The sequence below is a fragment of the Coptis chinensis genome, chromosome 6 (assembly GCF_015680905.1).
Source record: "Coptis chinensis isolate HL-2020 chromosome 6, ASM1568090v1, whole genome shotgun sequence".
In the NCBI taxonomy this organism is placed as follows: Eukaryota; Viridiplantae; Streptophyta; class Magnoliopsida; order Ranunculales; family Ranunculaceae; genus Coptis; species Coptis chinensis.
Window position 1 is genome coordinate 73,414,310 of NC_141461.1, and position 144,179 is coordinate 73,558,488.

General features: G+C 38.2%; 4 protein-coding genes, 1 long non-coding RNA gene, 1 other non-coding gene and 3 pseudogenes across 7 annotated transcripts in view; 3 read left to right on the forward strand and 6 right to left on the reverse strand.

The window, feature by feature from the left end:
• Window positions 1–218, forward strand: part of LOC147494395 (ethylene-responsive transcription factor ERF035-like) — a 1,328-nt gene extending 1,110 nt beyond the window's left edge. The window contains exon 1 of the mRNA XM_086568720.1: window positions 1–218. This exon is cut by the window's left edge and continues 1,110 nt beyond it. The gene's annotated coding sequence lies outside the window, so the exon portion shown is untranslated.
• A 15,806-nt stretch (window positions 219–16,024) lies between these two features.
• On the reverse strand, window positions 16,025–18,846 carry LOC147494396 (uncharacterized; annotated as a pseudogene). The gene is made up of 5 exons (XR_015199717.1): window positions 18,553–18,846; window positions 18,351–18,400; window positions 17,887–17,984; window positions 17,526–17,813; window positions 16,025–16,591 (listed from the first exon to the last, which is right to left on the reverse strand). The product of XR_015199717.1 is annotated as an uncharacterized LOC147494396 (transcript).
• A 748-nt stretch (window positions 18,847–19,594) lies between these two features.
• Window positions 19,595–20,368, reverse strand: LOC147494397 (uncharacterized). Its single transcript, XR_015199718.1, has 2 exons — window positions 20,231–20,368; window positions 19,595–20,147 (listed from the first exon to the last, which is right to left on the reverse strand). It is a non-coding gene; the product is annotated as an uncharacterized LOC147494397 (long non-coding RNA).
• LOC147494398 (asparagine--tRNA ligase, cytoplasmic 1-like) lies at window positions 20,142–24,446 on the forward strand. The gene is made up of 6 exons (XM_086568739.1): window positions 20,142–20,806; window positions 20,879–21,457; window positions 22,097–22,353; window positions 22,441–22,570; window positions 22,788–22,846; window positions 23,975–24,446. The coding sequence occupies exons 1-6, from the start codon at window positions 20,366–20,368 to the stop codon at window positions 24,156–24,158; spliced, it is 1,650 nt and encodes a 549-aa protein (XP_086424865.1). The 5' UTR covers window positions 20,142–20,365; the 3' UTR covers window positions 24,159–24,446.
• A 1,644-nt stretch (window positions 24,447–26,090) lies between these two features.
• On the reverse strand, window positions 26,091–29,725 carry LOC147494399 (protein DETOXIFICATION 33 pseudogene; annotated as a pseudogene).
• A 7,422-nt stretch (window positions 29,726–37,147) lies between these two features.
• LOC147494400 (protein DETOXIFICATION 33-like) lies at window positions 37,148–92,456 on the reverse strand (annotated as a pseudogene).
• A 5,774-nt stretch (window positions 92,457–98,230) lies between these two features.
• Window positions 98,231–98,337, forward strand: LOC147494401 (small nucleolar RNA R71). The gene has a single exon (XR_015200627.1). It is a non-coding gene; the product is annotated as a small nucleolar RNA R71 (small nucleolar RNA).
• A 33,843-nt stretch (window positions 98,338–132,180) lies between these two features.
• Window positions 132,181–132,954, reverse strand: LOC147494402 (uncharacterized). The gene has a single exon (XM_086568126.1). It carries the CDS (start codon window positions 132,952–132,954, stop codon window positions 132,181–132,183), a length of 774 nt encoding a protein of 257 aa, XP_086424252.1.
• Window positions 132,955–135,338: 2,384 nt separating this feature from the next.
• Window positions 135,339–136,031, reverse strand: LOC147494403 (uncharacterized). The gene has a single exon (XM_086568127.1). The coding sequence runs from the start codon at window positions 136,029–136,031 to the stop codon at window positions 135,339–135,341; it is 693 nt and encodes a 230-aa protein (XP_086424253.1).
• Window positions 136,032–144,179: the final 8,148 nt, after the last annotated feature.

Below are 144,179 nucleotides of genomic sequence, written 5' to 3' on the forward strand. Positions count from 1 at the left end.
ATTTAAGTCACTAGGCCGGTTTGGTTTCTTACCAGTTGCTATTTTAGTTGAGTACTTGAGTTATATTTTTGGAGAAAGTGATTGAAGGAGATGGGCAGGAAAGAAAAGGGGTTATGTTTCAAGTTGTTGGTTGCCTTATCGACCAGTCTTTCCTATTATGTTTTGTAATATAAATGTAAATTATCAGCATATATATGAATTGCAATTAAGGTTTTCCATGGAAGGGTTTTTGGGAGTTGGCGGTTTATGCGTCCGTAACTTGCAATTTTGTTTCTTTTGTTTCTATAATATAAGAAAACGTACACATGTGACATTGTGATCATGCATTTGGAAAGAAATGTATGATGTGGTGATGATGTTTTTGATTTATTTGTTACTTTGGATTTTGATGCCAAGGAAATGAAGTCCCAAACTCCCAATGGAATTATTGAGGGAGTCTAAGTAGAACTACTCTAAATATAAATTACGAAATCTACTTTTTGTATTAAATTATAAAGGCAATCTTCCTATATAAGAATGATCGTGGTCTCACAACAATTCTCAATTTATAAACATTCTTGCTTACATCACCTTCCCAACCATCAATACTAAATGAAACAATGCCATCACACTCTTCTTCATGTGCGCATACAAGAGGGAACTCAGTTACTCATGCACTGGTCCAAACGATTAGATGGTCCTTGACTCCTTGAACACACAAAAGATATATGCCCACAGGATACTTCTTTATTTCGTCCTTATTCCATCATTAATGTTTATATATAGCACACTACAGCCAGATCAAATCACGCACATATCAATTTGCAAAATTGATTTTTAATCAGTTGTGATTTAAAATGGTTTCTTGGGAGACCAAGTTATGGAATTTGGTTTGTTTGATTAGAATGATGCAAGGGTAATTTCTCAATCAGGACCCAATAATGTCATTTTGTTCCGAGCCCAGGCAACTCGGACCAAAAAAGAGTTAGCATAGACGTACAATATAATGTTGCTGTAAAATTGAAAGATGTTGCTGTCATGGTCTGGATTGGGAACAATGTTGTATTATTGAGTCCTGTTTGAGAAATTACCCATGATGCAATCTCACTTGAACTCAATTGTTGTGAAAGCCCTTAGCCCATAATAGCAGTAGAGATCACTAAGCAAAGTGGCACCTGACTCACCACACTAATGCACTATGCGCTCTTTAAAAGTCCACTGAGTATATGTGTAATCATTTTCCCAGCCCTTCTTAAGGTCATAAGCCACAGTAGTCCTACAAGTGAAAGACCATCACCCTCTACATGTGCCCTTGTTCATTTTGAATTTGTGTAACAACAACAACAACAAAAAATAAAAATAAAATTAACGAATCAACACCCCTAGTGAGTTGCACTGAGGGGTAAACACATTTGTTTTCCTAAGATTTTAACAATTTTATTACAATTCCCAAATACTTTATTGAAATTCATCTTCTAAGTTTGCCTTTCACTTGGTGATTTTTATGAAACTCATAAGGTGGTGTGAATTAAAAATCTAGATTCAAAATACTAAGCATGGGGACATGTTTGATTGCTCATAAAATTTTCTCAAGAAAGTATTTATTTTCTCATGGAAATTTGCCAAGGAAATATATTATTCTTGTGCTTGGTTGCACATACACGAGAATATTTTACTATTTTGTTCTTGCACAGCGTTTGACACCAACAAGTATGTTTTGCTGTGGAAAAGTATTTGATTCATGACTCTCTTTAGTTTTATTTCAGGAAAACGTACAAGTTAATAACAAGGGAAAATATTTGTCATTTTTCTGGAGAAAAGAAGGTGGACAATATAAATTTTATAAAAGAAAATTTAAATTACATACCCATTTTAAATAATTAAACACAAGAAAATAATATTTTCCCAACTGGAAAATAGGAAAATAGTGAATCAAACATGCTTAGAACACTTTAGGGTCGACCTTTTAAATATGCATTTCGCTTCTATTTTAAAATTTCTTTTTTCTTTTCCCTAATAGGAATGCAAAAGATATGAGGTAAGAAATAGCTATAAAGTACAAATTATTGAAAGATATATAGTCTCCCATAACTTGGCTTGCGACCTTGCGTACTACTTTTTTGTTTGTTATTATTAGATGTAACATAGCTAATGTTATACTCTTTTCGAAGACAATTAATCGGTGACGAAAGTCACATTAATTACATGCTTTTATGTCAATGTTAAATAAGCAAATCCAGAACCGTCATATTTGGTTATGTTAGATAAAATAAAATAATGTGATTATAAGAGGTCAATAATATTTATTTACTTCTTTGTGCTTGTAAGAGGAATGTCCATCAGATAGCAAACACTGAAAAGAAACAAGAGCATACAGGGATGGAAAATCAGTATTTAAAATTGATGAGAAGAAAATATAGTTGTAAAAAGAAATGATCTAGGCAATGTTGTTAACTGTACCTTTTTTTGTCTCCCAGAACAAGGAAGCTTATATTCTACAACTGGAAAAACTTTTATGATGTTGCCATAAAGGTAAATAATTTTGGTAAAATTAATAGTCTCATATTCCGAACATAGTTTTTGACTCAAATAAAGGGGAAAAAAAGAAAGAAAGGGATAGAAAGTGTAACCAATTAAGTTAATTAGCTACGTACACCGCCCTTTGAACACTTTTCTTTTGATTAAATTATGAGATGCTTGTTTGCTTTCCATGCATGGTTCCTCTTTAATTTGTTGCTTTGGAGACACAAGACGAACAGAGCACTACAGCACTAACATAGGAGCCCATTGTACATGCTGACTTCTGGACATATCATGTGCATTTTCCAAAGAAAATGTCATTAATTACAAATTAATAATCCAACTTGATTTTGTGCACAAAAAATAGAGAATTAAAGGCCGAACTTTGTTTACCACAGATTCATCAATTAACGCCTCTATGTATAAAATATACTGTATGTTGTTTTACTTAACAATTTATGTACAATATAATCTTATCGAATGCAGAAGTTAAGAGGCTATACATATATACTAGCTTGTAGGCCCGTGCATACGCACAGACTATTTTAAAAATATTTAGATTTTTTTTAGAAAATTGAGGCTATCGTTTTAGTCGCTAACACGTTTTAATTTTCTAATAAATTGTTTTAAATTAAATTTTAAAAACCTGTTTTTTAAATTGGGAAAGAGATTCTATTTTAATAGGAGAATAATTTCCGTTTTAATTAGATATGCTAAATTTTTCCTTAATTTTCAATAGAGAGGAATTCCAATTTTAATAGAAGAATAATTCCTGTTTTAATTAGAAGTGCTAGAATTCGTTTTAATAGGAGAAAAATTCTCGTTATAATAAGAGATGAATTCCCGTTGTAAAAAAAGATTTCCATTTTTTAAATAGAAGAGAAATTCCGGTTTTGATGATGTAGAATTTTAATAGAGCTTGAAAAATACCTTCGTGGAAGTTTTAACTCGTGCATACACACCGATTATTTTAAAAATTTGTTCAACAATCATAACTATATATATATATATATATTCTAACAAATCGTGATTTATGTTTTCGTCGTTAACCTGTTTTAATTTCTGAACAAATTATTTTAATCAAGTCTTAAAAACCCGTTTTAATTTTTGAACAAATTATTTTAATTAAGTTTTAAAAACCCGTTTTTTAATTGAGAGATGGATCCCATTTTTAATTTAGAAGTGTGATTCTCATTTTTAATAGGAGAAGGATTCTCGTTTCAATTAGAAGTGTTAGATTTTTCTTTTTCAATAGGGGAGAGATTTTCATTATAATAGGAGAAGAATTTCCGTTTTAATTAAAAGTGTTAGATTTTTTTTTTTCAATAGGAAAAGAATTCTCGTTTTAATAGGAGTTGATGATGTGGAATTTTAAGAGAGCTAGAAAAATACCCTTTGTGGGAGCTTTAATATTAAAACTAGTTTGTAGGCTCATGCATACGCATTGGCTATTTTGAAAATATTTAGATTTTTTTTAGAAAATTGGGACTACCGTTTTAGTCGCTAACCCGTTTTAATTTTCTAACAAATTGTTTTAATTAAATTTTTAAAACCCGTTTTTTTCAATTAGGAGAGAGATCATGTTTTAATAGGAGAATAATTCCGGTTTTAATTAGATATACTAGATTTTTCCTTTTCAATAGAGGATGAATTCCCATTTTAATAGGAGAATGATTCCTACTTTAATTAGAAGTGCTAAAATTTGTTTTAATAGGAGAGAAATTCCCGTTATAATAGAGGAATAATTTCCGTTGTAAAAAAGGATTCCCGTTTTTTAAATAGGAAAGAAATCCCCGTTTTAATAGGAGATGACGTGGAATTTTCATAGAGCTCGAAAAATACCCCTTGTGGGAGCTTTAATATTAAGATACTAGCTTGTAGGCCCTTGCATACGCACTGGCTCTTTTGAAAATATTTTGTTTTTTTTTAGAAAATTGGGACTACCATTTTAGTCGCTAACCCGTTTTGATTTTCTAACAAATTATTTTAATTAAGTTTTAAAAACCTTTTTTTTTTCAATTCGGAAAGAGATCATGTTTTAATAGGAGAATAATTTCCATTTTCATTAGATATGTTAGATTTTTCCCTTTTCAATAGGGGAGGAATTCCCATTTTAATAGGAGAATGATTCCCGTTTTAATTAGAAGTGCTAGAATTTGTTTTAATAGGAGAAAAATTTCCATTATAATAGGAGAAGAATTTCTGTTTTAATAGGAGATGACGTGGAATTTTAATAGAGCTCGAAAAATATCCCTTGTAGAAGATTTAATATTAAGATTAGCTCATAGGCCCGTGCATACGCATCGGTTCTTCTGAAAACATTTAGATTTTTTTTAGAAAATTGGGACTACCGTTTTAGTCGCTAACTCGTTTTAATTTTCTAATAAATTATTTTAAATGAAGTTGTAATTAAATTTTAAAAACCCTTTTTTCAATTGGAAGAAAGATCATGTTTTAATAGGAGAATAATTTTCGTTTTAATTAGATATGCTAAATTTTCTCTTTTCAATAAGGGAGGAATTCCCATTTTAATAGAAGAATGATTCCCGCTTTAATTAGAAATGTTAAAATTTGTTTTAATAGGAGATGCATTTCCGTAATAATAGGAGATGAATTCCCGTTATAAAAAAAGATTATCGTTTTTCAAATAGAAGAGAAATTCTCGTTTTAATAGGAGATGGCGTGAAATTTTAATAGAGCTCGTTTTTCAATTGGAAAATAGATTTTGTTTTAATAGGAGAAGGATTCCCGCTTTAATTAGAAGTGTTAGAATTTATTTTAATAGGATAAGAATTCTCGTTATAATAGAAGAGGAATTCTTATTTTTCAAATAGGAGAGAAATTCTCGTTTTAATAAGAGATGACGTGGAATTTTAATAGAACTTGAAAAATACCCTTTGTGGGAGCTTTAATATTAAGATATAGATATATATATACCCGTGCATACGCACAGACTATTTTTAAAATTTGTTTAACAATCATAACTATACCTATATACATTTTCTAACAAATCGTGATTTCTATTTTTGTTGCTAACCCGTTTTAATTTCCTAACAAATTGGTTTAATTAAGTTTTAAAAACCTGTTTTTTAATTAAAAGAGAGATTCTGTTTTAATTTAAGAGTGATTCCCGTTTCTAATAGTAGAATGATTCTCGTTTTAATTAGAAGTGTTAGATTTTTCTTTTTCTATAGGAAAAGAATTTCCATTATAATAGGAGAAAGAATCCCGTTTTAATTAGAAATGCTAAGAATTTCCGTTTTAATAGAAATTGATGACGTGGAATTTTAAGAGAGCTAGAAAAATACCCTTTGTGGGAGTTTTAATATTAAGATATAGATATAGATAAATGTACATTTTCTCAAAAAAATTATTAAATTACGAACAAGCTTAATTCACTAGAAATTATATGGTTTCGTATTAAAAGAAACAGATCTATGATATTACGTACACAAAATAACCAATAGGCTGGCCGAACTATACATTTGCCTCTAAAGGATTAAAAATAAAATATTGAATGTCTAAAAGACATAATATATGAAAAACAAAAGGGTTAAAATATAAAGAGTAAAAAGCATTAAGGATGGAGGATGACCATGTGCCCAAACTTGTGGCTCAAGCTAGAAACCAAACTTTTAAAAGATTAGTGCTATAAAGGACTTAGTGTGACTCACTATTTGAATAACATTGGTTTGTATGTATTTTGATGTAAATTAATGGTTACCATTAGTAGGTTGGTTAAGTGTATCATTACTGCTTTTAAAATGTGTTTTTATAAATAAAAATTAATATGGGATTAGGACGAGTTTGGACGCAAATAGAAATATTATGCAAAACTAGTACTTTTTTCGGTGAGGTACGAACCAGTATTTTTGCCTTTGAAAAAATTTGATTTGAGCTTAAATCCCTTGTCAACTGTTATACGAGAAATGTCTGTTTCTTTTAATTTTTTTTCCTTGCAGACAATTCCAACTGAAGCTTTGGGCTTCATGCCTTCACCAACAATATTCATTTTGGCTGGGCCTAAACCATAACCAAGGTCAAGCAGCATAACGAAGTACTGTTAGGGTGTCTCTGTAGATGGTATAGCTATCTAATTGTGTTCGGATGTGTTGATGCAGTCTGTCATTTTAAGTTGTGTCTTATAATTGTACGTACGCATAATGTGTTTTCCATTGTGAGAGTAGACAGTACACCTAAACACAAAACACAAAGAAGATCGAAATAAGTTGCATGTGAAGTGATGTCGCCTTGCCAATAAGAACGGAAGAATTTAGAACACAATTTGAAACAGTTGATAAGGTTAGCATTGTTTGGTTCCAACAAGAACAGTAAAACCTCAAATAATCAACAGAAGAATTATGCTTTTTCTAAGATTAGACGAGCTTGGTCCCCGTAGGGATTGTTTGCTTCCAATAAGAATAGTCGTTCAATTGTACGTAATGCTGCATAATTGACCGTACATAAAACAATACATTTCAATCATTTTCGTTTTTGGAAGGACTAGCAAATGTATTTGAGATCCTTTTCGTTGGGTGGTCCTCATATCAAATTATTGATGATGAGTTCAAGGAAAGTTCGATTTTTGTAAGGAACTTTGATGGGTATCTAATATAGGAAAATCGAAGTTCAGTGCCCCAAGCTATTTACTATCCACATCTTACCTGTACCAACGATTGTCTAGAGGCAGACATGGTAAAGATATCGCTCTATAATCTGAAGCTCACGAGATGATGTACATATTGGGGTTGTCAATGTGCCGGATTTGAAGCGGACCTAAATGTGTCAAAGCCCGGCCGAAATGTTTAATAGGTACGTCCAAGCCCAGCCCGCGTCCAGAATAACCATATTAGGCAAGAATCCTCACAAAGAATCTTTCTCTTAATGTTCACAAGTTGTATTCTTTCTCTTAATGTTCACAAGTTGTATCTAACGAACGAACTACTAATGATTCCACAGGGATAGGATTCTTTGCATTGCAGCTTTTTTTTTACCCTTCGGGAGTCAGGACCTTAGTGTCTTTGACTGCAACCCAAGAGTCTCCATCTTGGCTCCTCCTGCCCATCCCAGCGGCAAAACACCTTACCTCCACGGCTCCACCAGTTTCAGAGCTCATCACTCTAGCAAAAAAAAAATAAAAATAAAAAACAAAAAAAGAAGAAAAAGAAGAAGAAAGTTTCTTTTTGTTGAGAGATTTCACTAGAAAGTCACACCTCAATCTAACTACTTTCTATCCCAAATAATTTCAACTTGGAGCTCACACTAAGGAAATCACCCACTCAAGACTTTGGTAGTTATCACAACAAACTCAAACAAGTAAAGCCACTAATTTATCATCACCCATAACAAGCAAACAATAAATAAGAAAGTAAATATGCAAAGAGACACAAAGATTTAGGTGGTTCGGTAAATGTTACCTACATCCACACAAGAGCCAAGTTTCCTTTATAGCAAAGATTGGAGAGTTTACAAGTGATATCAAGAATCAAGAACAAGAAGCCTCACTCAAACCCTAATTCAATAGAGCTCCCACAATACCCAAGAAATGAATCTCTCAAAGTTATCTCAAAACCCTAATCTATTTCCTTTATATAAGTACTCATAGAAAAAAGGTGAGAAATATGGGCTTGGGGCCGAAATATCGACAAATCATCGAAATTCCGAAAAGTTTCAGAACTCTAAAGCTTGCTGGTGAGATACTAGAGCTTCATTTGCTCGACGGTTCCACAGCCCAACAATCTCCCACTTGGAACCTTCGAGATTCTACATGCACATCACATCTCAATTGTAACAACTCAATCCAAATCCAATTTACTAATGAAACACTCGGCTCATCCATCATGGTCTTCAAGCAAGAAGACCCACTGAAGTTGAACACAACTTCAACTTCTCAGTAGGCACAGTCTTGGTCAACATATCCGCCGGATTCTCATTCCCTTGGATCTTCTCAAGTGCCAAAACCTCATTCTCCAACAGAGATCGGATAAAATGATACCGGAGACTAATGTGCTTGGTCCTAGAATGAAAGGTGGAATTCTTAGCAAGATGTATAGCACTCTGACTGTCACTATGTAACACACTTCTCTCTTGCTTCATCCCAAGCTCTTCCATCAATCCTCAGAACGGATCATCTCTTTGCTTTGCCTCTCAGAACGCCACATACTCGCTTACGTGGTAGACAAAGCAACAATCTTCAGAATCGAAAATCCAACTCATCAAGCGGTAGCACCTCTTTGTAAAGACATAACCGATGTAGTGCTTCTTCTTCGATATACTTCTCCCCGCAAAATCGGCATCCACATACCGCTTGCGGGTTCACAACACCCTTCCATAACATAGGCATTTCTCTCGTAGTACCTCTCAAATATCTCAATATCCACTTCACGGCTTCCCAATGTTGCTTGCCGAGATTAGACATAAATCCATCGACAGCTCCCCAATCGCTTGGGCTATATCCGGACGCGTGCAAACCATGGCATACATAAGGCTTCCAATGGCAGAGGCATGTGGTACCTTAGCCATGAAGTTTCTTTCCTCAACAGTCTTGGGAGAGTATTCCTTGGACAACTTGAAGTGGACTGCCAAAAGTGTGCAAACCGGGTTTCGCGACTACCCATGTTGAACCTCTTCAATACCTTCTCAATATACTCGACTGAGACAACTCCTAATACCTTTACGCTTATCTCTTCGATCCTCATCCATAGAATCTGTTTCGCTGCACCCAAGTCCTTCATAGAGAACTCACTTGCTAACTTCTCTTTCAATCTCCCAATTTCTGACATATCAGAACTCGCTACTAACATATCATCAACATATAACAACATGATGATGTAGCTGGAGTCGAACCTCTTGAAGTAGCAACAATGGTCAGCGTTGCACTTATAGTAGCCATTTCCTTGCATGAAGTTATCAAACTTTCTGTACCACTGCGTAGGGACTTGTTTCAAACCATGCAAGCTCTTTCTGAGCCTGCATACCATATTCTCTTTACCCTTCTTGATGAAACCCTCTGGTTGCTGCATGTAAATTTCCTCAACTAGGTCACCATGGAGGAAGACGGTTTAACATCCAACCGCTCAAAATACAAATCTTCCACAAACAATACTCAACACCGACCGAATGGTATTCAGTTTCACCACTGGGGAGAATATCTCTGTGAAGTCAACGCCTGCTTTCTGCTGAAAACCCTTGACTACTAGCCTCGCTTTGTATCTCTGGGAACCATCATGTTCCTTTTTGACTCTAAACACCCATTTGTTCTGTAGAGCCTTCTTACCCATGGGTAGTTTGGCTAACTCCCATGTGCCATTAGAGATGAGGGACTTCATCTCATCTTGCATAGCAAACTCCCACTTGCTTGCATCACTCGCCTCCAATGCTTCATCATAGCATTGAGGCTCGCCACCATCAGTAAGTAGCAAGTAATTCACATAGGTGGAGGGTGGATATCTCGTACTCGGTACATGTGGCCTGGATGTCTTCCTTGGGGCACGAGGTGGAGATGGACTCGGTGGTGTAGTATCCTCATTATCATCTGAGTCACTACTACTGTCATCCTCTGACTGTGGGGATCCCACTATACCACGACTTACATCGAAGTCTTCCAACTCAACATACTTTGTGCCGCTCTATGTACCCGATTCCTTGGTTAGTGCTTCATCTCTGTCCTTGTACATCACCTTCTCATTAAACACAACATCTTTACTACGAATGATTTTTCGATTTTGATCATCCCAAAAGCGATACCCAAAATCATCACCGCCATAGCCGATGAAGGTGCACTTTAGTGACTTAGCATCAAGCTTGCTTCTAGCTTGGTCACTAATGTGGACATAGGACACACAACCAAACACCTTCAAATGGGAAAGGTTCACATCCTTCCTGCTCCACACTTTCTCTGGAATCTTAAAATCCAAAGGTACTGATGGTCCTCTATTGATCAAGTAAGCTGCTATGCTAACACTTTCTGCCCAGAACTGCTTGGGCAAGCCTGCTAGTGTACGCATACACCTAGCTCTCTCTGTCAGTGTTTTATTCATGTGCTCTGCAACCCCATTCTGCTGAGGTGTCCCGGGCAAAGTCTTTTCCATCTTGATGCTATTGTCAGCACAGTACTTATTAAAACCTGAATCCTCATACTCTCCACCGTTGTCGGATCTCAGCTTATCTACTTTCAAGCTTGTCTCATTCTCAACCATGGCCTTCCAAGTCTTGAACACTTCAAATACTTCTGACTTGTGTCTCAAGAAATAGACCCACACCTTCCTAGTATGGTCATCAATGAAAGTCACAAAATATGACTTTCCGCCAAGTGAAGAGACATTAGCTGGCCCCCATACATCTGTATGAATCAACTCAAGCCTTCTAGCTTTCGGAGTCTGACCCATTCTTTGAAAACTCACCCGCTTCTGCTTTCCAAATACACAGTTCTCACAGAAATCAATTTCAGTTGACTGTAACTTTGGGAGTGTAATAATACGGAACTTTCTCAAGGACATTTTGGTAATATCTCCATGGCAGGTAATGTTTATGGTTTAATTATTAGTATTTACTTGTTTAATTTATTTGGTTAGTTACACAAATACTTTAAACTATATTACTATTTGGATTATGTATCACCTGTTACGTTAGTGGGCCTATTCAATTGTACTAGGCCCGTTCTTTATTTCAGGCTTGCTATATTGTTTTGGGCTTTGTCTAGTGTTGTGGTTTTCTGGGCTTGTTATTATGTTGGGCCGTTTTATTTTATTGGGCTTGCTTTTGTCTTTTGGGCTTTTGTCTTTTGTATTTGGTTTTGGGCCTGGACACTTAGAAAAGGAGGTCGGCAGGAGAGAGAAAGGGGGGAGAGTTGGAAGACTTGAGGGATGATATGGGAGTCGGGGGTTTTGTGGTCTGAGTTGGTTGACGATGTTATAGAATCTTTGAAATCTGATAATGAAAAGCTTGTTGGGGGGAGGAAGGAAAGAGGTGGACGGAGCTATGTTCTAAGAGTGGGGAGAAGATAGCTTGGAGAAGGGATGAACCCACGCCAAATCAGGTGATTTCAATCTCCTCCATATGCAAACAAGGTAAGTCAATAAGGGTAAGTAAATTTTAATATTCATAGCATGTGTACAGGAGAGAAAGGACGTTCAGAAAAAGAAAGAAAAATGAGACTAGAAAACATGACTTTTCTCTTGGTAGGTCTTAGGTAATTTATGAGTTGTCTTTGTCCTGTTCCTTGATTTCACATGGTTCGTTTATTTATTTCTGGAGCATGAAGGTTCAAGAAATACTTCCTGACCTTGTTGGCTCTAACCTTAAGATGGGGGTTTTATTATTCACTGCTATTTGAATACCATGTACAAAGATGTGAAAGGACCTCTCCACCTTGCCGGGGGTTAATGAAGAAATTGAGTTATATGATATGGAAGAAAGGATGCGTTCAAAAGAGTTCACACCCAAGGAAATCTGATCGAGTCGAGCTTGTCGATACTGATAAAACCAAGATCAAGAAGCCACTTCAAAGCTATTGCCGATCAATTTCCATGGGCTGCCAAAGCAATTAATGAACGGAGAAAAAATTAAAGTGCGGGTCATTTAAATACAACAAATATGGTATCTAGGAAGCTAGCTGAACATGGGAAGTTCTTCCTGAATCTTTGGTGGTTTAAAAGGTATCAGGTAAGTAAACTTTAATATTGTATATTGTATACATTAAATTTCATGTATACCTTTAATTACAGTTTTTATTCTTGATTTAATGCGATTTATTTATATACAATTAATTAGTTATGTACAATTATATTGATTAAATGTTTTCATTATGTACAGTGGGTTGTTATGATAGTGTTAATTAATTTTATATTAACAACGTATAACGTGCTGTGTTGATTCTGAGTTAGCATTAAACCCGGCTGTTCGGTACTATTGTAACGTTTTTATAAGAAAACGTTATTGGCAGGTTCATTTTATGTTATGACGCAGAAACCGTAGATAGTTATAGCGGTTTAAATTTGTGTTTTGGTTACGGTAGAACCGTGGATTGTTGTCAGCAGAGAAGTATGAATAGAACAAAGGGTAGAGAACCCATGTCGCTTTCCTTATCAGAATGACTTAATCCATTCCTATAGATCTTTACATCCCAATATAGTGGAGAACTACGATTGGCTTGATCCCTAAGCGGGTACGTAGGCAGCCACCCGGCTCAGCCGCTTCCATAGGAAAACCCCTACCCCTTTGAAGAACCGGATGTTTTTATATTCTTTTACCGTTATTTAGTTTGGATATGAAAGGTATATAAGTGTACGTGTTATGCATAGAAAGATTAATTTATCTTGAAGGCTAATGCTTTTCTTGGGTTTATGTTAATCGATGCACTAACGATGATTTAATAAGCAAACGGTAAGTTTTTGTAAGCAGCTAAAGGTACGTGTCAACCTTGTCTTTTGTATTCAATTTCTTTTCAAATTGATTATTATATATTGACTTCGTATCTAATGTTGATCGTCGGAGTGTAAACGGACAGGGACGAACAGGACCCTCCATATCGAGATCTATAAGACGAATACATATTAAGGAATCAAGGCGAAACCTTAAAAGGAGCGTCTTGGAATCATATGGGTTGTTCAGTGACCTTAATATCGGTTACAAGTTGTGGCTTCCTATTTCTGTATATTATATTGATTCCTTTTTGGTTGTACATAAATAAGTGTAGCTTGTATTGCATGACTTTAATTTATATATGATGTCATGGAGGGTTGTGCATATATGTGAAAGACCGATCTGGGGTATGAGATTGGTTTCGGGGCGCTGCAGCTACTTGATTTAACTGGCATTTGTCGAGATGGTTAAGTAGCCGGTGCCACGAATCAATATCTTTAGTAGTTGGGTTTACGGTTGAGGTTTTAATATGATATATGGAAGTGTTTTATTTGATTTTCAGGTTATGACAGGTTTTAGGTATATGAAATGTTAAAAATACAGAGGAAACTCTGCCGGTTTTTTTGTAGAAAAAATATATGATGGTTTATCGTTGATTTTATATTAGTATATTGAATGTGGTCTTTTAACGCCTCGTAATATTTATTTAAGATTTTGGGGCGTTACAGGGAGTTTACCAGAAGAGTGAAGGATTTTCATTCCTTTCTCACTCATGTGACCAAGTCTGCAGTGCCAAACATTCGGATTCTCTTTGCCATGTGCCACGACAATCGACTCACAACCATGTGCAGTCATGTAGAGAGTACCATCTTTCTTACCATTTGCAACAACCATTGAACCCTTCGAGACCTTCTAAGTATCACCAGTGAAGACTGTAACAAATCCTTCACTTGCCAATTGCCCCACAGAAATCAAATTCTTCCTCAAATCTGGAACGTGTCTGACGTCCCTCAATAACCATGACGAGCCATTCATCTTGACATGCACGTCACCCTTTTTTCAATGTCACAAGGTTGGTCATCACCGAGAAAGACCGTTCCAAGGTCACCTTTGGTGTAGTTCTCAAGGAACTCTCGATGTGAGGTAGCATGGAAAGATGCGCCAGAATCAAGTACCCAAGACTCCTTCTTGTGCTCCATCGAACATATCAAAGCGTCATCTACCATCTCAACAACATTAGCTTCTTGATTCTTTTTCTTGTTCTTATTAATGTTGTTGTTGTTTCTTGGTGCCGGGCAATTGGGGCTATAGTGGCCAGGCCTACCACAATTATAGCACACAACTTCACTTATGTCTCGAGGTTTGTGTTCAACGCTATGCAATCGGGGGGCTTGAGATTTCGATCTCCCCCTCCACTTCTTCTTACCATGATTCCTGTTTGAATTTCTCCCCCTACTTTCAGTGCTTTCTCTTGACCACCACGTTGACCCGAAGATGAAAGACAATCCTGTCTCCGGATTTCCTCGGTTAGTACCATATTAACAACGTGCTCAAACTTCAACTTGGTCATTTCCGCAGAGCCACTAATAGCCACAACCGTAGCCTTTCAACTTTGAGGCATTTGTCCAAGTATCGGCAAAGCTAACACCTCATCACTAAATGTAATCTCAACCGACTCTAATTGGTCCTTAGTTTGGTTGAATTCATTTAGGTGATCCTTGAAGGATGTCCCCTCCGACGTTCTCATACTAAATATAGCTTGGTGATCAAATAGATTTTGTTCCCGGCCGAGGGTTGTTCATACATCGTAGTAAGTGCCTCCATGAGAGACTTCACCATCTTCTCAGTCTTAATGTTGAAGGCTACCGACTTCGAAAGACTCAATCGGATTGTGGCCAAGGCCTTTCTATCTTGCAAATCCCATTTGTCTTGCGGAATCTCCTTAGGCTTCTCACTTATCAACGTTTCCATCAAATCCTTTTGATAGAGAACGTATTCAATTTGCATCTTCCAATAGCCAAAGTTTGTTCAGTCAAACTTCTCTATTCTCTATCATGTAGCTTTCTTTGTCGATCGTCATGACTTTACTGAATCAAAACCAACGGTGAAGAACCTCTCAGAGGAATTTCCTCAAACACCTAGCCTCCAATGCTAAAGGTGGAGTCTTTTTCTCACACACCCTGTAGCTTTGATACCACTTGTTGGGAGATTTCACTAGAAAGTTACACCTCAATCTAGCTACTTTTTCTATCCCAAATAATTTCAACTTGGAGCTTACACCAAGAAAATCACCCACCCAAGACTTAGGTAGTTATCACAACAAACTCAAACAAGCAAAGCCACTAATTTATCATCACCCATAACAAACAAACAATAAATAAGAAAGTAAATATGCAAAGAGACACAAAGATTTAGGTGGTTCGGTAAATGTTACCTACATCGACACAAGAGCCGAGTTTCCTTTATAGCAAAGATTGGAGAGTTTACAAGAGATATCAAGAATCAAGAACAAGAGGCCTCACTCAAACCCTAGCTCAATAGAGCTCCCACAATACCTAAGAAATGAATCTCTCAAAGTTATCTCAAAACCTTAATCTATTTCCTTTATATAGGTACATATAGAAAAAAGGCGAGAAATATAGGCTTGGGGCCGAAATATCGACAAATCATCGAAATTCTGAAAAGTTTCAGAACTCTAAAGCTTGCTGGTGAGATACCGGAGCTTTATTCGCTCGACGGTTCCACAGCCCAACACTTTTGAGTCAAGGTTTTATATATACTTGGAAAGAAAGTTCAAACTTCGGCTTTAGTTAGTTTGTGGTTACATCTTTGGCGATGATAATTTTTCAGTTGGATCTTGGCACGATGTGAAAGTGCACGTCTGGAGAAGAGGGTGTACCTATGCAGAAATTAATAGAGTGTTATAAGAAGACTACCTTGAAGAATACGTGCATGGCTTTACAGATGAACAACAATACTAATAACTAGTACACAACGTACTGTAACGGTAAAAAAGCTTTTCAATTAAGAATAAAAATAGCATCCTTGAAAGTCAAAAAAAAGAAAAGGGGGGTGGGGGTGAAGAGAGAGATGTATCTATAATTTAATACAACAATTGCTCAAATCTTAAAAATGCAGAGCAAACATCCTTCTAGGTCAAGTATTACAAGATCATATGACAGCGAGGGTACAAGCACGTGTAACATTCTACATAATGGAACTACATGGAACTTATATACACATCTGCAAGCTTTGAGAGAAGATTCATATCAAAAGTTACTCATACTTCATTGACACTTCAGCCCTCCGCTTCTGTCCAATCTCCACCAGTAATGTCAGAAGAGTCATCATTCATGGACGAATAAACCATCCAAGCATGGTCTAACTTATGTTTTGGCCTACCTACAACTGAACCAGGAACCTCTGCATCACGGCATGTGACAAGTCCATCGCTCTTTTCACCGTATCTGACCTGAAGAAGCTGAGCACAAGCAGCCATTGCAGCAGCAAGAGGCATAACCACCGGGAGTTTTGCAGATTGGCCTGCAGCCAAAGGTGCAACCAGGGGTAGCTCTGCATGCGCTACATGAGAAAACATTGCAAGAACCCCAGGAGCAAGACCCGCCTCAGTATTTAAAGAAACAACAGAAAGTTCTTTAGGCAACTGGTGCTTCCTAAGAAATTCCTTCCTTTTCTCATAGGCCAAGTCCTCTAGAGCTTGCATGTCTCCCTTCACCACAGAAAGGAAAAGTTAACATTAATTCACAATCTATTTTTTTTATCAATAAAACTCAATTTATTCATAATAGTTCAAAAGGTTACACATTACAAATGCATACAGATCTTAGGTAACAAGTAGCTACTCGATCCTAGTATCCTACCCACCCATACCCTTAAGTTACAAGAGTATCCCAATTACATAGAAAATCTATATAACCCACTCCCCGGAAGCTTGGGCACACACTAGCCCACTCGAACAACACTTCTTTGACTTCTTCCACCATCTTATGTAGCTCATTCTCCTTGTGCTCAAAGATTCTCATATTTCTCTCCTTCCATAAAGTCCACATAATAGCACTAGGGAGATGATCCACAAGCCACTCGGATTTGCTAGACAAAAGACCTGCAATCAATTTCTTCACTAAAGCTTCTCTAACATTTGATAGCGGGTCCCAAGGTTTATGGAATGAGAATAAGAAATCGCTCCAAACATCACTCGCAAGTGGGCAATTGACAAAAAGGTGATCAATACTTTCATCCACCCTTTTGCAAAGAGAACATTAGTTCACAAACCTAACAAGTAATTTCGTAGAGTACGGAGAATTTCCAAAGTATAGTTTCCCAAAATGGCAAGGGGGAAGAATAATAGGCCAAAGTAGGAAACTGCCATCCAACCACGTGAGAAATATGATGCACGTGTTGGTAAGATGAATAAAAGCGTACATACTATGTCCTTGTAAATCGGGGCATAGAAAGCATAGTTCTTCTTTAGTTATCATCTAAGTTTAAGACTAAGCAATAGATATGACGTACAAAGACACATTCGAAACAGATTGAAGATGATAGAAGACCGACATTGCAGTGAGATACTCAAAATTATTCACTGAACAAAACTCTTGACTTTGTTGAGAGAGAGAGAGAATATAATAGGAAGAGAGATATGCCTTAATCACTTTACAAATCAGGATTTCCATAAGTTTCCTTAGTTGAAAATAATCACCTAGCTGCCCTTCTTGCAAGATATCTGAAGCTTTTGGGCTACCGCCATATGGACTCTGTGCTAACACCAACCCAGCGACCTTGTCTCTTAAATCAGGCCAATACATGGATAATGCTGCTGCTGCATCTACACCCCCTTTGCTATGTCCAAGAAGCAAGACACGTTTACTCGATCCCCAGTAAATTTCCTCAATGTATTCCTTTATCTCCCTGGCATTTTTCTCGATCGAAGCCTGAAAGTTAACACTGGAATATAGAAGACAAACAACAAAGGAAACATGTAATACAAGTAACCAAAACAACTACCTCGCTGTGTATCTTGGCAATATGGCATGCTAAACCCATTTTTGAGAAACGCATTTTTGTATTAACAAAATAAAGTGGCCCATGGTTGCTGATGAGGCCTGCCAAAATGAGAAACCCTGAGATACAATACAAGTATCATACATTAAAAAGCATAAAGACTTCTTTAATCCACTCTAAGAAAGGAAAAAGACAATGACAAAAAATGTACACATCACCCTTAGTTTTCTCATCAAACTACAATAATTGACCATCCGATGGATCACAGCAGTTATGTATCCAGAAAAAAAAATGTGATCCGACCAAATGATATCCAATAATTTGTATTCTTTGGGCACTTGGAGAAAGAAAACTTTTAATAAATCTACAGACCAGATGTTCAATTTTCGAAAAATTCCACGCTTTTGTTGATTTCTTGATGGGATGTCTGCTAGTGCAACATGTATGATGATGGGGAGAATTTTTACCTGGAACTAACAAGTAAACCATTGAATTTGGCAACGTATGTACACCATGTCTGGTAGGCAGAAGCAATTGATATCAGAAGAAGTAAAAAACATTGACATAATTTTAACTTCTATTACTCTTTCTAAATAAGCAAATGTGTATTTGTCTAATATAAATTTCATCATAAGAACTTTTTAGAGTGGTGATTTCATGTAAACATGCCTGATGTTGTCAAGTACTTTCATAAACTTATCAGTTCCATCTTCAATCGGTGGCATTCCAGGAGCTCACTGTAACCATCCTATATCCTCTGCTGACCCACGGACAGTTCTCCTGGCACGAGAAATAAGACTGGAAAGAAACATGTCAGCAAAGCTGAATCCTGTCGATAACAGACTCTAGACCTGTATATATGAGTTTATACTCATGTATGTATAGGCATTCCAGGAGTTTATACTCATGTACATAGCATGTCATTTGCTTATTTATTTCCTGGAAGTCATATTATACTTTTTTCCCAGTCAGCAATACATCGCATAAGACGAGTGAACGCAATCTAGGCTCTCACTTAATTACTTTCAGTAAAAGCTTGCTATGACCACATTTCATTACGCATGTAAAATAAAGTTATCAAAGCAGCATTTCATTATGTACATATCTAACCATGTCATGCAGCTACAGTGATAACATCTCGAGCCTTCTGTATACTACCTGACCATTATTGCAGTGTTCCTGCTTATTGGTCATTGAAACTTCACAATCCAGAGAGAGATAAATGTTTGACTTGTAGCACCAAGTAAATTACTTGTAATGACAAAGCTTAGTTTGTCTACACGTGCTACATAGCAAGTTAATATTGCTTGCAATCTTTACTTGCACAAACATTTTCCATACAGTTCACACTTCACAGTAATGATTGTTATACTTCACACTTCACCTGGAAAAGTTTAAAGTTTGCAAGGAAAACAACAACAGAGCCTACTTATAAGTTTCCGACATATTGGTATAGTTGGTAATTCTTTTTCTCAAGATCCTCAAAATGACATTAATGATCAGTAGAAGTTGTGGAAAGAAAAGGAATTTTATCAGTTAAAGCATTCCTTACATATTGGTATTTAAAAAATGGTATTTTTGGTTCGGTATCTTTCAAATCCTAAGAAAAATTGAAAAATTAATCATGGAAAACACATAAATTTCGTACATACTATAGGCATCGATTACTTGTTTGTAAGAGTATTTTAGTTTTTAATTATCTTTTCTAAGCTTTGGAAAGCCATCTAAGGTTTTAATTTCGATAAACAATAACCCTAATGCAATGCAATCTTTACTTACTCAACTAAGAGCTAGCTTAGCCCTTTACGTATAATAATGATTTAGGCCCAATTATTGAAAATGATGACATTTTTACCATACATTAGTAATGTTGTGCATGATAAACTGTATATATGTATTTTTGTAAATGAAACTTACAAACACATATAAAACTATAATTTATTTATTTCAAGCATATCATATTAAAAATGAAAAACTATATGATATATTTGATAACTATGACGATATACGATATGATACAATTTTTGATATTTTACGGTGTCAGTGTCAGATACGGTATCTGAATCAATGTAACTTAGATATATAACATAACATTAGGATGTATTCATGTAGATAAGAGGCAAAACAGTATTGTTTTGATGCAATTTTGCAGAAGGAATTACGGAAAAGAAAACAACATCATACTATTAAATCTGTATTACCACCACGCGCTTGCTTCTATCTCCACTTTTAGAGACCCTTGAGTCCATAGTCGAAACAAATTCCTAAGAGCAAAAATAAAAAATTAATTTACAGAAGTAACAAACTATGAATACTAGAATTGAAATTGAGGTTGCATATATCTTACCTGCAATTGAATAAAATTATTAACGGGTTGCGAAATGCCACAGGATTTCGTAATATATCGGCAGTTATAAAAGTAGGAAACTTTTTGTATCGTCTAGGGTTGCCTAAAAATCTGAAAAACAAACAAACGAGGCTAATGGAGGCAGAGATGTCAATCGAAAACTCGAAATTCTCAAGCCGTGTCCTAATCCGTTCGATAGTAAACAGATCCGACGGTGGAGAATCACTAGCCGGTGAAAAAATGAAAATAGGAGGATGGGTTAAAACAGGGAGAGAACAAGGGAAAGGAAGTTTTGCGTTTCTTGAAGTGAATGACGGGTCCTGTCCGACTAGTCTTCAAGTTATTGTTAATTCTTCTGTCACCTGTCTATCCACTCTCGTGCAGACTGGCACTTGCGTTTATGTTGAGGGTGTTTTGACCAAAACTCCTCAAGGTACTAAACAGAAAGTTGAATTAAAAGTCGACAAGCTTCTTCATGTTGGTCCCGTCGATTCGGCTACTTACCCGATTCCCAAAACCAAACTCACTCTTGAACGGCTTAGAGATTTTGTTCATATGAGGCCAAGGACTAACACGGTAAATTTATTTATTTATTTATTTATTTTATTATATATATTATATTATTTATCTTGTGTTTTTGGGCTTCAGATTTCTGCAGTTGCTCGAATCAGGAATGCACTGGCTTATGCAACTCACACATTTTTTCAGATGCACAACTTATATGTGCACACTCCGATTATTACTACTAGTGATTGTGAGGGTGCCGGAGAGATGTTTCAAGTTACAGCATTATTTAGTGATGCAGATAAGGTGGACAAGGAGCTGAAACAGAAACCGCCTCCATCTGAAGCTGATATAGAAGCTGCAAAAAAACTTGTCTCGGAGAAAGGAGAGGCAGTCAAATCTGCTAAAGCCAAAAAGGAAGATATAACTGATTTGGTGACTGAGTTAAAGAAGGCCAAGGATGATCTGACACGTCTAGAAGAAAGATTCAAACTCAAACCTGGCCTCCCAGAGAAGGATGGGAAGATTGATTATACTCGTGATTTTTTCGCTCGGCAAGCATTTTTGACAGTGTCGGGCCAGCTCCAGGTTGAGACATTTGCTTGTGCTCTTAGCAATGTTTATACATTTGGACCAACTTTTCGAGCTGAACATTCTCACACATCAAGGCATCTCGCCGAATTTTGGATGGTAGAGCCTGAGATAGCATTTGCAGATTTAGAGGTATGAGATGTTATTTTGCGTCATTTCAATTGTACCAGCATAAAACTGACTCAAAGATTACACTCCAGCTTTATAAAATGTTCATGATATACAACAACACGTGCATACACACATTAGAACACACACTGGTTGAACCTCCAAAAAAATGTTTGCATCAAACATAGTCAGACATTCATGTAGTCCACTGTTCACAGAATCAGAATAAAAATTATCTCATGATCTCCCTAGATTAACCTTATATTTTTTTGTTAACGCCATCAAACCCATAGTTTCAGTTTTGAGTAAAACAGATTGACCCTCCCTAGTCGGGTCATTATCGTAATTACATCTTTCAGTTTTCCATATAATAGACAGCCCAATTTTTTTAATTTTACAGCCCGATTCCAAGAAGCTTGAGGTGTTCAAATGTATGATGTTTTATGGGGAAATTCTTTTTAGTGACTTGACGATCTTCACCAAGTAGACCCATAATTCATCTCTTGTGATCATGCTCCTGTGTTAGTGTAAAAAATTCTTGATCTGTTTGACAACTTAATATAGGAATGTTGCATTATAGTTTCCTATTGATGGTTCTAATGTTTATGTTTGGAAGAATTTTGGTATTTCAGTGGGCAATTATTGAAGTTTCCGTGCTTGTAGGATGATATGAACTGTGCGGAGGAATATGTTAAATTTCTCTGTAAATGGTTACTAGAACATTGTCGGGATGATATGGAGTTCATGGTGAAGAATTTTGACAAAACAGCAATAGACCGTCTGGAAATGGTTTCTTCAACTCCCTTTGAGCGTATTACTTACACAAGAGCAATTGAGCTGCTGAAGGATGTCGATGCCAAGGTCAAGACCTTTGAGAAAAAGGTGGAATGGGGAATAGATCTAGCATCTGAACATGAACGGTAGATGAAGATATTGTGAAATGATTATTAGTTTTGTGTTAATCTGTTGATTTATTTTCTAAGCTGATTGTGTTCCTGATGGTGCAGATACCTCACAGAGGTCATGTTCAAAAAACCTGTTATCGTGTACAACTATCCCAAAGATTTTAAAGCATTTTACATGAGGCTTAATGATGACTTGAGAACAGTGGCTGCTATGGATGTACTAGTACCCAAGGTATGTTAGTTTATGTCTTTCTTTGGGAAATGTTGTACTTTTCAGTAGACCAAAAGTGCTCCTTTTTTATATATTTAAAAAATAATAATCTTATGCTAGTCTGCTGATTGACCAAAACATTATATGGATGCTATGATTGAGTTGAACATCTAGAGCTGTTCTATAATTGAGATTGTTTATTCCATTAGTATTTAAGTGATTTGCTTTTACATTTCAGGTTGGGGAATTGATAGGAGGAAGCCAAAGGGAAGAACGTTATGAGGTCATTGAGAAAAGGTATTGACATCTTGGTTTTGTTTCCTTTTCGTATATCTTGAGGGAAATGTGCACTATATTCCTATTCTTTATAATTAGCATCATTTGTGGTGATTATTCATGGGTAGGGGTAAAGCATGAACCATTTTACAAAATGCCATTGATTGATTCTGTAGCTTGTGACCTATTAATGGGCTAAGACTTATTGATTTTGTATTAATCAAAATAAATAAAGACTCCAAGGAAATCAGTAGATTGCCACTTTATTTTAATTTTTCTTGAAGGGTAAACGAGGTATTTCATTAATATCTAAAAAGAAAACCCATTACAATAAGAGTAATGTCATCTTAGCAAGATACTAACTTTAGGCTTCGCCTTCCCCTCGCAACTCAAAACAACAAAAAAAAATTACAACCCAATTCTTGAAGATCCTAAACTAAAAATAAGGAATCTGTCAATTTGAATTAAGTAGAGTTGCAAATGTTGACATACAAAAAAGAATGATTCTTACAGAAAACTAACGGACCCAGTAAAAAAAGAAGATGTTTCTGTCAAAGAAAATGGTATAACATGGTCGAAGTCCTCATTTGAAGGGATTCTGAGCTCTGGCTAATATAAGCGAGGGTTGGGGAATGAGATTCTGAGTATTGTGTTCCTCGTAGAAATGTCGTCTGGGCAATTTTGAGGAAATCGGGAAGGTGGGACCTAAAAGAAAGAATTTGATAGTGGAGATCTTATAGAGGGTAGTAAAACCACTGGGGATTGGAATTAAAACCCAGTAAAATGCACTTTATGAAATGCCTCCTCGAATGCCTGTTTCTGAGTATATGCTTCATGCCTTCATGTATTAAAATTTCCTTGAGCGATCCTGAGTCACCTAGCTTTATGTTTAACAATAGCGTATTCAAGCAATGAAATAGAAAAATCATATATATGTACCGGAAGATGAGATTATGATGGTACTTATGTGTTAAAAACGCACTGCATGCTGTAGGAACAGTTTTAGCGTCTGACACCAATTCATTGATATTATTGAAAGCCCTACCCATATTAGTAGTAATTTATTTATTTAGGATGAATCTCTGAATTTATTATTTTTTTAAACAACAAAAGAGGCACTAAGAACTGATTTTATCTTCATTTTTGCAGGATCCTTGATTCTGGTCTACCCCTTGAGCCATACGAGTGGTACCTCGACCTTCGGCGTTATGGAACTGTTAAACACTCTGGCTTCGGTTTGGGCTTTGAACGTATGGTACTTTTTGCTACTGGCCTTGATAATATTAGAGACGTGATTCCCTTTCCCAGGTATCCAGGGAGGGCAGATCTTTGATTTGAGATTTCCCCTATAGGATACTTACTGCCATTTCTTTAGAATTGGCTTCCATTTACCCTCTTTTGAACTTATTTATTTGGTTAGTCGATTGTAGTTTGGTTCAAACACCAATTGAGTTTGTACAAAACTTCAATTACTTCGTAGTTTGGTGTGCTTTTAGCAACTGTTTGTTTAGTACAAATATATAGAATTGCTCAATTGCCACTGTTTTAGAGAAGAAAATGTAATAGGGGCGAGCGCATTTCTACTCTCTACCTAGCAAGTAAATGAAGATAAGTTTTTTCATTGGTTTGCTGAAGTATCTAAAGTAAATTATCTACCTGGTGAGTATGTTACTGAAAGCATTTGTGGATAATCTAGCGGCTGTTTGTAATCCTCAAATTCCTTCTCTTGTTTTGACACCTTTGAGTAAGTTTGAAGAATGATTTAGGATCTGTTAGCTCAAGTGTATTAAAATATAATTTTCATAGTTAGTATTCGAACGGTTTCATCTTTTACATTCCCCTGCCATTTTGCTCCCCAAACAGAATATGGGGAACTCACGGTCTTCGACTACAATCGAACTTGCATTTGACTAGGGTACTTGAAGGACTTTATAGCTGATTTAGAACAGTAGTGATCTTGGCATCTAATTCGCCAGTAATCATCAATAATATATATTGGCAAAGCTAATTATGTTCAAGGTGTTGAGAACTTGAGATATGAATTTTTCCTTTGGTTGGTAAACTGTCCATAATCATGATTACTGCTGAAGTAATTGTTGTGACCGGCGAAGTTTCACAAATCATTGTCTTTATTATATCGTTCTCTAACAATTGATAAAGAATAGAGAAAAATTATAAACATGGGAATGACTATAAGCACTCTAGGTGAATTTACAGAGGTGAACAGAAAGGTAGGCTTCGTCAACTCCCAAATGTGCATTATGGCAAGTTTTTTGCAGGTTCAGGCTTTTAGATGGACCACCCCATGTCTTCACACGCAACTCAGCTTGTAAAGCCTACACCAGGTCAATTTGCAACTCTATTATATTATCATCCGTTCATTACCTCGTAAGCAATGACATTAATCCATTCTGAAATGTCTAGATAAGAATGAGTGTAACTCACCTCTTTCTGCCAGTTTGTTCGGATTGTGATGAACAATAACATTACTGTTTGCAACAGACAACCCCCTAATATCCCTGACCAAATTCCCTGTGGGAAAACTGTGCAGAAATTAGAAATGCGGCAGCAACCTCGTGAAATCTTATGTGGTTGTTTCGGAGAATGTTGCATCCTTGTATATGGATGTCAGGCTGGAATTTTTACCTGAACACCAAACTCGAACTTGTAACCGAGTAAAATACTGATAGGTAGCCCAAAAAGATAGTAGACCCTATGTTCACAAAAGCAACCCATGATTGCCAACCGGCACCGACTGCTACACCTACAGATCAGTAATTAATCTTGAGGTTTAACATGATGTATCTCGTTATACCATGAAGAATCAGTGCTAGTGATACCCACCGTTAAGGACGGGTTGGATGCTGTTATTCAGAATAGTGGCCGGCAGTAAATAGCCGAGCTGGTATGTCTCATTTATGACTAGAGGCGAATCTGTGAACTTTTTGGAGAAATCGATTCTTGAGGCTAAAAGTATGGCCTTGAAAAGAATTCCAACTAGAAGAGATGCGGAAGCAGTCACTAATATTGAGAACTTAGCATCTTTTGGGCGTTTTGCTCCAAGCTCATTGGGGACTCGAACGCCGAATGTAAAAAGGACAATAGCCATGAGTTAGTACACAAAACTCATCTTCGTCCAGGGACAAATGGGTTTCTGGTAGTCATATATGTTAAGTTAATAATGGACTTCCATAAGTAAAAGATAAAAAGTAACCTTGCTGCTGCACTGAAACCCGTCGCAATATTTAACGCCCACACTTGCGAGTTAAGACTGCCATATAGCAAAAGGACATATGATTAGAGCGAGAGTAACTAAGAAGGCAGATTGGTCATTCCTTGATGGAGGAACATGGTGAAGAACTAACCAGGTAGATATAGCATCTACAGCAATTTCAGGATGTTTTAAGTGGCCCACCATAAGGATTAGTGCAGTGGCATACCAGATGTCCAAGCTGTCATTTGTGCATCAGTTTGTGTAAGCGATATGAATCAAGAAAAACTTAAAACGGGTATCATGCTTGATACCGATCGAACAAGATTGTGTAGTAGTGGTAGTACTAACCATAGCATTACGGCGGAGGAAAGAGAGAGTTTTACGAATCCAACCAAAGAATTGAATGCTAACATGGAAAATCCAGTCCATGAATCAGGGAAGCACCCAAAAACCACATAGAGCATCTGAGCCACCACCACAAATGCCCACGAGATGTTCCCTGCTATGGCATCCCCAACTAGACCATGGCCAAACTTTATCACCAGAACCCAGTTCAATAATATATGAAACAACAAGGCCACTAAGCAGATTACAGTTATCGCCCAGACTTTGCTATGAGATTGTAAGAACTTATGCATGGGAAAGTTAAGAGCATAAGCGAACAATTGTGGAATCACCCATATTGAATACCTTCCGGCTAGCTCTGATACATTGGCGCTCTGATGGAATAGCTTTAGTATTGGGGTCGTTAATATGTAGGTGGGAGTCAGAACTAGTGCCGTGACTCCAGTTATGATCCATGACCGTTGCATGTGGATTCCTAGCATATTTATTTGTCTAGCACCAACTGCTTGCCCACAGTGTCTCTAAGGCACTTCCCATACCTACCTAATTACACAGGAAAGACATGTTATATTACACTAAAAACATCAATGTTCTCAAGCCTTGGATTTCCCTTTCCTTTTTCTTTTTCATAATCTAATAAATGTTCACTACTTTGTTCCTCTTATTAATCCAGAGAGCATGTTTTTCCGAATCTAGGAAACAACAAGGTAAGCATGCTACAATCTGAATTAAAATTACAAGAAGTACCAAGTACATGATTGACTTGGTATATAATATGTCACACTCAGGGACGGAACTAGGATTCAATGTCTGGGGGACGGAACCAGGATTCAATGTCTGGGGGTGCAAGAGTATATGCAACTTTAGTAATTGAACTAGGGAGGGGTGCGGTAGTGGAGCTTCGGTAAAACATTTGGGAGATGCGAATCCTTATAGTCTTGCCATTTTTCTAACACATTATGTGACTTTTACAAATCTTTGGGGTGACGGCCCCCACGCACCCCCCTAGATCACACTGATCCAGCCTGCAAGGATGCAAGAATGCTATATGTTATTCACTAAACAAAGATGTTCTTTCTAATTATAGTTTTGTTTTTATAATGAATTTACTGAAGAGAGGAAAGGAGAAAATGAATTACAGTAAAAACTCAAAAATAAACTATTTTTTTTTGTATTTGGGTGCAACTAGGTTGAAGCGAACAGTCGTTCTCTTAGTTTTCAATTGTCATGCTCTGTCTACTATATATTCTCCTATAAAACAAATTCGAAGAAACTAATCTTTCGACGCAGTTTTAATACTCTATATTGAAGGACAATACAAAAGACAGAGACAAGATATTGATCTTAATAACGTACTGACAGTCTATTGCTTATGCAATGAAAGCGGCACGGCCTTTCTTTATTACACTTAATAAGAATGCTGAATGCTGATAATTTATACCACAGATCACCACACTCACGGCTAATTAACGTAGAATTATAAGTAGTTTCCTGGATAATAAAAAAAATGCTATAAATTAATTTGATGATGAGGCATACTTGATGGCTTGATGCATCTCTCACTTAAGGAGAATTAGGTTTTATAGTGTACATGTTCGTTGTACACCTATTTGCATCATTTTTACAAGTCGCTCAACGTACTTCTTTGGATCACACGCCAAAAGATTATCCGATTAGATGACTGCCACAGATGTAGCTGTTTTTTCATCTTGGGATTTTTGGAGAGGTACGGTAAATAGAGTAGTGTTGGAACTTGGAAGAAAGAAAATAGAAAGGGACGTTGAACAGAAAAACGTGTAGTGTAAGAAGAATGAAAAGTAATATTAGTACATATGGGACTTCCATTTAAACCACATCAATACAACTGGAGGAAAAGAAAGAGATTAAATCCTGGAAGAGCACCTATATATGATATAAAAGATATATATAGCATCTTGCACTACAAAAATGAACAGGTAATAACTAAGAAAAGTGATGCATCCACAGGGTGGTCATTTCTTACCATGACACCATAAGAAAACCACATCTTTTTTGTTTCACAACAATATTTCGCAATGAATTTATTGCTAGAAGTATCAATGTGCTGCTCTTTTTCGGTTCCCGCCATAGAGTTTCTCTTCTAATTCCCTTGTGTGCATGTTATTCAAGAATTTGCTTTTATAATAGAGTGTGAGTTAAGCGAATTTAAACTGAACTATCCATCATATTGTGAATATAACACTGCGGAAACAACGTTATCCACTACAATAGATCAATCCTACACAAGGATCAATCCTTCTTACTAGACAAGACTTCAACACCCTCCAAAGTAATCCCAACACTTCTCAATATCAAATAACAAGTATCTGAAATAAAACAATTAATATATAAGAAGAACAAACCACAAGACGAGATATATCGTGGTTCGACAATTTGCCTACGTCCACACTGCGAGTTCCAAACTTTACTAGATGTACAGAGTAACATATTACAAGTCTCTTAATTCACTCACAAAGAATGAACACTCAACTCACAAAGAATTGCTTACTTATAATCTCTCTCTTTCTTTGTTTTGGAAAAGTTAGGTTTCTATAGAAAAAACCTATATTTATACTATTTCAGAAAACTTCAGAAAAAAGGCAAATTCGTGTTGAAATAAGGTGGAGCTCCCTCGACCAGGCAAAGTTGAGCGCGGAACCTATATTTATACTATTTTAGAAAACTTCCGAAAAAGGGCAAATTCGTGCTGAAATAAGGTGGAGCGCTGGGGTTAAATACCTCGACCGAGCAAAGTTGGAGCTGGTCACGCCAAAGAGCACAGAAGTCACTTTGAAGGCATGAGCGCGGGTCGCGCCTTGCCCAGGTGTAAATGGAGCGCGGGTCACGCCCTTCATACCAGAATGAGAAAACAACTTTTTTCTCTACAATTCTCTACCTCGGTGAGGTTTTAACACATAAAACCGAGCCGAACACATCCAACAAGAACACATCCATCTAGAAACTCGCAGTCCATCCGCCCCTAAGGGCCATGCCCACAAAGGGCTCTATTAAGCATGTAGGATTTGGAGCAAGTCCAAACAGTGTTGGAACTTAACTCCGGTGACAACCTTAGTTAGGATATCAGCAGGATTGTCATGGGTGTCCACTTTCTTAAGTGCTACATCACCATCCTCAACGACATCCCGTATAAAGTGATAACGGACATTAATATGCTTGGTCTGAGCATGATGAACCTGGTTTTTTGCCAAATGAATAGCACTCTGACTATCACAATGCAAAGCAACACTGTTCTGCTCAATACCCATATCATCCAGAAGACCTCAAAGCCATAATACCTCTTTCACTGCTTCTGCCACTGTCATATACTTTGCCTCAGTAGTAGATAGAGCAACTGTAGCCTGTAGCATAGACCTCCAACTAACCGGTGCACCATACATCATAAACACATAACTAGTAGTCGATCGTCGTCTATCTAGATCACCTTCATAATCTGAATCCACATATCCACTGACATAATAAGTGCCTCTAGCATAAACTAATCCCACATTCAAGGTACCCTTCAAGTACCTTAATTATTTCACTGCCTCCCAATGCTGCTTTCCAGGATTAGCCATATACCTACTTATAATACTAACTGTCTGTAAAATGTCTAGGCATGTGCACATCATAACATACATCAAACTACCTACTGCATTAACATAAGGAACATGTGCCATATGCATTTGTTCCTCCACCGAACTAGGAGAGAACTTAGCTGAAAGCCTAAAATGCCCAGCCAAAGGCGTAGAAACCGACTTTGCATTCTCCATACCAAAACACGAAAGTACTTTCTAAAGGTATTTCTTCTGAGATACAACTATCCGTCGATTCTGCCTATCTCTGTCAATCTGCATGCCTAGTATTTTCTTGGCTCCACCTAAGTCTTTCATCTCAAACTCATAGCTAAGTTAAGATTTCAACTTGTCTATCTCCACCATGCTTTTGGAAGCAATAAGCATGTCATCCACATAAAGTAGGAGATAGATGAAGTCATTACTACGAAGCCTACGAAAGTAAACACAACAATCATGCTTACTTCGGGTGTACTCATGTTGCATCATGAATGTGTCAAAGCGCTTGTACCATTGCCTGGGCGATTGCTTTAACCCGTACAGTGACCGATTCAATTTGCATACATGATCTTCTTTCTCAGCAACGACAAACCCTTCAGGTTGTCTTATATAGATCTCTTCCTTCAAGTCCCCATGCAAGAAAGCAGTTTTCACATCAAGTTGCTCTAACTCCAAGTCAAAGTGAGCAACTAAACTCAATAACACACGAATGGACGTATGTTTGACCACCGGGGAAAATATCTCATTGTAGTCGACTCCTTCCTTCTGTGAAAAACCCTTTGCTACCACTCTTGCTTTGTACCCAGTACTGTTAGACTCAGGAATGATTTCTTTCTTTCTAAACACCCATTTACTGCCGATAGTCCTTTTGCCCTTTGGCAATAAAACTAGGTCCCATGTGTGATTTTATCATGAGATTCCATCTCTGCTTGCATAGTGATAAGAGCCCAAAACTGTAGTTTTAACCTTATAACAGTCATACTTTTAGACCAATTATGTGAGTAATAATTAAGAGTTAACACTGATTACGTGTTTTTATGCATTTCAGGCTTCAAAGTCCATTATGTGCAAAAATGTGCCACTTTAGCGAGATAAAGGAGCAAAGGTCGGTTACTAAGGAGTTCTGTGACTAAAGGCCAAGATTCAAGAAGACAAAGCCTTTCTAAAGCCCGATCAAAAGCTGAAAAGTCGACGCTTGCGCGTAAACAAAGACACAAGTCGTGAGAACTTCCGGGCGTATCTTTGGACTCAGACCTTGGAATGGGGCCTACCTTATGTCAAAACGACCGGCTCGGAAAGAGCTTTCCAATGGTCCAAGCCTTGACCCAATCAAAAGAGCAGAAATGAACGAAAAGTCTGTTGAAGCCAACTGCAGCTGAAGAGGCCTTTTTGGACTGAAAGAATTGGGTTTTGGGCCTGATTCTCTGGCCCAAAACATGGCTCCAAGCCCATGCACGATTTTTGGATCTGAAAGTATAAAAACAAAAAATTAGCTCTTTATTAATGGTAGATAGTTAATGGTAGCTAGTTAGACCTAAAAATATAGATAATTATAGATCTAGTTTCCATGTAATAAAATTAAGTTTAGTTTTAAATTCAATTCTTGTTTTAGATTAAACTCTTAGAATCATTATTCTTAATTAGTTTGATAAATAAAATAGCTATTTGTTAATTTCGATTCTTGTCATTTACAATTGTTTAGATCTAATTTCCCTTATTACGTAGATAGCTAGACTTAGATTAGTTAGATTATTAATTTAGTATTTGAATCATTATTTTATTATTCATTAGATTAATAAAATAGTGTTCTCCATAAGTTAGTTTCATTTCCATTAATTGTTTAGTTTCAATTAGTAGATTCAAGTAATTGCCATTATTAGTTTAATTCAATTATTGCATTAGTAGTTTTGAATTGGGTTTAAACAAGCAAAGTTTCAACCTTTATATCATGTCTTGTTTGAATTTAATCGGAAATGATTGCGTAAGGATTCTCGGCTAAACCTCCATTAGAGGGGGTTGAGAAGCCTTGATGAAAGCTTGATTCCGATTATCGTAGAGTCGTCGTAATTTCCTTTCCACTCTAGAAACGATTAGTTCACCATGAGAATGGGTGTAATCGTTCACATGCTAGTTATGAATTGGTAGAAATGCCATGTGTAATTAGGGATTAGGAGTAACCCAGTTGTTCTGCAAGCGTTCAATTCGGATTACTTAACGATTAAATCGTTAGTAGGATTAAGTCGAGTTAAGGTGGAATCAATCCCCCTCTAACTCCTTATCATAGAATCAATGTAGCATTCCCATAGTTGTTCTAATAGTCGACTAGTTGCATCTTGTAGGTAGTTGCATCGTAGTCTAGTTGCCACTTCGTAAATCTCTCATTAGACTTTTTAGTTAAGAGTACTTATACGTCGAGAACACAGCATGCGGAAGGACTAGGAGTGGAACGAACTTCCTACTCCACTATATCTCATAGGATTAAGAGTAGAATTCTTTGATAAACTAGGCACATAACATAGTTTTAGTTTACTTACGTTTTGAGTTTCATCGTTCATTTCGTAGGTAAACTATTCAATTTTATGTTTATCACATAGCTACCAACCAATCTCTGTAATGAGCATCTCTAACAGCTTCCTTGAAGCTATCTGGCTCATCATCTTCGATATTCAGTGCATATGCCACTAAATCCACCTGACCATAGTGTTTCACCGGCTTCTTGTGCCCATACTTGTGCACTTCTTTAACTTGTCTCTTTGGCCTAGGGTCAGCCACTACAAGTTGCGGATGCTCTTGCTTTTCTTCCTGTTGCTGTGTGGTTCCATGATTTGGTACCTCATCATGATCTAACCACCATCTGGCCGCATCGGACAACTCAAGCTCGGTGGCTTGAACTTCTATGGACTCACCATTACGCCCGGCTACTTCCTGGCTTCTTCTTGAAGATAACACGGAAGTCTCATCAAAGGTAACATATCGTTGACCGGGAACTTGTGGTCTTCTAGACACCACAATCAGTATCCCTTTACCCCATTTTATGAAGCCTAAGAATATAGCCTTCTTAGCTCTAGGATCTAGCTTGCTTTCCCTCACATGGTAGTAAGTTTGTCGATCCAAACACTTTCATGAAATACTATAATCAGTTGGGTTACGACCACACCTCATAAGGTGTCCTGCAATCTATAGTCGGTAATGCGGTGACCTATTAATGCAGTAACACGCCATGAACACCGTGATTCATCCCCAATACTCTTTGCCTAGACTAGCATTAGATAACAAACATCTCGCTCTTTCAAGCAAGGTTCTATTCATCCTCTCTGCCATTCCATTCTGCTGTGGCGTGCCCCTCGACTGCTCATTAATGCGGCAATTCCTCATTCAAGCACAAAACTCTTGGAAAGGTCCATAGGTATACTCAGTACTATTGTCAGACCGTAATGCATGTCTTTACCTTCCTATCTGTGCGATTCTCAACCCTTGCCTTCCACTTCTTAAATGTCTCAAACACTTCATCTTTCTATTTCATCATATACAACCACACATAGCGAGTATGATCATCAATGAATGAGACATAATAGCGGTTACCTCCCTTTGAAGCCACCTTGGAGGGTCCCCAAACATCCGTATGCACATAGTCAAGGATGTCTGTTGTCTTGTGCTTGCTTGACTTGAACTTGACTCTGCACTGCTTCCCATAGACGCAATGCTCACAAAACCCCATATTTGGCTTCTTCAAATTCTTCAAGAACCCTCGCTTGCACAACTCAGACAAACCCTTTTCGCTCATATACCCTAAACGCATATGCCATATCTTAGTGCACTAAGAATCATTACTACTTGTGCCCACTGCTACATCGCCTATCACCGTGCTACCTATCAGAGTATACAAGGTTCGATGTTTTTGACATTTCATAACAACTAAAGAGCCATTAACAACATTTAGGACTCCACCTTCGCCCACAAACTTGTGGCCTTTGGAATCCAAGGTACCAAGAGAAATAAGACTTTTCTTTAGCTCAGGAACATGTCTCACATCGGTTAAAGTCCTCACTACACCATCTTACATCTTGACTCGTATAGTTCCAATTCCTACAGTCTTACAAGCAATGTCATTACCCATCAAGACGGAACCACCATCAATGCTCTCATAAGAAGTAAACCACTTTCTATTCGGGCACATATGATAGGAACATCCGGAATCAAGAATCCACCTTTCGGTCATATAGTCTTGTGTGGACACAGAGATTGAACTAATCCCCTTCAGAGCCTGAAACATAACTTGCCTCAATTTTTGCCTTACCTTTCTTTTGACCATCTTTCTTGTTCTCTTTCTTCGGGTGAGGACAATTACTTGCATAATATCCCTTTTCATTGCAATTGTAGCACTGTACATGTTTTAAAGGCTTCTTTGACTTATTCTTATTACTTATAGAATTCTGTTCATATGAATTTCCTCTTGCCACTAGCCCCTGTCCTGCATCAATGCTATTCTCAACTCATGTCTTCTTCATCAACTCATAAGAAAGAAGCGCAGTTTGAATTTCGTCAATATCTACATCTTCTCTGTTCATAAAGTTAGTCATTAGATGCTCATAGTTTTCTGGCAAAGAAAATATTAAACATGCCGTTTGATCCTCATCATCCATCTTCATGCCAACATTCAAATAATCCTCTAGGCGTTGACGGAACTCACTAACGTGCTCTTGCATCGTTAAACTATCCACCATCATGTACCGATAAAGACGCTTATTAAGGTACATCTTGTTAGTCATGCTCTTGGTCATATACATAGACTCTAGCTTGAGCCAAATACCGGTAGCGGTATCTTCTCCCATCACACTATACATAACCTCATTAGCAAGACACAACTGGATTGATGAACAAACCTGTAGATCGAACTCTTCCCAATCATCATCACTCATACTCGCCGCCTTAGATTTAATCTCCTTTAAAGCCCTGTGTAAACCTTGTTGGATGAGAATGTCCCTTACTTGGATTCTCCAAATCCCAAAATTATTCTTCCCATTAAACTTCTCTACTTCAAACTTAGCATTTGACCTCTTGGGAGTCATTTTTTCAAGTTACACACAATATCCCAAAAAAAACTTTAACTCAGGAATTTAATCGAACACCTTGTCTACACAAATTCCTAGGTTGTAAACCTACGCTCCGATACTAATTGTTGTGAATATAACACTGCGGAAATAACGTTACCTACTACAATAGATCAATCCTACACAAGGATCGATCCTTCTTACTAGACAAGACTTCAACACCCTCCAAAGTAATCCCAATACTTTTCAATATCAAATAACAAGTATCTAAAGTAAAACAATTAATATAAAAGAAGAACAAACCACAAGACGAGATATATCGTGGTTCGGCAATTTGCCTACTTCCACACTGCGAGTTCCAAGCTTTACTAGATGTCCGGAGTAACATATTACAAGTCTCTCAATTCACTCACAAAGAATGAACACTCAACTCACAAAGAATTGCTCACTTATAATCTCTCTCTTTCTTTGTTTTTGAAAAGTTAGGTTTCTACAGAAAAAACCTATATTTATACTATTTCAGAAAACTTTCGAAAAAGAGCAAATTCGTACTGAAATAAGGTGGAGTGTGGGTCGCGCCCTCGACCAAACAAAGTTGAGCACAGGTCGCGCTGAAGAGCCTGTAAGTCACCCGCGCCCTTCACACCAGAATGAGAAAACAACTTTTTTCTCTACACATGACATAATAGGGACTATGAAACGTTGTATCTTACATTATCCTAGTGAAATAGCTGGCATTTATTTTTATTTTTTTGTTTCCAGTAGTTGAGGTGACATAGATAAAATTCAGTGTAGGTGCCATTTCCCCTGGTTGGTTGCCAGAGCTTCAGACAATGTTTAACTTTTACCCTTGTCTCATTTGTACATCAGCTTGATATGAACTCAAATTTTATTTTACTACAGCATTAGAGAAAACAAACTTCACAAGCAACCTTTGGCTCTGGAAAGTGATGGCATCAAGGCATATTGTGTGTTTCTGGACCACTGGACCAGAGAGCAAAGAATTTTGAGGTTTATGGAATAGAAATCATTAATATATAACTATTAGGCTATTTTGTCTTTGAATTATTCCGACAAACAATTTTAGTTGTTGATCAGGTAATCATAATAACAATATCTTAGGAATAGAAGCAAACTGGGAGTGGATAGGAATACGGAATACCAATTTTTTTTTCTTTTTTCTTGCAAGTAAAACTGAGTCCTGAGTCCTGACCTGTATGAGCATTGTATATGTGGACGTGTGGTGACAGCAGCCCTACCAGTGGTACCTTGACCTTCGGTGTTATGGAACTGTAAACACATCAGCTTTGGTTTTGGCTTTGAGCGTATGGTTCTTTTTGCTACTGACAATATTAGAGACGTGATTACCTTTCCCAGAGAGAGAAGATCTTTCATTTGTAAATTTCCCCTATGTGCAATTCCTTTTAGAGTTGCCTACGGTAAATCACTTTTTCAAATTCATCAGTTAAGTTACCATATTGTAGTTTATCTCAAATGCCACAGGAAGTATAATTTATTATTCGCCATGTTGGGTCTGCTGTGCTTGTAGAGACTTTCTGTTAGAAGAAGTATAAATAGTTGCAGTGTCACTGAAGAAGATGCAGATGCATTTCTGCTTTTCTACTTAGTAGGCTAAAGCAGAGAAGTTTTTGAGTTTGTAGGCTAATTATCTCAAGTAAACTTTGTATGGAATAAGCATGGTGTTGAAAGCATTTGTAAATAATTTTTCTGATCCTTTAGCTTGTAATCTTGAATGCCTGGTTGCTACCAGGACACCACCATTCAGTAAGTTTGGAATCCCAAAATTTTGAACCTGGAATTTTGACCTTTTTTTTGGCTTGATCGTATTTTATTCTGAAGTTTTCAACAGAGGATCTCTGTAATCAAGAGTAAATTAGACGATGAGGATGACTTGTAACCTATGTTATATGGACACACCATATTTCAAAAATAATCTGTGTCGGATACGTATATACGTGTCCATATCAGACACACACGGACACATATTGTGTGTGATATACCTTAGTTTTTGATATTTCGCCGTGTCAGATACTCCGTATCCGTGTTGGATATGGATACACGTGTCCGTGTCATTGTAACTTAGCTTGTAATACTAAAGTTGGCAAATCAGTTATATTATGTTTATTAAGGATGTACATGACTACATGAGTGTGTTTTTTTTTAATTGTACAAAACTATAAAGAATAGAGAACATTTGGACACTTTGGAACAATTAGTACATAAGTAGTCTAGGTGGACTAACATATTAACATAAAAGAAGCTTTCATCAGCTTCAATAAAATGTGCACTATGGAACGATTTTTGCAGGTTCAGGCTCAGACGGACCATCCCAAGTCCTGACGTGCTCTTCAGCTTGTAATGCCTACAACAGGTAAATCGGCGACATGGTACTATAATATCATTAACTAGCTATAAAATTAAATGGAACTATGGAAGCATTGATTAATTCTCAACTTTTAAGATTAGAATGATGATTGTGACTCACCTCTTTTTGCCAGTTAGTTCGGATAGTGATGAACAACAACAGAACTGTTTGCAACAAACAACCTCCTAATATCCCTGACCAAATGCCCTGTATGGAGAACACTGCAGATATTAGTAATGTGTAACGACCACTTGTGATCTTATACATGGTTTGTTTTGGAGGATATTGAATATATGTCAGGTTTGATCTTTTACTTGAACACCAAACTTGAATTTGTAACCGAGTAAAATACTAATTGGTAGCCCAAAGAGGTAGTAGCACCCTATGTTCACAAAAGCAACCAACGATTGCCAACCTGCACCAACCGCTACACCTGCCAATCGGTAATTAGTGTTGAGGTTAAAAACTTTAGCTTTTCGTTTTACCATCAAATTAAAATCAGTGCTAGTGATACCTACCATTAAGGACGGGTTGGATGCTGTTGAGGAGAATTGTGGCTGCCAGTAAATATCCGAGCTTGGATGTCTCCTCTATGACAAGAGTCCTATCTGTGAACATTTTGGGGAAATCGCTTCTTGAGGCAAGAATTATGGCCATGAAAAGAATTCCAACCAGGACAGATGCCGAAACAGTCACTAGTACTGAGAACTTTGCAGCTTTTGGTCTTGCTGCTCCAAGCTCATTGGAGACTCGAACGCTGTATATATAGAAAGGATGATAACCGTGAGTAAGTGATAGATAGAACAACTAACAAAGCACTTTGATCCCGAGATGCGCGATACAAATGTTGAAGAAGCTGTCGTTTAAGCTATTGATCCACTTGGTAGAAAACCCAAATAACTAGTTATAGTAGAGTCATCTTTTTTTTTTTTTTGAAAAAGTTATGGGGTTAAGGCAGACCCCCACCGGTTTATATTGCAAAAGGGTAAACCTTACAAACCTCCCTAAGAGTTAGATCATTAAAAGGAGGCACACAAAGACACAAATCGACATACTATAAGCCTAACATACCTGAGATCACTAGACATGCTACAATTGAACCTTAAGAAAGTAGAGTTAGGAATCCTACTTCCTAGTCATGATTTCCTTTACAATCTTAGGATGATCTTTCCTAAGATGAGTTTGCATTTTCTCATAGTTACAAAAGAAACCTTCATAAGCACAACACACATAAGTGAGTCCCAAAATGTCATCCCAAAACTCTTTTGTGTAGTCCTCAAGATGTCCCATCTTTTTGTTTTTGGTTAACGACTTAATCTTCTTCATCTTTGCAAATGTAGACTCTATTTCTCCTAAAGAACGCTCTTGGATCCTTTTGTTTCTTTTTGGCTTCACAGTAGTCCATTGATTCTTAGAAGTCGCTGCATACTTTGATGTGCTCTTAGGCAATGCAAGCGTTGGAGCCCCTATATATGTATCCCTAAACAACTCAGATTCACTCTCTGAGAGATCGTCATCTACATCCTCATTTCCAACAACTAACCCTTCATACATGTTTATTTCTCTACTATTTGGGAGTTGGTTAAGAGGAGTAACTCTTTGCTGGTGCCTTTGTATTGGTAGATCCAATACAGTAGGTATACTATGCTCTCTCGCTACCAAGTCTCCTGCTCCAACAATGTTGGGCTTGTCCTCAGTTCCTTGCCTCTAACATTTGACTGATACCTGGTAGGCATAGTCATATCTCCACCACCACCATCGGAACTATTCTGTACCATGATAACCCCCGCTTCCCCTGTAGCCACTAGATTATGCCTTACATTACTATCAATAACAAGCTCTCCAGCCTCAGGAATAACCATTATATAATTGTTAACTACAGGAGGAGAAGTTGCCACAATACCTATTGAGTTGTTGAACCGTTACCTGGGAAGTAGATTGTTCAACTCCCCTCACATGATTATGATTTTCAACTTGAATGTGCGGAGTAGTAACTCCTTGTGCAGCGCCACTAGTCTGACCAGTAGAAATGTTTACAATAGCACCACTAGTAGTAGTGTGCCCTTCCATCCTTGTGTTTGCTCCTTGTACTAATGTATCAACCCCATTTACATTGCCATTAGTAGTTCTTGGCACCCAAATTGATCGCGAAGGTGGGGAATCCAGGCATTTTGCCATTGAATGCCCCAAACGACAACATCTCGTGCATGAAGGAGGCTTCCATGGATATTCCACATCAACAAAAACATGTCTACCATGAAGCTTTAGCTTGACAGATTTTGGAAACTCAAAATCGAGGGGGATAGTAACACAAACCTTGGCAAAGTCGAGTCTTTTCTTTTAAGAAGTTGCACCGTCCATATAGAAAGGTTCACCAATTAGACTAGCGAGAAAAGAATCTCCATTTTTGGTCCAAAGTTCTTTTGGGACTTTGGAAAGTTTTGCCTAAATAGGTACCGAGGTAACATTGTTGCGCTGATTCTCAACTTCCGGTAACCATGGACGAACAACAAATATCTTACCAGCAATAAAGATGGGACCACTTTCAAGAACCATTAGCTTATCCTCAATTGCAGAAAACTTATGAAGACTAAGTCTCTGTCAGTTGTGATTTCCATGGATCCTTTTAGCTTCCATGTTCTTTCCAACACACCCTTGACATATGGAAAAGTCATTCTTTTATCAAGAAAATAGCCTACCATCACATCTTTCCATTATGAAATACCTTCATTAATGAGGTCTTGAGGAACCACCGCAGCACCATCATCAATTTATGGAGTGAAGCTGTTAAGAGCAGTAGTCGTTGTAGTTGAACTTGTATTCTGAAAGAGAGAACTCCACAGAAAAGGTTGTGGCAAGGAGGACAACGAAGTCATATCCTAGAGCAGTTGAGAGAGTAGATCAGTCTCTTCTTTTCGAGGTAACTAGCCTGATAAGGAAAGAAATGGAGGGAAAAGAAGATAAGATCTAAGACCTAAGGTTTTAAAATACTAAAAGAAGAAAGAATTAGGTGCACCAGATCAAGGAGTTAGTGAACTGTTATGTTACACCGCTTCTCCAACATAACGTCCCCATTTTCGCAAAATATTTGACTTAGCTGCAAAATAGTAGAGTCATCTAAATAAACTAATGATCGACTTGAATGAGCACATAAGAGAAAAAGTGACCTCACAGCTGCACTGAAGCCCATAGTGTAGCGACCCAATTTATGATGGCCGGGGGTTCGGCGGCCCGTGGATCCAGAAAGAGGACATACGGTGTAATGAGAGGCGTTCTAGAAGGGTCGCGGACACAGAAGTCGAGAGGGAAGGGGATAAACACCGAGAACCGAGGACTGACAGTGGAAAGCCACAAACTAAAGGTGGTGCTGGCCTAGAGTCGTACTATCAGGGCACGTGCGCTACATGAGAAAAGGGGAAAACCCTAGGGCCGTACGTGAACCTTACACACGGAAATCGATGGATCGAGAGATGGAGGGACAGATGGAGGGCCTAAGAGAGAAGTGAGAGATTATAAATAGAAGAGGAGAGGGGAGAGGAAGAGGAGGAAAAAGAGAGGTCATAACATTTGGCGCCGTCTGTGGGGAAAGAGTGAGAAGTAGAGAGATGGCGACAAAAAGAAGAGTGGGCCGACCGAAAAAGGCGACGGTCACCGAGATAGACATGGAGTCAGTAAGGAGTGAAGGGGAAGAGCAAGGAAGGGAAGAGACAATAATGTCAAAGGCAAAGGAAGCAAGGTTGTTACATGAGGAAATAGCAAGGTTGAGGGAAGAAAATAAAGGGTTGAGGAGAGAGAAAGAGACAATAGAGGAGTCAGAAAGGGAGGTGTCGGAACCGGAGAGAGAAGAGGAAGAGGGGACGGATGTGGCAGAGCAGACGGAGGTTGGACTCACAAAGGAGCAAGTGAGAGAAATGATTGCCAGCGATCTGAAAGCTAGTCTGGAACAGGCCAAGGGCATGGGGGGTGCGGCAAGCCAGGTGGTGGCTGGGTTGAACCGCAACCCACTGGCAGACGCGGTCTGGAAGTCTGAGGTGCCGAAGAGATTCAACCAGCCAAGGTTTGAAAGGTATGATGGGACTGGAGACCCCGCAGACCATATTCACCATTTTCGACAGCAGATGCCGTTATGGCAGGAGCCACGGTATGACGGGTTGAGGTGCATGATGTTCCCGACAAGCTTAAAAGGGGGAGCATCTGACTGGTATTACAGATTATCTTCTAAGAGTATTAATAGCTTTCAGGAGTTAGATCAGGCCTTTATTGATCATTTTATACACCAGAAGAAGCGAGTGGTTGATATCGCAGCCTTGTTCAATGTAAGACAAAGGTCTGCGGAATCGGTGAGGGACTTCTTGTGCAGATTCAAGGCGGAGACCTTGAAAGTGGAGAATCTAGATGAAAGGACTGCGGTGATAGCTTTCGAGAGAGGATTGCGTCCGGGATGAGGGTACACGAGTCGGTAGCTAAGAATGAAATTGTGACATTACATGATCAATACCCGAGGGTGGAGAAGTACATCAGGTACAAAGACACCATGCAGAAAGAAGGTTGGGGAAAGCAGTGTTATCGCTAGAAAAAGGTGAGGACCGTCGGCGATATGAGTAATCGGACAAAGGAGGCATTGGATACTGAGGACATTCATCGTGGCCCGATAGGGGCAGAGAAGAGGCTAGGAGGGAGAGCCGAGACAGAAAGCCCTATCGCGAAGTAGAACAAGTGCCACTGAACAAGTCACTGAGCGAGATACTACCGTTGATTCAGAATCTGCAGGGGTATGAGGGTCCGCGAACCAAACCAGTGGAGGTGCAAGGCAAGCCCTATTGTGCATACCATCAGATACATAACCATGAGACGGACGGCTGCTATGCATTAAGATGGTTGATTCAGAGGATGATAGGAAATGGATTGTTGAAAGAGTTTATAACAGAAGAGGAGAAAGTAGAGCAAGCACCGACCCAGGGAAGGATATTGGGAACAATCAATGTAATCTTAAGTGGAGAGATATTGAGCCACAATGCACACCGAGACCAGATAAGGCTAGCAGCGAGCATACAGCAGATCCACGTCCGCGAATGGAAGCGGAAGCATAATGTTCACCGACGCGGACCTTCAGGAAATTGATTCCCCACATGAGGATGCGTTGGTGATCATGGTGGCGATGGGAAATTACATGGTAAAAATGGTGTTAGTGGATTGCGGCAGTGTGGTGGATTTGCTATTTAGAGGGACAATGGAGGAAATGAAGATAGAAAGGAAGCAGTTGAGGCCCTCACCGACAAATTTGTATGGGTTCAATGGAAGCATGACGGAACCTTTAGGGGAGCTCCTTCTCCCAGTGACCACGGGACCAGTTACAGTGTTCTCGAGGTTCAAAGTGGCAGATGCCGATTCGCAATAGAATGCCATCCTGGGAAGGAGGTGGATTCATGAGATGAAAGTGGTATCCGATTCCCTACTCCTATCGGGGTATATGAGGTCCACGGGGATCAGGCGACAACCAAAAACAGTCATCAGAGTACAGTGAAAAGATTGATCCGCGGTTCAGAGGAAGAGACTTTGCGTTCCAGGAAGAGGCAAACATGGCAATTACAGTGCACCGCCGGGGAGGAGTCGGCGGAGTCGGCAGAGGGACTGAAGACCTTGGACGAGATAGAAGTAGTGAATTTAGGGGAAGGTGATGAGGAGAAGTTCACATCAATAGGTTCCATCTTGTCTGAGGAATGGAAGGTTAAGTTAGTACAGTTTTTGTCTGACAATAAAGAGGTATTTGCGTGGACGATTGAGGAGGTCACCGGATTGGACCCAGAATTCGCATGCCATCAGTTACATATGAGGGAAGATGCTAAGCCAATAAGACAGAAGATGCAAGGCATTAGGCTAAAGTACACCGAAGGAATTCGTGAGGAGGTCGCAAGGTTGAAGGGGGCAGGTATAATACGAGAGGTGGTGTTCACCGACTGGTTGTCGAATGTGGTCACGGTGCCGAAGAAGAATGGCAAGGTCCGTATGTGTGTCGACTTCACTGACATGAATTTAGAATGTCCTAAAGACAGCTACCCCATGCCGAGAGTATACGAGCTGGTGGACGCATCGATGGGGTACAACCAAGTCGCCATGTATGGGCCAGACCAGGAGAAGACAGCCTTCGTGGTAGAAGGCGGTACATATTGCTATACGAGAATGCCGTTTGGGTTGAAGAACATCGGGGCAACATTTCAGCGGCTAGAGGAGAAAATGTTTGAAAACAAGATCCAAAAGGGGATTGAGATTTGCATAGATGACATGGTGGAGAAGAGTATGTCAGAGGAAGAACATTTAGAGGGTTTGAAAGAAACGTTCAATATACTGCGGTCATACAATCTAAAGCTTAACCTAGAGAAGTGTACATTCGGCGTTACTACGGGGAAGTTTCTAGGGTACATCGTTACTTATCGGGGAATAGAAGCCAATCCTGAGCAGATTAGAGCCTTGATGGAGATGCCGTCGCCTAACGATATCAAAGAGGTGCAGAGACTTGCGGGAAGGGTCGCAGCTTTGAATAGATTCATCTCAAAGTCGTCAGACAAGTGTAGGCCGCTGTATCAGTTGCTAAGAAGCACTCCGGATTTTGTATGGACCGCGGAATGCGAGGAGGCATTTCAGGAGTTGAAGACTTATCTAGGTAAGGCCCCTCTGCTGTCGCGACCAGAACTGGGAGAAAAATTTTACTTGTATTTACTTATTAGTGCTAGTCAGAATTGTGGGTAAGTTAGAAAAGCCGGTGTACTTCCAAAGTAAAACATTGTTGGATGCCGGGACTCGGTATAGCAGAGTCGAAAAGTATGCCTTGGCATTGGTTTTCTCTGCCTTGAAGTTGAAACCATACTTTTAATCACACTCAGTAGTGGTAGTGACAAATCTGCCTTTAAAGCAAGCGATGAAAGCGGAAAAATATGGGAGAATGCTGAAATGGGCAGTAATGTTGAGTTATTACGAGATACAGTATCAAATCAGGACAGCAGAGAAGGCGCAGGTGGTGGCAGAATTCTTAGCAGAGTTCCCAGCGGTGGACCCCACCTGGAGAGAAGAGATGGTCATGGAGCCGGAGAAAATCATTGAGCAGGACTGATTGGACCCCTGGGACCAGAGAAATGGGTGGAGAGTATTCGCCGACGGGTCAGCCACAGACGCTTGCAGTGGGATAGGAGTGGTATTGGTTACACCGGAGAACAGCAGAATGGAGTTAACCATGAAGTTAGGGTTCGCGGCATCCAACAATGAGCAGAGTATGAGGCGGTAATAGCGGGTATGAAAATGGCAGAGGATGTGGGGGTAAAAGAGCTGACGGTGTATTCGGACTCGAATTTGGTAGTGTGCCAGGCAAATGGGGGGTTTGCCGCGCGATGTCCATGGATGGTAAGATATTTGAAAGTACTGTAAAAGAGGGCCACCAGGTTTGCAAAGATCAAGTTTGTACATCTGGGTCGCGGCGAGAACAAACATGCCGATGTCTTATCATATGTGGTCGCTGCAATACCCGGGTCTGAAGAGAGAGTGATAAAAATAAAGCGATTGGAGAAACCTAGTACCGAGGAAGTGGAAGGGGAAGGGGTGGAGATATGTCAGGCCGAGGAGGAAGAGGGAAGTTGGATGAAGCCTATCAAGAGTTTTTTGTCTGGGGACTTGGTAACAGATAAAAGGGAGAAAAGGAGGTTGGAGCAAACTTCTCGGAGGTACGTCCTAATAGAAGGAGAGTTATACCGAAAGAACTTTAACGGGCTTTTGTTGAAATGTCTCGGACCGAGGTTGGCCCTAGAGGTGCTGGTGGAGTTACATGAGGGAGATTGTGGAAGTCATTCGACGGGTAGAACAATGGCGCACAGATTGATAACACAGGGCTACTTTTAGCCCTACATGAAGAGGGATGCCGTGAAATATGCTAAGCGGTGTGATAAATGTCAGAGATTTGCTTTGCGCTAGCAGAACCATTACATAGTGTGTCTAGTCCATGGCCCTTTGCGATGTGGGCAATGGATATAGTGGGTCCGCTGCCCATGGCTAGCGGCAAAAGGAGGTTCATGCTAGCGACCACAGACTATTTTACCAAATAGATCGAGGCAGTATCCCTGCAACAGGTGAAGGAAGCACATGTGATCAAATTCTTATAGGAGAACATCATCTGTAGATTTGGGTTGCCATATATTATCATTGCGGACAATGGAACCCAGTTCACAGGATCCAAAGTGCAGGCATTCTTACAAGCATACAAGGTGAAACAAGGGTTCTCAGCTCCATACAATCCAGAAGGCAACGGGCAAGCATAATCTTCTAACAAGACCATTATGAACAATCTCAAAAGAAAGCTAGAGGATAAAAAAGGTGCGTGGGCAGATGAGCTACATCATGTTCTCTGGGCCTACAAGACAACGCCTCGAACATCAACCGGTGAAACTCCCTTCTCTTTAGTTTACGGAGTCGAGGCCGTGATCCCTTCGGAAATGGTGGCAGCCACAACGCGAACAAGAGCGGTGGAAATGGGACTGAATGAGAGTATACTGGCAGCAGATATGACTTTAGCAGAAGAGAGAAGGGATGCGGCACGTATCAGACAAGAGGACTATCACCGATGCCTTCAGAGATGGTATAACAAAAGAGTCAAGCTGCGACAGTTCAGAATAGGGGATTTAGTGCTGCGATGAGTGACACCCAGTACCAAGAAGGAGAACGATGGAAAGCTGGGCCCAAACTGGGAGGGGCCCTATACAATGGTCGACGTAGGAGGGGCTGGCACCTACAAGCTGCGGACAGTGGAGGGAAAAGTACTAGAAAAGCCGTGGAATGTGAGAATGTTAAAAAAATTTTACGTTTAAATGTAATGGAAATCCAGAACAACACACTGGAGCTGTTTGTAAATATATAATACAACGACACTTTTGGGAAGTAAATTCCGCCCCTTATGCGTAAATTCAACAATCATACTAAACACGGCTTGGGAGAAAGAGATATTCACGGACGAGAGGTTCACAATCAAAATTGGGGCAGGAGGAATTGACCCCAATAGGCTTCAAATCCTATTATAGCCACGGAGTAGGGAGAGCCATCCGCGAAAGAAAGGAATAAGCTGCACCTGGGGGCAAAGAGAGAGCCCCAATGGTCGGCAAAGCCACTCCAAAAGAGAGGCCGCGGGGATGAGCCCTTCGCGGACAAATTGTCCAAATCGTGTCTACGGCAGGTTGAGCTGCCTCAATGGACCTCATAGTATATTAGAGCCTGCGAAGTGGGATGAGCCATTCGCGGATGAGATGCCTGGGTCACACATGGGGGCAAGAAGAGAGAGGGCCCCAATGAGGACACCGGTGAGTGGAGAGAGAGTAGAGATGGAAAGGGATGAATAGCAACATTTCGGGCAAAACAATAATTAAAACAAAGAGATAACACATATAATGCGGGGAAATAAAACAGTTCCAAACAAAATAAGTGCATAATGGAAAAATGACAACGGCGTACATAGTCAGATGAGTTAGTTACAAAACAACTAGCAAAACAATAAGATAGCCAACATGGGGGCTAGTCTAAGTTCGGTAGTGGGGATTCAACAAAGGTTGGACGTTCAAGAGAGCTCGAGGCATGGTCTGGAGAGGTGGTCTCACGTATAGGGTCTTCTGGCAGCAGATTTGGAGTAGCAACATCAACTGAGTCAGAAACAATCGGATCCATGGCAACTGGGACAGTGACAACAGGGTCCTTTGACATGGGAGAGTGAGGTTTTTCTGGGAGGAGTCGACCTTCTTTGATCAAGCGGGCATGTTCGTCGGAGAGCTTTTTAGCCAGACGCTTATCCGCAGCTGCTTTATGTCTTGAGTGTGTTGCAGAAGGAGGGCGGCGATACTTTCGGTATGCTGGAGGACAAGGGCTTCCCGCTGCTTGCTCAAGTGGTCATTCACTCCGTCTATGAAGTCTTGATGTGAAGCTTCTACAGTCCTTAACTTATCCCCGGCTCGAAGTTTGGCCATGTTCGCAGCTTCCAGATCAGCTTGGAGGCGGGCACATGTGGCCCTCAGTCCATTGGATACGCCAACCTCCTTCTCTAATGATTTCACGGTATTTAAGGAGGAGAAGAGGCCGCGGATCATGTAGGACATGTCAAAGCTCACCTAGCAATGAAGGAACAATCAGAACAATGGATAGAGCAGAGAATGGTAGGTGGGGAAAGGGGGGGCACCTTCTCCCAGCCGGCATAGAGGGAGGTGCGATGCTGTTCAAAGGTTCCAGTATCTGCATAAGCCAAGTCACGGGGGAGATGGGAACCATAGAACATAGCAGAGGCCACAGATGGATTCTCTAAAGCAGAGTCCTCGACATTGATAGAATGGCCGCGCACCTTGAAGGTGGGGCAGAAAATTTCTGGAGCTACGGACCCTAGGAGTGATTGAGTGGTTTCCTTACCGGGGCGCTGCATCTGGGAAGTGGGGTGAGGCACCACGGAAGGTTTTTTTTTTTTTTTTTTTTTTTCCCCAAATAAGCTAGGGTTAGGCAGACCCCCACCTGCATTAAATTAACTTTTCCTTACATAGATGTTACCACTCGCATCCTCTTTTACAATTTCCTGCACAGGAAAATCTAATGGATGTGCAAAGTGAACCGTAGAAAATTCACCATTTCCATGCAAACTAGCAAAATAATCCGCTACCCTATTCACTTCACGAAACACATGAGTAAAGGTTATGAATCTGAATCCATCTTTCTTCCTTTCAATCGCTGCCATCGTACATCTCGATAGTACCAAGGTGGTTTCTCTTCTTTATTTATCGCTTTGATGGCTCTTAAGGAGTCTGATTCAATTTCAACTTCTAAAAAGCCTTCTGCCAAACATCTCTCTATACATACCTCTATCGCTTTTAGTTCTTGGAATAAAACTGACGCAAGTCCTCCACTTCCACAGAACGCAGCCAATACCCTTCCTTCATTATTTCTAATGACACCTCCATGACCTGGACCATTGTCATCTAAAGCACCATCTGTGTTAGCTTTCAACCTATTACCCGTGGGGGGAATCCATGAATAGTTTGTATGTCTCTGCTGTTTGAAAAGAGTAGTAATACCTAGTCTGACAAAACGGGCCTCTCCACATGCACCGCCATCACCGATTTCGGTCTAGTAACTTGAAGATAGTTTCTCAAATCACGCACCAGCTTATTAAATACCACCTCAACTGGTTTCGCATTGTGCTGAAATCTTCTTGCATTGCGTTCTTTCCAAATACTATCCACCGAAGCACAAATGAATACCTTCAGAATCTCTCCCACATCTGAGTTTTTACATCTTCGGATAATCGAGACCCATTCTTTGTTCGCATTGCTCACATCAGTAAAGATACCAAGGAGTTGTTTTACTCTATCAAAAAGTTCCCTTGAATAGGTACATTCAAAGAAAAGATGAGCTGAATATTCTCTGCTGCTTTCGCATAGACAACATGAAGATTGGTGCAGAATTTTTTTAACTAACCTGTCTTGAGTCGGCATACTATTAGAGAATAGCTGCCATGTTGTAAATGAGTGCCGCGGCAATACCAACCTTCCCCATACCAAACCGTACCAGGGTTTCTTCTCCCTTTTCCTCGACAAAGCTTCATATGCGCTCTTGGAATTGAACCTACCACTCTGATGAGGAGTCCATACAATGAAATCACTGTCTAGATGAGAGTTAATTTGCACCTCCAAAATGTCCTGCTTCAAAACTGCATCTTGCATACCGTGTACTTCTTCATTCCATCTGCCATTCGAAATAAGCACCTCTACTGTAGCATTCAGCTGAAAATCCTAAGCTGCTCTCGCCTCTGCGTCCTCAATCAAAGGAGAACGAGCACACCATATGTCGTGACATAATAGAGTGTCTGCCCCATTTGCTATTTCATATCTGATAAATCTTTTAGCCTCCTTTCGAGACGCCAAAATATTTCTCCAATTCCATGAGCAGTCTTTTGGTATACTCATGGTCCAGAAGAATTTGTCTTTGATATGCTGCTTCCATGTCCAGTGAACCCATATCGTATCTTCTCTCGTAACCAATTTAAAAATCAGTCCATAGAAGGCACCAGTATTCCACCGTTGTAAATTCATTACTCCCAGTCCTCCCTCCTCTTTCGAAAGACAAACAGTACTCCAACTCGCTTGATGATGCCCTTTCTTTACTGTAGATCCAGTCCACAAGAATTGTGCACAAATCTGTTGCACATGTTCAAGAACTGTGGAAGGTAAAATGAAGGTTCTAGACCAATAAGTATGAAAAGCATTAAGGACAGAGTTTATGACTTGTAGTCTTCCTGCATGAGACAGCAACTTTGATTTCCAATTCGAAATCTTGCTAGTAACCTTCTCTATTAATGGTTGACATTCCCTTATTCCCAATCTTGCCGAAATGAGAGGTAGCCCAAGATATCTCACTGGAGGTCTAATCAATTCAATCCCCATAATCTCAGCTAAAGCTTTAGCATCCTGCTGATTAAGACCTCCTGCTAACAAGGAAGTCTTATGATTATTAATCCTTAGCCCAGTTGCCTCTCCAAATCCTTGTAGACAGTCTTTAATAGCTTGAACTGAAACCGTGTCGCCTTTACAAAACATTAACACATCATCAGCAAATGCTAAGTGTGTCAATCTCACCTTGCTGCATTTGGAATGGAACGTAATGCTTTTGTTATTGATGCTCTGCATGAGAAGCCCACTGAGAATTTCCATTATCATCACAAACAGATACGGTGATAAAGGATCACCTTGGCGAATGCCCTTTTTGCCTGCAATAAAACCTTCAGGAGCGCCATTGATGAGAATGGAATACGATGGAGTAGAAATGCACATCTCGATCCATTTATACATAGCTTTAGGGAATTTAAACACTCTGATCATGGCTAAGATAGATTCCCAGCTCACTGTGTCATAAGCTTTCCTTATATCAAGCTTTATCGAACATCTGGGGCTACCATACTTCCTGTCATAACCTCTGAGAAGTTCATGAGACAAAAGTATATTATCTTGTATTGATCTGTCGGGAATGAAAGCCGAATCGATTAGCATGAATAATATCATTGATGACCATCTTTATTCTATTTGCTATGATTTTTTAGAAATGCACTTATACACCGTGTTACATAGCTAATGAGGACGAAAATCTTCAACCTTAGAGGGATTGTTAACCTTAGGAATGAGGCATATAAATGTGGCATTAACCCCTCTAGGAAATTTGAAGAATTTAAAAGCATTAAGTATAGCATTAGTGAAGTCATGCCCAACAGTGGACCAACAACTCCTGAAGAAATACAGAGTGAACCCATCAGGACCCGGAGCTGCATTCTCCTTCATACCAAAAAGAGCTTCCTTAACTTCTACAGTCGATATCTCCATTTCCATCTGTGCTTGCATGGCAGGTGATAGATAGGATTTGACTTGTAAGCAATTGAAGAAATCCTCTCCACTTATCTCTCCTGCTTCAGTTCCCAGAATCTCACCATAATATTCAACAAAGGCTTTAATTACATCAGCTTGTCCTGTAACCGTGCCTCCATTCGCATTCTGAAGACACCATATACCACTCTTTGCCTTCTTTTCCTCAAGAGTTTTGAAGAAATATGCTGTACATTTATCTCCCTCTCTTGTCCAGGTTTCATCCTGTTTGGATTTAATATCCGCAGCTTCCATTCTAGCTAGTTCGCTATATTTCTCTAGGGCAATTTTTTCATTTTGCCCTAAGAACTTGTCCCATGGTTTAGCTTGCAGCTGCCTTTGCACATCATATAGAAATTCCCTTGCCTGCTCAACTCTAGAATGGAGATTGGCAAAATTATTTCTAGCCCATGGTTTGATCATGGCCTTCAACATTTTGAGTTTTTGCATCAGAATATACATAGGAGTGGAGTACAACTGCGTTGCCCATACTTCAGCCAGCATGTTCTGGAACTCCTGATGCTCCACCCAGTAACTCTTGAATCTAAACGGTAGCGCTTTGCTTTCATAGTCATACCAGAAAAGAAGACCTGGAGAATGGTCTGAGATACCATGAGGTAAGAATTCCACCATCGATGTAGGGTATGTATCATTCCATAAGCTGTTCACCAAGCATCTATCAATCTTAGACATAATCCTGCCGTTTCCTACCACTTTGTTGTTCCACGTGTAGAAGAAACCATTAAAGCTCAAGTCAGATAAACCTGCTTTCTGTATACATTCTACAAACTCCATAACTTCTCGCGGATGCATCGGACTTCCTCCCACCCTTTCTTCAGCCTACTTATGTTATTGAAATCACCAACAACAGCCCAAGGACCAGAAACTGTTGTCTGGATAGTGCTAATATCCCTCCATAGATTAAGCCTAAGAGTCTTAACATTTCTTGCATATACTACCGTAATAAGAAAAACTTCATTAGTCGGCTTAAACAACACCTGGAAATGTATGAACTGGTCTGATTCCTGTAATTTCACAATCTCTATCTTGTATGGGTCCCAACACACCCAGATTCTGCCTGCCGGATCCTTGCTGTAATTATTTATGTGTTCCCAACGCGGACAACAAATATTACGAATAAGATCATATTTCTCCTGCCTTACCATTGTTTCAAGTAAGCAAAACACACTCAACTTATTGTTTACCCTAACATTATTAATCTCCCTCGCCTTCTCAATATCATTGGTACCTCTAACATTCCAAAAGCACATGGATGTAATCATCTATGGTTTTTGTTCTTGGAGCCCTTAGGTCTGCCCCTACCCTTCTTTCCTTTGCTCTAAGACTTTGGTGTAGATACACGGCTACTGTTCTCACTGCAGTCTCTACCTGACCTTGTCTTCACTCCACTGGCCGACGCAACATCTGGCGTGCCTTGTGTCTTATCACAGCAATGTTCAATGACTTGGTCATGAAAGAAAACCATTTCAGTTTCAGTTTCAGGCTCCTCAATATCTAGAGATTCTTCATTCTCATTTATATCAGTCAGTAATTGGAATCTACTAGCTTCCAAATTGAAAGCCCTGTGCAGCTCCTCCTCCATTAAATCCAAGATAGTAGGATCACATTCATTTTCAAGATCTTGATAAGTGGATCTTTCGATCGACTCATCTCCCTCGCTCAAGATTCACTCTAGTTTCCTCGCCATACAACAATGCTTTCATTACTCCCACTACTCTGCAAAACCACTTCCATCTACCTAGCTTTCTCTTTGCTATTCCATTTTGATTTATCAACCCGGCCGTTCTTCTTTGTTTCTAAACTACCAGGGTTGGCTTGATCTGGATTTTGACATTGCTGTTGCATCATATCAGTGTTTCCATTGCTTGTAGACGCTTCCTGGTTAATCTGTCTCCATTCTGCAGCTTGATTGTTTCTCTTAAGTCTCTTTTTCTGACTTTTAGACAACCTTCTCTTGTTACCTTGAGGTTCTTGTGGTTCAGTTGTAACTTGTTCCTTGCCTTTATCCTCTGAACCTTGTGTTGTCTGACGAATCCCCTGGCTTGATTCATTGTTATTCCCATTTCTCACTCGTCTACACTCTGCCACTAGATGACCCACGATGCTACAATGATTACAAAACTTGGGAATAGTTCCAAATTGAATCTTCTGCCAAAATTCGACACCTAGTTCAGGAACTTCCACAAATATCTGATCAGGGATAGGATTTGTTAAATCAATTTCAACCAGTACACTAGCATAATACCCATTTGTACGTTCCAATGAGTTCATATCCACCCTTATGGGACGACCTAAGCCTCTGCCCAAACTCATCAGAATATCCACTTCCCAATATTCAAAAGGGAGTCCAGGGAACTTGACCCATACATTACCAGTAGTTTGTCTGTAGGAGTCAATATTAAAGTTAGGTGACCATCTGAAGAATCTAAGCAATTGCCCCTGTATGTACCATGGACCTCCAAAAAAAGCTTTGTTAAAGTCTGCTTCATTTTCAAACCTGAAAACAACAAACCCCTTACCCAAAGGTGACAACTTTACATTCCCTATTAATTTCCATTCACTGCTGACAACCAGTCTAATGGAACTAAGATTCAAAGATGTTGCCTCCATTCTAGCTATCAAAGCAAATTTACACGCCTCAATACCCCTCTCTACAGCTTCCCGAGAGATCTTAATCGCCGGTTCGTCTTCCTTTCTATATGGTATAGGTAGCGAAGATACATCAACAGAATGTTCCAACCTACCTTTTGCGATGTCTGCATAAGATACCTTTGATGGAGGTGTTATATCGCAGTGAGTGCTATCTCCTTGCTTTGAGACTTCCACACCACTTCTTTCAGGAAACCTTTGATGTCTACCAGCTCCAAAACCAATAGGAACTGAACCCATGATGCTACAACTACGACCCTGATGATGTAAGCAGAATCCTCTATCTTCAAAAGCCCGCTCAAACTAAAAAAGACTTCACTTTTAAATCCACTACCGAACTCACACTGTCTTCAATGCAGGATTTTACCAATAGTGGAAATAAAAAGTAGGAGTTAAGGATAAGAAAACAACATTAGTAAAAAGAATTCCTAATCTGGAAGTAAAAAGGAGGACAGGCTCAGCAAGTTAGTTTAAGTAATCTCACTCCCTTTTTCCCCTAAAACTGTCCCCATTGTTGTAAAAATGAGGTTTTCTAGCTTCACCACGGAAGGTCTTGCGGAGGGGGAGGATCTACGACGTTTGAGTGGGGGCTCGTCGGATGATGGATCCGCAGACGTGTGGGGGCCAGCTGAGGCCGAGACAGTCAAAGAGGTGAGAACCTCTGTCACTTCATCGTCAGAGTCATTGTCATATAACCTAATTTTGTTGACATCCATGGGGGAAGGCGGGGAGTCTGCAGGAGGGGAATTTGGAGGAATATATTGATCATCTCAATCAGCAAGGGAGTGGAAGGAGGAGGGGGTATATCGGCAAGACTGAGAAGGAAGGGCAGCAGTGGATTTCCTGACTATCTCTGCTAAAGCACGAGCCTGGGCCTGGGACTTGGTTGTTTTCTGAGTGAAGCCGCGACTGTGCGACTTACTCTTGGGAGGATGGGACGCGGATGGAGGAGGAGGGGAAGGCCGAGGCTTTCATTCCTTGGGGGGCTGTGGACGATATAACGGGGCGGAGTATTTACCCAAGGTATGTAGAGCGGGGTCTGTCAACAAGGGGGTTCCGTGGGAGGGATCTATACCAAGAACTTCAGCTTGAGAAGAACCCAGGTTGCGAATCTGTTTAAAGACCGCGGACGTCACGCCAGCATAAAAGCGGGATTTCGAGTCGGTCTTTCAACCTGTGTAAGAGAAAAATAAAGATGATGAGTAAGTCCGCAGCACAATCGACATAAGAAAGAGAAGTAGTTAATCGAACTCACCGCGAAGCAGAAAAGTGAGATGATTGAAAGTCACTTCAGAGGGTATATCCGCGGACAGGAAATTACCGGAGACATACAGGGGGTAGTGGTGCCAAGTTTTGTTCGAGGTGGTGATTTTAAGGACAAAGGACTGTTTACCGGGACGGACACAGAAGGAGTGGTATCCCACGCTCACGTCCTTGGTGCTTTTGCGTATATAGTAGTGAGAAATTATGTCGCGGAGGACTATCTGGGGCTTATGGTGGAGGTTGTAGTGGTTCACAGCATACATAATACACCAGAAATTTCCTATACCTTGGTAGGGGGGAATGTTGAAGTGGTTGCATACTTCAACATCTAGTAGAGATAGCGGCAGTCGCAAGCCAGAGACAATTTGGCCTACTGTGGCCACGAGACATCCCAGTCTGGGGGGAACTAAATGGGGAAAGTGGGTCACGTCAGGCACGTGCTCAAGGAGGATATCATCTGGAATGCCATAGCCAACCCTAATCGCGCGCTTCTAAGTTAGGTCGACGGGAGAGTGGGGGAGGCGGTGGAAGTTTAAAAGGCCGCCCAGTGGTGGAGGGGGCCGCGGTGGGATCTGACAGAGGAGGGGACGCCTCCGCATATGACCGCGAAGAAGGCGGACCCTCTGATTGGGAATCAGACATCGGGGGAGAGTTAAGGAAGATGAACAATTCACGAAAGGAAATGCAAAAGAGAAGGGAAAAGACTACCAACCTGATGCACCGATCCAAGGGCAAGAACGAACGTCCAAGCAAGCAATGAACGGAGAAATGACGGGGGAGAAGAACTCCAAGAAGGAGGAGGGGCTGAATGTAAGGAGGAGAGGGGGGTAGTGGGGAAAGAGAAAAGGGAGTAAAAAATGGCGTCTGGTGAGAAACAAGGAGGAGAGTGAGAAGCAAATGAGGAAGAGAGAGGCGCGAGCGGAATTTGAAGTGCAAAGGGGGTAAAAGGGAAAAAGGAAGGGAGCAGAAACCAAGGAGCCGTCAGTTGAACCAGAGGAGGTACGACACATGGAGGAATGGGAAACAAGGCGGTTTAAACCATGCATGCGTGGAACACGTGTACGGATAATAATGAAGCGTGAAACAGAAGCCAAGAGAAAGGGAGGGTAAAGATGGGTTCTCGAATCCACGAACATTCAGGAGGTTTGTGGACTCGAGAGGGGGGATTAGAGCGACCCAATTTATGATGGCCGGGGGTCCGGCGGCCGATGGATCCAGAAAGAGGACATACAGTGTAATGAGAGGCGTTCTAGAAGGGTCGCGGACACAGAAGTTGAGAGGGAAGGGGATAAACACCGAGAACTGAGGACTGATAGTGGAAAGCCGCGAACTAAAGGTGGGGCTGGCCTAGAGTCGTACTATCAGGGCACGTGCGCTACACGAGCAAAGGGGAAAACCTTAGGGCCGTACGGGAATCCTACGCACGGCAATCGATGGACCGAGAGATGGAGGGACAGATGGAGGGCCTAAGAGAGAAGTGAGAGATTATAAATAGAAGAGGAGAGGGGAGAGGAAGAGGAGGAAAAAGAGAGGTCACAACACATAGCAATTGTTAATGCCCATACTTGCATATATATTAAGGTTGCCATATCAGAAATGAAAATAGGATTAGAGTAAGGGGAATGAAGCAGGTCGAATTGGGCATGTTCTTGAAGGTGGAAAAACTAACCATGTAGAAACAACATCTACATCAATTTCAGGATGTTTTAAGTAGCCCACTAGAAGGATTAGTGCTGTGGTATACCAGAAGTTCAAGCTGTCATTTTTGCACCAGCTTGTGTCAACCACATGAATGAAGTAAAACCTTAAAATGCATATCTCGATGTCCAAGCTAGATGGAGTAGTACTAACCATAGTATTGTGGCAGAGGTAAGAGATAGTTTTACGAACCCAATCAGTGATTTGAATGCCAACATGGAGAATCTAGTTCATGCATCAGGAAAGCACCCAGAAACCACATAGATCATTTGAGCCACAACCACAAATGCCCACGAGATGTTCCCCGCTATTGCAGCCCCAACTAGACCATGGCCAAACTTTATCACCAGAACGCAGTTCAATAATATATGAAACAACAGGGCCACTCCGAAAATTATGGTCGTGACCCAGACTTTGCTTTGAGATTGCAAAACTTTTGTATGGGGAAGTTCGAGCATAAGCGAACAATTGAGGAATGATCCATATTGAATATGTTCCAGCAAGGTCGATACATTGGCTCTGCTGCAAAAGCTTGAGTAATGGGGTTGCAAACATGTAGGTTGGAGTCGAATTAATCAAAGTGACTCTAGTTATGATGCACGACCTTTGCATATAGATTCCTAGCATGTTTAATTATCCAGCACCAACTGCTTTCCCACACAGTGTCTCCAAAGCACTTCCCATCCCTAGCTATTATAGGAAATATACAGGGTATTTTACACTAAAAACACGACTGATTTTTTTTCTACATAAGCAAATTGCAACTTTTTTCCTCTAGCATAAACTAAGAGCTTTTATTAATTTTGGAAATCCGTAGGTCAACATGCTATGACAGGTTACATTAAGTGTTACAGTCTTACAGATTGACTTAGATATATCACAATGTTATACCCCCAAGAATGCTATAGAATTTTCGCACTGTAGCTATTTAGATGTGTTGAAGCATATCTCCATATATCTTCTTTCCTTTAGTGTTATGTAACAAGGATAATCTATCCTTACGTTGATTTGCATATTGTAATCTTGAGTATTAATAAATACTGTCTCTGTTTATTAATCAGATAAACTTTTACCTCTTACAATTTGGTATCAAAGCCAGGTTTCGATGCTGGGACCTGTGGGTTATGGGCCCACCACACTTCCGCTGCAGATGGTACTGTGGATCATTACAAGGCACGGTTGGTTGCAAAGGAGTTTACTCAGATTCTTGATAAGGATTTTGGTGATACATTTGCTCCGGTGGCTAAACTTTCCTCTGTGAGGTTCTTCATCTCTTTGGTATCATCTCATTCTTGGCCTTTGTATCAGTTGGACGTCAAGAATGCTTTTCTCCATGGTAATCTCACTGAGACTATTTATATGGATCCTCCACTTAGTTTTCGTGGTGAGGGGGAGTATGCTGGGAAAGTGTGTTGTCTTCGGAAATCTCTATATGGGTTGAAACAGTCATTGTATGCTTGGTTTTCCCATTTTAGCCAGGTGGTATTAATTGTTTCTTGGGTTCATACGCTGCCAACCTAATCATACTTGTTTTGTTTGAAAGAACAAGTTTGGACACCGTGTCCTACTTCTTGTGTATGTTGATGATATTATAGTTACAGGCGATGACATTCCTGGTATTGCTCAGGTGAAATTTGATCTAAGTGAGGCATTTGATGTGAAAGATCTGGGTCCCCTTCGCTACTTCTTAGGTATTGAGGTAGCACGTTCTCGACATGGGGTATCTCTCTCTCAGAGGAAGTATATGCCCTTTTCATTGTTTGAGCTTGGACGGGCCCAAACGCCACGTCCATGACTTACACCTTTTTCATTTTTCGGACTGGCCCAAACGCCATGTCCAAGTCTTGCGTCCTTTATTTCAAACCAATTCTGTCATGTATTATCTTCCCATGTCTTGATTCGGACGGGCGCACATGCCTAGTCCGGGAACAACTAATATCTGCCCCCATGTCTTTGATTCGGATTGGCGTACCCTGTCGCATCTAGGGACCTCCGCCCAATGTCTTTGATTTGAACTGGCTAAAACGCTCCATCCAATACATTTTCATGTTTCGGAAGGGCCCAAACGCCAAGTCCAGGACTTACGACCTTTCTGAAACATGAAAATCTACGAAGGGTCTTCTCGAACCCCTCCGCTCTCATTCGAAAAGCATAACAACATATCCACAAAGGGTCTTCTCGAACCCCTCCGCTCTGTTTCGGAAAGCATATTTGCATTTCCGCGAAGGGTCTTCTCGAACCCCTCCGCATTGTTTCGGACAGCATAATAGCATATTCGTGAAGGGTCTTCTCGAACCCCTCCGCTCAGTTTCGAAAAGCGTAACAGCATATCCACGAAGGGTCTTCTCAAACCCCTCTGACGGCGCCGTGGACGTGGTCGTGGGTTCGATCCCCACTGATTGCGCCATTGTTATGACCTAAAAATCTTTTTGTCTCTTTTCTCTTATTTTTTCTATATTCACTCATCTTCTTCTTTTTATATTGCTGAGCTCAGGTCCACTTGGAAGCCAATACCCCAATCATCATATTTCAGACCTATGGGCCATAACAATTTGTTTAATCATAGAATAATGAGTGCAATATCATCAAAATTTTGGATCCACTCTGCCTAAGAGGCAACTCCTAAAAACAACTTCCATATAAGTTTCTCAAATAGTGAGCATATACTATCTAACCATTGTAATACTAACTATACTTAGTTATGTAGGGCTTGCTCAACAAACTAACAGCTAATGTACCTAGGAAGCTTACAACTATTGAAAATCGATTATACTGGACAAAGTTGTTAGAGTGTTACCATGTAAGAGAGAATGTAGGCTGTCACTAGTAAGATAATCATAGAGCATAAGCAAATCATATCTAGAGCATAAGATGATCTTTCTAACGAAAAAAAATAGAAAAAATAAGAGTAAAGTTTAGTGATCCTTCTATACTTTAGAGCTTCAAATTCATCATCATCTAATGATTGGTAATATTCACAAACTTACAATAAACTATAACCAAGAATCCTACAACTGCAGAAGTTAGTAGAGTCGTTGATACTTGGATGATTAAATTATTGATTTATAAAAACGGGGGAAGAAACTAATCCAAAGACAGTCATAACAACATGTAAAAATATAAATAAACCAAGACAATAAATATTTTAGCTACGATTCACTTTCAATTTATCCTCCTCCAAGTATTCCCCAGTTTCTTCTATGAGATGCAACCTGATCTCAGTAACTCAGTTCCACATCCTAGTGGTTCATTCCATGAATCCTCAAAGATAGCAAATGATCCATCAGCTTTAAACGTCCAAAAAAGATAACATAATCGTTAACATTGATACAAAACCACAAAAGAAGTTGAGACAAACTTCACAAAAACTTAAACGAAGAGAAAGTCCTACTGTTTGTGTCTTAGATGTGGTGAAAGCATAGCTAAGATGAAATAAGCAAGCTCAATGGAAAAGGATGTTAGTTTAAGGATGTCACTTAAACAAAGAGAAAGTCCTACTATTTGTGTCTTAGGATTAGAGAAGTTTACCACATTTCAAGGCATTGGATCTCTTCAAATGGCCGATGACATTTGGTACCAAAAGCAATAAACTTATATGATGTCAAATGTCGAGTAGGACATTTGATAGCAGTAAACTACTTGTATGAATTTTTTTAACCACCAAAAGCCAAATCAGGTGCCTATCAGAAGCAAAGAGGAACTTCATAATATCTGATATTGTCTAAAAAGGAAAATAAATAAATAAATCAACAACAAATTATATTAAAAAATGTTTTAACACCAAAATAAAATTAATAAATTGGATTGAAAAAAAAATAAAGAGAACATAGTTTCTCAAAAAAGTGTGATTCAGAGAGGAAATAACTTTACTAAACATCACGTTCTCTTGCTGCAAATCAACTAAACCATCTACAAATGCCATGCATTAAAAAGTCCCTTTTCTCTTAGAAAGTTCTACCGGCAAGCTGAGACATTCAAAGCATCCTTCACCATTTACATTCCATGTAGTTCACCGTTTACGTTCTATGAATTACCATACTATCTATGGAAGAAAATGAAAACAAAGAACCTATTCCACTATTAGGAAAACATATATATAGGAATGTAAAAAATTAATAGAGTTTAATATCCCCTATTTTAGGACCTATTTTGTAGTCATGATGAAATCTAAACTGCTCTCCATTGTAAATAATGTTGCCCTGATAGTGTATATAACCTAGGCAAGAAAAGAATGATATGCATTGCATTTGTCTAATAAAAAAGTAATTAAGTTCTAAAGGTGACCAATACATTCTTTTCTAATAATCTGAAATAATCGCTGCATATAATTTGAACTTTAGTTGGGGAGAGGGTGACGTGTCCACATAATAGAGAAACCCTTAATGAAGAAGAATTTCTTTTTTTGGTTTTGACCAAGGGTGTGTTGTTGTTTTATTTGGGATACCCTAAATCCAATTCCTTCAATAGTTTAATGTAATAAAAGCTGCATATTGGCAACATCATTTTCAGTGAGATTCCAAATAAGACTGCCAGAATGTATTGTTCTCGGTATCATATCTTACTGGACTTTTTACCTAGTATGTATACATTACAATCAAATGTCTTTGCTATGAAGTTCTCATGACTAACCTAATATGTATTGTAGTCGAAATCCATAGTGCCTTTCCCTTATATGCTGGTTTTGCATACCTATGGTCCTTTTGAAGGATGTAAGGCATATAACTTTGTAGTCTAAACATGGTGTTTGACCATTGCAGTTTATAATATTTGCCAACGGACGGATTGACATCATCTTGTAATTGAGATTGGAGGATCACCATAGCTACTTAGACTGACTAACGCATGTCAAAAGGAAAAGGATAGACTAAAAACTTTAACTTAAGCCCAAAGAAACACAAAATAAAAATGGAATACAGAAACATGAAAATTAAAATAGAATAACATCACGTAACACACATAAATCAATTAAGGGATTATAAAGGAGCATACCTGGTTTGAAAAGAGTTCCTTGGGTAATATTTGTTTTTTCCAATTTTCGGCATAAATGAATTATGCTAAATTCTATAGTAGCTGACCCAACTATAGCATCTCTGTGTCCTGAGACCTTAGTGCATTCTACATGTAAAAGTTTCAAAATGAAAAGCATATAACACACACAAAACAGACGTCCACCAAATAAAATATATATTACCATAAGAAAACATTAACAAAAGAGAAATATATAGAAATTCACCTATTGCAACCAAGAGAAAGAACAGTTGTGGAATTCCATCAAACCTCCATGGTACAGCAGCAAGTGACCGTCTCGTCTTGCATTTCTTCCTACTATCGAAAGACGATTCCATATTGTTGAAGGAAATACCTAACATAGATTTGAAATATTATATATTTAAAGCCTAAGCAAATAACTTCTATTGTAGTCTAAGTTTATGCATTGAATACCTGTTCCTCAGTATGAGATTTAAAACTGAAGTGCCAAAGCGTAAACGTTGGTGAAGAGAAATGGTAATAGAACTTAAAGCACAAATTTTGTTGATGATGATGCCTGAGAGTTGGGGCTATGACTTGTTTCTTGTGTAGCTTGTCTTCAAAATGATTTTCCAACTTCTAAGTTCCATATGCAGAGAAAATAGTCACAATAAGGTTTCTCAACTGACAGAAGGTTGGATTGAGAAGATCCAATCAGTAAAATCTCCATTGATAACCGTTCATCTGCCTCAAGCAGGGCAGTCTCCCAATGCAACATATAACGTGTTGAAGGAAATGCAGATGAGACAACATTTGGACGTAAGGGCGATGGAAGAGTATGTGTGTGGGTCAAGGGCCATGCCAAGGAGATGCTTCTTTAAGTGGGTGTTCCAGAAGTTCTTAATCTCATTATATTATTGGTTCTCCCAAGTAATTAAGATGCTATTGGAGCCCACCTGAAAGTTGATGTATATAATAACACTTTAGTTCACATGCACATATCAATTCATAGCTCTTAGGTAAGAGGAACCATATACACCAAAAACTTCTATATGCGTAAAGTGGTGAGAAGTAATAACATAAGCACAAACATAAAGCAAAATGTAGAAAGAGTATAACTTGAATAGCAAAGGTAATTCCTGCTATGAAAATTGATGTGTAGCAAAATAAAAGTATGTTTTCTCCCATTATTTTGAAGCAACTCACTGTTTGCAGCTAGATATTAATGAGCCAACCATGAAAAAATTATCAAGAATCAAGTCCTACATGTATAAGTGAGTACAATGCCCATCATTGTAAAATTTTAAAAATGCTTACTGAAGCGGAAATTTTACAGAGAGAAAGCATAGTCATTACATTTTGTTTTCAAAGAAATCTCCATAGTATTCTAACTTATTTTATCATGCAAATCAACATGACATAGCCTGTAAGTTAGCATCACTCTGCATTCCAACCCATAAAGAATAGAAAATAAGACCATGGTCAATAGACTTAAACCATAACATCATAGGAACATGCCAACTCCTTCTAAACCATCCACGTAATTGGGTACTTTTGACAGCGATCATGAAATACAAAAACGTTCTTAATTAGTACCAAACACCAATATATACTGTTTCAACCATATCGCAAACATAATTTTCAAGGGGAAAAAAAAGATAGTCAATTCTACAGGATTATTTATGCGAGATCGTATTATTACTAAAAAATTACATAGGAGATTTAGATTTAAATCTCAACTATGAAATAATCTGAAGAGTTAAGATTTTACCTGATTCCCCAATGTTCAAACTCTTATCTCACCTTACAAATAAAATAACACTAACTATAGCGAGTAATAACAGTTTCAAACTGTTTCTACAGGTCGACTCCCTAAAGACTTTATCATCCAATTTATACATACAACCATTTGAATCACAAAACACACAATTCACTGAAGCTAACATAATGAGCTTTCTTACACCTTTTCAAATATCTAAGTTCAAGACAATTAGCTATTGCCTTTGCGAACCTGAATTGAACAACCCCTGGTAAATATTTTAGTACTGGATATTCATTCAGTCCAAAAAAGTCTGTCACATTTGACACCCTACTACTTCCAATTTTATCTACATTTAGCTAACTTGTAATGTCTTAAGTTATCTAAAAAAGGAAATGAATAATGGCCAAAATAAACAATCACAATTTACACCATATGTTTACTCTTACATTTAATATCTCTAGTACTTCGCACAATAAGTAAATGAGCAGACTTTAGAAAATAATTAAGTGAAAAGAATATTGGAAGAAACTCGATACTGGATAACAGAAAAATTGTAAATCTACTCATTCAGCATATGTGATTTGTATTAGTTAGAACTCACGATTCGATTACAACACAAATATAGCCAATAATGCAAGTACACAAATGACCTTACCAATTTTATGAATTTTCTGAGGTAAAGAGATCATATTAACTCCCAATGCCTTCAAATCCGTCAAAAATATATAAAATTAGACCTATAACATTCATTTATGGTCCCTGTAGATAAGTGTATATTCATTTTATGCTCTATTTTCCTATCCTTCAATTCTAGTAGCCACAATGGCTGAGACAATTAATGGCCAGCTTAGTTATCACCACAACACCGCTTACATTGGATTAACCAAATTTATAGTTTTGCAAAGAAGAGAAGGAGCTATACAAATGTAGGTACTCAGAGAAAGCATCTAGTTGCATGCTTCATAATGTCACACTTTTATAGTGATTGAGTTATAAAATAGGTCGTCCAAAAGTGCCTTTGTCATGGTCAGTAATTCAAGTAGTAAAGACCCACATGAAAATTAAACAAAGCCATGTATGAATATTTTCATATTACCAAAGTCAATAACCATAGAAAACATATTGAACAAACTAATTAAATGAACTTGAGAACTTACTAATAAACAACTAACTCCGAGCACAACCATATAAGAAAAAAATAGAAAAAACGTTTAGATGGGTTTCATTAATACTTTCCTATGGCCGGACTTGCAATTTTATAAAGTTGACTTTGGGCATGCTATATTTTTTAGTTTATTATTATTATTATTATTATTATTATATGATGAAATAGAAATAAATATTATATTAAACACTAAAAAGCATAGATAATATTCTTGATGATTGATAAAACTAAAAACTAATGTTTTACCTACTCTTAATTAATTATGCTAAGAATAAGTAAAACGATTGAATTTATACTATGATCAAAGTTTTCTACTCTCGATTATCTTGCGATATGGTAGAGTAAAGAATTCGTTCCACTCCTAGTTCCTTAGACTTAACAGTTTCACTAATTTAATAATTCTATAATATCAACGAGAGTAATAAGTAAATTATACTAATATGATGAAATAACTAATTAAAATGTTCTAAATTATACTATGGCAATTTGAGTATAAAATGTGAATGAGAAGAGAGGTATTAGGGGGATTTGATTCCACCTTGATTTATTCTTAATATGCTAGTATTGATTTGTTGTAATCCTAATCTTTATGCTTTCACATGAAGGTTGGGTATTTTTAATCTCTAATTATTCATGGTAATCTCTACCAACTAATAATTAGCATGTGAGGCAATTTAAACCCATGCTCATGGTGAATTAACTACCTTCTAGAGTGGAATAGATTACTACAATTATTTCTACACTAACACATCAAGTCTTCATCAAAACTTTATCAAACCCCTCTAATGGAGGTTTAGCTATGATTCATGAGATTATCATTAGTAGAAAAATAAGAAGAAGACATCATAATAACAATAACTTGGCTTTATTAATCTAATAGAAGAGAGTTTAAGAATGAAAAACTATATTAAAAACTAAATAGTGAATAATTAACTAACTTAAAACTAATGGAATGGTTATATGAATTAAAACCTAAGTACTTGAGAGTTATGCCTTAGTCCTCTTTATATAGGAGAGGGCTAGGCTTACAATTTCATGCATGGGCTTTGGAGCCATGTTTTAGGCCCTTAAATTAAGCCCAAAACCTAATTACTTAAGTCCAAAAAGGGTTCCTCTGCTATAAATTATTGCAATAGCCTTTTAGTCCACTTTTTATCCTCTAATTGGATTAAGGCCTAGATCGTTAGAAAGCTCTTTCCAAGTCGGTCGTTTTGACATGTAATAGGCCCAATTCTGAGGTCTGAGTCCAAATATATGACCTACGGAAGTTTTGTTAACTTTTATGCTCTATTTCTTCCCGCGTTGACTTTGACTTTTCAGTTTAGACTGGGCTTTAAAAAGGCTTTTTCTCCTTGAATCTTGGCCTTTAGTCATAGAAATTCTTAGCAACCAACCTTTGCTCTTTTCTCTTGCAAAAGTGACATATTTCTTCACATATTTGACTCTAAGACCTGAAATACACAAAAGTACGTAAACAGTACTAACTCTTATTTATTATACACATAATTGATCTAAATGTAATATTATTAAGTGGTTAAAACTACAATTTTGGGCTCTTATCAAACCACCCCCAAACAGCATTTTGCTTGTCCTCAAGCAAATATGAGAAATTAAAATAAGTGACCAAAAAATGGAGTTCAAACTAATCTCGTTTCGCTGAGTGCGATTGTAGTTACCATATGCAAGAAGGCCTTAAACCACTAGGAATTCCCTAGTGGACGAGTTATAGCCTCGTGAGAGTTTTCCAGAGAAGGTACTCACAAACTTCATCTATACTATAATGACTAAGAAATAAAAATTACTATTTTCCAATTTATTCTCAGATATCTATACATCTCACTAGCAATGAATACATAATAATCAATTCGAAATCTAAGCTAATACGTGCATAATAATCAATCATCTACGGATAAACACATATATAATGAACTATGCTATGAAATGCAACAACAGGTCCGTTTATAAAATCTTGGAATATCGTCCTTAAGTAGGTGCTCACATATATGTCAAGACAAAAACACTCTGATTTTTCCACTCAAGTTTCGCTCACTCCAGTACGCAATGGGCACACTTTACCTTACAATCTCAATGACATACACGGAAGCCAAAGTCGATTAAATACATCTGCCACTTACTATCATACTAACCTATTCCTAATTGAGCTAGATGTATTTATTAGGTGTTACGGGGATTAGGTGATAGTTTAAGAATGAAGGAAATGGATATTCAAAAAGGACAAATATGAGATAATAGAGTCTTCAAAATATGTAACTAGAGACAACCTTGTTTTACCTTGCTTCTATACTCTGTTTCCATCCTTAGCCATTTTTTTCTTTTTCTTTTGGATTTTGACTCCTTTGATTATGTTTTGGAGTTCTAACTTTTTATTTTATTTATTATTATTTTTTTCTTTTCTTTGGATGGAAACTTTCTTTTATTTTCTTATTTGAAGCAACTAGCAAATTCTTGGTGATCCACAGGTATTTATCTTTTCTTTTCTTCATTTCATCTCTATTCTCAGACTCATTAAAAAATGGGTAGGCTTATTTTATTTTTATTTTGTTTTGTAAAAGGGTAAAGGATTTACGGTTTATGAAAGACTAAAGAAAAGCTCAGAGGGGCGACTAGCGGAAAATAATTTCATATAGGTTTGAATTTCTGGTTATATCGATCCAAAAAGGGCCTAAATTCTTGCCTAGGATATGGTATAGTGATAAAGCAAGTGGACGTGTGATTTCTCTATTCGGAATTTACTTCTCCCTTGTGTCATTTCTCAAATATTTCTCTCATATAAGGCTTTAGACTATATTCTTACAGGATTTGTAGAATAAGTACTCTAGCCTAGATTTCAAAAACTTACTGCCAATACAAACATAGATGCTCATAGAATATATTTATGAAAAGATGCAATGATTATTACCTACATATTAACCTAAATTTCTAAAAACTATTCTAATTGAAGAGCTAACGTGAAACTTCTAGATTAATATCATCATGGAGAAAGAAACAATACCAATATTCCTATGTGCATAGTATAAATACTTATTATTTATATATATATATTTTAATTTTTTTACTAGAAAACAAGTGCATATTATACATATATATATATATATCCTAATAGGTGCCTTAAATTACGCGTGTTTCTATGCCACCCCCAAACAAAAACATGCTTTGTCATCAAAGTATTGAAATAAGAAGGATACGAAATACCATGGAAACGCATGAAAAGTTAAGAACACCTGCAAAACAAACTCAGAACATACTAAGAGCATCTCTAGGTGGTAGTATAACCTGCCTATTTGAAGGAAAACTTTGGAATATCTCGGAATTCCATCTCTAGGTGGTAGTATAACCGGTCGCATCACCTGCTTGTTCGCATTCTTGTTCGCAAATTTGGCAATTTGGATGCGGATGCGGAGTGACATTGGTAATGTCGCGCGCCATTGCAAATGTCGCCCAACTTTTTTTTTGACTTTGACTAGCACCAGGGGCACCAGTGGTACTGTCGCGTGCCACTCCTAATGTCGTGCGCCAATGCCAATGTCGCGTGCTCCAACGGGAAAAAAACGGGCAAAAAACGGCCGGATTTCTACATCCATATATCTACACTCATCTCCTTCTTCATTTTCACACACAACACTCTCAACTATTTCAACCAAAACAAGGAAGGGGTCCAAGTTGGACAAATGAAGAAAATATTGCTCTTACTAGAGTGTGGATTGAGATTGGAGAAGATCCTATAGTAGGAAATGATCAATCGGGACAAGTTTATTGGGAATGAATTATGGCTAGGATGAATCAAATTCAAGGTTTTGACTGCAACCGTAAGTGGAAGGGAGTCTCACAACGTTAGGCGATTATTTTACTGTTCTTCAACAAATATCATGCTATACTAAGAAAGCCTGAAGAACAACCTCCAAGTAGGTGGGGACATGAAGACATTGTAAGATTCGTTTATACTTCGTTTAATTTATACTTCGCTTTATATACTACTTGATATTGATTTTTTTTTTTTTTAATAAACGTAGCTTTTAGACGCGGCAGCAACTTATGCGGCTACTACTGGGAAACCATGGATATGGCAAGATTGTTATAATCTAGTCAAAAATACACCAAAGTGGCAAAGAACTCAGTTATGCAACAAAACGCTTGCTCCAAGACCAAAGAAGAAAGCAAGATCCGGAGATGTTAAAGGTTTCGATTCTTCACCCTCAACCCCAACCCCTTCAACGCCTTACTCTACCCTTTCACCTTCACTGTACTTGGAATACGATCCTAGCAGTACCGAAGGTTTTTTGGAGAGGTCGGTCGGTAGGAAGCAGAGCAAAGAAATTAAGAAGAACAAGAAAGTTGCTTCTACTGTCGAGGGTAATGTTGTATCCACTGCTAAAAATATGGATGAATTTCTTGAAGCTTTAAAGAAAGTCGAAGAAATAAAGAAGAGATTCTAAATGGGCAATTTCAAAGTATGCTGAAATTGAAGCAAGCGAAGACACAAAAAAAGTTATTTTTGAAGCAAGAAAAACTCCGTATTAGAGAGGAGGAAAATGAGACTAGGTTGTTGGCAATGTCACTCGACAAAGTCAATCCTTGTTTGCGAAGGGTTTTAGAGCTAAAACAAGATGCAATTGTAGCTAAATATGAAAAAAGGCTAGATCAAGTAGCACAAATGAAGCTTCCAACGACGAAGAAGCCAATGATGAAGAAAATGATGATTGGCTTGATAACTAGAGTAACTCTAGTAGTATGTAATAAGGGTGATATGTAATAGTTGTCTTTTATTTATTTATTTTTATTTTATGTTTTTGCAATCATGTATTAGTTGTCGTTCTATTAATAAAAATTGCAATTCATTTGCTAAATCAAAGGAAGTAAATTAGAACTTATCAAAATGATCAAATGAACAATTTTAAATCACACAACATAATAATAATCGTCATACAATAAACATAATATTATAAATCATCAAGTCCTCACTTCCTACATACGCCTCCTCTACCGTGAACTCCTCCTCGACCATCCTTGTGCTGAACTCTCCATTTGTCCATGTGATGAACTCACCCTTGCGCAATCAATCTGAGCCTGTAACTCATCAACCTAGCGTTGCAAATTGTCATAATCCACATGAGCCTGCGAAATAACTCTCTCTCTCTCTCAACACTGTAGGCGAATACCGAGGAGCGTAAACCATCATTTACACAAAGGCATGTCTCATATCTCATGCGTAGCTCATCCTGAAATAATTATTCATTAATAATTTATGACATTTTCATAATAAACATTAATAATAAACCAAAACCAATAAAAATAATTACCAGAGGTAGATGTCTAAGTTCAGGCTCTAACAGTACGACGTGAGTGTCATCAATAGAAGAAATGGGTTGGTAAATCGTCTGGCCACTCGGATCACTCAAACTGAAAACCCAAGGCCACTCTGACTGAGGGGGATCTGGTGCTGGAATAAATGTGTGTACAGGTCCATGTTGAAACGTTGGCTGTGACGGCTGGCCAATTTGGGATTCACGTGTTAACCGTATGAATGTTGCTTGTACGACCCACAGTTGGGGGCAAATGACTAATAGATACCTTAAACCAATAACGGTAGTACTGCTGATAAGTCTGCAATGTAACTAGGTCAGAAGCCTGTAGCCAACTGATAAGCACCCAAAACTGTAATATTAAACCCCGAGAGACATAGCATTTTGATCGATTATGTGTTTAATAATCATGTAATAATTATATTTTCGTACTTTTGCAGGTTTCTGCAGTTAACATGAATATAATGATAAAACAAGCATCAAAGTATGGGAATACTGGAATATTTGAAGTTCCCCACTCAACCCCAGTGAAGCTCAACAAAGCCTGACTAGAGCCGAAGTTTCCAAAAGAACAAAACCAGTGCAGAACGGGTTCACATATAAAGAAGCAGCAAACTTTCGAAGCTCACATCTGATAAATCTAGATGCCGACATTGGCTAGTGAACTACCAGACCGACCAGGGGGACCAACTCTAAAAGGCGACGAAAGTTGTAAAATGCCAATATCGGTAGCCCTTGGGACACACTCGGCGGGCCCAAAAGGCATGATGAGTCAGCATAGGCAGATGGCAAGAGATGGTCACAAATTTGTGCCACCTTGCAATGTGAGAAGACACGTACCAATTCAAAGTTTAAATTGAATTGGGCTACAAGACAAAACCAAAAACAAAATTTTGTTTGATATGGAGAAAAAGACAAAAGCTAAAATTAAACCAGGTAAAACCAAAACTTTGTATTTCAAAGTTTTGAGTCTCGCAATTCAACAAAAGGACAAAATCTAATTAAAAGCTTCATGAGCCATCTAGCCTATATATATGAGGGGGTCTTCAGATATTATCCTTAAGGATTTTCATGCTTTAGCCTCCGCTTAGCAGTCAGTTAGTTTCATTTCAGCACTTAAATTCTATCCCTTTTATTTCAGCAGCTTAATATTATAAGTCATTTTCTTCTTAATGAAAGTCATTTCTTTTCCAGTTTAATTTATGTCATGCATTTATTTATTTAATGTATACTGCCAGTTTAATTATTCTCCCAATGACCATGAGCTAATCCCCCCCCCCCTCAGGGGGAGGGTTATCCTGCTCGTGTGAAAATCCGGATTGACTCTTTAATATTCTAGAATCACTACTTAGGAATTAGGTGTAGATTAGACATCCGGTCTCAAAATGACTGTGACTGTACAAAGTTGGAGTGCTGATGCTCCAGAACAGTCTCGCGAGAGACCCAAATGTCTCAAGACGACTCTGCGGTGTCGGGCGGACTCTCCAATTGGTCGGTGATGTAGAATCGAGCGGGAGCTGAAATGATATTCCAGAGATGAAATATTAGTTCAACTTCTTATGCTAGTGCGATGTGGCTCAGAGATGTGGGCATTTCGCTAGGGATCAATACTCGACGTCGTCTTGGATTTGTCTATGAACTCAAGACGAATTAGAGCTGTAGTGATGTGGTAATATAAACTATTAAAAAATGATTTTTGCATGAGCATGATTAACCCTCTCCCTGTTTCTCTATCTTTGTTTATTTACATCGAAATCACTGTTAGTAATTTACCTTATTTACATTTCCATTAAATTAATTAAACCAACTAAAAAAAACCTAAAATCTTACTCACTAAAAGTTGTAATTCCAGTTGTGAACCTTGCTGAGCCCTAAGGTTTGGACGATCCCTTACTCGACCTATCCTACCAAACCCACGTGAGTAAGGTAACTTGACTAAACGGACGACTATACGGACTTTGGACTTTGGTCTTCGGACTTCAGACTGTGGACCTCGGACTTAAGTAACTAAAACCATAAAAGTATAATTCCACGTTTATCAAATGGCGTCGCTGTACGCTGAAGGACTCTAGACATTTAACGTAATAACTGGAATACATCAAACATAAAAACCCCCTCCCCTACCTCCTCATCTTTTTAATTTCCATTTCTTTTGTAATACTAACGTGTTACGTACCTTATTGCCTCAACTTTTTCTACTAACAGGTATCTGTGAACCAGATCTTGTTTATTTTTATTAGCACAGTCTAAGTATTCCGTAGGAACTTGAAGTACTGAACTGACAAAAGAGTCTCGGACGAGACTAAATTAGTAGTGCGCGAGACTAACCTGGAGTATCAACACTCCGATTTTCAGGTACATGCCACTTTCCTTTTCAATACTCTTTTGGACTCTCTTGTCCAGTTTATCCAATAAGTTCACGAGCTCGGGAGTTAGTTTGATCATTGTACAAGAAATCGCGGGACACCAGGTTTCAAATTCTTAAACTCCTCAAACTTTGTAGAGGATATTATTTGGTTGTTGCTATAACCTGTTTTACCTTGCAAGTATGTGTGTTGGCATGAGAACTCTTTGCATATAAATGTGTTGGCATGAGAACTCTTTACATATAAATGTGGTTCGTCATTACATCTTCACGTTAACACGATTAATATGATTCGAATATATTTGGATGTATGTGTAGTTTCAAACCACCTGCTTAGAATATTTTTGTATGTGTATGTTACATCAATTCACGTACGCGGTATTCATTTGTATGAGTTCGTTCTCGACATTCCCCTAGCTCACATTTAAGTTGCACGTATCGATAGCTATAGATTATTACATGCGTAGGACACATTTCTATTCACATAGATTTGCATATGTAGACTTCCTGTGTAAAACTAGTATGTGTTAATTGTATGTTTAGTTTCTATTTTTACATCTATTGTTTTTAATTGCATGTTTCGTAATCACGTCTCCATAATACATTAATTACGTAAACTAAAAAGTAAAAAAATTAAAAAAAAAAATAAATAAAAAAATAAAAAAAATAAAAAAAATCCTAATAATTAAAATTTCATCTTAATCATCTTAATAACACCCCGCATAATACACCATCATAAATCATCATCCTATTCCATCAGTGCCTATGAAACTTGAAAAAAAATTGAGGTTGCCTAATTAAGGAACGTGTTAGCACGAACAACCTCCCTCAATTTTATCAGGTGACCTGGCTATTGGAATATTCACACGTTGTCCTAGCTTACCTGCTCAAGTTAGCAACAGCTCAGGAAGACGTGCTTCACCTCCCTCCTCCCTTAATTCTAAAATCTTTAGTCATAATTCGTTCCTTATGAGTCTTGAATTAAAATTTGTATTTGTATGAGACTACGGTCTGGTAAACATAAGGAATTAGAACTTACATATCGTCGTCGAAAATACAATAAACAACTGCTTATGCTATCTCCTAGACATAGTTCCTCCTCTGTAAACCAACCTCGTCAAACATCTCCGTTATGGCTTAGGAAATTCCCACCGTTGAGAAACCCCTTTCGGATTTTTATACTGCCTTACAGGAAGGACTTGCTTCCTACATTAAATTCGATGCGATTGTAGGTGATTTTCGCATTCCGCCAAACATTTTCGGTTTGTTACCTATTTACCATGGTTTAGACCATGAAAAACCGTACAATCATCTTCGTCGGATGCAACAAGTAGTCACCACTTTCCGCCATCCGACCGTTACCAACGAACAAGTCTTGCTTAGGTTGTTCCCTTTCACCTTAGAGGATAAAGCTTCAGTTTGGCTCGCCGGACAAGCGCCGCAATCCATTGACACATGGGCCAAACTCGTACAAGCATTCATGATAAAATTCTATACTCAGAAGAAAACTACAGAAATGCTTAAGAAGATTCAATTATTTCGCCAACACCCCCAGGAATCCTTTTCGGAAGCATGGAGCAGATTTACTGATCTGCTTCTCGAATGTCCCCATCATCAACTCGACACCGCTGTATTATTCCATCCATTCTTTAATGGTCTCTCTGACCATCAAAAGGAAACATTAGATATTATGAACGGTGGTTGTTTCATGGACAAAGGCGCTACTAAAGCATACAGTTTCCTTGAGAACTTCACGAAGCACCCATTGGGGAAACACTGATTCTTCCAGATCTTCTAAAGACACTCCTACCAAAGTTACGTCTATGTTTGAAGTCAAACCCGATCTGGAATTAAAAGCCCTGATCGAGTCCCTAAACAAAAAGGTCGATGCTCTTTCGGTTCAAGTAAATAATTAGAAACCCAAACAGGTCATGGCTGCCAATGCTTCCCCATGTCCTCTTTGCTTAAGTCCTGAGCACACCGATTCTTATTGTCCTTTGGTATACGAGTGCCCTCCCCAATCTTCTAAAGAGGCTTGTGCTTTTAACATCCCTAATGCACCTTGGCGACAACATCCGAATTTGGTTTGGGCACCCCCTGCCCAACAACAAGCTCTTTCGGGTGTCAACAACGCTTCTACACGACCACCCGCGAACTACAATTCCTACCGTCAAGGAAATCCTCCACAATTTCAGCAAGGGCAAAATAATTTTTCCAACAACGCAAATATAGAGTATCAAAACAACCGCAACCTTGTTCTTGCTAATCAAGGATATGGCTACCAAAATCAACCTGTAAACAATAACCGTGAACTTGTTCCAACTGCTCCACTAGTACAATCCGCTGCCGATAAAACATCTGAAACTTTTCTGACTTACATGAATCAATAGAATCAAATCTTAGCATCTATCCAACATTCTCTTCAGCTGTTAGCACAAGATAAAAGTAAAAAAGGTGTGTTCCCTGGCCAAGCAGTTCCAAACCCTAAGCCTACGAACACTGCCTTTGAACTCAACAATGCATCAGGATCTAGTAATCCAAGCCAGGGTGAGGTAAATGCCCTCACCACTCTTCATTCTGGCCGAACCATCGACAATAACATACGTATGCCAGATGAAGAATTGACGGAAGCCACGGCTGACGTCCTTCCAACTCCTACCTCGCAACCTATAACGGACGAAGTTGTTCCTTCCAAATCTACACCCACGTCCCTAGGGAAAGACGCCATTGATCCTTATATGCGATTCCGCCCAAAAGCTCCGTTCCTTGCCTGTTTGGCAAAGAACAAACGTGACGAACATTTCGATGAGATCCGTGAAACCTTCAAAAATTTGACCATAAACTTACCTTTTCTAGATGCGCTTAAGCATTTGCCCAAGCATACCAAGTTTTTGAAGGACATGTGTACCACCAAACGACGTACGAATGTTCCTCAACAAGCATTCCTCACTGAGCAGTTTCCCTCAATCACTACTACCAATGGTGTGATTAAATACAAAGACCCAGGTCGACCAACTGTACCATGCACGTTGGGCGATAAGTATACCGCTATCACACTTTTAGACCTAGGTGCCAGTGTTAACCTACTTCCCTACTACTTATTTAAGCAGTTAGGTCTTCATGAATTAAAACCTACCAATATGACTCTACAACTCGCGGATCGCTCCATCAAGTACCTAAAGGGCATAGTAGAAAACGTCATAGTCAAGGTCCAAGATTTTTACTACCCCGTTGATTTTGTCATTCTAGATACCGAAGTGGCATGTGATTCCATACCTATCATCTTGGGACGTCAATTTCTTGCAACTGCTAACGCTCTCATAAATTGTCAGGATGGTTCGATAACGTTGTCTTTCGGGAACCTTTCTGTCGAACTCAACGTGTTCAAATTAATGAAACAATTTCCCGATCCTATAATAGAGGGTGGGATTAGCTTGGTTGACAGTCTGGCACACGATTATTTCACAAACTCTTTTTCCGAAGACGAGGTACACCAATTTCTTTCTTTTGATAATCCTGAGTTTGACGATGACTTGTACATCAAAGATGTCCATGCATTATTAGAGTCAGTACCACTATTTGATCCTACTACTGCGGTACTAACTGATCCAGAAGAACCGGACTAGATCTTTTCCATTGAAGAGATGGTCGCTCACGAATCCTTAATCCCTAATCCTCCAACTCCAGATTTAAAACCTCTACCCTCTGATTTGAAGTACGTACATCTCGATCCCGATGGTAGTCACCTTATAATAATTTCGGCTCACTTAACGACCGACAAAGAAACACGTTTGATTCGTGTCATTCGTGAACACTGCTCCGCTATCGGGTGGTCCTTAGATGATATCAAGGGAATAGACCCTAACATCTACACGCATCGTATACATCTCGATGACGGCTCAAAGACATCACGAGAACCGCAACGTCGCCTTAACCCCGCCATGAAAGAGGTGGTGAGAGAGGAAGTTTTACGTTTACTTGACGCGGGTATCATATACCCTATCTCTGATAGTGACTGGGTTAGTCCTGTCCACGTTGTTCCTAAAAAGTTCGGCATTCAAGTTGTACAGAATGAAAATGGTGAATGCATTTCCACTCGCATTCCATTAAAATGGAGAATTTGCATTGACTATCGCAAACTTAATGCTAGAATGCGTAAAGATCACTACCCTCTCCCATTCATTGACCAGATGCTAGAATGTTTAGCCGGTCATGCTAACTACTGTTTTCTTGATGGCTATTCCGGCTACTTCCAAATTGTCATCGATCCCGCCGATCAAGAAAAGACAACTTTCACATGTCCCTTTGGAACCTTTGCATACAGATGAATGCCTTTTGGTCTTTGCAATGCCCCGGGCACTTTCCAACGCTGCATGCTCCACATTTTCAGTGATATGGTGGAACGTTATATGGAAGTCTTCATGGATGACTTTTCCATTTATGGAAATTCCTTTGACGAATACCTATCCAACCTTTCTAAGGTGTTGACGTGTTGCGAAGAGAAAAATCTGGTACTTAATTGGGAGAAATGTTATTTCATGGTTACCAAAGGACTTGTTCTAGGTCATATTGTTTTGAAAGACGGGATAGAGGTTGATAAAGCTAAAATTGTTAAAATTACTTCGCTACCTTTCCCACGTACAGTTCGTGATATCCGTGCCTTTTAGGACATCATTGGGTTTCTGAGATTCATTCAGGATTTTTCTAAGGTTGCTCGGCCCTTAACCAATCTCCTGCTTAAGGATGCGGTATTCGACTTCAATTACAATTGCAAACAAGCTTTTGAAACTCTAAAAACCGCCCTGACTACCGCTCCTATAATTCAACCCCCTGATTGGTCTCAACCATTCGAACTGATGTGTGATGCTAGCGACTTTGCTATTGGCGCCGTACTAGGCCAATGACGTGATGACATACCCATTGTCATTTACTACGCTAGTAAAACTCTTAATGACGCTCAACATAATTATACAACAACTGAGAAAGAGTTCCTAGCTGTTGTCTATGCTTTGGATAAGTTTCGCCCTTACCTAGTTGGATCATCTACTGTCGTATATACTGACCATGCCGCACTTTGGTACTTACTCGCGAAAAAGGACGCGAAACAGCGATTGGTTCCGCTGGATCCTTCTCTTGCAAGAATTCACCCTAGAAATTAAAGACAAGAAAGGAACCGAAAATGTCGTGGCCGACCATTTATCAAGGCTGGTTGGTGACACTGATAATGATTCTGAAGCCATCTGTGATTCCTTCCCAGATGAATATTTGTACTCTATTTTCTCATCTCCATGGTACGCGGATATCGTTAATTACCTAGTTACTGAGGAAGTTCCTTCCTCTTGGTCATGTCCCGATCGTAAAAAGTTCTTATCCACTGTAAAATATTATTTCTGGGATGACCCCTACCTCTTTAAGTATTGTTCTGACCAACTCATTCATCGCTGCATTCCCGACTGGGAGCACACCGACGTATTATCCTTTTGCCATGAACAATCTTGTGGAGGTCATTTCAGTGGAAAGAAAACTGCGGTCAAGGTGTTACAATGTGGTTTTTACTGGCCTACCCTTTTTCGCGATGCACACGAACATTGCATAGCCTGCATTCGTTGTCAGCACCTAGGTCGAATTACAAAACGCAATATGATGCCCCTAAATCCTATCTTGATTGTGGAAATTTTTTTATGTTTGGGGCATTGATTTTATGGGACCCTTTTCGATTTCTCAAAGTTTTCTCTACATTCTAGTTGCTGTGGACTATGTGTCCAAATGGATTGAGGCACTCGCATGTCGCTCAAATGACCATAAGACTGTCGTGAAATTTGTAAAAGAAAACATTTTCTCTCATTTTGGTGTCCCCAAGGCTATCATCAGTGATGGGGGTACACATTTTTGTAATGAATTTTTTGGGTTTTTAATGAAAAAATATGGATTTACTCACAAAGTTGCTACTCCATATCACCCACAAACGTGTGGCCAAGTGGAAGTTTCCAACAGAGAGATAAAGTCCATTATGGAGAAAACTGTCAATCCATCAAGAAAAGACTGGTCTCTCCGCTTATCAGATGCCTTGTGGGCATACCGAATAGTATTTAAGACACCTATAGGGATGTCTCCTTACCGCATTGTTTTTGGAAAACCTTATCATCTGCCAGTTGAACTTAAGCATCGTGCCCTTTGGGCCATCAAAAGCATAAATTATAATATCAACGAGGCAGGCGAGAAGCGAAAACTGTAATTAAATGAGCTTGAGGAGATTCAGAGTGATGCTTATGATCTCTCAAAATCCTACAAAGCTAATATGAAAAGAGTGCACGACAAGCACATTTTGCATAAAGATTTTAAAATTGGCCAAAGGTTTTACTGTACAACTCCAGATTACACATTTTTCCTGGTAAATTGAAAACACGATGGTCTGGTCTTTTCATTGTGTCAGCTGTGACACATTATGAGGCAATCTCTTTGCTTAATCCACAAGATAACAACGAATTTTAAGTCAATGGACAACGCCTAAAACATTACCACGAATTACGCTCCCCAGATGTTGAACAGACTCTTCTTCAGGATCCAGTCTACATAGACTAGATATTTCGTTTGGTGTACTCAATCTTGTTTCTATACAGGGTACGCCATTTGGTAGCCGGGCCATCTTCTATTTTATGATCTCAAAAGTTCTTTGAAGTGTGTGGTTGCAAGTGCCGGAACCTTAGTCCACGGAAACTCTATTTTAGAATTGAGTATAAATGTCTTCTACAACACAAGCAAACGTGCCAGTCGGTAAACGATGGGTGCCTAAAATTTTACTTCCTTCCTTCTCTTCTCTTTTCTATTCTCTGCCTCGCAAACTTTAGCTAATCATTTGGTGTAAGTCTCACTCATCACGAATAGGGAATGGTCATAGTACTTTTGCTCGTAAATGACGCGCGCGAAGAAAAGGGTGGTGTATGCATTGCCAAACACCCTTCTGTCAAGGTCTTGACTTCCTATCCGATATTAGCCAGTTTAAGGTATACTTTTGTCTGACACCAGCTGCGCAGGATAATCTTCGCTGCCGCACCATTTCTCCCACGGGTTGGGAATCGTCTTGAGAATCTGACGTTAAAAGACTCACACACGTCTTGAGAATTTGACATTAAAAGACTCGATTCGTCTTGAGGATCTGACGTTAAAAGACTCACCTTGTAGATATGTATATATTGTTGCCTTTTATAAACCAATTCCCCGTGCATTAAGTTGTGCACATAAAGATTCGTGTTCAACCTCAGATGTTACAAACTTGGAACACAAATGGGCAATGGATTCCACCAGATCAACCCCTAGAATTGGTTACTTTAAGTTCCCTTTGGGGCGGTTTGAGGATAGCCTTATGTAATAAGGGAAATATTATTAGACCGTAGCGCACGGTCCAGGATGGAACCGTCCTGCCCCTAACCCCATAATACATAGAGGTAAAGCCACAGTCTGGCTGGGTTGGGTTCGCTTCAGAGCCGACATGGCAGTTGCCTATGAATTTAGATGGTGACTCTTTTGGACATCCGGTGTGTTTCACGTAATTTCCCTTGTACATAAAGAAAACACCCCCCTTTCTTTTCAAAACTCTTATGACCTTTGAGAATGACTCATACAATTGGATAGCATTTTTCGTGCCGATCATTTCGATGTCTCATTCATCCAATTCGGAGTCCAAACGAGTTGTGGGTGAGCGTTTAAATTTTTTAGGCTTAAATTGGGCTTTAGGGTTGATTTGGGCTTGGGAAATTTTTTTGGCCCAACCAAATCTCAAAATCTCGGGCCCTTTAAACCCGACAAACCTGACCACATGCGTCACCATCACATACTTCGTCTTCCCAAATTTCTGGATCTTATCCCCTCTCAATTAGGTCTCGCACGAGACAACCCACGTTATATCCAGGTTTCGCGTGAGACTCCTATAACTCCGACCCCAATTCCCTTCCGTTAGCAAGTCCCATCTCCCCCTCATCATAAATCAATAGCCAGTCTCTCCCTAAGACCAGTGATGGCCGAAAATAGGCGAATTTGTGTGGAGAATTTTTTTGGAAATTTGTTCGAAAATGGGATGTTTGCTCCATTCTTTGATAATGAAATTCACTCTAGAGGATGGGAGTACTTGTTATATGCTAATGGCGGGCTTTATTCCAAGGATTTGGTGATGAAATTCTACGACAATGGGAGCTTTAATGGCAACCATTTTTGGGTTATCGTCGAGGGTGTGCGCCACGAAGTCACACCTGTTTTGATCTCCGGGATCACGGGAATTCCTCTGGTCGACCACGTACTGACTCAGCAGTAGTCCATGTACCCATGGACTTATGACCTAATGCTTGACACGCTAATCGAGGGAGAGTACAACATAGATGGGAAATGCGCGTATCAGCGCTCGGTGCGATGGAACCAGCTGGCGGTGACTCAATGGCTGGGACAGAACGTCATTGGCACCTCGAAGCCCTCGGACATCAACAAGACCTTCCTCCAACTTCTCTGGATCCTCCAGGAGCGAAATGGTAACTTCTGCATAGTTACCTTTCTTTTTGATATTATTGCACATGCCACTCTTAGGTCAGCCCCTCTTGCCGTTCTTGTAACGCAAGTTATGATTAATTTGGGTTTTAAATCGCGCCACCCGCTACTCCCCATACCACAATATGAGAATATGCTTGTCTTCAAGAAATGCATACTGACCCCTTGGGAACCCACAACACCAATGGTTGCTGAGCACGCTAACGTAGGCCCATCTCGCCCACCCTATTTTGATGAGATTGCTATGAGTAAGATGAGTCACCTTATGGATGCCTTGCGTGCTATGAACAGTGGCATGAGAGACATGTACACTCGCCAGGTATCGATGAAGCATGCCTTGGGCGAGTTAAGGACGGATATGACCATTCGCCACGGGGCGATGACAGACAGCATGGGCGAATTTCAGCAGAAAATGCGAGCTTCCATGAATGCATTTCAGGACTAGATGACTACTCGCCAGAACAAGTTCCAACGAATGTTCATGGCAAACCATCATCAGTTTCAGGCTCAGGTGTTGGATACTCTGGGTGATATCTAGGAGCAGTTAGCCTCCACAGGAGCTCGTCCTGCACGACATCGTAGGACTCCTGGTTCTTCTTCTGCAGCCCCTGAAGATTCTCATGCAGCCCCCAAGGATTCTCAGTAGATAGTTTATTTTCACCGTTATTGTATATTATTTATGTCGGATATTTTATTTACGTGTTTTCATTTTATTTTCGAATCTTGGACGTCTGTTAATTCTTACATTCTCCAAAATTTCTGCCTTGTCGAATAGTATATTAGTTATCTCCAATATTATATTATATAGGCAGAAACATATATAATAATATTAGTAATAAAAATATATATAGATATATAAAAATATATACATATATTTTTAACGTCACAATTAACGACAAAATTTTACCGTAAACCAACGTTTTGAAAAACGGTCATGAAATCGTATCCTAAAAACGGTCAGAAAACAGTTATGAAATCGCATCTAAAAACGGTCAGAAAACAGTCAGAAAACGGCTCAATTTTCTTCTATAAATAAGTTCAACACATTCTTCACATTTCACTCCTTTCACTTTCTCCCCTCTCCACTTTTTATTCTAAAAAACGGTTTTAGATCACTCCAAGTTTCAAGATTCATGGATGCACTAGAAAAGTTTGAGCAGCAGCAGATTGAATATGCTACTCAAGTCTTCATGCTCGGTTGTTTTATTATAGTAATGTTGTTAATGTGGCACATAATTCTATATAATATTTAGGTTTGTATTTTATTTCACGTATCATTATGATGTGTTTCCAATCCTCTGTACGTTCTTACATCTTATTGTAATAATATATTTACATCTTCCTTTGCCTTCTACTTACGCTATTTCTTTTCCAAAAAAAAAAAAAAAAAAATGAAAAAAAAAAAAAAAAAAAAAAAGAAAAAGGGCACTCCTTGTAGTCACATGCCCCATTCTTCTCATCCACACTTTGTGCCGTATTTTAGAAAATACACGTGGTCTAACTACCCTGTGACACCTCGATCCGTATTTTCTACATCTTCGGATTGGTGCGTATTTATAACAAGGATAGACACCCTAAATACCAACTTCCCTTTTTCCACTAAATTTTTTCTTTAGCCCTCCATCTTTAATGGTCCTCACTCGAATTTTCGTGCTCGAGCAAAATTTTATGGAAAATTTCCAAAACGGTCTTTTTCATCCATTTTTTGACACAGAAATTTTACGTCGAGGATGGTACCCTCTTTTACATCATAAACGTGCATTTTTTTTTCCAGAGAATTGGTCCTGTTGTTCTATAAACACGGTTATTTCCAAAATGGGCAATTCTTTTCTGCGTTACAAAACGGATCACGGTGTGAATTGACTATGGAAATTATCTCCAAGGTAGTTCAAATTCCCATTACAAACCAAGGGATACATCTTCAGGATTCACCATTCGACAATATCAGAAATCTGATGTTTGCAACTATCCTTCATGGTGAATACAACCGGAAAAAACCGTCTTTGTTTATCGGCCGATCCTTACAAAAAAGAACCAATTATCACGTGATCCAATGGCTGGCTCATAATGTGCTTTCGGCACGTCTAAGACCTCCGAAATAACAAAGCCCCTCCTCCATCTACTATGGGTCATGCAGACTAACTGCAATGATTTTTGCATTATTAAATTTATCTGGAATGCTATCGCACGTGCCAGGAAAAAGGCAGCTCCTTTGCCAACCATTGTGACACTTATCATGATACGTTGGGGTTTTTCTAGTAGTTCTCCTAATACACCTCTTAGAATAGCTAACATTCTTACCATTCACTCAGTTTGCATGAACGGTTTTTGGAATCCCGACGTTGCAAAAAACCATGTCAGTACAGAAACCGAAGAAGCTTGTTCCGCTGACAACATCTTCACTGAAAATGCATTAAGCAATGTATTTAATCCTATGGAAGGCCTTCGTTTAATTCAACAAGGACTAATGACATTATACAAACTTCAAAACATTATCATCACCAGTCTCCTTGAATTTCACGACCTGCGGATAATATAGGAAGAGGAACAAGCATAATTCTTGCACAGTCACAACCTGTTCTCGGCAAATCACACTCTCATAATAGAGAACCACGCCGAGATTTACCAGACACAGAGTGAAATTATGCAACGAGCTGTTGCCAGAATTGACGGCATCGAAGATCTTATAAATGGATTCCTTTCACAAAAGGATCCTCGCTGTTACTTGGGCCCATGACACAATTTACATTTTGCAATTTTATGCTCTTTGTCATTTTTTTTTAGTTTTTTTAAATATAGTGAAATTTCCCTATGGTAATTTGTTTTTTCTTAATTATTCTCATCATATTCTAATATTTGTTTACCTTTGTCTAACAGGTAGCATCTTTCTTCACACATCTTCTACAATGGAAGCTCCAAAGATGATTCCAGAACAATCTTTCCATTCGTTGCTGAATTCTCCTACTTATGGCCATCTTTTCAGAAACTACATCACTTGAGTCGGTTGAACTCTCTTATTCTACACCCAGAGTAGACATACTCCCTAGGTTTGGCAACTTATTTTTACGATCATATGGAAAATATACCTACTGTACAGGGTTTCCCTTTGAACGGATTTACAATCCGTATTGGTAACGCCCGACACTCTTTTTACGAGCCAACAGTTGCTATGGCTCTAGACCTTCCTCCCTTTCAGCCAGACATCCCCATCCAATACATGGTAGAAAACAACTTTAACGACTATTCTTGGGAAAAATTTGCCGCCCGTTATGGCGATGGCCTTGCCCAGGTCAGGGAACGTGCCGTAGCTGGCCGATGGCCAGACTTTACTATTCCACTTGCCAGTATGACCATGAATGTTAGAACTGCCATGTTATTTATTCTTCTGAACATCATGGGGGATTGACATTTTTCCACTGCATCAAAGTCAGCTTGCAAGACGTTCCATGCACTAGCCCAGCAACATACCGCCTTCGACATCACAGACCTAGTAATTGAGAACCTAAAGAAGGCTCGGTCTTTTCGGCAACATTATATCACCTTGCCAGTCATAGCATGCAGGATAGTGAGGACATACTTCCCATAGTTTGCGGCCACCTTTCAGGACTGGGTAAAGGTCGACTCTATGTGTCCAACCAACAAGATCATTCGTTCCTTGCAATTTCAGACATGGCGACGCCCTGCAAGGTATCTAAAGAAAGTGCGTTCCTTCCTTAATGATGATAAAATGATAGCTAATCTGGACACTGCAAAGAAGAGGAAGTGGAGCGAAGTCTGGAGAGCTATGATAGATTGGCGTGATTCAAAGGAATGACATTTCTACAAGGACGAGGCAAGGATGGACTATCCCCCAGTTCAAGGTTGGGGCAATGTGAGTTGATGCATGTACATATTTGTTTTATGTTTTGATGTGAGATAAATAAATAACCTAACAGTGTGCCAATCTAACAGTGTGCTTTCACTTTTATGATGTATAATATATAGTGTGTTACAATTAATTTATGTGGAAGATGTCAGCTATATTTTTGCTCAAAGCATCTCAGGTATACTCTTTCTTCCTCTTAACACTTTGAGGACACATCGTCCGACTGTTTGGGGGTGGTGAGAACCTTTCGCAAAAATTAAGCATGTATAGTTGTATATAGTTTACCTTATGTCTAAATAAACGTATTTAGTGACAAATTCTCGTTTCCTTTTTTGTGATGAAAAATATTTAGAAATCTCACCCTAGCATCAGAATTAGGACTTGTTCTTAGAAACTAAATTTACTACGTATGCAATAGTTTTTACATCTTTTCATGAGTATTCATGCACTGACTATCATTAAATGTACACAACAGTAAGTTTCTGGGACCTACGGTTAGACAACTTAGTTTCCATATCCTGTAAGAATCTAACCAAAAGGCCTTAAAATGTGTGATATGTGAGTAATGACATAGAGGAGTAGTTTTTCCGAATAGAGAAGTTCATACATCTACTTACTTGATCACTACCCAAATCCTAGGTGAGAATTTAGGCCTTCTTTGGATCGATATAGCCAAAAATTCACACCTGTAAATTTTTTTTTACCGCTAGTCGCCCCACTGAACCTTTCATTAACCCTTTCTATTTCACCAAAAATTCATTACCCATCTATTAACCACAAATAAATAAGCCTATCTAGATGATGAGTATGAGAAATAGGATGAAGCGCAGAAGAATGAAAAGAAAAACCTTGTTCCAAATCAAAATCAGTTACCTGTTTCAGAAGAAAAGAAAAAGCAAAATAGAAATATGTTTCCAAAAAATCAAAAGATTATCAAAATTAGAATTCCCCCCCAAAAAATCAAATCAAAAGGGAATACAAAAGCTTGAAAAATCCAAGTATGGAAACCCATGTTAGAAGCAGGAAAGAAAATAAGGATTTCTCTAGTATAAATATCTCGAAGACTTTATTCTCTCATACTTATCATTTTTTGAATTTTCTATTCCATTTTCTTCTACACTACCTCCTAAGCCCCATAACACCTAATAAAGACCTCTAGCTCAATTAGGAGTAGGATAGTGTGATAATAAGTAGTAGTTGTGACTTTTCAACCTCGGCTCCTCTGATTGTCATTGAGTATGTGAGGAAACATGTGCCCACTGCACACTGAAGATAGCAAAACTTGAGTGGAAAAATAAGAGAGAAATTGTGTTTCGACACATACCTGTGAGAACCTACTTAAGGACGCTATCCAAAGGATCTAGAAACGGCCCTGCTCGTACATTTCATTATAAGATCACTGCATGCATGCTCATACATAGATGTTTTGATTATTGTATATATATTAACTTGAATTTCGAAAGAATTAAATCCTTGTTTCTCCCGCTAGTGAGATGTCTAGATACCTGAGATTATTTCAGGAAACAGGCCTTTGTTACTGAGTCGTTGTAGTATAAACGAAGTTTGTGAGTATCTTCTCTGGAAAACTCTCACGAGGCTATAACTCATCCACTAGGGAATTCTTAGTGGTTCAAGGCCTTGTTGCATACGGTCAATGCAACCGCACTCTGCGAAATGAGATTTAGCTTAGGATAACACATTTTTGACCACTTATTATTTTAATGTCTCTTCTTTGCTTGAGGACAAGCAAAGTGCTATTTGGGGGTGGTGTGATAAGCACCAAAAACTGTAATATTAAACCCCGAGAGACATAGCATTTTGATCGATTATGTGTTTAATAATCATGTAATAATTATATTTTCGTACTTTTGCAGGTTTTCGCAGCTAACATGAATATAATGATAAAACATGCATCGAAGTACGGGAATACTGGAATATTTGAAGTTCCCCACTCAACCCCAGTGAAGCTCAACAAAGCCTGACTAGAGCCGAAGTTTCCAAAAGAACAAAACCAATGCAGAACGGGTCCACATATAAAGAAACAGCAAACTTCTGAAGCTCACATCTGATAAATCTATATGCCGACATTGGCTAGTGAACTGCCAGAGTGACCAGGGCGACCAACTCTATGCAAAAACAGAAAGTTGTAAAAATGCCAATATCAGCGCCGCCACTGGACACACTAAGTGGACCCACTCGGCGGGCCCAAAAGGCATGATGAGTCATCATAGGCAGGTGGCAAGAGATGGTCACAAATTTGTGCCACCTTGCAATGTGAGAAGACATGTACCAATTCAAAGTTTAAATTGAATTGGGCTACAAGACAAAACCAAAAACAAATTTTGGTTTGATATGGAGAAAAAGACAAAAGCTAAAATTAAACCAGGTAAAACCAAAACTTTGTATTTCAAAGTTTTGAGTCTGGCAATTCAACAAAAGGACAAAATCTAATTAAAAGCTTCACGAGCCATCTAGCCTATATATATGAGGGGTCTTCGATATTCTCCTTCAAAGATTTTTCATGCTTTAGCCTCCGCTTAGCAGTCAGTTAGTTTCATTTCAAAGACTTAAATTCGTCCTTTTATTTTATTTATTGACTTAATATTGTAAGTCATTTTCTTCTTAATGAAAGTCATTTCTTTTCCAGTTTAATTTTTGTCTTGCATTTATTTATTTAATGTATACAACCAGTTTAATTATTCTTCCAATGACCATGAGCTAATCCCCCCCCTCAGGGGGAGGGTTATGCTGCTTGTGTGAAAATCCAGATTGACTCTTTAATATTATAGAATCACTACTTAGGAATTAGGTGTAGCTTAGACATCCGGTCCCAAAATGATCGAGGATGCACAAAAGTTAGATCTTTGATGCTCGAGCGGTCTCGCGAGACCCAAAATGTCTCGCGCGCGACTCTCTGGTGTCAGACAGCTTTCCAATTTGTCCAGCTAATGTAGAATCGAGCCAGGAGCTGAAATGATATTCCAGAAATGAAATATTAGTTCAACTTCTTATGCTAGTCGATGCGGCTCAGAGATGTGGGCATTTCGCTAGGGATCAATACTCGATGTCGTCTCGGATTTGTCTATGAACTCGAGACGAATTAGAGCTGTAGTGATGTGGTAATATAAACTGTTAAAAAATAATTCTTGCATGAGCATGATTAACCCTCTCCCTGTTTTTCTATCTTTGTTTATTTACATCGAAATCACCGTTAGCAATTTACATTATTTACATTTTCGTTAAATTAATTGAACCAACTAAAAAAAACCTAAAATCCTACTCACTAAAAGTTGTAATTCCAGTTGTGAACCTTGCCGAGCCCTAAGGTTTGGATGATCCCTTACTCGACCTATCCTACCAAACCCACGTGAGTAAGGTAACTTGACTAAATGGACGACTATACGGACTTTGGACTTTGGTCTTCGGACTGTGGACCTCGGACTTAAGTATTTTATCACCAACTCCAATGCACGTTTCTCTTGATGACTTGCTCTAAGGTCATGTCCTTAGCCTCTGATACATGGGTAGGCGGATCAGGGGGGATACCAAAGCATGGTGTGAGTTGTCTGTAACATCTATCCCCTAAATACCACTCCATATCACTCCCACAAGTGAATACCATCCTCCTATGAGAAATCATCAATGCGTATCTACAGTCAATCACGCCGATGTGCACAGATGTCCTCCAAGGCCTCCAAACAATAAAAGCCTGTGTGCTAAGCTCAATTTGGGTTCAGACAGAAGTTATGTTATGACTGATCTCACTGGTCTGATGAGCTCTACGAGGTCCGTGCCAAGCCCTGAGCCTAGGCCTCTCATCGGTATACTCTGTGAGGATAGGATTTGCAGCACGGAAATACTCATAAAACCATACCTTTAAGAGAATGACAAACCCTCCCATCTGGGGACTACTGACAACACCAGTCTATCGAGAAGCCCTATCTAAACAATGCAACAAATGACAGTATATGGCTCCACCAAAATCAATATCGCCCAACTCATGCAAGTGCTCAAAGTTGGCTAGATACCCCAAGTTAATCGTGGAATGGCCAGAAGGAAAAAAGAAGAAGCCCATCAAATACATACATAAAGCTCTTACATATTCATCAACATGTGCTTGACCATCATCAGAATCAAGTGACAAATAATTTATCAAAAACTGCAACCCTGAATTAGTAGTCAACGGTGTAATGTATGCAGCCTTGATACCAGATATCCTAACACCAGCACTGTCATATGACTCCTCGGTTAGACAAGGGAAGAAAGTCATCATTTGGGCACAACTCTGGAATTTAGTGCTACATCTCAACGGATTACCTAATCCTATACTCAAACCAGATATCATGCAAAAATCTAGTGGAGTAAAGCCCAACTCTCCCTGAGGGAAGTGAAAAGTATGTGTACTATCCCACCATCTCTCAACTAAACCATTAATAACTCCATGAATGTCAGTCTTATTGTAAGGTATGCCAATTAGATGACCAAAGGGAGTCGCTAAAATTGCATCTATAACATGGTCAAGTGCACCGAATTTTTTAATATCATCCCACCACGTCTTAAGCGCACGTGGAGTGCACTGAACCCGATACATAACGAATCTCTGATGTACGCAAAATGAAACTAAAATTAAAAAAATAAAAATAAAAATGTATGTATTTAACTACTAAAATTAATTACTACTACTACTAATATATGAAATTAAAATACATACCTGTTGTTTAAGAACAACTCTTGAGACATGCCTATCATGACACCTCATAGACATCGGCCTAAGATAGCTGAAATCAATAGCCTCAGCAGGAAATTCAAAATCGACTTGCTGATACTGAAGCAGCAATGGATCGTTAGCCTCAGCTCCCTGATTTACAGCTCTAGAAGTGTTTGGTTCATTATCTAGATCACTAATGGGATTGTTCCAAACGTATGTACTATTACCACTGTTTTCTTCTTCCTCACCGTCACCACTCCATCGCGTTTGGTTATTATAGACGTATTCGTCATCGGAATTCATTGTTTTGGTAGAACTAGAGAAATTTAAGTTCAAAAAAAAGTTGTGAAATAACTAAAGTCGAACTATCGCGCAGCATTTTATTAAGCATAACACACGACATTAGTATTGACGCGCGCCAGTACTAATGTCGCGCAGGGTGGGGTCTACAATGAATTTTGTCGGTGAAATTTGCGACCACCTAGAGTTGGTCGAAATTTGCGACCAGCTTCTTCAAACTTTTTCTTCAAATATGAAGAGTATGCTACCACCACCTACAGATGCTCTAATATAGATAAAATAAAAATAGACGCAACTCTATATGAGTTTCACCCATTATGGGAATAACAAAAATTAAATTGCTTGGGACATAATCAGACTAACAAAAAGTAAAACTTACCTCATATCCCTCATTTAAACGTTGTCCTCCTCTTCTATGAAGAAATGAGACTCCTTTGCATCCTGCCACGCCATGACAATTTGCCAGGCCTTACGCCATTTATCATCTATCTTTGCTAACCTATTAAGCGCCACTTGGTCAGATGGGGTGTAAGGGGCAACCCAATTAGGTTGTAGCCTCCACCCTCGACAAGTCATTGCACGGAATGAATGTATAATGCAATTGGTGGGTCTCACAATGTCAACCCTAACCTAATCTGTGAAATGGATACAAAACTCAAGAAAGAAACATAGCATTATGTGGGAAACCAAGACAGGCATAAGAAGGTACTTATGCCTCATACTATGGGCTTGTGCTAAACTGGACACTAAGGTATGAGGAAGGTCATAAAGCATACATCTCTCAGCTAAAGCAAGAAAAACGTCACAAGTGGTGTCATTCGTAGAAGAAAAATGCCATTCCCCTAAGATATTTAGCATTATAAAGAACATAACAATGCCCACGTTAAGGGACAAGCTACCAAGGGCTGCGTTATATTGCCCTTGGTCCTCGACACAAAAAATCCCTGTCCCATAGGTCTCATGCAAAAACTCATAGTTGTAGACATACATATTATCAACCAAATAGCCTCATGAGTTTTGGATTTCAGCAGACATAGAAAGTCCAATAGCAAAGGCCAATAAGAACTTGGTTAAGTCCATTGTTTCATCACCAATGGTGACAGAGAACACTTGTTTTCCATCCATTCGATAAAAGAACTTACAATGATCATAGAAGTAAGCTGTAAGTGTAGGAGAATACAGTTCATCAGAATGCACCATTAGAGGCTGCCATCCTGCCTGTATAATTAAGTCGCGGAACCAAGACCCATACGTGTCACTTGCGAACAAATCTTCGAAGGACTGCTCCGGTATGATTCTAGGTGATTTCATAGTAACCAAACACTCTTGAACTCCTAGAAGTATCCTCGGAACACCCTAGAAAAAATAAAAAACTGGAGGGCTTATTAAGGTAAGGGCGCGGGCGCACTCAGAATTGCCTTTGGATGGGCGCGGGTGCGCTCAACTCAGACTCGTGTTCCAGGTTGTTAGGCACGTGTGCGCTCTGAGTATAGAGTAAATAGGGTGTGGGAGCGCTCCGAGTGTTTGCTGTGTTATGAAACTTAGAGGTGAAAGTGAGAAGTTTAGAGGTGAAAGTGAGAAGATTAGAGCTAACCATGTATTTATAGAGGACTAGCTTCTTAATCTAAGTTCCACAAGTTGCCTAAATTGTTAAGGCAGGATGATGTAAAAAGAAAATTTCTAAATCTAAAACTAGAAACAGATAAGGTGCAGACTCCAAAATCAAACCAATAGCTTTAGGCCTGAAAATAAAAACAGCAATCATCCAATTTCTAACTTCTGAGGTTGCACAACCCAAAAGTAGCTCACTATAGTTATACCACATTAGCAACATGCTCACATAACCCATATTCTCACAACTTTGCAATTTTAACTTAAAAAACAAGTGGATATGGAAAAATACAATGCTTAAACAACTAATACCACCCCCAAACAAGTCGGGAAGGTGGGATTCATGAAAAATAGAAAGCATTTCCGGACAAAAATTAAATTAACTTGAAATTCAAATAACAATCAAATACAGAATTCAATATTAACTACTTAACTAACAACTCGGAATAAAAATTATTCTACTTAAAACAGGGAAATTTCCTAACAACAATAATCTAATCAACAACTAGCCACGAGATGAGGATGGTCCAGAGCCATCCGTCCTACGTCTACGATGCTCATGCCTGTAAGAGTCAGCGGAAGAAGAAGCCTCATGAGGTGGCAATCGTCATAGAACTTCTACTTGAAACGTGAACTGTACCTTCATAAAAGCATCCATGGCTTCCCAACGCTCCTTGTTTCTTTGGACGAGAGTCTCCATGTTTGCCTGGATGCCCTGGTAACTATCACTGAGCAACTTAAAATTCTCCTGCAGCTTCGCTTGGTTACTGAGAACGATATCCTGCCTAGTTTAAATAGCCTCACATAGGTCATTCAGAGAACGTTGACCTGTATGAATCATCTCATACTAAGTATGGAGAGTTCGCAGGCCACGATGAAGTAGTAAGATGCGGGCTACATCCGTAGTAGCCCTTTCCAAAGCATCCGCATCAAAACACGTGGTGTCTTCCTCATCCGGTGCTGTCTTAAAATGCCTAGCTTCTGGCAAATCCCTATCCCTCTTAATGCATTCCCGATAGATACGTGCATTTTCATACAACTTCAATTTAATCTTAGCAGACTTCGGAACACCTCCCCAATACATCATAACCTTTGTAATCAAAGTAGGGAAGGGTTCGGTTGACTTACCAATAGCCTTAATATCATTTAACAAAAATTCAAGTATGCATAATCCATACCTCATATTCTGAAGGGTCCAGAGAACGTGCAGACAACTCAAATTGATGTCATTGGATTTCATGGTGGCAATCACATTCCTACCAACCCACTGAGCCACGGCCAGCTGGTTCCATCTCAGAGACGTCTGACGAACACAGTGCGAGTTCGGATTGTAAACGCCCTCCAAGACAGTTTCCTTTATCAAGGGTTCGATTCCCCTAAGCTGAGACTCCTGCATTGTGAGTATAATGGGTCTTTGGTCAATTCCCAAAATCTCAGACAAAACTTCTATCGTCAACTCCCACCGACTACCATTCACCTTAGCAAAAACCAGACCACCATCAACCTCCCTCTTTTTATAAAATTCATACACCAACTCAGTGTGATAAAAAGCCTCCTGAGAATACTACAAACTATGCCACTTCCTAATAACCATTTTGGCACCGTAAAAGGGGTGAAATTGTGTTTGGGTAAAAGCTTGTTCAAGAAGAATCTTTGCTGGGGGAGGAGCCATTGGGTTTTGGGTTTTGAATTTGGGGTGAAGTAAGGTGGGTAAGAGTGTAATCTATCGAAAATTTGGAGTGGGTCACGGTGGTTGTTATGTTTTGTTTTTTTTTTGTTTTTTGTTTTTTTGTTTTATTTATTTATTTATTTTGGTCGATGATGTTCTTGGAAGCGGAGAAGAAGAACTCGCGAAGGGTTTTTCTTTCTCTGTTTTGGTTTTTGGAAAATCACATGTGAAACACGTGCGTACGTAGGGTAAACCTTTCGGGCCCAAGCCCAAAACAAATTCCAAAATACCCATTTTGTCCTATGCCTCGTAAAATTAAAACTAAAATTCCTGATTCGTTAACGGTCTGATTTTGGCGAATGAGCTATGAAAATGATCAGAAAAGAAAGTACAATCCAATGATCTATAGAAAACTTAAATCTAACCGTGGTTGACATATAAAAAGATGGAAAACGCCTCAAAATGCGTAAATGACATAAGTTATATGATCATAAGAAATCTAGATTTATAGATAGTGTCAACCTGAATCAAAATACGACTAAATGACATAAACAACAAGAATAGAAAGTTGAGTGATTAAGAAAGGAAAGACCAAACACCCCACCCCCAAACAAATTTTTGAAAACATAGTTTAGAAAATTTGTTTTAAAAACGTAGGTTTTTTAAAGTCAGATTCCCAAGACTCGCTAGATTACTATTTATAGGGTTTTAATATATTTTTATTTTTATGAATAAGTTTAATATAAAGGAAAACAATAAAACAATAAAGACATAAATCACTCTAAAGAGAAACATGACTCAAAAACTGAGAAAACATGCAAGAGTAGAAAACGTGATTTACGTTAAACGTGGACTTAAGATCCGGTACTTATAGCCACACACTCCAAAGGAGGGCCCGGTTACCTGAATGGTGCACTCACCAATATATGAAAATGAAAGAAAGTACACCCAACATCAAAGGTCAATCCTCATAGACAGGGTCCTGTAAAAGGACATCCTCCATATCTGGGGACATTAACTAGTGAAAATGTTTTAATCGTTGGCCATTAACTTTAAAGGTACTATTGTCCTTGGGATTTACCAAGGTGATTGCCCCGTAAGGGGTGACTTCAGTAACCAGAAAAGGACCATACAAACGGATTTTTAATTTTCCTGGGAAAATATGCAAACGGGAGTTGTAAAGTAAAACCTTTTGACCAACCACAAACTCTTTACGCAAAATCTGTTTATCATGAACACATTTCATGTTAGCTTTATAATCGTTCGCGAGATCATAAAAATTGCTACAAATTTCTTCAAGCTCATTTAATTGTAATTTGCGCTTGACACCTGCCTCATCCATATTGAAGTTAAGGCTCTTTATAGCCCACATAGCACGGTGCTCCAATTCAACGGGCAAGTGACAAGGTTTTCCAAACACAAGTCTAAAGGGAGACATTCCTATAGGATTTTTAAAAGCTGTCCAATATGCCCATAAGGCATCAGTTTGACACTTAGACCAATCTTTCCTATCAGGATTTACAGTCATTTCTAATATTTTTTTAATTTTCCTATTAGAGACTTCTACTTGGCCACTAGTTTGTGGATGATAAGGAGTAGCCACCTTATGGGTAACTCTGTACTTCTTCACTAATGAAGCAACAAATCTATTGCAAAAATGCGTTCTTCCATCCCTAATGATGGCTTTAGGGTTGCCAAAATGATAGAAAATGTATTCCTTAACAAAAAACACAACTGTCTTATAGTCATTGCTACGACAAGCCATTGCCTCTATCTATTTGGAAACGTAGTCCATGGCAACAAAAATATTAATAAACTCATGGGAAATAGGAAAAGGACCCATGAAATCAATGCCCCATACATCAAAAATTTCTACCACCATAATGGGATTTAAAGGTATCATATTACGTTTAGTGATACGCCCTAGTTGTTAGCAGCGAACACACGTCTTGTAGTGAACTTGGGCATCTTGAAAAAGGGTAGTCCAATAAAAACCACATTGCAGAACTTTAGCTGCCGTTTTCATACCACTAAAATGGCCACCACACTCTTTGTCATGGCAGAAGGATAAACCTTTATTATATTCCCACTGAGGAATACAACGACGAATAATCTGATCCGCATAATACTTAAAAAGGTAGGGCTCATCCCAGTAGTAAAGCTTAACTCTGGCAAAAAATCTTTTATGTTCATTTCTTGACCAAACATCAGGAATAATATCAGAAGCTAAATAATTCACAATGTCGGCATACCAAGGTGCAAAAAAAATAAAATAAAGATGCTCATCAGGAAAAGAATCAGGTATGGACTCAGAATCACTATCATTGTCATTAGTTAGTCTAGATAAGTGATCGACAACTACATTCTCGACCCCTCGTTTATCCTTAATTTCTAAGGTAAACTCTTGCAGGAGAAGAATCCATCAGATCAATCTCTGTTTAACATCCTTCTTGGTGAGAAGGTACCTAAGAGTTGCATGGTCAGTGTAGACTAAGGTCTTAGAAGCAACCAAATAAGGGCGGAACTTATCTAAAGCATAAACCACAGCTAAAAATTCCTTTTCAATAGTAGTATAATTTTGTTGAGCATCATTTAAAGTTTTACTAGCATAATAAATCACGGTTGACTTATCATCTAGTTTCTGGCCTAACACAGCACCAACAGTATAATCGCTAGCATCGCACATAAGCTCAAAAGGTTTAGACCAATTGGGAGGCTGTATAATTGGTGCAAATGTTAAAGCAGCTTTTAAAGTTTCAAAAGCCTTTTTGCAGTCATAATTAAAATCAAATATGGTATCTTTTAAAAGCAGATTAGTTAAAGGCCTAGCAAATTTAGAAAAATCCTTGATAAAACGTCTATAAAAACCTGCATGGCCTAAAAAGGCTCTAATATCACGGATAGTCCGTGGTATAGGTAGAGACGCTATTTTATCTAATTTGGCCTTATCTACTTCTATGCCGTCACTAGAAACAATATGACCTAGCACTATTCCTTTCTTTACCATAAAATAACACTTCTCCTAATTTAAGACTAGATTTTTCTTCTCACACTGTGTCAACACTTGGGAAAAGTTAGACAGGCATTCACTGAAAGAGGCTCCATAGATAGAAAAATCATCCATAAAAACTTCCATAAAGCGCTCCACCATGTCACTAAAGATATGAAGCATACACTGCTGGAAGGTACCAGGAGCATTACAGAGACCAAAAGGCATCCGTTTATAAGCATATGTTCCCGAAAGACATGTGAAGGTAGTCTTGTCTTGGTCGTCAGGATCGATAATGATATGAAAATAGCCAGAGTAGCCATCTAAAAAGCAATAATAAGCATGACAAGCTAGACGTTCGAGCATCTGATCTATAAAAGGTAAAGGAAAGTGATCCTTTCGGTTCATAGCGTTTAAGCGTCTGTAATCAATACAGATCCTCCATTTTATAAGAACTCACGTGGAAACATATTCACCCGCAGCATTACGAACAACAATAACCCCCGATTTCTTAGGGACTATGTGAATAGGACTTACCCATTCGCTATCGAAAATGGGATATATGATACCTGCATCGAGTAACCGTAAGACTTCTTCCCTGACCACTTCTTTCATGGTAGAGTTCAAGCGACGCTGAGGTTCGCATGAAGTCTTTGCATTATCCTCCAAATGTATAAGATGCATGCATACACCAAGGTCAATCCCCTTAATGTCGTCTAGGGACCAACTGATTGTGGAACGATGTTCCCTAATCACCCTAATCAAGCATGCCTCTTCATCAGTAGATAACTGAAAAGATATGATAACTGGATGACTACCATTCGGATCAAGATGGATATATTTCAACTTAGCAAGAAGAGGTTTAAGCACAGGGGTGGGAAGAATGGGTAAAAAAGCTTCCGGAGGGTCCTCGTCTTGAGTAGTGAAGACTTGTTTAGATAAAAGGTCTTCAAACTCGGAAGATGGAGCTACAAAGGGATCTAAGATAGGAGTAGACTCGAGAAGGGCATTGACTTCCTAAAAGTAGGAGTCATCATCGAAGTCGGAACTTCCGAAGGAGAGGCATTGGTGCATCATATTTTCTGGAAACATATTGTTGAAATAATCTTAACTTGAGCCAAGCTCTCGATCATGCTAACTTCTCCATCTTTAGACGTATCGGGTAATTGCTTCATCATTTTGAAAACTTTTACCTTAACAGAAAGATGGCCAAAAGACATGGACATCAAACCATCGTGGAAGTTAATGAGTGCGTTGGCAGTGGCCAAGAAAGGATGCCTTAAAATGATAAGAACAGAGTCGTTAGCGACTTCTGTGTCTAGGATAATGAAGTTTGCTGGTTAGTAAACATCTTGAACTTTAACAAGCACGTTTTCAACAACACCCTTAGGATACTTAATAGAACGATCAGCTAATTGCAATATCATTTTAGTTGGTTGCATCTCTTGTAGACCTATTTGTTTATATAGATAATAAGGGAGTAAGTTAACGTTCGCCCCCAGGTCTAATAGCGCAGTCGTCGTGTGGGTATCCCCCAAGGTGCATTGTATAGTAGGACGACCAGGGTCCTTGTACTTAATGATTCCATTATGTTCAGATAGAGTTTGAAACTGTTCAGTTAAAAAGGCGTCTTTTGGTATATTTGTTTTCCGCCTAGTAGTGCACAACTCTTTTAGAAACTTTGCATGTTATGGTAACTTTTTAATACCGTCAAGAAAAGGTAGGTTTATCGTTAGATTTTTAAAAACTTTCCTAATGATTAATGGATTATAAATTCTGTTGGTTAGCCTGCATGTAGGCTTCGAAATGATCTGGTTGTGAAAGTGTAGTGGCCACAGGTGGTGTGACTGGAACTATCTCATGTTGATTATTAACGAGTGAGTTGCGATAGTTGTTATTGACCAGAACGATACCTCTATTAGCATTATAATTATTATTATTACCTTGTCCTTGTCCTTGTCTCGGTGGAGCTTGGTTGTAATTGTTTGTTGGCCTAACATTTTGATTATTAAACCCCGGAGGTGTAACTTGTTGATTATTTCTCCAACTGAAATTAAGGTGTTGTCTCCAAGATGGGTTAGGTTCTCTATTTATGGAGCAAAAATTATCCGGCTGTGCGGGTGGTTGTTCATAGAGGAGAGGACAATAGGAGTCGGTATACTCAATGCTATAACAGAAATTATATGGAAGAGTGTTTATGTTCATGACAGGAGTAGACTTATGTTGAATAGAAATGGCTTATACCTTTTTAGTGAGAGATTCGATTAGAGTTCTAAGCTCGGGATCAGATTTAACCTCAAACATATTGGCAACCTTAACTGTGGAAGAAGAATTATTGGAGCGGAGGATGTCATTACCCCCCTTATTTTGATGCTTAGATTGATCTTCTAAAAACCTATAAGCCTCTGAGGCACCTTTACTAAGGAAACTACCCCCAGTCATTATATCAAGAACCTCTTTATGGTGATGTAAAAGCCTTTTGAAAAAGGCATGAACAAGCGTGTCTTTCACAAGGTTATGATGTGGACACTCGATGAGAAAATCAGTGAAACGATTCCAGGCCTCTGAAAAGGATTCATGAGGATTCTGGCGGAAGAAATGAATCTTTTGAATCATTTCATCTGTCTTCAATGGTGGGTAAAATTGTTCCATGAACAATTAAACGAGGTTGGCCCATGAGTCTATAGAATTAGGTGATTGGGCAGTTAACCAAAATGCTGCCTTATTGGCTAGGGTGAAAGGAAACACCCTAAGCTTAATTTGTTCTGAACCTACGGTAGAATGATAAAATGTGGTAAGAACTTGCTCAATCCTAGCAATATGCTGATACGGCTTCTCATGGTGTAACCCATGAAAAACCGATCACAAATTAAATATATTCGGGGGAATTTGAAAATCCCCCACTAGGTCTGCAAGAATGATGCGAGACTTAGGGCTATCATTAAGGGCTTTATAAAAGTTAGAGAGAGGAGTCTCTATTGCTTCAACCAATAATGTAGGTGTAATGTGTGATACTCTAGATAGGCGTGTGCGTTGACGTTTATGATAAATAACAGAAGATGGTTTACTCCTACCTGACCTTAATCTCATACAAGGCTAAGTCCAATATGAATACAAGCAACTAGCAGCAGTCAAACAAACGTGATATGCTAGAATGAAAAATCTTCTAAAAGAAAAAACGAGGAGGGAAGGAAAGAGTACCTGAAGGCTTCCTTGCTTCGCGTATGAATAGCGTATTGTATATGCAATCTTAGTGTAATTAAGAGGTTGAAAACACTAAATAGTAAAAATAATTTGAACAAAACGAGAGCCAGTGACTAACTTGTGAAATCGGGCTATTCTCTAAGGGGGCGCGTGCACGCTCTAGTGTAGAGTAAGTAAGGGTGTGAGCGCGCTCTATGTACTGTTCGCAAAATTTTTCTAGTAACAAGGGCGCGTGCGCACTCCAAAGAAAGAGAAAAGAGGGAGCGGGCGCGCTCCAAAGAAAGAGAAAAGAGGGAGCGGGCGCGCTCTATGTGCAAAGTCGAGAAATTTTTTTTTTTGAAGATAGTTAGAACTAACAGTCGGGTGGGTGGGTGAAATTGGATATTTGTAGAATTCTAAACACTACGGGAAACTAGTCTAACAAAACGAAGATGGTAGCGGTGCCATTTGATAAAACTAAAAACTAATGTTTTACCTACTGTTAATTAATTATGCTAAAAATAAGTAAAACGCTTGAATTTATACTATGATCAAAGTTTTCTACTCTCGATTATCTTGCGATATGGTGGAGTAAAGAATTCGTTCCACTCCTAGTTCTTTAGACTTAACAGTTTCACTAATTTAATAATTCTATAATATCAACGAGAGCAATAAGTAAATTATACTAATATGATGAAATAACTAATTAAAATGTTCTAAACTATACTATGACAATTTGAGTATAAAATATGAATGAGAAGAGAGGTATTAGGGGGATTTGATTCCACCTTGATTTATTCTTAATATGCTAGTATAGAGTTGTTGTAATCCTAATCTTTATGTTTTCACATGAAGGTTGGGTATTTTTAATTCCTAATTATTCATGGTAATCTCTACCAACTAATAATTAGCATGTGAGGCAATTTAAACCCATGCTCATGGTGAATTAACTACCTTCTAGAGTGAAATAGATTACTACAACTATTTCTACAATAACACATCAAGTCTTCATCAAAGCTTCATCAAACCCCTCTAATGGAGGTTTAGCTAAGATTCATGAGACATTAATAGAAGAATAAGAAGAAGACATCATAATAACAATAACTTGGCTTTATTAATCTAATGGAAGAGAGTCTAAGAATGAAAAACTATATTAAAAACTAAATAATGAATAATTAACTAACTTAAAACTAATGGAAGGGTTATATGAATTAAAACCTAAGTACTTGAGAGTTATGCCTTAGTCCTCTTTATATAGGAGAGGTCTAGATTTACAATTTTATGCATGGGCTTTGGAGCCATGTTTTGGGCCCTTAAATCAAGCCCAAAACCTAATTACTTAAGTCCAAAAAGGGTTTCTCTACTGGACATTACTACAACAACTTTTTTGTCTACTTTTACTCCTAAGATTGGATTAAGGTCTAGACCGTTAGAAAGCTCTTTCCGAGCCGGTCGTTTTGACATATAATAAACCAAATTCTGAGGTCTGAGTCCAAAGATACAGTCTGCAGAAGTTCTGTACTGTTGACTTTTATGCTCTATTTCTGCTCGCGTTGACTTTGACTTTTCTGCTTAGACTGAGCTTTAAAAAGGCTTTTTCTCCTTAAATCTTGGCCTTTAGTCATAAAACTTCTTAGCAACCAACCTTTGTTCCTTTCTCTTGCAAAAGTGACATGTTTTTTCATATATTTGTCTCCCAGACCTGAAATACACAAAAGCACGTAAACAGTACTAACTTTTATTTATTATACATATAATTGGTCTAAATGTAATATTATTAAGGGGTTAAAACTATAGTTTTGGGCTCTTATCAATGATATATTGTTAAAAGAGATTATTAAAAACCAATTGTGCGTGCCTGAGAAGTGGAATGAGTAAATGAGTTGTAGGTGGAATTCATGCATGCGCAATCAGAACCTAGGGCAAATAGTATAAAGAAATTTATCAATATTTTTATGTATCTCTCAAAGAGGAATCCCCACTATCTTCTAATTACAACTGTTCAAGTCCATACAGAAAGATTTTGGAAGAATAAGCGCCATTATAATTGTAAGGCGATAACCAGAGAAATTTTGGTTGTTAAGAATGGAGGCGAGAATTTCTATTGACATGGGAGAGAAAGAGATGCGATAGGAGATGAGAGAAAGAATTGATTAGCTTTCGGCTTTGCTTTTTTTGGTAAAAATTGGGATTTTAGTTTGTTTTTCTTTTATTTGGAATTGATTTTTATTGGTATTGAATAGGGCGAACAATTGAAAATGGGAAAAAGGGCATGGATTTACTTTTTTTTTCTACAGAATCATTGTTTTTGGCTAAAAGAACTGAGGTGTCTGATAGGGTTATATACTAAAAGCATTACTTTTGTATTAACTCCAATTTTTTATATTTTGAATGAGAATCATATGGGCAAATGTTATGCATATTATATATGTTATTAGTTATATGCATGTGTCTAATACTTTATGTTGTAGATGATATGGTGTGTGGTGACACAGAAGATCATATCATCGCATCTTTATAAAGTATAAGTAAACGTTCACAACCTAAATGGATTTGGACAAACCATTGGTACGGTTGTAGTATAATCTGGTATTAGTCTATCTTGACTATAGGATTACACTAGTACACTTTGTGTGTATTGAACAGGACCAAGTGAGGTTGTTTCTCTTTATACTGACTATATAAGAGAACGAACGCCTCTGTTATTATGGATGCTTGTCCTTTTAATCCGGATATAATAACGGGCACTTACGTGCATTGTACATTGCTTTAAATCATCAATGAGTGAGATTCATTTGTAAATCAACAAACTCGATGGATTGGGTAATGACATTGTACGTAAGGTGTGCTGTTGATTATAAAAGGAATCCGTGTCATGCAAGAAGTCGGGCTGATGATGTCTCCTTGAGGAGCTCATAAGGATTGTCATGTAAACCCTGCAGGTGAATTTATTCCGACATGACAATGAGGTTGAGTGGTACTACTCAAGGACATAAGAAGTTGATTAATGTAGTTGTCAGTAACTTGACTTAATTAACGGACATTCGATATCTTAAACATGGGGATATTAACGAGCATATAATATGGAGCCCATAAACGTAACACGTAATTTGGGATTAGGGTGGTAGTGCAACAATGGCCTTTAGTTGAATAAGCCATTTGTTGACGGACTTGGGCCGTGTGTTCTGGGCAAACATGGGAAGCCCAAGCCCATCAGGAGGCCCAACCCTAATTTCTCCTCATGGTCCCTGTTGTAGCCTATAAATAGAAACCCTTCTCTCCTGGCCATTTTTACTATTAATCTTGATTGAAAAGAGAGGCAAGGAAAGATAGATCCAAAATTGGTTATAGCTTTGTGTGAAAGAAGGGGGTTGGTAGATCGTTACCCACACAACGTCCAATCTATTGAAATGAATACAACAAAAGATCAAGAGGTGGTTGATTCAGATTCATAGCTATTGGATTCTCAGAGTTATCACAGTCGGATTTACAGGTATGTTTTCCAATCAAAAATCGTGAGAACCATTAATTCCGCTGCGCGTGGTTTTCACGGTTTGTAGAAATATTCATTCTGAAATAACGGTTCCTACAGTGTCCACATTTGAGAAAGAAAGGATTACTGACGTGTTTCATTGGGAGCATTTTCCACTACCTGCCTACACAACCAACACCACATAACTAACTGTAACAGTCAACTTACATGCATAAGCTCAACTCGTAAAGAAAAACATAAGAAAAGCTCATCTCCACTTGCATATGGAAATCTTTGTCTATGATCAAGAATGACCAAAAAATAATTAACCAAGAAAAAAACAAAGATTAATCAATTTCGCATTGAATAACCAATATGTATAAACAAAGCAGCCTTGTTCAATTGTATTAGAAAATAATCAATGGTGTGAGTATTTAAGACTCGAGATTAAATTATAGCATGTAATCTCACATCTGGATGCTTGATTATGAATAATCACAATGTTATGTATTAATAAACTTATGATCATTAAGTTAATAGCTATAATTATAGCATCCGGCCACTTAGCGAGTATTAAACCATAGCCATTCTTAATTCGTAAAAATTCCGCACTGCGTTCGTTAAAATTACTTAACGACAGTAATAGGTATTTTTGTAAAGGAAAAAAAAACATAGAGCTCATGTTACATACCAAGAGTGGAGATGATTGATGAAAAACTCATTATATCCTATCATAGTGAGTGCAACTTGATGCATTGTCTTCGAGTCATTTAAAATGTTGTGGTAACATGTGATTTAAGCTAGATGCTTAAAACCACCTAAGGTAACATGTGCCAAAACTTCTGCAAGGACATGATGAATTAGTAAGTGAAGAGCATGCATACATACTAATCACCCTAAAGAGTGTGGCAGAGATGCCAAAAATATGAAGAAAAGGTAGAGAAGAAATTAAAGAACAAACTTGCAAACCTAGGATGTTTATAACATATAGTTCTTTCAAGATTGGAAAACCCGCATTTAAAAGCTTTAGAAGTCACCCGACGCCCTCATGGCTAAACATCAAAAATATAATGAACAAATTAATAGATGTCCATAACTTAGTCCTTTGAAGATTCAAAACCTCGCATCTAAAAGCTTTGAATAGCATGCATCAAAACATAAGTCAAATTTTTGTAGAAAGTAATTAACGGCTTGAATCTACAGGAAATTTACATAAAATCCATTTGATTGCTTATACATGTGATATGAACATATTGATATATACATTAGAAATATCAAACAAGGGGTTAATAGTGGTTAGTCTTTAGTATATGTACATTCCTTTAACTTTCTAATACACCTTTGGATGCGGATACCAACACTTATGAAAATGCTGGGTACAAACATCAGTAGTTCATTATATCTTAAACATAGCTAAGTGTGTAGTAATTAATTATCATGTAAACAACAACAACTTGTATTAAAATTTATTTGGAGTATCTGCAATCATCTTTCCGAGCTCTAAACTACAATATCTGCAATCATCTTTCTGAGCTCTAAACTACAACAAAAATATTTATACTAACTACAACAGACTAAGCCGCTTGTTTATAACACACTGTATTTTAATGATAGTACCACCTTATTCACATGGTACGGTGCAAAACATCAATTCAAAGGCCAAGCTTGATGCTTAACACCATCAACACATGATTTATTTATGTGTGAGTCATGTTTCTCATGACAATTAAGCTAAAATATATTATTGCAAGGTTTAGTACAAATATGAAAAAAATTTCTTTCTTGCTCAATAAAAAAAGCAATGCACATGGAAAAAAAAAATGATAGGTTGGTAATCGAAAACAATGTAATAGGAAAGTGCAACTCTATCAGGCCGTATACACTCAAACATTTTTTTTTATGAGGCATGAAATGCAACGTTGCACTATCAAAAAACTAAAAAAGCATAATTTAAGGAATGCACCCAACTAACGCCAAAATGTCAAAAAATAACAAAGAATAAAATTCTTTCCTCGCTACATATGAAGTCATGGACTCACCCCTTGCACTTGGAGTAGATGACATTTTGTGAGAGTGATAGCTTCTTGGATGTCCCATTGTAAAGCTCTTGCAAGCTAACCTTTAGTGGATGCATCACATCCTCGCCCCTTCTCTGCCTTAACTTCCTCCTTCGTTGCTACCACCACCACCTAGTAACAAATTTCTTGTCAAACTTGCAATCCCATAAACATAATAGATATAAATAGAATCTTTGTTTAAATATGTAACTCAAGCTATAATGTAATAGTCAAGCTCAAATCAGTATGTACCATTAATTTATGCAGTAGTTACATACTAATCCCAGATCAAATCAGTATCAATAGTAACAACATAATACAAAACAATACAATTATCCAACACCTTCAGAAAAAAAATCTTATGCTTTACATTATTTTTACCCAAATCAGTAAAACTCACTATTATCAAATAAATCATACATAAGCTAAAAAGCCAAAATCTCATACCCATTGCTTATTAACCTATGTAAATCATTAGAGAAAAAAAGAGAGATGTTGAGTTTAATCTACTTAGCTTAAAGCCCTAAAAAGTTTATTCTAATTCGAAACCTGCCTATTTTATAAGAAGAAAAGAGGTGTGAGACCATAGTTCAAAATGACACATTGATTTTAAGTACTATTCATATACAAAAATAATAACAAAATTTAGGCCACCACTACATTGTCATGAAGGGAAATAATTTGGAGCTCTAAAATCTTGACAGGTTGTGCATTTCCTTTTTTTGGGAAATTGTATTTCTATGTCGACTATCTCTGTTTTGCCATACATACTCTAGTTTCAGGACACTAAATACTCAAAAATGTGAAGAACCCATGTCCTTTATAATGAAAAAAAAATGAGGAATGTTTTACCCTAGTGTGGCAGAACCATTTGACAGAATGGGTGAAGGTGGGTGTCGTCCTGGTAGTGGTATCTGCAATGACTTGAGAGCAAACATATGAAGATCCCTGACCAAGCCATTCATCCTTTTAATGTCCGCCACCTAACACATCACAAAAAATTGCACCCAAATTCAGAAAAAACTATTTGTTCTCAACATTTTAAGATTAAACACCAACTGAGGGTAATGAGATGGAGAAAAATATAGCATACATACGATTTGTCTTATAAAGATTTTGTAGACACTACAATATTTTTATCCCTTCATCCCAGTTTTCTTCTTGTATTTAAAATAGCTCTGGTTAAACAGGATACAAAAGTATTAAGAGCTAGCAAAGCCAAATCCATATTAAATTAAATTTTATTGAAGATAAATATGGTTTGTTTGCCTTCATATCTTCCTTCCAGCCACTTTATAGTTTAACATGTAGCTCATATCAATCACCAACTCAATCATTTGAACCATTTAACCACCACCTACAAAATACAGAAAACATGTAAAATTGATGTATTGAATTATGTTGCTTAGAGCTTCAGTGAAAATGTAACTAACATATCACCATATTAATATGACATTGATCTTATAAGCTCTAAGCTCTATCAAGAAAATTCATGTAGGGTAAGATCAGAGCATCTAGCAAGGGAACACTAAAAGCACATATCCTAAGAATCTTGATTGTGGCCGGCTTACTACATTAATAGTTGATTTGCTCAAGCCTACTATTCAAGTGTATTGCGCTAATATTTTTAATTTGGGCTCAGCTTTCTTAGCATTAACTACCTCAACTTTAAGCTATTCCTTCATAATTTCTGCTTAAGTTAGCTTTATTTCAGTAAAGTTGTCAAGTTCTTGTTTTAGTTGTTCGATTGAAGTTTCTGCCTCAGCTATCTTTCTTTTTGTCACTTTAGCTTTCTCGAATCTAGAGTTATTCTTTTAGTTTTTCAATCGAAGTTTCTGCTTCAGCAGTCTTTGTTTTGGCAGCTTCTGCGTCCTCCAGTCTTTGTTTTAGTTGGATTATCATAGTTTCTACTTCAGTCGTCTTTGTTTCAGCAGCATTGGCTTTCTCAACTTCTTGTTTTACTTGTTCAATCAAATCTTCTGCTTCTGTGGTCCTTGTTTCGGCTTTTTTAGCTTTCTCAAGTTCTTTCAGGAATTTCACATTATTTGAAGGGAGGAAATAACATGATTAAAATGTTAGATGTTTAGTCATGTTACAATTCCTTAATCAAGTGTACTGTCTTTTTCTTCTTTTTTGGCAAAAAAGATTTGAAGGCTGTGTTTTGGACATAGACATAGACAGACACACAAAAAAAAAAAATAAAAAAAAAAAAATAAAAAAAAATAAAAGACTTAAGTTGAGTAGCTGATGAGGCACTACGTTTGAACTGAAATGTCTATGCCCGTGTTTCCTCTGACACATCCTTTACTTGGTGCTTCTTTTGTTTGATGTCCATTTCCGAATCAATATTAGTTAGTTACATACCTAATTTAACTGTTTAAAAGTAACTTAACACGAATTCATGCATTCTAGTTTTTTTTGCTGATGCAGGGGATTATTCACCCAAGGATTAAAAATAAAAGTTGGGCACTGCAAAACACACTTTTATCATCTGAAAATAGCAATCTCCCAGGGGTAGATGAATGTGCTTAAGTTTATGGAGTTAAGATGCTCAACTTCGTGGAGTTATAATTACAGGAGTGTAGTTTGAAGGATCTTACTGTCGAGAGAACTACATGTAATTCATTACACGGAAACAACCTAAAGGAACTCATAGGGAAGCTGTTAGAATTCATATTTAGCATGTTCAATATAATTGGCCACCATCGTTATTGAACATATATTGCCCAGATCGTAATTTATAACAATCAACCCAGAAAAGGATTTTCTGCACATAATTGACCTGAAGCTCTTGCTATTGAAACATATTTATTTCTTTCCTTCCAAGTCTTGACTCAAGTTTCACATACTCAGCAACAACAAAGATCATTTATATGGAGGGCCTGAACGCCTTTACCCTTGTCAATTTTGGGCTTTACATTGTTAATGTCAAACTAAAAGTTGAATAGGTTACCTATCCATCTCCATAGCTTCACACAAACCTTGCAGCTCCACCAGTAGTCTCAACTGCCTTTGTGCACATGTGGCATCTTGATGCCAGTCTGAGGCACTTATTCAGTATCCCTGAATTGTTGAGAATATAAAACTGGAATAAAGTGAGAATATAAAACTGAATTGTTGCAGTAAAAAATGAGAATTGAAAGAAAGAAAAAGCTAGTAGTTATATATAGACATGACAGAGACCAATCTCCATAACAGTGAACACAATCAGGACGAAGAAATAAAACCTATTATGTTTCAACGCCATATGCAGGAAAATACTCGAAACTTGATTCACTCGTGAGGAACATATTCGACACTTCATAGCGCCCTTGCATTACAGAAAAATTGAAGTTAACATTTAACAGTAACATAAAAAAAATGTAATGATGGACCGAATAGTTGCTGAAATGTGATGCTCTCTCTATTCAACCAATTCCGACGATTGTTCAATAGGGATTAGTCCTCTCACCTATTTAGAATTGTTCTGGCCTTTAGGAAATAAATTAAGAAGCTATGTCATTCTAATAAGCAAATGAGGACTAACAACGATGAAACAATAATAAAACAAAATAAACCAAGCAGTGAAGTACAAAATCATTCATAGTAGGTGAAGCATCATTAGAATACTAAGTATGATAAAATAAACATGCAAAGGAGCTAATTGGTGCAATTCTTTCTTGTTTCATTGTCTTTTAAAACTATTACTCCGAAGGTCATGCTCTTTTATAGATTAAAGTGACATTCACATGCTTCACCTGATAACCATATTCTTGAATGAAATGAAATCATACCCATTATGCTTTGCACTGCCCTTATTAAAGATTAATAAAAAGATAAAGAAAAAAACAATCAAACACTCAAATCAAATGAAGTAAATGTGGTAGAAGCTACCAAGTATCAACTATCTACAAAAAGACCTAGCTTAAAGAACTCTAATTTCCCAATAGGCAATCACTTATGAGAATAAGTGTGAGAATGAAGCAATGTGGTACATGTCTAATGTTATGTATTTCTTTTTCAGTGTAAAGACGTCATCAATGGCTCCAATAGTATAATGATTCCCATACTGGAGCATCTAAAATCCATATGCTCACTGATTTGTTTTTTTAATGATTAAAACCTTGGTATTGTATACCATAATCCCATATAACTAAGGCCCGCCATATACATGTACTTAGATATATAACTAAGAAATGGGTTATGTGCTCAAAAAAATTGTAGGACCACTTAGCCTCTAGGCTCACCCCTATCACCTCACAGCCTAAGGGTGCCTATGGTTGCCTCGGCTGACACTTGACAGGGTAACACCTAGGTACACTTGAACCTTTAACTACATAGGATATGGCTCGACTACCTCCTATCGAGGGTACTTGAGGTAAGTTTCCAGCGGAAAATGGCATCAATTGGTGTGCATGCCCCAACCTTATAGGATGAGTGGGAGCATAACAGCAATAGAAATATCATACACTAAGAAAACACAAAAATAACAAACCAAAAACCCATAAACTTATAACTCCAATACAATTAATATATAACCACCCGTAAAATCAAATAAATAGTAGCACATGAACAAAGGCAATGAAAGAACAAAGAACTTACAGTGTTGTTCCATTTGTTCATCCATTTAGCTAGAAATGCGGTAAATGTGGGAAAGCAATCATACTGCGAGTATGCATTATTCTCTAAGAAATAATCTTCTCAACTGCTTATCTTGCTGCAAAACCAGCAAAACCTGAATATGTAATAAATAAATAAATAACTTTAGCAAATAAAATTGCTACATGCAAAATATTTCTTTACAAATAGCATGAATTGGGCTTCCATCATACAACCCATCATCCCTAATCCATATATGCTCTAATTTGCTTATTAAAAAGTGTTTGCTGTAGGTAGAATATAATTTTAAAGCACCAAATAATAAAAATTAAGACCTGCCACACTTTTTCCACACGGTTGGACATATAAAGAGCAAATCAGAAAAGCACATCACAAACAAACTTGTATAATTAAGTTGATGCATCATCTTTGTGTGGTTTTTCTCATGGCCTGGGCAAGTTTTGGTAATAAATAAGAAAACAGGCTAAGGAAATACCTATCTCAGTTATAGGGATTTCTACAGTAAGCTTAATTAGGGATTTCAACAGTAAGCTTAGTTGCCAATCAGTAATTGCATTAGCTGCACTAAGTTTTTGATCACCCTTTGTTTTTCAAATCACCAAATTGAGCTCAAATTTGAAACACAATCAGGATTGTTTGAAACAAAATGTAGTCACATGTACTAGTTCACCATCAAATATCACAACATATATTAAGACCCCATAAACTGCACTCATACTTAGATTTTTACCATGATCTATTAAATCATGTCCTGCATAACACTAATACATATTGGAAATAAAGAGTTTGAAAGAGGCGATTGTACGAAATTTGAATGTATCTGCAACAATATATCCATATATATACCTCATACTATTTTTCTTCAAAGCTCTCTTCGTCTCGAACTTCGTTGCATATCAATAGGGCACCTAATACATAAAATTTGAACCATTAAGATCAGTCAGAGACTAAGGGGGGAATACTTTATCTATTAGATGAGTGAGTCCTCATCCTCATTATATTTCAGTTCGAGTAAGATACCATAGAAAAGCTCTCACGTCCACTCTGAAAATGTGATCATCAAAAAGCAAATATCTTGCTCTAGCAAAGTATAAACAACTAACTTCACAGTCACAAAAATAAAAGAGCTCCAAAGTTTGAACGTTTGGCATTGACAAAACAATACTTGAAGTAAAAATAGGCACACATAATGTCACATAGAAACCTGAAGGGAGAATATTCCATTGGGCTCGTCATGTTCAGTAAAAAAATTATCCTAACAGGGAAAATAAACCAATGTATATATGAATCAAGAATAGGGAATCATGATGTCTTGGATTGTGATAAACGTAGAAATAATAGTTTTACCTACGAAATGAACGATAAAACTCAAAACGTAAGTAAAACTAAACGAGATTACGTGCCTAGTGTATCAAAGATTGTTCTACTCTCTATCTATTGAACAGATATAGTGGAGTAGGAAGTTCGTTCCACTCCTAGTTCTTTCACATAGTAATGTTCTCTAAGTATAAATAATCTTAACTAACCGTCTAATGAGAGATTTACGAATTATAAACTACGATGCAACTACCCACAAGATACGACTAATTAACTACTGAATGTTGCGTTGATTCTATGATAAGGAATTAGGGGGGATTGATTCCACCTTAACTCAACTTAACTTACTAACGACGAATCATCGTAATCCGAATTGAACTGCTACGCAACAATTGGTTCTTCCTAATCCCTAATTACACATGGCACTTTTACCAATTCATAACTAGCATGTGAACGATTAAACCCATTCTTATGGTGAATTAATTGTTTCTAGAGTGGAATAGAAATTACGACGACTCTACGATAATCGGAATCAAGCTTTCATCAAGGCTTCTCAACCCCCTCTAATGGAGGTTTAGCCGAGAATCATTCCGCAATCATTTCCATATGAATCTAAACTAAACATAATATCAAGATTCTAACTTTACTAATTTTAACAAACAATAATTGAAATCTAATTAATACTTAAGAAATGATATCAACAAGAATTTAAACTAGATCTATAAATGTAATGACAGAAAACGAATTGAATAATAATAAACAATTTTATTAATCTAATCAAATGAATAACAATATTTTAAAGGTTTAATCTAAAACAAGGAATGAAATGAAACTAAACTTAATTAAAAACCATTAAAACTAGATGTAGAAGCTATTCTAATGGCTAATTTCTATCCTAAGCTCCCAGATATCTTAAGAGTTAAGTCTTCTTTGTTGATAAGGAGGAAATAAGATCCAAAAATCGTGCATGGGCTTGGAGCCATGTTTTGGGCCAGAGAATCAGGCCCAAAACCCAATTCCTTCAGTCCACAGACCCTTTTTTAGCTAGATTCAGCTTCAACAGACTTTTTGTCCTTTTTTGCTCCTCTGATTAGGCCAAGGCTTAGACCATTGGAAAGCTCTTTCCGATCCGGTCGTTTTGACATAAGGTAGGCCCAAATCCGAGGTCTGAGTCCAAATATACGGTCTTCAGAAGTTCTGCTGATTTTGTGCACTGTTTCTGCCCGCGTGGACTTTGACTTTTCACCTTTTGACCGGGCTTTACAAAGGCTTTGTCTTCTTGAATCTTGACTTTTAATCATAGAACTCCTTAGCAACCAACCATTGCTCCTTTATATCATCAAAGTGGCACATTTCTGCACATAATTGACTTTGAAGCCTAAAACGCATAAAAGCACGTAATCAGTATTAACTCTTAATTATTACTCACATAATTGGTCTAAAAGTATGATTATTAAGGGGTTAAAACTACAGTTTTGGGCTCTTATCAAACCACCCCCAAACAGCATTTTGCTTGTCCTCAAACAAATATGAGAAATTAGAATAAGTGACCAAAAATGGAGTTCTAACTACTCTCGTTTCGCTGAGTGCGATTGTATTGACCATATGCAACAAGGCCTTAAACTACTAGGAATTCCCTAGTGGACGAGTTATAGCCTCGTGGGAGTTTTCCAGTGAAGGTACTCACAAACTTCATCTATACTACAACGACTAAGAAATAAAACTATTGTTTCCTTATTCATGCTCTAAATTAAATATACATCTCACTAGCAATGCATATAGAATAATCAAGTTGAAACCTAAGCTACTATATGCATAATAATCAATCATCTACAATATACATATATACAATGAGTAATACTATGAAATGCAGTAACATGTTCGTTTTTGAAAACTCGGAATAGCGACCTTAAGTAGGTTCTCACATATAAGTCAAGATACAAACACTCTGATTTTCCCGCTCAAGTTTTAAGCTACTCCAAATTAATGCAAATGGGCACATTTTACCTTACAATCTCAATGACACACAAGGAAGCCGGAGTCGATCAACACATCTGCCACTTACTATCACACTAATCTATTCCCAATTGAGCTAGAGGTCTTTATTAGGTGTTGCGGGGATTAGGAGATGGTTTAAGAAGGAAGGAAATGGGTATTGAAAAAGGACAAGTCTGAGATAATAGAGTCTTCATATTATGTAACTAGAGAAAACCTTGTTATTTACTTTAGCTTCTACACTTTGTTTCCATCCTTAGCCATATTTTTCTTTTTCTTTTCTTTGGCTTTTGCCTCATTTTATTCTATTTTTTTTTTGGAGTTTTTCTTTTATTTCTATTTTTATTTTTCTTTTCTTTGGATGGAACTTCTTTTCTTTATTTTCAGAAGCAACTAACTAATTTTTTTGTTTACACGTGTTTTTCTTCTTCTTCTTTCTTCCTCATTCTATTCTCAAACTTATTCTAGATTGGGTAAGTTAAATTTTTTATTTTGTTTTGTTTTTATAATAGGGTAAAGGAATTGTGGTTTATGGAAGGTTAAAGAAAGGCTCAGAGGGGCTTAATAGCAGAAAAATAATTCATAGGTTTGAATTTCTGGCTATATCGATCCAAAGAGGGCCTAAATTCTCGCTTTTAGATATGGCATAGTGATCAAGCAAGTGGAACGTGTGATTTCTCTATCCGATTTTACTTCTCCCTTGTGTCATTTCTCAAATGTTTAGCTCATATAAGGCTTTAGGCTATATTCTCACAGATTTGTAGAATAAGTACTCTAGCCTAGATTTCAGAAACTTACTACTAACAATCATAGATACTCATGTAATATATTTATAGATAGATGCAATGATTATTACCAACATATTAACCTAAGTTTCTAACAATTATTCTGATGCAAAAGCTATGTGAGACTTATAGATTGTTAAGAGCATAGAGAAAGAAAAGAATACCAATATTCCTAAGTGTATAGCATAAACTTATTTATTTATATTTTTAAAATTTTTAACTTGAAAACAAATGCATATTATACATATCTATATCCTAACAGATGCCTTAATTACACGTGTTTCTATCCCCCCCCCAAACAAGAAGCATGCTTTGTCCTCAAAGCATTTAAATAAATAGGCCGGGTAGGAAAAATACCATGGAAATGCCAGGCTTCCCGCCATTTATCATCTATTATTGCTAATCTATTAAGTGCCACTTGGTCTGACGGGGTGTAGGGTGCAACCTGATGAGGTTATATCCTCCACCTTTGCCAAGTCATTGCACGAAAAGATCGAATAATACTATTGGTGGGTCGTACAGTGTCGATCGTAATCCAATCTGTGAAACGTGTACAAAAAACAGGAAAAGAAACATAGCATAATACGGGAAATTAGAACAGGCATAAGAAGGTACTTATGCCTCATGCTATGGGCTCGAGCTAAACTAGACATCAAGGTTCTGGGAAGGTCATGGCACATACGTCCCATGGCTAAAGCAAGGAAGACGCTGCAAGTGGCATCATTCACAAAAGAAAAACGCCATTCCCCTCAAATGTTTAGCATTATCCAAAACATAACAGTTCCTATGTTCATGGATAGGCTACCAAAGGCGACGTTATATTCCCCTTGGTCCTCAATATGGAAAATGCCTGCCCCATACGACTCATGCAAAAACTCATAAGTGTAGACATGCATATTATCTACCCAATAGCACCATGGGTCTTGTATTTCAGCGGGCATAGCAAGTCCAAGAACAAATGCTAGCAAGAACCTGGTAATTTACATTGGTTCATCATTAATGTTGATGGAGAACACTTGTTCTCCATCCGGTCTCTCAAAGAAAATGCAATTATCATAAAAATAAGATGCAAGTCTTTGGAGAATAAAGTTCATCGTCTTACCATAAGCGGTTCCCGACCTACGATGTGATCACCTCACAAAACCAAGCACCATAATTAGTGCTTTGGAACAAATCTTCAAAAGATTGTTCGGTATTATTGTAGGAGATGTCATCTCAAAATGACCCTCCGGAAAAACACTGCAATCGATCCGGAACAACCCGCAAAAACGGAAATTTATGGTCTACTCGAGGTCGGTGGTGCAAAAGGCTTTCGGCTGGGCGTGTGCTCGGGTGCTTTTGGATTTACAGTGTTTTGGGAGCAGGTGCGCTCCTCTTGGGCGCAGGTGCGCTCAGTGTAAAATTTCTGACAATGGCTTAGGGCGCAGGTGCGCTCCGAGGTGCTGATTTGTGAAAATGGTGAAGAACAACGGGAAACGTGGGAGTGAAAGGTGAGAGATAGAAGTTAGGTGTAGTGTGAGTTGTGAGTGTAGAATGAATGAAGTTTTTATAGGTTTTAAGTTCCTAAAACGAATCGGGAAGTTACCAAAAAGCTTTTACGGCAATTTCCGGAAATACTAAAATTTTCAAACCCGAAACGGAAACTACTCATATTCTTGATTCTAAAACAACCCTAGTATCTTTTAGGTTGAATTTAGGATAAAACTACCTAACTTATCGAGATTTCATCCTAACCAATATTTATTCATAGATATGCCCAGATCGGCAATATTCTCACCCTAACTCCGAAATAACTTGTAAAAATGAGGGTCATATAAAAATCATGCTGGAATAGATAATACCACCCCCAAACAATTTTGGAAGGTGGGATCAATATTAAACAACCATGCACAATGAAAATAACCGCATTATATTAAATTTTTCATTCAAAGTACATTTCACTACAAAATTCAAATTACCGAATTAAAACTTACATTAAAATAACTAACAATAATAAAACTACAAATAAAAATCATCAAGCTATACTATCCCTAAACACGTCGGTACTGGTAGCGGAGGGCACACGCTCAGGAGATGGCTCCTGAGCTCCCGATGGGCCAGCATCATTCTTCTTTCGGCGACGACGCTCGTGCCTCGATGATGTATCCTCAGAAGGAGAATCCCCGTTAGGTGGAAAGCGTGCAAGCATATCGGCTCGGAACTGGCGCTGAGATTCCACCTCAACCCTCATCTGTTCCCACCGCTCATCCTCTCGCCGGGTACGAATCTCAAAATTATGGTGCATAGTAGCTTGTCGAGTCCGGAGGTCTTCGCAGATAGTATTGAGTGAACGCATGCCACGATGAATCACAGCTATGCGTTCTGCATCTGACCAACACCTCTCCAAGGCATCATCATCAAAACATGTCAAGTCCTCCTCATCCTCTGAGTCATTCTCATTTCTGACGTCTTCCTCGTCGACTACCTTATCCTCAGGCAACCTCCAAACTTGTTGGATACACTGCTTATAAATCCGAGGATTTTTGTGTAGGGTAAGGCAAATCCTATCAGACGTCGGAGTCGCTCTCAACTTCAGCATGATCTTGGTTATCAAAACAGGGAGAGGTGCAATAGACTTCCCCACTCCCTTAATCATGTTAAGCAAAAACTCCAAGATACAGAACTTATACTTCTGCTCCTGGAGTATCCATAGAATGTGAAGGCAGTTCAGACCGATGTCGCTGACCTTCTCCTTCCCTATGACATTCCTACCAATCCACTGAGCTGCAGCCAGCTGGTTGGTTCTAAGGGATGCCTGGTGAACACAATTCGAGCTCACATTGTAGTTCCCTTCGGTAACAGTCGCATGCATCAAAGGCTCTACCCCAGTATATTGGGACTCCTGTAACGTGGCATCAAGATGGTTCCTAGAATCTCAGCCAACAACCTAGTAGTTACTTCCTTCCTCCTCTTTGCCACCGTAACAAAAATTCTATTCCCCTCCAACTCCCTCGTGTTGTAAAACCGTCGGACTAACTCTTTGTGGTAAAAGGCGTCGGTCGAGTACCACAAGTTATTCCAATCTCTACTAACCATTTCATCACCGTAAAATGGCACGAAGTGGTCGCCAGTAAATGCTTGCTCGCAAAAATCCAAATATTGTTGAGCCATTGGAAGTTTTGATAAGGTTAGGGGGTTTGAATAAGGTAGGGGGAAGCAATGAGGGACAACCTCACTAAAAAAAACGATGGTGGTGGTGGTGTGGTGGCACGGCAGCTCTAATATTTGGATTTTTTGGTGGTTTTTGGTTTTGTAAATTGATGGAGGTGGTGGTGGGACGGTTTTGAGAAGATTTGGAGTGGGTTTGGATGTTTGGCGTGGGTGTAGTTAGTTTTCTTTTTAATTTTAATTTTTGGTTTAGGGTTTGAAGCTTGGATGTTTGTCAATGGCGGTTTGGAATTGAAAACTCACGACTGTTGGTGGAAACAAAGGGGCGCAGGTGCGCTGCCGGTGCGCTCGAGTTGGGCCCAAGCCCAATTCGAATTTTTTGAATTTTTGTCGATTTTTAGCGCGACTTCAAACTAACATTGCCGCTTCGTTACCGGTCCGATTTTTGCGAATGAGATATGGAAATGATCAGGAGAGAATTTCCAATCCAATGATCCATAAAACACTCTATTCTGACTATGGATGACATATAAGATAGTGGAAAATGCCTTGAAGTGCGTGCATGATGTAAGTTATGCGAACGAATGAACTCTAAATTCATAGATTATGTCAACCTGAATCGGAATACAATTAAACGGCCTAAGCAACTCTAATGGGACATAAAACATTCTAGGACGGAAACACGAACACCCCACCCCCAAACAAATTTTTTACAACAGAGTTTAGAAAATTTGTTTTTTTTTTTTTTTTTTTTTTTTGAATACGGATTAATATATAGAAAAACAGTAAGCAATAAGGACATAATTCACCCCATAGAGAAACATGACTTAAAAACCAAGAAAACATGCATGAGTTTAAAACGTGAATTATGTTAAACGTGGACTTATGATCCGATACTTACAGCCACACACTCCATAGGGAGGGCCCATTTACCTTAATGGTGCACTCACCAATATCTGAAAATGAAAGGAAATGCACCAAACACAAAAATTGAGTCGTTTATAGTCAGATACTCGAGACTTTATCTAAACATATGTATGAACATGCAGTTTATCATATATCAACAACCGAAATAGTTGTGGATCATTCCATAAATAAATATCACAAAAAACCTACCCAAACACAATCAAGCACCAAGATTTCCTATGACGCAACCTAGTGAAATGAAAGCGAAGTCGGATAAACCTATAATGTAACCTAGCATGCACCTTCTTTTTCATCTTTGAACGAGAGGGTGTCCTAGTGAATAAGTGTGGAAAAGTGAATGGTTGTGGAGAATATGGTGGATATGGATAAGTTGTAGAAGGAAAGCATGGAAAAAATGAGGATGTGGGTTTAGTACAAAACTCATTCATGGTGTAGGTAGGGACTGTCTCAATTCTGAAAATGAAGGTGTCAAATGGTTTGTCCTTCTGAAGTATTTGTTTTCTAGGAGGATTTAAAAAATTATGAAGCACAGGAGAAACAAAAGGATCGAGTGCAAACTCGAGATTTCTTTGAAAGGGTGGAAGGAGGGGAGTCGAGGCGGATGTTATGCAAAGTAATTCTTGATAGGGTGACTCATCACCTGCTCTAAGAAACTCATCGAATTCCTCATCTAGCTTGGTCATATCCACATTACTATGGTATTCCTCTATATCCTTGAGCAAGTCATCTATCTCGTCCTCATCCATAATATGTGTATCGACTAGTGTAGGGGTGAAAATGTTGGAGTCTGAACTTTGAAAGGAAAGAAATTTGGGCATTTGATTATCAGGGAACGTGTTGTTAAAATAATCTCGAGCGAAGCTCTCGATCATGCTAACCTCTCCATCCATAGACGAATCGGGTAACTGTGTCTTTGATTTAAACACATTTACTTCAATAGAAAGATGGCCAAAAGACATGGACATCGAACCATCGCGGCAATTTATAAGCGCATTGGCAGTTGCCAGGAAAGGACGCCCTAAGATGATTGGGACAGAGTCGTTAGCGACTTCTGTATCTAGGATGACGAAATCAGCTGGATAGTAGAAATCCTGAACCTTTACTAGGACGTTTTCAACCACACCCTTAGGATACTTAATAGACCGATCAGCTAATTGCAATGTCATTTTAGTGGGTTGCATTTTCTCTAGACCTATTTGTCTATACAAATAAAACGGGAGTAAGTTAACACTAGCCCCCAGGTCTAATAACGCGGTCGTCGTATAAGAATCTCCTAAGGTGCATTGTACAGTAGGACGACCAGGGTCCTTGTACTTAACAATTCCGTTATGTTCAGATAGAGTTGGGAATTGTTTTGTTAAAAAGGCGTCTTTTGGTATATTAGTCTTACGCCTAGTAGTACACAACTCCTTAAGAAACTTAGCATGGTGTAGTAGCTTTTTAATAGCTTCGAGGAAGGGAAGGTTTATAGTTAGATTCTTGAAAACGTCTCTAATCTCCTCATAATTTGTATCCCTAGTTAACATGGCTAATTTTTGTAGAAATGGTGGTTTTTCTCTATATTTAGCATATGTATCACCTGGATGTTTAACCTTGGTTTTATGTTTCTTAGGTTGTGTTATAACTGGTACCTCTACAGTGGTAGGCTCTTCAGTTTCTATTTCTGTATCTAGTAAAGTAGCATGTGTAGGGGTTACTGATGGGGTAACTATAGGCATAGTTACTTTGTATCAACCACTCTGCCAGAACGGAGAGTGGTGATGGAATTTAGCTCACCTACATTTTCATTTTCATTACTAGTATTACCGGTTACCTCAAAGGCCATGTTTGTTGTTTTAGGATTAGGTATCGCGTGACCTGAAAACACACCTTTGGGTTGGGCTTTATCTTGGGCCAACTGTTGGCTTAAATTATTAACGGATTGTAGAAGCTGTTGGTTCGATGGAGCCATGGTTTGGAAGAGTTGTTGGCTCACCTGTATGAAGGTGTCAGGACGATCTGGTTGGGTAGGTGTAGTGGTCACGGGTGGTGTGATTGGAACTATCTCGCGTTGATTATTTATGGGCGAATTGTGATAGTTATTATTTACCGGAACGATACCTCTATTAGCATTATAATTATTATAACTACCTTGACCTTGTGCTTGACCTTGTCGAGGTTGCGCTTGGTTGTTATAATTATTATAATTACCCTGACCCAGTCCTTGTCGTGGTGGAGCTTGGTTATAACTGTGCGTTAGCCTAACATATTGATTAATGTACCCTGGAGGTGTGACTTGTTGGTTATTTCTCCAACCGAAGTTGGGATTTTGTCTCTAAGGGGTGTTAGGTTCACTATTAATGGAACAAGCATGTTCATAGGCTATAGGACTGTGGGAGTCGATGCTCAGGACTCCAATAGAAGCTACATGGATTTGAATTTACATTCATGACGGGGATAGGCTTTTGTTGTACAGAAATGGCCTCTACCTTTTTAGTGAGTGATTCGATTAGAGTTTTAAGCTCGGGATCGTGTTTTATCTCAAACATACCGGCGGCCTTAACTGTATTAGAAAAACTAGCGGAGTGGTGGATATCGTCACTACCCCCCAGTTATTTCGTTTAGTTTGATCCTCTAAAAATTTATAAGCCTCCAAGGCTCCTTTACTTAGGAAACTACCCCCATTCATTATGTCAAGGACTTCTTTATGGTGGTGTAGAAGTCCTTTGAAAAAGGCACGAACTAATGTGTCTTTCGCTAGGTTATGATGTGGACACTCTATAAGGAGATCGGTGAAACAATTCCAAGCCTCTGAAAATGATTCATGAGTGTTTTGTCGAAAGAAATGAATCTTGGAAAGCATCTCATCCGTCTTTAGGGGTGGGTAAAAATGTTCCATAAACAGCTGAACAAGTTTAGCCCACGAGTCCACGAAATTAGGCGTTTGGGCGCTTAACCAAGACGCCGCCTTATCGGCTAAAGTGAAGGGAAATACCCTGAGTTTAATTTGTTCAGCACCCACCGTAGGATGGTGGAATGTTGTAAGAACTTGTTCAATCCTACGCATGTGTTGATAAGGTTTTTCATGGTCTAAACCATGAAAAACGGGTAACAAATTAAAAATATTTGGGGGGATACGGAAATCCCCCACTGGGTCTGCAAGAACGATGCAAGATTTGGGGCTATCGCTCAAGGCTTTATAAAAGTCCGAGAGAGGTATCTCTCCTTCCTCCGGCATTGTGTCAGGTAGAGTATGTGGAATAGTAGCTAGAGGTGCAATGAGTGGTATACTAGATAGGCGTGCTTGTTGACGTTGCCGTGTAATTACGTTAGGTGTTTTTGTTCGACCAGACCTTAATCTTATACAAGGTTAAGACCAAACTTAACTAAACACGACAACCTCCAAACAATCATGCTATTCTAGTATAAACCTCTAATAGAAGATGCGAGGTGTGGAAGAAAGGAATACCTGATTACGTCCTTGCTTCGCTTATGAATATCATCTTGTTTACGCGTGTTCAGTGTATATAACAAGTTAGAACACGAAAAACTTGAAAAATCGGTTCAAACAAACCCTGTGGAAATCCGCAAAATCAGCAGGGCGCAGTGTGTGCTCACTTTGAAGGCGCGCCATCGTGTAAACATCGAAGTTACTTGTTTTTGGCTGGTCGTGCTCAACTTCCAATAAACTTTAGCGCCAGGTCGGCGCTCCTTTGAAGCGCGCCTCGTGCAATTTTTGCGAGGAAGTTTAATCCTGAAAAAGACAACCACAGTTAGAATCGAACAAGGGTAGGTGGGTGAAATGGGACTTTAAGAAGAGTACTTATACTACGAAAACAATGCGAAAGTGAAACTAAGATGGCAGCGGCGCCATTTGATAAACGTAAAAATAATAGTTTTACCTATGAAATGAACGATAAAACTCAAAACATAAGTAAAACTAAACGAGATTACGTGACTAGTGTATCAAAGATTGTTCTACTCTCTATCTATTGAACAGATATAGTGGAGTAGGAAGTTCGTTCCACTCCTAGTTCTTTCACATAGTAATGTTCTCTAAGTATAAATAATCTTAACTAACCGTCTAATGAGAGATTTACGAATTATAAACTACGATGCAACTACCCACAAGATACGACTAATTAACTACTGAATGCTGCGTTGCTTCTACGATAAGGAATTAGGAGGGATTGATTCCACCTTAACTCAACTTAACTTACTAACGACGAATCATCGTAATCCGAATTGAACTGCTACGCAGAACAATTGGTTCTTCCTAATCCCTAATTACACATGGCACTTCTACCAATTCATAACTAGCATGTGAACGATTAAACCCATTCTCATGGTGAATTAATCGTTTCTAGAGTGGAATAGAAATTATGACGACTCTATGATAATCGGAATCAAGCTTTCATCAAGGTTTCTCAACCCCCTCTAATGGAGGTTTAGCCGAGAATCATTCCGCAATCATTTCCATATGAATCTAAACTAAACATAATATCAAGATTCTAACTTTATTTATTTTAACAAACAATAATTGAAATCTAATTAATACTTAAGAAATGATATCAACAAGAATTTAAACTAGATCTATAAATGTAATGACAGAAAATGAATTGAATAATAATAAACTATTTTATTAATCTAATCAAATGAATAACAATATTTTAAAGGTTTAATCTAAAATAAGGAATAAAATGAAACTAAACTTAATTAAAAACCATTAAAACTAGATCTAGAAGCTATTCTAATGGCTACTTTCTATCCTAAGCTCCCAGATATCTTAAGAGTTAAGTCTTCTTTGTTGATAAGGAGGAAATTAGATCCAAAAATCGTGCATGGGCTTGGAGCCATGTCTTGGGCCAGAGAATTAGGCCCAAAACCCAATTCCTTCAGTCCACAGACCCCTTTTTAGCTGGATTCGGCTTCAATAGACTTTTTGTCCACTTTTGCTCCTCTGATTGGGCCAAGGCTTCAACTATTAGAAAGCTCTTTCCAAGCTGGTCGTTTTGACATAAGGTAGGCCCAAATCCGAGGTCTGAGTCCAAATATACGGTCTTCAGAAGTTCTGCTGAATTTGTGCACTATTTATGCCCGCGTGGACTTTGACTTTTCACCTTTTGACCGGGCTTTACAAAGGCTTTGTCTTCTTGAATCTTGGCCTTTAATCACAGAACTCCTTAGCAACCAACCATTGCTCCTTTATATCATCAAAGTGGCACATTTCTGCACATAATTGACTTTGAAGCCTGAAACGCATAAAAACACGTAATCAGTATTAACTCTTAATTATTACTCACATAATTGGTCTAAAAGTATGATTATTAAGGGGTTAAAACTACAGTTTTGGGCTCTTATCAGATTGCGAGAGCAAGAACATGTCTAAACAATATGTCTAGTGATAATCACATGTTCAGTTGATCTCCCTTTAATTACATGTACTACTAATATTAAGTCAACTAACCTCCACGTTAGTGCGGCAACTCAACTTCAAGGAACCTCCAAGGCCTGCTTCGCTTGCTCTTAGTTCTTCAAGTGAAAGCAAGACACACTTGTCCTTCATATGTGTTATCAAGCCACCTGAATTTAACTTTTGTCCCTTCTATAGGCTTGATCCATTTGCATCTGATTATATGTATTCTTGTATTCATCATACAGTCCAAGTTTCGTTATGTGGCAAGCCTTTACTGCTCACTGAATCTGGAACTTCTTTGAGCTGTCTTTGAAGGTTACAGTAAATTGTTGATAAAGTGAACTGAATGTTATGAATTTACGATTACTAATCCAGATACCATGACTATAGGTTGTTAAGAGTGAATGCAAAGGAATTGAAATAATAAGAATAAACACAATTTTTGTAGTTTTATGCTTTTGCGCTCAAGTGCATCCCAAAGGATAGGAAGTAAATAGAAGTAAAAAATGCTCAAACCAAATAAAAAATCTGAAAATATGGGAATGAAATAAATTAGGTAAAAGTTACATATATAGGAAATACGTTAGTCCGCTGTCACATTGACTCCAAAAGCGTAAGAGTATATTTCATTGAAAGTTGGATTGTAATTCATCTATATAGTAAAGGATTGAAGGTAGGTTATATAAGGTATATTAAGATCACTGAAAGCTACAAAAGGGTTTTCTTTTACTCCTTTTAATAAATGTGTCACAGCTAAGCACATGATTCAATTGGTAATTGAAAAAAATAACAACTTAAACAACAAATTCCAGGTGTGGCAAAAAATCGGAGGGATCGTGATAGTTAGAACCAAGATTTAGAGACTAATACAATCACATATATTATTTAGAGATAAGGTACGGTCTACCACCATCAAGAACTTGTACTCAACTGGAACAAGCCATTTGCTTCCTACTTTCCTCTTCCAACCAATATTATAAGATACATGGCGTAATATACGAAGAAAAATAAAAAAGCAATGGCAATCTGAACTATTTTATTTTGGTAACTAATGGAAATCTAAGCTATTTTCCATTCGTGGGCATCCTACAGAAAAATTAATTATAAGCTCAAGTACGACTTTCATTAATTTTATCAGACATACCTGGATGAAGTGATCCAAAGCAGCCACTCAAATTAAATGCAAACCCTCATCATCGTTGTACATCAACTACAAGGTAGGAGGACCTGTCCAAAATTAAGAAAGAAAAAAGTAAATAATTAGGAGGACTAGCTAAAATACACATTTTCTCCTATACCAAACTATCAATATTTGGTGCCTTTCAACCATGCTAGCCTATTATTAATGAGTTGTTAAGGTAACATTAGGATATAAGAAACCTAACTGATTAAACAATGAGACACCGTCTTGAATAAATCCTAGTATAAATATCGCTTGATGTCCCTTCTTAATCCCTCAGTTAAAACTTTCATTAGCTCCATCTCATCTTCTACGCCCATTTCCCCTTTTTGCTGTTCAAAATGACGTGCTCTATCTCTCAGGCGTGATTGCAATTGCCTCAAACATCGAAGAGCAGTTTCCTCAGATTGGTGATATCTCAACCCCTCACCTCAGTTGCAATTTCCTCTTCTTCCCCATGTCTGCATGCAAAATTACCTACAATATAATGGGTTATCCCTATTAATTGATTTGAGTTACACGTTTCAATAGTACCATTCATTTATTAAGATTTAATAGAATCTCACCTGAATATTTCCTATCTTATAGACTGAAGAGTAACAATCCACTCAGAGTATGATAATAAAACTGAATATTACCCCCTACTAATGACTTGTTGGTTTCACCAAAGTGATGCGACTGAAAAGAGAATAGCACATAATAATTAGGAAAAAATTATTGATTTGGGTACCGAACTATAGTGGATTTTACAAAATGGGTACTGTATTATTTTTTTCTCAAAATAGGGTACCATATTTTTCAAATATTGCTAAAATGGGTATCGTCTATATATACTGTGATGTATGTATACGTATTTGATGATTTGGCATACATAATACATACACATGGCCAACTCAGTCTCCACGTAAGCAGGCATGCACGAAGCACGTGAGTCTTATTTAAAATTTCTAATCGCAAAATCAAACATGCACGCTTTCTCTCACGCACATTATATCAAGAACTTTGGGCTTTCTCAAAGTCCATGTTCATCTCCCTCCAAAATCCCAACCCCAAAATCCCTAACTTCACAAACCCTCGTCTGAAGAAATTCAGCTGTTCTTGTGGAAATTCTTGTTGAAAGAAAACCTAGTTTAACTATCTAAACAAGTAAGTTATATTATTATTACTTTTCTTTGTGTTTCATTTCGATATTTGTATAGAATATGGCCTATAATGATATATTATAATTGGTGGTTCTTTATTTGTATAGGTTTGATATAATAATGTTTGTTCTTTATTTTATTTGAAATCATTTTTATATCCTTTTCAGTGGAAACTAATCATGAGAGTATGATGATAGAATTCCACCATTCTGGGGGATTTAAAACCTCACCAATGCTAAATTACAGTGGTATAATAGAGTACGTCACAGAGTTGGACTTTGACCGGATTTCTTATTTTGAACTTTTGGGGATATTGAAGGATGATTTGAATATACATAATTTATCAAACATGTATTAGGCACCTCAAGGTAGAGTTTTGCAGAATAATATCCACTAAATCCTTAGTGACAAAGAGACAATTGAGATGGTTGAGTATGCCAGGAGAACAGGTGTAGTTGAGGTGTATATTGAACATAATGAAGCTGTGTCCCAATGCCCTATTATAGAAGAGGATGTGAGTAGTGATGAATTTGAGACTGTAGTAGAAATGGAGGATGAATCTGATTAGTCTGATGCTGCTAGTTTAGATCATATAGGTGATGTGGACGAAGAATTGCTTGAAGTAAGAACACAATAGTTGGTTATTATGAAGAAGAAGAAGTCAAAAGTTATGGAAGATGTGAATGACAATTTGGATGGCAATGTGAATGTTGAGGATGTTCCAACTGATGGAGGTGGTCCAAGTATTGAGGGGTTAGCACCAATGGTGGATGGAAATGAAACTGATTATGCTAGTAGTGATGATCATGATAGTCCTGAGGTTAATAGTGAAGAGGATGAGATGAGGCCTAGGTTAGTAGCTAGAAATAGGAATAAGTTCCCAATATTTAATACCAAGACTGAGATAAAGAAGATTCACTTTGAAGTTGGGATGAGGTTTGGTCATAGAAATGAACTGAAAGGTGCTTTGAAAGATTATGTTGTTGCTACTGGGTGCCCAGTTAAGTGGTCTATCAACAAAGCAAGTAGGATGCAAGCAAGGTGCTACCTAGAAGGTAGTGAATGTCCTTGGAGACTGTGGGCTAGTCCTATGTAGAATGAAGAAAGTTTCCAAATCAAGACACTTGTTAATGTGCATAAATGTTCAAGGAACTTGAACAGTAGGCTTTCTAACTCTTAGTGGTTGGCTAAAGCTTATCATGATAGAATCATTAGTAATCTAGGTTGGAAGTTAAGTGATTTCAAGTTTGAAGTATTGCAAACTTACAAGTTTAATGTATAAAAAAGAATGTGCTTCAGGGCTAAGAGAAAGTGTATGGGGGACATTGAAAAGAATTTGGTTGAGATATATTCCAAAATTAGGAACTATGGTTTTGAAATATTAAAGAGGAATCCAGGGAGTACAGTGAGAATAGATGTAGATGAAGTTGTAGGATTAGCTCAACCTATTTTTAAGAGAATGTACATTTGTTTTGATGCATGTAAGAAGGGATGGGTAGAAGGTTGTAGACCTGTCATAGGTCTAGATGGTTGCTTTTTAAAGGAGTATTACAAAGGGCAACTTCTTACTGCAGTTGGGAGGGATAGCAATGATCAAATGTTTCCCATTGCTTGGGCTATTGTTGAAGCTGAGAATGCAAGCAGTTGGAGATGGTTTCTTGATTTGTTGATTGATGACTTTGGAATTGCCCATTGTGTTGGTTTGACTCTAATCACTGACTAACAAAAAGGTTTGCTGCAAGTCATTAATAAGATGTTACCATTTGTAGACCATAAATGTTGTGCAAGGCATATCTATGCAAACCTGAGGAAGAGACAACCAGGTAAATGTGTTTTTGTTTTTACAATTGTTGTTTTCATATGGAATTTAAATGTTTTTGTTTTTACAATTGTTGTTTTAATATATGCAATTGCTGTTTTTACAAGAATTTAAAATTTTAAATGTTTCCAATTACAAGGTGCAATTTACAAGAGTTTGTTTTGGCAAGCTGCCAAGGCAAGCATTCCTGAGGAGTTTGATCTTACCATGGAAGAGATAGCAAAGCTTTTTGATAAAGCAAACAAATATTTGACTGAGCAACAAGATGCAAGATGGTGGTCTAGAGCTTTCTTTTCTTTTGTGCCATGTTGTGATGCAGTTGAGAATAACATGTGTGAGACATATAATGGTGTAATCAAAGAAGCAAGAGGGAAGACTATAATTCCAATGCTAGAGGATATAAGATTGCAATGTATGGAAATGATGCATAAAAAGAGAATTATATACAACAAATGGCATGATGTGTTGTGTCCAAGGGCTAGGGGAAAACTTGAAAAGAACAAGGATGATGCCAGGAATTGGGTAACCATTTACAGTAGGGCCACAACTTTTGAGATTAGAAGACCTCAAAGCTATTTCCAATCACAATGTGTTGATATAGAAGCTAGAACTTGCACTTGTAGGATGTGGGGGTTAAATGGCATTCCTTGTCAGCATGCCATTTCAGCCATATATTACATGAAGTTAAATCCAGAAGATTATATGGCTCATTGGTATAGAGTGGAGTATTATATCAAGGCATACCAACACTATATGTAACCCTTGACTGGTGAAATGCAATGGCCAAAGAGCACTTGTTCTATTTGCTTGCCACCTGCTGATAGAAGGATGCCAGGAAGGCTTAAAAAGAATAGAAAAAAGGAAGTAGGTAAGCTAGGTGCAAATCGAACCAAGGTTAGCAGACAGGGGAGGCAAATTGTATGCCAAAGGTGTTTTCAAGTTGGCCATAATATAAGGAATTGTTGCAACTTATTCCACCAGCTAGTGTTGTAAGTAAATATTTTGTCAGTTACCATTAAGTTTTCCCTTTTGGTTAAGTTTTCCCTTTTAGTTAAGTTGTGTCTCTAACTTACATCTCAGACAACCATGCCACCAACTATGCAACCATAAGCTGAAGAACCATCTCAGACAACCATCAGTCCAACTGTGCAATCAGAAGTTGAAGAACCATCTTAGATAAACATGTCACCAACTGTGCAACCATCTCAGGTTAGTAGTTTAGTTTATTGGCTTATAATGGGTTAGTTTATTAGTTTGTTTTTTTTTTATAATTTTTGCATTGTAGGACACTGTTAGTACAAATGTTAGTACAAGGGGGAAGAGAAAGAGTAAGAACATACTAGAGTCCACTCCTCAGCCAACCATGCCACCACCCAGTGTGCAACCATCTCAGGTTAGTAGTTATCCAACTTATGTTTATCCTACTTATGTTTATCCTTATTAGTTTATATTAATAGTTGTTCTTACATTGTTTATATCCTTATTAGTTTATATTAATGGCTGTCTTTATTATTTTATCTTTATATATTGCAATGTATATTGTAGGACCAAACCAAGAAGAGAAAGACTTATGGGAGAAAAGAAGTTCCTCCACAAGGTTATGGCCTATATATATTAGAACAACTGGCGGTCATTTCATTTGTTCAGGAAGCAATGCACCACCAATCAAAGTTTATAATGGTGTCATGGTTATAAATCCTTTTACCCAAAGTCCCCATTTTTTAACCATGCACGAAAATGTAACCCTAACCCTCTCCTATATAAAGAGGTTTAAGGCTAAACACTTCAATCCTCTTCTTTTCTCTCAACCCCTTAGTTTATAATTTGTTTTAGTACAGTTTAGGGTTAGAATAATTTTAGTTTGCAGCCACCACTAGAACCAATTCAAATAAAAGCTTTGTTTCATTCTCCATTAGATTTCTATAGTATTATGTCTTTACTTTACTGTTTTGATATTGTTCATCCAATGAATCACGGCTAAAACCTCCTTTAGAAGAGGTTTATGAAGCCACGTGAGGATGAATAGCCATTAGTATAGTATTGTTTAGCATAAAAAAACTTCAAGTTCTTTGTTGTGAGTGTCTAGAGATAGAGCTCATAACGGAGAACTAGAGTTTAGAGCTACCATCAAAAAAATTTGTGGTGGAGCTAAACTCTCAAGCTAGTGAAACCTTGATCCGAGACGACTTGGAGTTCACTATGGATTGTGTGGTGGATTAAACCCCTTCTAATATCTTCTCTTATCATATTGAACACTATTTTTCACCCTTAAATCTATTGTTTCTACTCTCACTAGTAAAGCATTATTCTAATCTAGATTTACATTCAAATAATGTATGACTAGAGTGATACGAACACGACTACTCTATCCTCTATTACATAATTTAGAGAGTTTTATATATTGATAAATACTGTTTCGTCACCTTCATATGGATGCTTTGGTATCAATCTAGAATTATATTATCACTTACAATACGCAAGACGAAGATAGTGCCCTACCTCCAATTTTCATGGATCACACTTATATTGTGTCTTTTCCCATGAAGCTTGCATTAAAGGTACATTAATCCCATTTTATTATTATTATTATTTTTTATATATATTTTAGTTTGTATTCTGGCTTACTCAGTCATGTGCTTCTACAGATTAACAAAGAAACCTCCTTAAATATCTTAGGTATGCCTTAAATACATCTTTCTGATAAAAAAAATGTTGCATAATGGATAACAGAGCAACAGATAATTTCTTATTAATCGTTTGTTTAAGTTTCTCTTTTGCAAAGCATGTATTCTATTACTTTTTACTGTTATTTTGGAAGCTCATGTCAGGTGTATAATGGTACATTCAAATTTGTTTCAATATCTAATGATTAGATATATATAATCTCATCACTTATTCCACGTGTTCAGGGATGCATGCATCATTTAGTGAATGCATACGATTATGATTTTTCTATATTAGTACCATGCATTGTACTTAAATTTTTAGATATTAGAGAACATGAATTATACAGAAAAATAGTTTAACTTAAGTTCCTATAAAGCAAGGCATTTTCTTTTTCATAGGTACATATACACTATATGGAGTTATTATTGGTTGTTGGAGTCAAATTCAGTGTTATGAACCTTTAACTTGTTGGACACTTAGAAATGAATCAAAAAATATACTTCACATAGTGTAGTTAAAATATGACCGAGGGTGGTGTAGGATAAGGAGTCAATGAATCATCATCCGAGATTTTTTTATTGGATAAATGTGAGAGACATGGTTTTTGAAAGTACTGACTCACAAGAATAAGAAGATTTTGCAACGAAATATATATTAGAACGCTCAATATATCAGACTTTAGGATTGTAATTGAATAAATTAAAAATGCTTAATTTATTCATGTATATTAGTTAAATAAGAGAATGTGTATTAAATGTTGAATATGCTAAACTATAGGATTGTGCTTTGATAGAACATATGTATATGCTTTAAAAAATTCTTTTTTGAATGACCTTTTAATCATCTTTATATTATTTTGAAGTGCTACCAACCCTTGGCCCAACTAGAGCTACAAGATCAGAGGAGCTAGCTACAAGAGCTGCCTTGCAACCATGAATCAAAATAGCTTAAAACATTCAGCTGTCGACGGAAAAACTTTGCCAGAACATCGACTGCAAACCAAGGATGAGCATGCCTTTTGAGTAAGAAGAAGTACTTCTATAGTGTATAGTTGTCTCGAATCAATTTTGATTAGAATTTTATAGTGGCTACTGCTACTTTATTTTAATACCATATTTTTCAGGTGAAGATTGACAAAGTACTAAGCAAGCATAGCCGAAGAAGCCATAATTGGCCCAGTATTCATATACAAATTGGCTTTCTTTATATTTTTCTAGGTAAGAAATTGTTTTATTAGTTGGGACAACTTTATAATTGCTTTAACTATGTGCTGAAGTATGCAATGAGTTTGCCATTATGAGGCTGATGAAACATTTGCTTGATAAGAGACAATGATTATCATTGTAAAAAAAATGATAAGCATTTGTTTTAACGATCCATCCATTAGAATGGCAAAAAACACATGATTTTCAAATGAAACTTGGTTAATTGGTACTAAAAATTGAACTTGGTTACTATATTTTGATCAGCTCCCAAATGTGCATTTTATTACCCTTATATTCTGCATTATAGCTCTTCTTACGTATAATGAAAAGACAACTCATAGCTTTTATTTCCTTTTTCAGGTTACAGAGCAATTCAGGCCACTTATCATAAAAGTTGTGTCATAGCACCAAAAAGAGCCTTATTTATACTTATTATGAAGACTTGAAGCTGCTATGAAAAAGTGCTGAAAAATTCAAAGTCAAAGGTCAAAGGTCAAGGACTCATAACGAAAGAGCTGAAAGTCAAGTCCTTAACTTAGAAGATTAGAGATAGATGTCCTTAACACAAAAGATGGCTTTCTCTAAAACCTATCTTGATCAAGAAGAAAACCAAAAGGAAAAATCAAAAGCATAAAGCAAACTTGGTAAGGTGTCTCAAATGTAATGGAGGAGGGCAAATCAGTTTTTTGTAAAAGAAGGGGTATAAGAACCAAAATTTAGGGAGAGAGAATGCACCTAGACTTATTCTAGTGTCATGTAGGATTTATTTTCTAGTCATTTTCATTCAAGTCATTTACTTTTTGTTCTTTATTATCATCTTCAATCAAGTTGTTTACTTTTTGTTCTTCAATCAATCAATCATTTCATTTCTTTCAAGTTATGTTTCCAACCATTTAAACAACTTAGTCTTTTCCAGCTTTTCCAATAACATGGAGTGAACCAATACAAGTTCTAAAACTAAAAGAATCTACCTTCCTTCCTTCTAAAACTCCTAACCATTCAAGCTCCAAACAATTTATGGTGAATCTCACTTCAAAACACTTTGAAACTCACAACTATATTAAAACTTCAAATGGCGTCACCGTCATGAATTGAAGGAGCAAGGATGCTTGGTTAAGCATCTAAGGAGGGAAGCATCACTCTCACCTTTTCACTTCTTATTGTTTATTTCATTGATTTATTTCACTCATTGATTTATTTCATTATTTTTCATTACTAATTTACTTTTTTGCAAATCCAGGTTCGAGATCAACATGCTGGAGAGGAGTTGAAGTTACAGCTGGTAGATGGAGCAACTTTGCTGGGACCCGATGGGTGACCGCCCAGCCACCTCCACACAATGATACCTGATTTTTTCACAGTTCAGTTGTTTTCCGTGTGTGGTTGTACTGTAAAACTTGGATTTTGTAAAGTAATATAAATTAGTGGACTTGTTTGTAATAGATAGAGATAAAAAAAAAAAAAAATAGAAAAAAATGAGTTTTTGATTAGTTATTATTATTATTTTTTTGCACACAAGTAAGAAAATTTTATTAAAAAGAATGTCAGAGATAGAACATGATACACTTTCGCTCATTTAAATTTATAGAAAGCCTTAAAATGGCTTTCTATCATAGTTACATAATCTGGTCTACTAGTGCTCCAAATCGAAGTTCCCTGCAATAGTGTGGATCCCTTTCTAGCCGCTGCCTCCGCACTAAAATTGCATTCTCTCCAAGTATGGGTTAGTTTCCAGTGCTGTAGAAGTGTAATCACTCGCTTCCATCTTGCTCTAAACACCCATGATATAACATCGCTATTGAAGGCCGTATCAGCAGCTTCTGAGTCGGCCTCAATCCAAATGCTATTCCAATTCATTTCCCCAGCTTTCTCGACTACCAATACAATTGCAATGCATTCTACCTCAAAACTGGTAACTTGGCCTAGTCCTGCTGTAAGAACTCCCATTACTGCTAAGTCTTTGTTTCTGCAAACAATCCTAGCCCCCCCTCTACTTGGAGTTCCTTGGGCTAAACCATCCGTGTTGCACTTTATGACATTCCCCTGAGGAGCCACCCAATATACCTCATGTATTTTTTGGGCTGGAGCACTCTTCGCTTGTACATCGAGCCTTTTTAGAATTCGAAACTCTTTTATGTCATTTCGCTTCCTTCCATGTGAGAACGAACCCGAGACTTTCACGCCCATTAGAATCTCTCGCTTCATGTTGCCTATGTGAATGGGGTTGTCCTCAAAGTGCTCTTTGTTTCTAGTTTTCCATACATGAACCATGATGTGTACTGTAGCTGCATTCCACAGCTCTTGAATGGTGGGGTTACTATTTTCTGTCTCCTTCAGCAGTGCCATGAAGTTAAACTCTGAGAGGGTTACTTCAAATATTTGTGTTGCCCAAGTCCAAACCTCTCGAACTTTGGTGAAATCCCATAAAAGATGTTGTACAAATTCTTCCTCTTGATGGCAGAAATGGCATCGAGAAGCCAGCTGTACCCCAACCTTTTTCACGTGATCATCAGTTGACACGGCTTTTTATATGAGCTGCCAAGCTATGCAGGAAGTTTTGGGGTGTATGTGGGCTGTCTAGATCTTCCGACTCCATAATATTTTATTCTTCTTTCTCCTGATTGTTTCATAAGTTGACTTGACCGAGAAAAGCCTACCAGACTCTGGCTTCCAAATTCTAACATCTTCTTCCCCACTAGGTTGTGGGATGTCAGCCAAATCAATTCCCAGATGACCAAACACTTCTGAGACAGCAGTAGGAAAATTCCATTTGTTATCTTCAATCATGTCAGCTACCGTCGCCTTGTACCCAGACCAGTTTACTTGTGGTAATAGTTCCATGACTGATTTTCTAGCCCAGTTGTCTCTCCAGAGGTCTACTTTGTGTCCTTGACCTATGATCTATCCTGTGTACGACTCTATATCATGAAGTGTACCTCTAAGTCCAGGCCAAACAGATGAGGGCTTGTGATATGTAAGAACACTTCCATCTCTTTTTCAGAATTTCCTGTTCATAAATCTACTCCAGTCATCATTCTTACTCAGAAAACCCCATGCAAGCTTTAGAAAGAGTGCTTTGTTTATCTCTTCCAGCTTGCAAATGCCTAGACCCCCTTCGTTTTTCAGCTTACATACATTCTCCCACTTAAGAGTAACAAAATTTCTCTTGGTGGGATCTCCTGACCAAATGAAGCAGCCTCTCCTTCTTTGATACTTTTCTTAGACCATTTATACACCGCCATATTATGGATTGGCATGCTTGATAAGATCGCTTGGGCCATGATTACTCTCCCCTAAAAGGACAACATTCTGCCTGCCCACCCGGAAGCTTTCCTTTTGATTCTATCCACTAGTGATTGCGTGGATCTACTGTTCACTCTTCCCTTGAAAAGTGGCACCCCCAGATATTGCTCAGGTAGTTCTCCTTCTTTAATATCAAATAACTCCTCTACTCTCCTTTTCTTCACAGGAGTCATGTTGCCCAAAAAAATCTTACTTTTTTCTGTGTTAAAAAATTGTCCTGCTGCCTTTTGATAGAAGTTAAGGCCTAACTTCAGCTTTCGGAGGCCTCTGATGTTGCCATTTGCAAAAAAAAAAGAGGTCGTCTACAAATAACATATGCTTAGGGCCAGGAGTATCACCGAGAGTCACCATGTTCTTCACATTACCTGCTTGGAACAGGTGGTTTATTCCTCTGCTTAACACATCTTTTGCTAAATCAAAAAGAAACGGCGACAAGGGATCCCCCTGTCTCAACCCCCTTTCTGTAGAAAAAAACCACATGGTCCCCCATTTATCATAACCGAGATTTTTGAACTGCGAAGAATTGTCTCAATCCAATCACATCATGTTTTGGAGAAACCAAATCTCTACATCACCTGTATAAGGAACTCCCAGCTAAGAGTATCAAAAGCTTGTGAAATATCCAGCTTAAGCCCTATGTTGCCACCATTTCTTTTGTGATCAAGTTCATTCATCATTTCTAATGCTAGACAGATGCCTGTGGAGCTGTTTCTGCCTTTGATAAAGCCTAGCTGTTCATTGCTAATCAACTTGTTTGCCATTAGTTTAATCCTTAGAGATAGGATTTTTGTTATAATTTTGAACAAGAAATTACTAAGACAAACAGGTCAATAGTGACTTACTACTTTAGCCTGTGTTACCTTTGGTAAGAGCACCAGAAAGTTAGAGTTCAAACCTTACGACAATTTATTATCCTTGAAGAAGGAGATAATAGCTCTACTGACCTCCCATCCCACAATATCCCAATATGTATGGAAAAATATTCCTTGGAACCCATCCGAACCTGGTGAGCTGCTGGGATCCATGTTAAACACTGCCTCTTTGACCTCTTTGAAGGAAGGAATAGATGAGATTTGGTCATTGTTCTCATCTGTCACAAGCTTGGGGATCAACTCCATTAGTTCAACATTGGGGATGACTTCTTGTGGCATGTACTTAGCTTCGAAAGTAGAGACAATGTGTTGCTTAATGTCTTTTTGTTGCTTAAGAACAGTTCTGTCACTTTTTTGAATCTCGAGAATCAAAGCTTTGTTCAATCTCATCTTATGAAGGGCATGAAAATATGCTGTATTTCTATCTCCCTCGAAGGCGACACTAGCCCTGGATTTCTGCCTCCATTGTGATGCTTCGATATCCAGAAGATTGTTCAATTCCTACTCTTTGTTCAACTCTCTTTCTTGAAGGCTGCTATTAAAAGGATCCTCTTCCTATTCTTTCTGAATCAGTTCCAGTTCCTCTACTGCCCGTTCTTTCTTATTTCTCAAATCCCCAAAAATTTCCCAACTCCAAATTTTCATAGTTTTCTTCAACCTTTTAAGCTTTTTCATGTTTTTTGTAATCAGTATATCCTCTAGTGGTTCATCCCAACTCTTCTTCACTACTGCTTTGAGGCTCTCATGCTTGATCCAGTGCTTCTGGAATCTGAAAGGGATTTTGTGTGGCTTAGGAATGGAGGTAAGCCATCCTATTATGGGGGAGTGATCAGAAAATCTTCTTTGTAGAATCCTACTCCTCCACCCTGTTGTTCCATCCAACCATTTTTTATTTACTAAAATTTTATCTAGTTTCTGTAACATTCTACTATTCCCATGTATTCTATTTGACCATGAAAAATTGAAGCCAAGATTCGTAGAGTTCAGAAGTGCATTCACATTTATGAAGTTCACAAACTCATTTACTGCCGTCTGACAAGGAAGCCTGCCCCCTTTTGTTTTTGTAGTGGAAGTCACCGCATTGAAGTCTCCTGCCACAGCCCAAGCTTTAGTAGTTAAACCCAGCAGTGACAATTCCTCCCATAGTACTCTTCTCTGGACATACGGTGATCTGGCATGAATTAGCAAAATATGCAGTTCCCCAGTTTTAATAGTGATTTGTTGATGAGACAAATCCACTATATTCATTGTTATTCCTTTCCTCCAAAAAAACCCATAAATTCCCTGTTCTATTGGGAATATTATTATGAACAAAATCCTCTTCGAAGCCTAACCTACAAAGAAACTCTGGGTCCTAGTTGGTGGGAGAGTTAATGGTTCTGCCAGACATAAGATGTCCGGTTTATGACTAACTACGATCTCCTTCAGGTAAGTGATTGCTTTTTCTTTCTTCACTCCCCTTATGTTACAAAAGCATATTTTCATTGATGCGATTTAGAAGCCAGTCTGGCCCTTGTGGATGGGGGTGAGAGCTTCTGCTCCATCCCACTTAGACTGCTTGGTTGTCTTCTTTTTTTGAGTCTGCCATTCTTCCTCATGCCCATTTTTTCCCATTTCTTCTTCCTCCTCAGCCATATCTGCCCAGTTGGTGGATGCCAGTAATGAGTTAGCTTCATTCAGAACTCTAAAAGTATTCTTCGATGACTGCAAAGAAGCAATGGGCTCATTCACTGCCACAACCACAATCTATAAATTTTGGCTCACGTCAGTGCACCTGATCTCACATCCATGGTGCTCTCCTTCATTGGAGATACCATCAGCTTGTTCCCTTGATTGATCATATACGATCACTTATAGGGTTATATACTAAAAGCTTTGCTTTTGTATTAACTCTAATTCTTTATATTTTGAATGAGAATTATATGGGCAAATGTTATGCATATTATATATGTTATTAGTTATATGCATGTGTCTAATATTTTATGTTGTAGATGATATGGTGTGTGGTGACACACAGAAGATCATATCATCAGTACCTTATAAAGTATAAGTAAACATTCACAACCTAGATGGATTTGGACAAACCATTGGTATGGTTGTAGTATAATCTGGTATTAGTCTATCTTGACTACAGGATTACACTAGTACACTTTGTGTGTATTGAACAGGACCAAATGAGGTTGTTTCTCTTTATACTGACTATATAAGAGAACAAACACCTCTGTTATTATGGATGCTTGTCCTCTTAATCCGGATATAATAACGGGCACTTACGGGCATTATACATTGCTTTAAATAATCAATGAGTGAGATTCATTTGTGAATCAACAAACTCGATGGATTTGGTAATGACATTGTATATAAGGTGTGATGTTGATTATAGAAGGAATCCGTGACCCACAAGAAGTCAGGTTGATGATGTCCCCTTAAGGAGATCATAAGGATTGTCATGTAAACCCTGCAGGTGGATTTAATCTGACATGACAATGAGGTTGAGTGGTACTACTCAAAAACCTAAGAAGTTGATTAATGTAGTTGCCAGTAACTTGACTTAATCAACGAGCATTCGATATCTTAACATGGGGAGATCAACGAGCATATAATATGGAGCCCATAACCGTAATACACGTAATTTGGGATTAGGGCGGTAGTGCAACAATGACCTTTAGTGGAATAAGCCATTTGTTGACGGACTTGGGCTGTGTGTTCTGGGTGAACATGGGAAGCCCAAGTCCGTCAGGAGACCTAACCCTAATTTCTCCTCATGGTCCCTGTTGTAGCCTATATAAAGAAACCCTTTTCTCTTGGCCGAAATATTCAGTGATTGCTCAAGAGAGGCAAAAAGAGAAAGAAAGGGCTGGTAGATCGTTGCCCACACAATGTCCATTCTAAAGATAGGAATACAACAAAAGATCAAGAGGTTGTTGATTCATAGAATTCGTATTCTTAGAGATATCAGAGCTGATCAAAGGTATGATTCTAAACAAAATCATGAACACCCTTATTCCGCTGCGCATGGGTTTTCACGGTTTGTAGTCGATGACATGAAACCATAACGGTTCCTACAATCACTTGATTGATCGTATTTTCTGCCTCCCTGGAAGTCCTTGTCATCTCGCCTATTCTGTGAATCCTAGGAGAGTGGATAGAGGTTGTAGGGGCAACAATTAGTTCTTGTGCCTCTATAATGTCTGTGAGGTGGGTAGTTTCTTCTAGTTAAGATGTTAAATCTTGGAAAATTTCTCCCTGTTCTTGTTCCTCAATAGGAGTCCCCTGAGTATCCTTGGCTCCACTCACTCCAATTGTTTCTTGAGGGCCATTTTTGTTGGTCTTCCTATTTCTTCTCTTTTTTTGCTGTTTTGTCAGAGGCGTTGTGTCTTCTACTGCCTTACCGGTGTGTTCTGTCGGTTTAGTTGCAGTGTTCATGTCAGTATTTTCTCCTTCTCGAGTTTTTCCCTTCACCTTACATAAAGCCATAAGATACCCTACAATTCTACAGTGTGGACAAAATTTAGGAAATCTTCCCACTACTACGTCTTGGAGAAAAGATTTGCCTGCATCCTCCTCCACACATATTTTTTCCGAGATGGGGCTTGCAAGATCAATTTCCACTAGAACCTGTGCAAAATAGCCATATTCTCTGCTCAAAGTATGCTTGTCCACACCAACTGGATTTCCAAGCCCCCTTGCTATAGACATTAAAATTTCATAATCCCAGTATTGTTGTCCTAGTTTTGGGAATTTAACCCAGACCATTGCTTTTGAAGATTTTTACATTGATGCATCAAAGTTAGGCGTCCATTTTGAAAGTCGGAGGACCTGATCTCAAAATTTCCAAGGCCCACCACCCTAAATATTTTGCAAGTCTTCTTCACATGTAAGGCGGATCATGAAGAACCCTTTCCCCAAAGGGACTATTTTCCAATCTCTTTTCGGTTTCCATTGAGCTTGAGCTATTCTTTTCACCTTTTCAAGCTTTATCTTTTGGAAATCAATTCTTTCTATCAAGCAGAACTTACAATAAAGCAATCCCCTTTCCACTGCTTTTTTTGGAAGTCTTATAGAGGGAATGTTACCTTTCATTTCAGGGATAGGTAGGTATATATGCAGTGTTTAGTTGGTGGGGTTGTTCTCCACGCACCTTATCTACAAATGTAACTCTGCTACTTGGATTCCCATCTTTCTTTGCTTCAGATGTTGGAGTTTCATGTGTCTGATGGTGCAAGATTATCTTACCTGGTGGTATGGGATTCTCTAGTTTGTATAGGTCCATAGTGTTTGTTTGCTTCCCTGAACTCGCACTGTTGATCAATGGAGGATTTTACTAGGAAAGGAAAGGAAAACGCGGTTGTTTCGGGTAGGAAACCGAATCCTATCAAATTTTACTAAACTAGGCAATAAAGAGGTGCACTAGATCACTCTAGCAACTTAAGTAACATTGCTACTGGTCGCCCAAAAGAGTGTCCCCATTAGAGAAAAAAAGAAAAAACTAGACATCTTTAATGTGCATATATGATGTGTTAGATTGATATGAGTTGAAAACTTGGTTGAAGTTGTGAAGCTTACTAAAAGTTAGAGTTTTCATTGCCTTGGGAAGTTCAAGTGTGCGAGGCGAGTCATGAATCATACGCTCGCGCATTTTGAATCAACACTCTAATTACGTTTATCTCTAGTTAATCTAGGTAATCTATCTAATTTAGTTAATCTATTATATTAGTATTAGTGTTAGTTTACTTTTATGCATAAGGCTGAACCCGAGCCACATAACAACCATTGGGAAGTCATTCCCCAATGTAGATAAATCGGATGTTGCCTGATTCCAGAAGCCCTAGACCAAACAAATAAATTAAAATCAATCAACTAGAGCTTAAAGTAGTCACGCTCCTTCAGAAAAAGACAAAAATATAGCCACGAGCTGAGGATTTAGAGTAATCAGTCACCAGATTCCGGTGGACCAACTACCTTCCTCACTCCCCCAGATTCATCGTGAGTGAGATTCTTGGTAGCACACCACTTGGTGAAGTGATTGATTACTCTTCTGAGCCATGTAGTAGATCCATCCTAGTCTCGCGCCCAATTGTTCCCTTGAACCGAGCATAGTAATCTAGAAACCAAGCAAATATTTTTAAAATATCCAAAAAAATGAATTTCTATTGTTTGTGCATCATCCTTGTTTGAGCATTCATGTCTTATCAAAATGCATCACAACCGTCATGGAATTACAATGCACATCCAGAACCTTGTTCTTTTAGTGGTAGTCCCTATCACTGGTTATCCCATTGCCCATCATATACCGAATTCGAGTCTACTATGGGAAATCCTTATGATTATGAACCTTAATTTTCAAACTTCTCGAGTATTCCATACAATCAAGAGTTTTCTAGTCATGCCAATAATTCATGGAATTCCACCACAAATAGTCAACCACCATTCATATATCCATATGGTCAATCAGAGTGCAGTTTCACCTAAAGCCTATTACCATTTATATCACCATCCATATCAAATTCATATCTGATCAGCTCCCAAATGTGCATTTTATTACCCTTACATTACTGCATTATAGCCCTTCTTATGCATAATGAAAAGACAATTCATAGCTTTTATTACCTTTTTCAGGTTACAGAGAAATTCAGAACATTTATCATAAAAGATGTGTCTTAACACCAAAAGGAGCCTTAATTATGCTTATTATGAACACACCCGAAGCTGCTATGAAAAAGTGCTGAAAAAGTCAAAGTCAAAGGTCAAAGGTCATTGACTCAAAACGAGGGAGCTGAAAGTCAAGTCCTTAAATCAGAAGACCACAGATAGATGTCCTTGACACAAAAGAAGGCTTTCTCTAAAACCTAGCTTGATCACGAAAAAAGGATAAAGCAAAAGAAAAAACATAAAGCATAAAGGAAAAGCATAAAGCAAACTTGGTGAGGTGTCTCAAATGTAATAGAAGAGGGCAAATCAGTCATTAGCATAAAGTAGGGGTATAAGAACTAAAAGCTAGAGAGAGAGAGAATGCACCTATACTTATTCTAGTGTCATGTATGATTTATTTTATAGTCTTTTTTCATTCAAGTCATTTACTTTATTGTTCTTCATTTTTAATCTTGTTATTTGCTTTTGTTATTCAATTAATCTATCATTTTATTTCTTGTTGTTCTTCTTTCAATCAATCATTTCATTTTATTTCTTTCAAGTCTATGTTCTTTCAATCATTAAAACAACTTAAGTTTTTTTTCAATGTTCTTCATAAACTAGTAAACCAACACAAGTCCTAAACTAAAGAAAACTACCTTCCTTTCTTCTAAAACTCCCATTATTCAAGCTCTAAACAATTTATGGTGAACCACATCAACAACTTTGAGATACTATACACTAGCACTACTTCAAATGGCACCGCCATCAGGGATTGGAGGAGCATGAACTTTGGTTGAGCATCTAAGGAGGGAAGCATCACTCTCACCATTTCATTTTTTTTTCGGTGATTTATTTCGTTATTTTTCATTACTGACTTACTTTCTTGAAAATCCAGGTTCAATATTGAATTGATGGAGATGAAATGAAGCTGCTGGTGGAAGCCGGTCGAACTTTGTCAGAACGGGACAAGCAAGAACTTGGTCAGAATCGGACAAGCAACTGCGTGCGTGACTGTGCCACTCTGGAGCGCGACCGCCCAGCCACCTCAGCAAACCAGCATCCCATTTTTTCACAGTTCAGTTGATTTGTAATGTTTAGTTAATCTACAGATCTGGATTTTGTAATAGAGTAGGATAAATCAGTTGACCTTTTTTGTTAAAAAACCCCGAAAAAAAAAGAAAAAAAAAGAGTTTTTGATTGATTATGTGGATGAACAGGAGTGAACACTTGGTTGAAGTTCTAAACTTACCAAGAGATTAGAGTTTTCATTGTCTTAGGAAGTTCAAGTGTGCGAGGCGAGTCGTGAATCATAATCTCGCACACTATGAATCAACTTGGTAATCAACACTCTAACTAAATAAGTTTAGCTCTAGTTAATCTAGATAATCCATCTAAAGTAGTAAATATGTTAGATTAGTTTTAGTATTAGTTTACTTCTAAGTTTTGGGCCCTTGAAAGCAAAGTTGTTTACTTAAAAAGGCCGGATTGTGGACCTTCTTTTTAAGTGGACCTTATTTGTAATATAAAATAGGGAAAAGCTCGAACGGTTGGGCCTGATTCTCAGATCACGCGCCAACCAACGTCACCTTCTCCTCAAGCAACATGTAAGCATGATTTTAGAGGTAAATTCTTAACCTCCTCGAAGCCCATGTAAGAGGATACCTTGTGTGTTCAAGCATACTTATGTGATTGTTTGAAATTTAATTTCCACACTGCAATTTACATTCACGCATAAGGCTTAACCAGAGCCACATAACAACAATTGGGAAGTCATTCCCCAATGTAGATAAATCAGACGATGCTTGATTCTTGAATCCCTAGACCAAACAACTAAATTAAAATCAATCAACTAGAGCCTAAAGTAGTCACGATCCTCCAGAAAAAGACAAAAATATAGCCATGAGGATTTAGAGTAATCAGTTACCAGATTCCGGTGGACCAACTACCTTACTCTCTCCCCTCCCCTAGATTCATCGTGAGTAAGATTCTTTGTAGCACATGACTTGGTGAAGTGACTGCCAACTCTTTAGAACCGTGTAGTAGAGTCATCCTAGTCTTGCGCCCAATTGATCGTTTGAATAAGGCATAGTAAATTTATAGACCAAACAAAGTTTTCAAAACTCCATACTTGCAAAAATGAATTTCGATTGTCTGAGCATACCTTGCATCATTTGCGCATGTTAAGATAGTTTTACTTTCTTGCTAGAAGTGCATGATACTGCATTCAGGCACTTGAAGTATTAGCGATAATAAAACTTACTCACGTAAGAGAGCACGTCGTCCTAGACAATCTCTGATTTCTCATCCTCCACCTATTAAGATGGCCGACGAGGTAGTGCAAGCTGAAGAGCCTCTCTCCAACTTCTACACATCGTTGCAAGATGGGCCTCCATCTTGTATACGACTCACACTGCTCACGAGCGACTTTTGCATTCCATCGAACGTACTCAATCTTCTACCCATATTCCACGGGTTTGAACATGAGTTACTGTATGAACATCTACACCAGATGCATGAAATATGCAATACTTTCCACCATCCAGGCATAACCGACGATCAAGTAAAGCTACGAGTGTTTCCTTTTACTTTAGCTGGTAAGAGTCACGCATGGCTTCTTTCTCATAAGCTAAATTCTTTTGATACATGGGAAAAGGTTATGTTCTCCTTCATGAAGAAGTAGTTTCCACCGAAGCAAATAGAAGAGATAAGGAGTTAGATACAGTTCTTCAGACAGAGTCTGAGTGAGACATTTTCCAAAGCATGTGATAGATTCTCTGACCTACATACTCCATTCATGTCCTCACCATAAACTAGAAAAATCCACTCTTGTCCAATGTTTCTTCAAAGGTCTTTTCCAAGAACACAAAGTAACCCTCAACATCATGAGTAATGGTAATGTTTTGGATAAAGGTGCAACCGAAGCCTTAACCTTTCTTGAAAACCAAGCCGAAAGGAGTAACCATTAGGGTGACGTCGACATAAACAATTCCATAACAACTCAACCCAGTATATCTAAGGCTAGTGGTATTTTTTAGGTAAAATCCGATCTAGAGATAAAAACCTTAATCGAAACCCTCACAAGAAAGATAGATGCCCTCACACCCAAACAAAAAGGCCAAACTCCGCATCCTGTCATAAATATAAATACCTCACCATGTAATTTCTGTTTAAGCTTAAATCATATAGATGCCACTTGTCCCTTGATCACAAACCTATCATCACTTCAACTAGAAGAAGGGTGTGCTTTCAATGTACCTAATGCACCATGGAGACAACATCCAAACTTTGCATGGACTAATAATCTGCAAACCCATCCAACTCCAGGTTTCAATAAACCACCAAATGCATTCTGACAAGGACAAGGTACCTATAACAATCATAAGATAGCATTGGTTCTATCCCAGTTTAACCAGAACTACCAAAACCCACCTATCAATAACCAAAGAGACCTAGTTCCCATTACACCATCAACTAGTGTCTACACAGGATAAGCCCAATGAGATAATGCTATCTGTCATGCAACAACAAACCGAAATCTTAGCATCCATGCAACAATCTCTAAATTTGTTAGCCTAAGACAAAACCCAAAAAGGTGTGTGCCCAAGTCAAGCTATTCTAAACCATAAACCAACAAACACAGCCTTTGAAGTAACAAGTGATGTGAACGAAGATGGAGCGTTAAATTTTTTTTCATAATCATCCTATCTACGAGGATTAAATCCTCTTTTCCATGATGTATTCCTTCCCCATTCCATTCCACTT

Bases quoted from the DNA above. Each gene is read 5' to 3' on its own strand.
- LOC147494398 (XM_086568739.1), top strand. From the start codon at position 20,366: ATGGAGGCAGAGATGTCAATCGAAAACTCGAAATTCTCAAGCCGTGTC. The intron at 22,571-22,787 runs GTATGTTAGTTT...TTTACATTTCAG, and splicing joins TGGATGTACTAGTACCCAAG to GTTGGGGAATTGATAGGAGG. The intron at 22,847-23,974 runs GTATTGACATCT...TCATTTTTGCAG, and splicing joins TATGAGGTCATTGAGAAAAG to GATCCTTGATTCTGGTCTAC.
- LOC147494402 (XM_086568126.1), bottom strand. From the start codon at position 132,954: ATGGCACTGCTGAAGGAGACAGAAAATAGTAACCCCACCATTCAAGAG.
- LOC147494403 (XM_086568127.1), bottom strand. From the start codon at position 136,031: ATGAATATAGTGGATTTGTCTCATCAACAAATCACTATTAAAACTGGG.